Raw genomic sequence first — 144,179 nt, 5'->3', positions numbered from 1 at the left:
CTTGAAGCAGATGGACTACAGCAACAGAAGACCACCCCAGGTGCCACTCCTGTCAGCTAAGAACAGGAAACTTGTTAGAATATTCTTTGTCTTGAATATCTAAACTTCTCCATTGATCAAACAGCAATCAAGACCACAGCTTCTATGTCTTATTAATCAGGTTTATTCGATAACAAATTATCAATACATATAGTACCGATGCTGGACCAAATGGTGATCAAAGGTACTGTAGGCTCAATATTCTTGATGAGATGAAGATGAGAGCGTAGAAAGAGACCTTGCCCTTATAATCATGCCTATTTATACCCTTTTACATTTGGTTAGGGTATACGCTAAGGAATCCCATTGGAGCAGTCATATGATACACCGGCATTCCACAGAAGACCCTCTAAGCTACATCACATAATTGATACCATATGTTCCTAGCACTCAAGTTGCATTCAGGCCTAAAATGTGCAGAACAAAATAAAAGTATAAAAATGATTTCTTACAAAACTGAGGTTACAACATTCAGATGGCAGGGTCAGACTTTGGCATAAACAACATGAAAGATGGATCCATCCTTCCTTGTATCAATGGTTCAGGCTGGCGGTGTAATGGTGTGGGTGACATTTTCTTGGCACACTTTGGGCCCCTTAGTACCAATTGAGCATTGTTCAAACGCGACAGGCTACCTGAGTATTATCCATCCTTTTATGACCAGTGTACCCATCTTCTAATGGCTACTTCTAGCAGGATAATGCACCACGTCACAAAGCTCACATCATCTGAAACTGGTTTCTTGAACATGACAATGAGTTCACTGTACTCCAATGGCCTCCACAGTCACCAGATCTCAATTCAATAGAGCACCTTTGAGATGTCCATATGGACTAAAATCTCTGAGGAATGTTTCCAGCACCTTGTAGAAAGTATGCCATGAAGAATGAAGGCAGTTCCGAAGGCAAAAGGGGATCCAATCCAGTACTAGCAAGATGTACGTAATAAAGTGGCCAGTGAGTATATATATATATATATATATATATATATATATATATATATATATATATATACAAAACCAATAATATGCTATTGCACTCCAAACCAATTTGGTTGAAGCCTGGTGCTAGTTAACAAGTAATATACACTGTCTATAGTTACCAGCACTCTAGGTCTTTTTCCAATAAATACAGCTTCCTCTTTTGCAGGTCTTTATTTGACTTTCATCAGGACACACTGATATAGTATTAGCATGAGTGTGTATATCCACATGTGTGTTAGAGTGTGCATGTACTAGTGAATGGGGTTAGCATACATGTGCAAAGGTGTATGGTGTTAGCATACATGTGCAAAGGTGTATGGTGTTAGCATACATGTGCAAAGGTGTATGGTGTTAGCATGTGAGTCTTACTGTAAAGTGTTTCTTTAAGGTGTTTATGAGCAGAAGTGTAAGTGTGTTAGTATTTGATGTTAGCATGTGTGCTTCAGTATATGATGTTGTTGTGAGTTAGTGTGTCAGTGTATTGTGTTGGAGTGTCAGGGGTGAGCCTAGGTTTAGTGGTACCTGGGAGAGGAGGAGCATTTACTGGGCCCCACGATTTCTGTCTGCTGCACTGGTAATGAACTTACTATTTTAGCACAACACAACACAAATAGCAGCAAAAGGATGACGCAAAATGAAATACACATCTCAACAAGTCTATGTTTGCCCCTGTAACAATACTGCAAAAGAGCATATGACCTGCAGGACATTCATTTCCTTATGTTTAGAACCCAGTAGTGGTAGATTTATTAAATTGTGTGGTATAATTTGATTTATACTCTTTCCAACCAACATTCCTTTTCCATCATGACAGAAACTTAGAATATGCTGTTCTTGTTCAGATATCTCGTAAATCTGAAAACAATATGTTAGAGGACAAGAGGAGAAAAAAAAATGGTGACTATATGATTATTTAGTCAACAAAAGTAATATAATAATCTTTTTTGGTATCATTGGTAACATTAAGCCACATAGCATGTATAGTGTGAAGAAAACAAAATGTAGCATAGTCTATAATTGTGCTAAGTCATTGATAATGGTTACACTCATACATTATAGTAACAGTTACTATACAATGGCTGTTATAGAATTCAGGAATTGAACCATACTATGATAACCATTATTAATAATGATGATAGAGTGAACTTTTGTATAGTTCGTTTAGTATAAATTCCCATATTTTGAAAAAATTATGCTCAATAAAAATATTTTAGTGCAAACAAATTATAATATAATTTGGCTATTTTGTAATGACTTACAAACAATATACATACACTTTAATTAATACTTTAAATGCTTCATAAGTGCTGTTGTTAAAAAAAAAAAGCTTACAAATAGAAAAGAATGGACATTTCCTCAAAAAAGTGAATCTAGGAAACTGTTGGCACAATATACTATTAATATGTGATGATAATAATAATATTTCCTAACCAATATTGTAGTAAATGATCCACTTTAGTGGAATGATAAGCATTTCCAGTCTTTGTATTACATAAGTAAGTGTCTATGATAATATTAAATAATTTATAGGAATATAATCAGACAGCTTTGTCAGCAATTAAGAGCGCCAAACCCATTCCTAGTCTTTTCCAGATATGTGTCATTTTAGATGTTGGAGAATTTATTATTTTTTAATCTAACAGGAAATCGATATTTTACCATTTTACTGATCCCATTAAAAACAATAACATTTAAAGAAAGCTATTTCATTGGACTGAAAGCAACAGGACTTCAAATATGTTTTACAAATATTTTACAAATTTCAGCATTAATAAGTAAATCTTAATATTAATATCTTGTAATGGAAGATAATCTGAATCTACAATGATTAAATTTAACAAAAGCCACAAGCCAAGCACAGAGTGTCAGAAGTGACAAAATTGTGTTAGTACGATTTGTGATCAAACCTATAGCTTGTGCTTTCAGTTTGGCGATCAGTAATTGTATGGAGGTATTTAGCTTAAAGACTAACCTCATGTGATCTGAGATGGGTAGCAGCTCATGACAGTACCATCACAATTCAATCAATTTCACAATTTTCCTTTCAAACAATTAACCATGGCTTTCACAATTAACAATCAGAAATGTTCTAAAAGAATAGAGGGTATACTGAGCACAGCAACACGATATTATATTATACTGCATCAGCAAGGTCTCTCCCAGACAGAAATTTCAAGGCAGACAAGAGTTTCTAGATGTTCTGCACAAGCGTTTTTGAAGAAGCACAAAGAAAAGGCCAATGCTGAGGACCGTAGATATGGTAGTCGACCAAGGAAACTTAGTGCATATATATATATTAATTAAAAGAGCATATCAAGTCTTTTCACCGAGACATTGACACTCAGACTAATAAAAGTCTGTGGAGGAAAGGGATTTATTGGGCAGGAATTCTTTAACATTACTGTAAAGAGGTCGCTCAGTATGATATTTGAACAAGGAAGCTCACCCAAAATATTATGAATGGCAGCTGCTAGGTTTGTAATTAAAATAAGTTTTTTTTTAAATGAAATTAAATAAAAAAATTTTTATTAAATGCTAACCTACATTACTGTGAATAACACTGTATTTTATGCTCAAAGGAATATGTTTTTTTTTTCTTTCAATTGGATCCCCCTATAAGTTTACCTGCTTATAAGACGAGATGCTAATTTTATACTGTCGAAATGCTTTTGGAAACTGAGAGTTTATTGAAAATTAGAAAGGATACTAAAATATAGGAAAGAGAAAGTATGCTGTTTATTAGTAATTTAAAGCAACCAAATAAAGGGAATAGTGATATTCCAATTATTTGATTAGCATTTTTTTTCCTGCATGTCATTTGCATAATACACAGATGTCAAACAGAGTATCTTTTGTTTTCAGTACACATTTATTCTCTTTTACTGCTGTAATTATGGCTGCTATGGTGATAAACTGGTAGGTGAATTATCTAGAACTATTATAGGAATTTTAATGTCTCTTTGAGCTTGTGCTTTCATTCACAATGAAATGTAAGGGTTATGGACAATATATTGTAATCAACATTTTAAAACATCACTCTACAGCTTTGTATGCATGCATATTCATTCAATGCAAAGTTTAAACAAAAACAAACATGCACATGTATTAATACAAATGAAAATACGATAAAATACAAATTTATAATGAATGTGTTAAGGCCTATGTAAAACTACAATGTCACTTTTGCACGCAAGCATGCTGAATGACAGTAAGAGCCAGATTCGGTATGCCTACAGTAAGGAAAAAAGTGAGGAAACAGTCAGGAAAAAAACTTAACAGCCTGTCTGTCCCATTTTCCCCCTAAAAACACCTATACATTTACTCACCTACTCATTCACTCACTCTCTCATTCATTCATGTACCCATGTAAAAATGGCAAAGGGCTTGCTTTACTAATAAAATTAATGATCATTTCTCACTTACATTACTACATTACTGTGAAAAAAGCATTTGCCTCTTCCCAATTTCTTCATTTTTTGCATATTTGTCACAATTTTTCTGATCAAACTAATTTTAATATTAGACAAAAATAACCAGAGTAAACACAAAATGCAGTTTTTTTAAATGATGATTTCATGTATAGAAAGAAAACAGCGATCCAACCCTACCTGGCCCTATGTGAAAAAACTAATTGCCCCTTTAGTTACTTAATCAACCAATTAACCAAATTTAATTGATAATTAGGTTACATTTCACTAGACACATCGAGGCATGATTACTGCCAGCCCTGATGAATCTAAACATAAATTAAATAAAACTTGTCTTGCAGTGAAGTAGACTCAAAAAGCAGAACATGATGCCGCAATTTAAAGAAATTCAAGAACAGATGAGGAACAAAGTCATTGGCATCTATCAGTCTGAAAAAGGTTCCAAGGCCATTTCTAAGGCTCTGGGACTCCAGCATTATATACAAAAGGAGAACATTTGCAACAGTGGTAAATCTCCCTAGGAGTGGATGGCCTTCCAAAATTCCTCCAAGAGTGCATTGGCGGCTCATTCAGGTCAGTGTTCATGAGTCCACTATTAGAATGACATCCATGGAAGAGTTGCAAGTTACAAATGCTCATCCCATATTTGCCAAAAACATCTTGATGACCCCCAAGACTTTTGGGAGAATAGTCTGATTTAAAAATGGCCGATTGTTTTTTCGATTAATTGATTACATGGATAAAAAAAATGTAAATTTTTTGTTTATTTCAAAAAATGTAATGAACAAACTGGATGTTAAAAACAAACAGCAGGATAAAAAACTTTTAGCATTTCCTGTTTTTATTCCCCAACCTGCCCCCCTTGTTATGCACATTTGAGCCCAGGCTTGCCACACTGCCTCACAGATATGCCTTATACCCCAGACATGCCACACCACCCTCCGAAGATATGCCTTATATCCCATATATGCCTTATACTCTCCCTGATATGTCACTGTGCCCTCTGATATGCCTTATAACCCCTGATATGTCTTATACCCACAGTATGCCACTCTGCCCCCCAGATATGCCTTCTACCCCCAGATTTGCCCCTCTGACCCCCAGATATGACTTATATCCCCTATATGCCATAGTGCCCTCTGATATGCCTTATACCCCAAAAATGCCACTCTGCACATAGACAAACATCTGCTGCTGGCCAGCACTTTCACTGGAGCTTCTATGACTGAGCACTGGGAGCTCCATTATAGAAGTCAGCAGTAGCGGTGGTTGTCTGAGCGCATCGCACAGACTGCAGCGCTCCTCTATGGCAACCGGCGAACGTTGCGCAATGCACACCAGATAACCTCCGCTGCTGCCGGTACTTCACCGGGGCTTCTAGCTTAAATGCCTTGACTGTATTAACATCTACCACTTCTGTCGGGAGGCTATTGCCTTCCGGGAAAATATCACAAGGGCCCCCTCTGGGTCTACAGATAAAAGAGGTTTATAGTTTTATTTAATTCTAAACAACATTACTATATACAGCTTTATATTTAACTCTCAAAGAAAAATACTTGTTTTCCTGTGGGTGTCTTCTTTAAGACTCAATTTTGACATTTCCAGTTCTGACATTGGTCAATTGCTAGAGTGTTAGCTGTCTGTTATTCTTTATTTAGGTCAGCAATGCCTTTTATATTTAATAACATACTCACTCAACTTAAAATATATATGTAAAAGTCATAACATTTGATCATTTTGCCTTTTACTGCTGCATTTTATAGTAAGCAGGCAACATTTGGATTAGTAGAAAAAGACTTGGGTCATCTTTCTCATTGATTGAAACACTAAGAATGTCAATTGCTATTTTAGTCTAATGTAGTTAATATACGATCTGGCATGTTTAATAGATTTAACATGTTTCAGTTAAAAAAAATAATAATAATGAATTTAGCACAGCTACATTTTTTGCACCAATATATTACTCCTATTCTAAGCATATCCTCACAGGTCATGGGAAGGAGATAGTGTGGCTAAGGAACCTACAGGAGAGAACGTTCGAAATAAGAATATTAGATAAAGCACGTGTGTCAACTACACGGTGCACATGTTAAAAATATCATCTAACCGTCGTGCACAGATGCGCTGTTAAAACATTTTATGATCCTTGGATATCTTCCAATTCACATATTGTTTCATTATAATATATGTATTCAATGAAAAGCTCAGTTACCGTGCCAGGCATATGTTAATTAATAGAGCGCTGAATGAATTGACTAAGAACTTCATGGAAAAAAATATTTTCCCATTGAGACTAAATACCTACGTAATCACTAATTAGAGTCATTTCATTCTATGGAGTTTAGAATATGGGGCACAGGTGGTAGTTTCATCTCAAGTTGGGGGAATGGTCTGTCTTTGGCCCTGTTATTTATTATCTTTGGTTAAACAAAAAGCAATATATCATGCATTGTTTTTCACAAGGGTTTAAAAAGAACATTTGGGCTTCAAATGCAATGACATGTTGCCCTCCACACCGTGTTCTGTCCTGGCATAGAAAACAGCAACCACTCAAAAAGCACAGCATGCTATTTTTTAATTTACACTTATGTTTCCACTTGAAGAGACAAGCCAAAACAAACTATTCTTCCATAAAAAGCACCATGGGAATAGTTGCATCCCAACATTAATAATTGTCAGAAAAAAAGTGTAATTTCACTCTCGCCCCTTTTTTTATTCCTCTTTTTCCTCTTGTTGGTCTCTGTCGTATTTATTATAACATGGCTATTTTTTGTTAGCTAATTTGAATAATTCACAGATGTCAACTTGCAAGCCCACTGTGTCCCTCTGAATTACATCCTTTTGTTTTCTTTAAAATCTACCCCCCTCCCTATCTTTAATTACAGCTACTGTTGGATTAAAATTATTAGGTTAAGATCAGTAATCATCAGTCTATAAATGATACAGGAATTTAAATTATACCCTAAAGCTATAATTGCTTTTTTCTCTTTGTAATTCGGAACAATTGGAGATTTTTTCACCAACTATCTGTATATATTCAAAACTCCTCCTAACAATAATAGGTTAAGTGCATTCTCAGAAAATTGTACAGGGATTTTTTTCCTTAGTGCGTCCAAAAACGAACATATTCATATATGCCCCTTCAACTGGCTATTCAAAATTTGTAAAAGGGAGAAAAATACCTAGTTTTCTATATGGTGTTGCATGATCCATAAATGTTTTGTTTTACTTTCTCAGTATGGGACCATATAGGAAAATACGATATAAATGTTTATTTCTAATTATTTCATACCAACAGAAACATCTGCAGTTTTAGATTTTGGCGTTTTCATATATATTTCTAAATCAACAATACAATAATAGCACAGGTCATAAGTTCTTAATGTCGTTTGTCATAGTATTTAGAAGATATTAAATATGTTAAATCAAATACGCAGCCGGGAGACAGGTCCTGCTCCAGTGTCTGGACTTGCTTCTCTTCACACCACCTAGTGGCGCTGGCAGAAACTACATCGGCTTATACTGGGAGACTACGAATACGCCACACGCAAGATGGCCGCAGAGGAAGTGACGTAACGGCACTTTGAACACTTGGCGGGAAATCTCCAATTAGTACCAAAACTCCTGTGCCTATTTAAGAGAAAAATACAGCCATTGCTGTACACGTTCCAGTTGTTTTCCTGTTATTGACCCAGCTTATCCCACAACACTCCTGTTCTCTGGTATCCTGACCTCGGCTTATCCCACGACGTTCCTGTTCTCCGGTATCCTGACCTCGGCTCTTCCCACGACATTCCTGTTCTCCGGTATCCTGACCTTGGCTCTCTGGATCATCCCTTACCAGTCCTACCTGACTTCGGTGTCGTGACATACACACATATATATATATATATATATATATATATACAGTGGGGGGAAAAAGTATTTAGTCAGCCACCAATTGTGCAAGTTCTCCCACTTACAAAGATGAGAGAGGCCTGTAATTTCCACCATAGCTACACTTCAACTATGAGAGACAGAATGAGACAACAAAGTCCATAAATCACATTGTCTGATTTTTAAAGATTTTTTTTGCAAATTATGGTGGAAAATAAGTATTTGGTCAGTAACAAAAGTTCATATCAATACTTTGTTATATACCCTTTGTTGGCAATGACAGAGGTCAAACGTTTTCTGTAAGTCTTCACAAGGTTTTCACACACTTTTGCTGGTATTCCTCCAAGCAGATCTCCTCTAGAGCAGTGATGTTTTGGTGCTGTCGCTGGGCAACACGGACTTTCAACTCCCTCCAAAGGTTTTCTATGGGGTTGAGATCTGGAGACTGGCTAGGCCACTCCAGAACCTTGAAATGCTTCTTACGAAGCCACTCCTTCGTTGCCCGGGCTGTGTGTTTGGGATCATTGTCATGCTGAAAGACCCAGCCACGTTTCATCTTCAATGCCCTTGCTGATGGAAGGAGGTTTTCGCTCAAAATCTCACGATACATGGCCCCATTCATTCTTTCCTTTACACGGATCAGTCGTCCTGGTCCCTTTGCAGAAAAACAGCCCCAAAGCATGATGTTTCCACCCCCATGCTTCACCGTAGGTATGCTGTTCTTTGGATGCAATTCAGCATTCTTTCTCCTCCAAACACGACGAGTTGAGTTTCTACCAAAAAGTTTTACCTTGGTTTCATCTGACCATATGACATTCGCCCAATCATCTTCTGGATCATCCAAATGCTCTCTAGCAAACTTCAGATGAGCCTGGACATGTACTGGCTTAAGCAGGGGGACACGTCTGGCACTGCATGATTTGAGTCCCTGGCGGCGTAGTGTGTTACTGATGGTAGCCTTTGTTACTTTGGTCCTAGCTCTCTGCAGGTCATTCACTAGGTCCCCCACGTGTGGTTCTGGGATTTTTGCTCACCGTTCTTGTGATCATTTCGACACCACGGGGTGAGATCGTGCGTGGAGCCCCAGATCAAGGGAGATTATCAGTGGTCCTGTATGTCTTCCATTTTCGAATGATTGCTCCCACAGTTGATTTCTTCACACCAAGCTGCTTGCCTATTACAGATTCAGTCTTCCCAGCCTGGTGCAGGTCTACAATTTTGTTTCTTGTGAACTTCAACAGCTCTTTGGTCTTGGCCATAGTGGGGTTTGGAGTGTGACTGTTTGAGGTTGTGGACAGGTGTCTTTTATACTGATAAGTTCAAACAGGTGCCATTAATACAGGTAACGAGTGGAGGACAGAGGAGACTCTTAAAATTATTATGCGGCCAATGTCAGAGGACAATGGGCAGACTGGTTCGAGATCATAGAATGGAAACAGTAACTCAAATAACCCCTTGTTACAACCAAGGTATCCAATGCCGCCTCTGAACACACAAGTCAAACCTTAAAGCAGATGGGCTACAGTAGCAGAAGACCATGCCGGGTGCCACTCCTGTCAACTAAGGACAGGAAATTGGTCTGATGAGTCTCGATTCCAGGTGCGAAATTCAGATGGTAGGATCAGACTTTGATTTAAAGAACATGAAAGCATGGATCCATCCTGCCTTTTATTAACGGTTCAGGCTGGTGGTGGCGGTGTAATGGTGTGGGGGACATTTTCTTGGCATGCTTTGGGCCCCTTAGTACCAATTCAGCATTGTTTAAATGTGGCAGCCTACCTGAGTATTGCTGACCATGTCTATCCTTTTATAACCACAGTATACCCATCTTCCGATGGCTACTTCCAGCAGGATAATCCACCATGTCACACCAGGAAAGTAAAACAGGAAATTTGGCATTTAAGCATTATAAAAGCAAGGGATCAGTAGTATAATTTATGGCATACAAAGATGCCAACAAAGCCTCCAAAAAGGCGATTAAAATTGCTAAATTGGAAAAAGAGAAACTAATTGCCAAGGAGAGTAAAACTAATCCCAAGAAAGTATGTTAATGGCAAAATGTTAAAGGTAGAGAATGTTGGTCCTTTATTATCTGAAACCAGAAACTTGGTTAGTTAGGACAGAGAGAAAGCCAACATCTTAAATACTTTTTTCTTCTGTTTATACCAAGGAAGAACCAATGCTGGATAATTTTAAGGAACCATGACAGCAAATATGGGATTGGCTGACGCAAGAAAAGGTGCTCAATCAATTAAATACTGTTAAGACAAGGCCCCTGGACCGGATGGTATACACCCAAGGATACTTAAGGAGCTAAGCCTAATTCTGGCCCAAACATAATCACAGATCTTTAGGAATTCTTTCAGTTCAGGCATAGTTCCATTAGATTGGTGCAAGGCAGATGCTGTGCCCATATTTAAAGGGATCAAAATCTGAACCGGGCAATTACAGGCTAGTAAGCTTAACATCGGTAGTTACATTCAAGAACATCTCTTGATCAAGAATCCAATTAGTAGAAGTCAACATGGATTTGTGAAAGAAAGGTTATGCCAAACCAAACTATTAGCATTCTATGAAGAAGTTAGTAAAAAATATTGATCTGGGTGTGGCTGTAGGTGTGATTTATCTGGACTTTGCAAAGGCATTTGATACGGTTTTACATAAAAGACTAGTCTACAAATTAACAGAAATAGGCTTGGGGGCAAATGTCTGTATTTGAATGCAGAGAGTTGTAATGGATGTTTCTCAAACTGTACGCAGGTATTAAGTGGAGTGCATCAGGGGTCTGTCCTGGGTCCTATTCTTTATAATGTATTTATAAATGATCTCCCAAGTTGCATTGAGAGCCATATCACAGTTTTTACTGATGACACAAAATTAGGCCGGGTAATTCAGACTAATCTTGATGTTTCTTCTTTGCAGGAGGATTTAAACAGCGTTTGGGACTGGGCGTGCAAGTGTCAGATGAGGTTCAACATAGACAAATGCAAAGGTATGCATTATGGTAAAAATAATAAAAATGCAACCTATTCTTTAAATGGAATATCGTGGGAAAAACTACCAATGAGAAGGACTTAGGAATAATGGTTGCAATATATATAAATATATGCAGGGCCAATATAAAGAGCTCTTCAGTGACCTATTCATTAACGGAAATGTACAAAAAACAAGAGGTCACCCTCTGAGACTGGAGTAGCAGAGATTTCATATACGACAAAGGAAGGGATTCTTTATAGTAAGGACAATAAAAGTATGGAATTCACTGGCAAGGGAGGTGGTGTTTTCAAATACATTAGATGCCTTCAAAAGGAGTCTGGATATTTTTTTTAGAAAGGCACGACATACAGGGATATAAATAGAATTAATATTTTAGAGCTTCTTGATCCAAGGAGAAATCTGATTCCCTTTTGGAGTCAAGAAAGATGTTTTCCACCTGATGGCAGAATTTGAAGTAGTTTAGTTAGGGTTTCTTTGCCTCCTCTTTTTGGAGTAGGAAAGTTAGGTAGAAGGGTTGAACTTGATGCACTTAGGTCTTTTTTCAACCTTATGTACTATGCAACATCATCTCAAACTCGTTTCTTGAACATGACAATGAGTTCACTGTACTCCAATAGCTTCCACAGTCACCAGATCTCAATCCAATAGAGCCCCTTTGGGATTTGGTGGAATGGGAGATTCACATCACGAATGTGCAGCCGATACATCTGCAGCAACTGTGTGATGCCATCATGTCCATAGGGACCAAAATCTCTGAGGAATGTTTCCAGCACCTTGTAGAAAGTATGCCACGAAGAATGGCAGTTCTGAAGGCAAAAGGGGGTCCCCAACCCAGTACCAGCAAGGTGTACTTAATATAGTGTATATCAGCTGCTTAAAATAGCATTCTACCATACAATCTGTTATTTTTTTCTCACAGCTTTACCTACCAACATGACTTTTTCAACATGACTTTTTCCAGGGAATCATCATATCATCATAGTCTTATAATCCAATCCTTCAAACTCTCTATTTCATTGAAGTGGGCAATTTTGATGGGTTATACAAAATAATAGCAACATAAGGGGTTATAATGGAAGAAGACATACAGTTTAAATAATTCAAGAATATAAGTCTTTGGCACAGGATTAAACAAGGCTTAGAGTACGGATGCTTAGATTCATAAATCCTTAGTTACTAGGTACTGCTATAACAAATCATGGGAGAGCTTTAGCTCCCATGAAATTTACTGTTAACTTGTAACAGTGACTTAATAAAATAGCACTGTTTTCACACATGAATGTGAAACTACAATGTAAAAACTACACGGATGCAGCTATATGTACAGTATGTATTTATATACCAGACGTGTACAATCTGATTCATACAAATTGTAAATTTACTACATTTTGGTAAAGTTAGCGTCTGGAAAACAAGACGAGACCCCCATGAATTGGACGAAAACAAAGCAAAAACCTCCACATTTTAGTCCGACATTCGTGGGTTCACATTCACTCTCACTTACTCTTTCATTCTTGTTCACTCTCCCACTCATGCTCTCTGCCAACCACCTCCTCATCTACTATCTTCTACCTTCAATCCTTCTTCACGGAAAAGCTGTGAACCAGAAACAGGCTCATTGACACACACGGGGTGCGAAGGCTGGCCTGTGTGGTCAAATCCAGCATACAAGCTACCATAACTCAAATTGCTGAAAAAGTTAATTGCAGTACCCGTGCTGACCCCTGCCTGCTGACAAATGCTCCTAAATGCAATGGAGGAAAGTGGCATGGTCTGATGAATTGAGTTTTCTTTTACATCACATGGATGGCCAGGTGCGTCTGCGTGGCCGACATGGAGAACAAATGGCCCCACCTTGCTAAACAGCTGTGAACGTCTTGGTGCCAGATACCACAGCACACCGTCAGAGGTCTAGTGGACTCCATGCCTCCACGGGTCAGGGCTGTTTTGGCAGCAAATGGGGGACCAACACAATATTAGGCAGGTGGTCATTAATGTTATGGCTGATCAAAGTTGTATTTATTCTAAATAAAACGAAGAAAGTAATCAGCGCACATCCAGTCATACTACATGGCCATTACTACATCAAAATACCCCAATTTTGGTGAGTCCTACCATGGAGCTAAATCAGTGGGACTGGATTGTCTTTTAACCTGTTGGGACTCTACTGCAATTTAAAGTTTTGTACTCTGAGGTCGTAGCAGGCTAAGCAATAAATGACCATATAGTGTGATGGTATCTCCAATATTTATGCCTCCAATAAGTAACTTGCTTTATTGTATGTACACATTGGTAATTTCAGTAGATCCTCAAAATCTGAATTTATATGCTTTTTAGGGTGTACTTCTCTTTTGTATTTTTTGTGCATACTTGCAGGACCTGACCAGACCTTAGGTTTAAGCACCTTACCTACCACACATGTGCCTCATTAATAATATCCAGATCGGGCACAGTGATTATCAACATATTTTCAACTACAGTTTGTTTGGTAGGTTCATTTATTTTCCTTTTTTTTAGGTTTATTTGTCTATAAAAATATATGGTAAATATATAAAAAAAATCACTGGTTATCTATAAAAGATTTATGGTTAATATATATAAAAAAATCACTGGTTATATTCCTTTATAACTACCCTAAATCTTAGGTGACATCTTTATATTGTAATTTAGTTTTAATGTTATACAACACATTACAGGTAAAAAAGGCAGAATAAAAACAAAGTAAATTGTGATTCATTTACATTTTATACATTACTGTATTTGCACGATTATAAGACGACCCCCCAAAATCTGAATATTAATTTATGAAAAAAAGAAAAAGCCTGAATATAAGATGACCCTATAGGAAAAAAGTTTTACCAGTAAATGTTAATTCATGTAAACTATGTGAACAATTGTTTGTTAATAAAAGCTATGATTGAGAAACATATTTTGGTTTTATTTCCTTTTTTTCAACCTGCCCCCCCAGTTATGCACATCTGCCCTCAGGCTTGCCACTCTGCCCCAGCCGTATACCCTCTAAATGCCACTGTGCCCCATGATACGCCTTTTAACCCTCTATATGCCACTGTGCCCCATGATATGCCTTTTGACCCCCTATGTGCCACTCTGGCTCCAGAATTGCCTTATATCCCTATATGCCACTCTGGCATTTAGGGGGTTAAAAGGAATATTATGGGGCAGAGTGGCATATAGGGAGGTATAAGACATTTCAGGAGGCAGAGTGGCGTATAGAGGGTTAAAAGGCATTTCTGGAGGCAGAGTGGCATTAAGGGGGTTAAAAGGCATTTCACAGAGCACTCTGCCTCCAGAAATGCCTTATACCCCCCATTTAACACTCCCTCCCCCTTCCTCCTCCAAACTTACTGGTGCTTCTGAGTCCCCGGTGCTTATTCCGGGCAGCGTGTAGAGCTCTACGTGATTCGCGTAGACAACTTCCACTTGAGCGGAAGTTGTCCACGTGGATTGCGTAGAGTTCTACACGCTGCCCGGACTAAGCACCGGGGACTCAGAAGCACCGGTAAGTTGGGGAGGGGCATAACACATGAGGATCCAGGTCCCCTGCATCTGAGTCCCTGGTGCTTAGTCTGGGCAGCGTGTAGAGGTCTACACGCTGCCCGGACTAAGCACCGGGGACTCAGAAGCACCAGTAAGTTGGGGGGGCATAAGACAGGAGGATCCAGGTCCCCTGCATCGCTGCGAGGGATCTGGATCTTAGTCTCATAGTCAGACCTAATTGAGGTCTGATTATAAGACGACCCCGATTATAAGACGAGGGGTATTTTTCAGAGCATTTGCTGTGGAAAAAAACTCGTCTTATAATCGGGCAAATACGGTAATTTAATTGAAACAATAGATTATTGCTCTAACAATTGCTTACTTATACTTACTTTACTCTGTTAAAATCTGAATTTGAGATATACAGTATCTCACATTTTTGTAAATATTTTATTATATATATATTCTGTAGATATTGGTATATTAAGGGAAAAATTGCTTCCCTTAAAACTCTGAACTAAGTTACTGAGCATATGTTTATAGATACACCAGCAAAACCATTAACTTCCAGGTCTTTCGGCCTTCTGTTCCTCATGGGTGGGCAGGGTGAAGCTGAAATGGGGAGACAGGGTTGGCTGTGAATGAGGTGGACTTATCTGCTAATATGTAGGTACAGATGAGTGTGTAGTGGGTGCAAATAAATGTCGCTGCTCCATCCAGGGATCAAAGGATGCCCCATAAGATTCATCGCCCCATAAGATTCATGAATTACAGCTAAGCAAACCCAGGCAGCTTCCAGTTAAATATACTGATAACATATTAGAACAATCAGATATTTATAAATCACATTAAGATTTGTAGCAATCAGCTCCACACCGTGTGACCCTGAGCATTTACCCAGAGAATTCCTAAGTATGTGAAATGTTCGGCTTATTTCTGTATATGCTCGACCCGGGGAGACTTAACCAGCCTGGGGACCACACCCTTCTGCTTATGATCGATCGGGAAACAAGACTTAGACACAGTGTGTGAATAAACCTTACTTACTTGTTTATTATGTGTCAGTGAGTCTCTTTTATAGTATATATGAGGCGGGTTATTTAGCACAGAAAGTGTGTACGTAACAGACACTGTATACAGGACAACTTTGAATGCTCATTGAGGGTTATAGTGTAAAACATCACAAGGTATATGTCGCTAGACATATCATTTTGGTACTTCCCATTTTGGCTATGGAAACAGGATCCTGACATTTCACCAAATTCCGTGGTTAGCTACAGACAGCAAGTTTACTAAAACTTTTAAACAGTAAAATATTTAACCCTTTTAGTATGGTAACAAAACCCCCCAATTAACCTCATGCGTGCATTTTTTTTTTTTTAACCTGTACCATGTTTCACATACAGAATCCAATGATATTTGGTAAATATAAAATTGGGTAAATTACTGAAGGAGCTTTTTTTTTTCATTTTTACTGCATATTGTCAGCACCTTTATGAAGGGCAGAAATACTTGCTTTAAAGATAAAAGCTGCAAAGAAATCCTTGAGATACCAGTTCCAGAAATGCATTAAAGTGAAACACAATCCAGCATGACATTCTGTAATTTCTTTTTTGCTTAGTTATTTTTCATATAATTAGGCGTGGAGGTGCTCGGTTACTACAAGCAAATTGTGTTTCTAATTCAGTATGATCTCTGTGTTGGCCTTAGGGAATGTGTAATGTATAATGCTGTCTTCCATATTCTTTCTTCAAAGAACAATCAAGTTTCAAAAGTAGGCAGTTTAAGAAACATTAGAGTGGGACTAAGAGCAACTCATACGGTTTCATAAATCTTGTCTTATCTTTATACAGAATGTTTTCTCAAGCAAAGAGTTCTAGGATTCAGTGTTCATAAATCTTGTTGTGTCTTCTGTAAATTGATTATTGCTGTTTTGAATCTTCCACAATAACATAACCAGAAAAAAAAATTCTGCGCTTTTTAATGGGGTTTAACTTGAAAGTAGTGCTTTATAAAAAGCAAATAACATCTGCCTTACCATGTGCCGTTTGGAGTATTTTATTTGAAATAGCAGAAGCTAGATGAACAAAATATATTTGGGGATATATATATATATATATATATATATATATTAGATTTCTCTGTATATTTTCTATGCAGGGCCCAGGAGGTGGTATGGATTATTTAACAGATACATAAAGATTAAATAACTGTTTACGCGGAGGACATAGACTTAAAATGACATGAATACTTGAATTAATCAGATTTAGTTAGACAAAATGACATGTTATTTAAGTGAAGTTTGTACCGCAACAACTTTACATTTACTGAAAAAAGCAAGAGGAGTCACCGAGTATTCCTCAGCAGACAGCCTGACCTATGTGCAGTGGCCCTGTGTACACTTAGTAGCTAGTGACATGCTGCACATTGAACCCCAGTGGACAACATGTTTTGCAGGCCTCCTTTATGATATAATATTGATCTTAATTTAATATTACAAATGTGTACAAGAATATTTTCCTGTTATACAATCATAAATATCCACTGGCTATGGCTGCTTTATGGTTATTACGTTCAAAGTTACTTTGTTACTTGTGAATAGTTGAGCAGATGAGTTTGGGCTCAGGCTCTGTGCATAAAGATTTAAGAGCAATGAGCAAGATGGCCGCCGCCAATAACGAAAATGGTCACCGTAACTCACGCATGCGAGAAATGTTGCATGTTGACGGGGAAGCACATCTACAGATGGATCCGACCGAAATATTACTCAATATGGATGTGCACAGCAGTCTGTATGGAGAGTGTTGGCGCTGGAATAAGGGTATTTCTTATGTCTTTGCATTAAAGTTTACAGCAGCTCTGATGTTATTGGAGCTGCTGTACCACATACCACCGGTCGTACAAATTAACAAGGTGGGTTGGGTTTCCATATCATTTATTAATCTTTTAATCATAAAAATGGTTTCCTCTAACATCTATGATTTAACCGTTCACCTGCCCCTTATAACTCCAAAACCTTCATGCAGGGACTACTCAACCACTATCAAAATGTGAATGTCTAAAACCAAAGTCAACAAAAAAACACCTTAATATCCACCAATTTAATATAGAGAGGAAGGGAGGGACGTGAAAAGCTGCTATATTCTGATCGAAAAAGTGAGGCAAAGCAGCAGAGCTGACATTTATAAAAGCCTTAAGCCTGCCTGTTACCTAAAGTAGCCCCTTACACCCTTCTTGACAGGCCTGACGGGCCACTTTTCCCCCACCACCCAGGGTGCCCTGCTGGGATCATGACTGGGTCATGTGTCTCTTACGCCTATTGAGGGACATTTGAGGCTCCAGGGGCTTCCTTCTGCTAGGATGTGTCAAACTATGTAAAGTAAACATCTTTTTACAATGACACCTTGAAAGTTACTCACATAGTCTAAATTTAACGAACAGAAAATGCTTGCCTCATGTCTGTACTCAGACTCACTCTGGGGGTTATTCATTTAACTGTGGTGATGCCAATCTGAACATTACTTCAGTAATAGTCAATTTGTGTTGGGAAATTAGTTTTTGTTCGATAGTTTCCTGGAAAGTATTAGTATTCTGTTTTAATTCATGCTGTTTGTCGTAATATTTAATTAACAAGGAATTTAGGGAATTCATTTAGCTTTTGTTCAGAATAAGGCACTGAATGCTAATTGTTTTAGAGTCACAATTCTCATTTCAGAGTGCATGTTTTCTCAAACTTGTAAGGATTACACTTGTTAAACATGAGGCCACAAATCCCTACCAGCACTCCTTGCTTCAATCAGAGTTGGATCCTCACCTCCCTGTATTACAACGTCCAAAGATAGCATTGGGTGAGCGCTGGACTTGATTTACATTACAGGAGTCGACAGTCATAAATAATACTTTTAAATTCCCTTCTACCATATAATATAAAAATGTAAAAATATAAACATAAAATAAAAAAGTGCTCTCTCATCCTGACTTGTGACCAATGTTCCCTCTAATTTTTCTTAGGTGGTGTGCAGAGAAAATGTATCTTGTGCAAAAATGTCCCCAGAGCCAAAATTTGGAATTTTGTGCGCACAATATGCTTCTGCAAATGTTAAAGTTACATTTATTTTTGGTACAGCTCGCTCATGGTTAATAACACTACATTATAGTGTGATAACATAATATTAGTTACACAACAGTATTACTTACTGTAATGTCAGCCTGTCTGACAGACAAGCCTTTCTCCTCTGCAGGGGCGTACCTAGAGTATTTGGCACCTGGGCGGATCCTGTATGTGGCATATATATATATATATATATATATATATATATATATATATATATATATATATATATATATATATATATATATATATATAAAACAGCAATCACACTCCTATCATGCCCAGGCAGCCAGTACATGCCGGAACCTGGGCATGATAGGAATGTGATTACAGCCTCCCTATGCCATGCTACCCCCCCGCCACTTACACATCCATGCTATCACACACACACTCATTCACAATTCAGATCCTTGATCTCCCCAACCGAGCCTGCTCCTGTAGCGGCGGACATTACTGTCCTGATGAGCGGCACCGGGCGCGGACAGCTCTCCCCCATCCTCTGCTAGGTATGCTACTGGTTGTGCTCACAAATTTTAGACGTGTGCGCTCTCTCTAAAAGCTATGTGCACACGCACAATCGCACAGCTTAGAGGGAACACTGCTAGTGACCGTTTTTACATTTGGCTGCCTTGAAACACAGAGGAATATTTAATGAATGTAGTTTATGTTTTCTCTTAAGCTCCTAACCTTATAGATTTATATTGCTGTACTTGTGTGGTTTGTAGAGGTATCAAATTTTAGTTTTATCCAGCTCACAAATTATGATTTAAGGTACAGATTAATGTATTCTCTTTCCTCTGTCTAAGTAATGATTTTTGAAATTTACAAAAGAAAATATAGACACAAAGGCAGCATCATCAAATAAATTACTAATCATATAACACATCGTCAAAACTCTTTTAACTCAATATCACTTCAATTTGTTTCAAGGTATCACCCAACAAAAGACACTCCACAAGGCTGCAAAAAAAACCTGACAGGAATAAATTTTAAAAGAATAGTTCAAAGAGATGTGTAGTTCTTCATAGGTGACATGACCACCAGAAGTTTGAAGATTTTATCTCTAATTAGAGTCTCTTCATAATATATTTATTTTAAGTAGAAAGTATGAAACAGTATATTTTGTTTATCATGTGAACTCTATTAATGGTTCACTTGATTATATGCCTTTGAATGACCTTCATGTAGGACATAATGCATGTACCAAGCATTTTCTTCTAAAGATAATTACAATTGTTACTTTGAATGAAGATATATTTTTTTTAATTACTGCACATGCACAGTAACAAATGAGTTTCTCACATAAAAAGGCAATTTAAAACATGTTTAAAAATAATGCACACAGATACATATATACATTATATACATACAAAAAGCAGCTCGATGGTTAATGTATTTTATTGTTAAATCATTTTGCTATAATTGTATGCTATATACATTTATTACAAAAAGTGTAGAGAAGGCCCTTTACTATTTTATGAGTTTTGTGTTATTGTTTGCAAGTTGAAAAGCCTGACATGTGAGTCAAATGACAACTTGCATGTTCTCACCTGAAACCTGGACACATTAACCATTAGTTTACCCTAAATCTTATTAAAGTACTTTCAGAAACACTCACTAATTTTTTGGATTGATTTTTTTTATTTTATACCCTGGAGTTGGATTGCTTACTTGTGATCTTTAGAAAAAAGTGTTTAAACAAGTCTTTGAATAAAGCTGATATTGTAAAACCAAAAAAAGCAAGAATTCAGCACATACCCAACAAAAATCATTAAGAGACATATATCTAAAGCATTAATGTTGAGGACACTATCATACATACTATATTGCCATATATTATCATGCCCCCCAATTGTCCCAATATGGGCGGGACAGTCCCGATTTTGGGACCTCTGTCCCGCTTTGTCATTCCCCCGCACTCTGTATCAAAAGCCGGTGCATAGTGATCAGGGAGCACTAAAATGACAGACCTTGCGCTCTCACGACAGGATGGAGGATGAGAAAGGTAAGATGGGGAGGAAGGCCAGTGTATGTGTGTATATAACGTATTTGCTCTGAATATTAATTTAGAAAAAAAAATCCTGAATATAAGATGACCCTATAGGAAAAAAGTTTTACTAGTAAATGTTAATTCATGTACACTATTTTTTCATATTTATTAAAAGCCATGATCATTTAATTCTATTTGCCAACCTGACCCCCCCCATTTATGCACATCTGTCCCCAGGCTTGCCACTCTGCCCCCAGAAATGCCTTAAACCCCCCTATATGCAACTCTGCCTCCCTGACATGCCTTATGCCCTCCTATATGCCACTCTGCCCCATGATATGCCTTTTAACCCCCTATATGCCACTTTGCCTTCAGAAATGCCTTATACCCCCTATATGCCACTCTGCCTCCAGAAATGCCGTAAACCCCTATATGTCAGAGGCAAATCATGGGACATAGTGGCATATAGTGGCATATAAGGGTTAAAAGGAATTTCTGGAGGCACTCTGCTGCCAGAAAAGCCTTATGCCCCCATATAACAACCCCCCTCCCAGTGCTTCTGACTCCCTGGTGTATGGTGGGAGCAGCGGGTGGAGGCCGGCATTAGTTCCACCGGCGCTTCTATGACTGAGCACCGGAAGGTCATGGGACGTTGGTGCACCGTCATAGAAGCCTCGGCGGAAGTGCCAGCAGTAGCGGGAGTTATCTGCGTTGAGGGAACCATGAATGCCAAAATGTACTCTTACATATAGGAGCAGAGCATGATCCCCTCCCTTCAGAGAGTGGGCCGCAGGGCAGTATTCCAACATGATAAAGACCCCAAACACACCACCAAGATGACCACTGTCTTGCTAAAGAAGCTGAGGGTAAAGGTGATGGACTGGCCAAGCATGTCTCCAGACCTAATCCCTATTGAGCATCTGTGGGGCATCCTCAAACGGAAGGTGAGGGACTCTAACATCCACCAGCTCGGTGATGTCCTCATGGAGGAGTGGAAGACGACTCCAGTGGTAACCTGTGAAGTTCTGGTGAACTCCATACTTAAGCGGGTTAAGGCAGGGCTGGAAAATAATGGTGGCCACACAAAATAATGACACTTTGGGCCCAATTTAGACATTTCCACTTAGAGGTGTACTCACTTTTGTTGCCAAGGTTTAGACATTAATGGCTGTGTGTTGAGTTATTTTTAAGGGATCAGCAAATTTACACCGTTATACAGGCTGTACACTCACTACTTTACATTGTAGCAGAGTGTCATTGCTTCAGTGTTGTCACATGGAAAGATATTATAAAATATTTATGAAAATGTGAGGGGTGTACTCACTTTTTGTGAGATACTGTATATATTGTTATTGCGTTTTTGTCCGATTTTGGTGTTTATATACCAATATTATATATATATTGTCTAACAGCAATCACACTCCTATCATGCCCAGGCAGCCAGCACATGCTAGAACCTGGGCCACGCCCCCATGGGAAAAAGGAACGGAGCAGAGTCATGTGATGTGCATTCACGCGACTCTGCTGGGTTCCTGCTTTTCCTGGCCAAGATGCTGCTCGCACACTGTGCGGCCAACGCGCAGGTAAGCAGTCCAGCCCCTGCGGACGATTATTTTCGGTCGTTTTTTTCTTTTCTGCATTTTGCCGATAATGCCCTTTTCGGCCGATATATTTCTGCCACCGATATATCGGTGCATCCCTAGTCAGAACCAGCAAATATGCACAGAAAGAGGAGTGCACGACCTAAAAAGCTTAACATTAAATTACATTTCTTTTTATTTTGTTCTTGTGACATAGCTTTGGTTTTAATCATGATTAGGGAGATTTATGAAACAATATATATTTTTTGCACAATTAAAAAAGGCAATACTGTATGTAGACGTAATAATCTTTGGATAAATTACTTAATGTATACAAAAAAAACTAAAAAAGTATAGAAAATGTATGTTAAATAAACAATACATTCAGTTTAAAAGCAGTCAGTGTTTTTCCTAGTTATTGAATACTTAAACTTATCCTTGACTTCAAGTCACTGAACTGAAATGTGCTGATTCTAATCTTATTACAACATTATTAATCTTCCTCCACTAGAGATCAAAGCCTTAACAAAATCTCACAGTATTATAAATTATTGTATCTAGACAAAGATTAATATGATGGATTCATTAAAATGTTTGCTAAAGTAATAACCCTTTCTAAGCCACAACACATAATTCTGGTATTCACAGACCGTATTTACAAAAAACAAATGAATGAACTAGAACAACACTGCCAGAAGTCTGTAGTATCAATCATAACTGGTACTCATTATTGGACTTGGCAGAGGGCATTGAAAATAAGCCATAATCTGGAAAATATATACATAGATACTTTAAAAAAAGGGGGAATGTCTTGTTTATTACATCTTGAAATCTTGAATTACTTGAACGAGGCCCATAGAGAACCTTTAACAGAACCGGATGTCTCTTGTGATCATATTTGAGAACTTTCAATCTCTACTTTATATGCACATAAGGGAAAGTTAAAATGATGTGGTAGGCCTAGCCACCCACAAGAACAGGGCTAGTCCCAATAAACCTGGAAGATTCCCGATGCCTGGCGATCAGTGGCTGCCACATAGGCTTTGTAGTTTGTTGTAGCACCCAGAGCCTCTGGGCTAATCCCTGATAGGATTCCCTACAGGGCCTGGGGCAAGAGAAATTTGCCAGATCACTTTCTCTTTAGAAAGGGAAAGCTGGATTCTCACTCTCCTTCATACTAACTTAGACCCGAAAAAGCCACAAGCATGAGGGACAGCAGTTACAGCATAACTGTGCAACACTTCAAAGTGTCTCACTTATTCCTACTTAAAGAGAGCTGTGGTTCCACTGTTATACTTACAATGCATCCTATGTACAACCCAGACAAACAAACCTGCCCATAAACAAAAACTAAATACAGTAACTGTGTTTTGCATACACATGACAGATTCTATATACACCCATAACATTCCTATGACCGGAATCCTTTATATTAAATTGGTGATGTTTGGCAATACTTTTAGTACTATTACTACTTTATAAGTCAAACCCATGTGGGCTATGTAACTAACTTGACACCCTATTATCTGTTATTAAAAATGGTAGACATTAATGAAGAGTTTGAAAGAAGCTATGAAGACACGGTATATGCAACTACTGTACATAAGGTAATGTAAGACGATGAAACTCGTAGAAAACGAAGTAGAACACAGGTTTAGAAATTGAAGTTGATGATCTTTTCCAACTTTAATCAGAAAGCATAAGCTCTTCAAAGACAGCTTTAATTAATTGTAAGATAACCCTTTTCAAGACCATTGAGTTTCTATCCAGAGAGAGCTATTATGTTTATGACCTCTGCCACAATAATCAAAATGTTGATGCATAATGTTAGTAGAACGCTAACTGCATCCCTTTTGTGACTTATTTTTACAGTGCTGGATCTCTTGAAACAAATGGAAAGTAGATGAAGTGTATATAAAAGAGAAATTAATGCAACACCCTTTCTTTCAGATATTTAGAAAGTATTTGGAAACACAATGTACTCCAAAACAGGTCTGTAATTTGTTACATAATGTCTGCCATGATAGTCTTACCCTTGTTATTTGGATCAGTGGCTAAATAGCTTGTACGTCTAATTTTAGTCATGCAATGTAAACAGCTTAATTACTGATTTCCAAGTATAATTTATACTTAATAAGTAACGTTTATAGTTATGTATAAGAATATTACAAACTCAGTTGAACAACTGAACTGGAAAGACAATTAAGTTATCCAAAGTTTGTATGATCATAATTACAATATATAAATTGGTATGACTTCAAAACAATTTTGGACCTTTGATAATTGCATAGCACTACACAGTAAATTAATTGTGTGATTTACACATGTTGCTGGTGACATCATCTCGATAACTATAGAAACATAATTTGACAGCAGTATTGTGTTATATTCAGAATCGCTTTATGCCTATCCCATGCATGGTAAAAGTCCCTCACAGAATCACCTCACCTCTATCAGTTCTGCTAGGAGACTGTTCCATTTTTTTTCACCACCCCCTCAGTGAAGTATGAAACCTTTTGCTCTTGTTTTTTATTAGTGAGGGATTCTTGTGGTTATCAATTTCATTAACCCCTTATGGACAATGGGCGGTCCCTAAACCCATTGAAAACAATGCATTTTGGGCCCATACATGTACGAACTTTGTCATTTAGGGATTAAGATCCAAAGATTAAACAATCAAGACAATTTCCCATAGCCTTTTTTTGCTCATATTTAACAAGGGTGCTGAAGAAAATAACATAAAATGAGTCATTATCTATATATTGTTAGCCACATCCATACATTGGATACTTAGTTTGAGAATTACTGGCTGAAACCTTGGCATAATCTTAAAAATGTGTGTACTATAACAAAAATGCATTAATTACTGTTACCTTTTATGAGATACTTAAGCTGGTATTCAAATTTTAACAAAATTGGTAAATTTCATCCATTCCTACGACTCTCCAAAAAAGAGGAGGGAACCAAACAAATCAAACAGAAATGAAGCAAAGAGCTCTGAATTTTTTGTTTGAATTTGATTGTTTTTTTCACTCACCCTCATTCACTCTCTGATGCTCTTTCACACTCTCATTCGCTGTCACTCACAGTCTTGTTTTCGCCTGTTTAGAGGGAGAGGGTGTGCCCTTAAGATTCGCCTTTTGTGAAGGTTCATGAGGAAGCTATGTCCAGTTCTCCGCAGAAAAGCAGACGAAGAAAAAAACTTTTTAGAACAGTGGACAAATTAAAAAAAGAAAGAAGATGTAAGAGAAGAAGTGGCAAGGAGAAAGGGACACCTACAGAGAAGGTAGGGAAACATACAGGGAAGGTAGGGGAACATTCAGAGATAGAGAGGTAGTATACACCAGAGAGTCTGAATGGTAAAGTGTTATTGGTGCAAGCTACTTAGTTTACTAAATAGAATATAAAGAATAATAGAACCATTGTGCCATATTGAACTTGCAACTAGGAAACATAAGGTACATTTTTGTCTAGTTTTTACAGCATTATATACAATACAATGAGACATTTTGAGCACATATAATTATGGTCTGAAAATTATACATCTTTAGCTTATTCACTGTTAAACGAATTCAAAGTTGTTTGTACAAACAAATCATTGTTGAGAAATGAATAGTACTGTAACGTTTTAACTTTTATCCTGAGTGACTCAGAATTTCTTTTCCTATCATTTTAAACTTTGATCTTTATTTTCTTTTTCAGCTCACCATTAACCGTATTAAGTTTAACTTGCCGCAGCAAGCTCCTTCGAAACAGCAAATATAAGGTTACATATTATCTAGCCATTATTTTGAAACGGATTCAATAAACCTTGATGATTTCATAAAGCTTTGGTGTCAATCACCGTATTTGCTCGATTATCAGACGACCCTGATTATAAGACGACCCCCAAAAATCTGAATATTAATTTATGAAAAAAAGAAAAAGCCTGAATATAAGACGACCCTATAGGAAAAAAGTTTTACCAGTAAATGTTAATTCATGTAAACTATGTGAACAATTTTTTAAATAAAAGCTATGATTGAGAAAAATATTTGTTTTTTATTTCCTTTTTTTTTCAACCTGCCCCCCCAGTTATGCACATCTGCCCCTAGGCTTGCCACTCTGCCCCAGAAATGCCTTATACCCCCTATATGCCACTGTGCCCCATGATATGCCTTTTAACCCTCTAAATGCCACTGTGCCCCATGATATGCCTTTTAACCCTCTATATGCCACTGTGCCCCATGATATGCCTTTTGACCCCCTATGTGCCACTCTGCCTCCAGAATTGCCTTATACCCCTATATGCCACTCTGGCATTTAGGGGATTAAAAGGCATATTATGGGGCAGAATGGCATATAGGGAGGTATAAGGCATTTCAGGAGGCAGTGTGGCGTATAGAGGGTTAAAAGGCATTTCTGAAGGCAGAGTGGCATTAAGGGGGTTAAAAGGCATTTCATAGAGCACTCTGCCTACAGAAATGCCTTATGCCCCCCATTTAACACTCCCTCCCCCTCCCTCCTCCAAACTTACCGGTGCTTCTGAGCCCCCGGTGCTTAGTCCGGGCAGCCTGTAGAGCTCTACGCAATTCGCGTAGACAACTTCCGCTGCAGCCGGGAGGAGGTGCGGTTAGCAGTGGGGGTTGTCTGTGTCCATCGCGCAGACCTTCCCCGGCTGTCAGAGTTCCCCAGCCGCCTCGGTGCGGGGAACTCTGATCTCTGACAGCGGGGGAAGTCACCACTGTCCCTTCAGGGGAAACAGTCACCACTGGGACAGTGGTGACAATAATTTACCCTTCTGTGCCCCTAATCATTGCCAAGGGGTAAGACCCCTAATCCCTGGATGGGGCTATCCCCCCATCCTCTCCGCTGCACCCTTTGGACCGTCTGCCTGACATAAAGGTGCCACAAGTTCTACAGCTTTAAATGTTTGGTCACCGAATAAGTAGCCAAATACTAGGGTGCATTCACATACCCTGTCTGTTTCTCTATGAGTGATGTTACTTGCCCCATAGTAGAAATCTATATGTTTTCCAGTTTCTGCCAGTCAATGACTTTGGTGCCAGTAGTATATGTATGTCCAGTTTTTCTTAAAGATCTTGTTAAGAAAAGTTAGAGTCTGATCCCAAAAACCTTGGTGGTGTGGGCACTCCCACCAAGAATGAAATATTGTACCCAGAGCACGGAACTCCTTCAGCACCCCTTAGGGAAATATGGGAATAAGTGGGCCAACCTGGAAGGGACATAGCCCCACCTGTATAGGAATTTCCTATCTACTTCTCAGTGAGGAGTGTGTCTCAATACTCCTGACATGTTATCTAAAGCATTATGCCAAAGTTCAGTACTCAACAGATAGGACATTTCTTCCCACTGGAGCATAAAATGCAATTTTTTGTTGCCTGGATAGTGCAGAAGCATCTCGTAACAATCACAGATAAGACTTTTAGAAGACGAGTAGTGTAGGCACTTTATCAACAAAATGGGTAGTGCGCCTACCTCATCTCTGCATTTGTATATATCAAAATGTGTTTTACACGTACGTATGGGAACAAATACCGTTGGAGCTCTGGGAAGGTTATGATACTAGGTCCCTGGAGAAAGTTGCAAGCTCTATGAATACCTCTCCTCACGCATCCGGGCCAATTGCAACTGTTCTGTGAAATACTGCAGTGGCGCTGGAGTCCCTGTGGTGTCATTCCTGTATCATGTATCTGGTCATGTCCAACATTTTGGGCACCATGGGTCTTTCTGCCATAGAAAGCCAGAGTAATTTGTTTATTGAGGTAGGTGTCAAAAAGGTATTTTCTATTTCTGCCCATGAAAGGAGCCCCTGGCGTGTATACAAGCCTATGGCTTGCGCTGCTCTGGGCGCCATGAAATAATTATGTAGATTTCAGAACCCTAAACCTCCCGGCATTTTATTATAATGTAAAATCTGGGAATTTACACATAAAATTTTTTACTGTGTTACAGAAAGTGGTTAAATGCCCTCTGGTATTTTCAAATCAAATTGTGTGGGAGAGGGTAGGGAATCCTCAAAATAAGAACATCAATTTAGGTTGGCAACTCGTTACTACTCAGCCATGAGATCTCCAAACTACTCCATCTACCTAACCGAGGCCCACGGCTTATTGCAGTTTGCTGGTATAATCTTGCTGGGATCAGCAAGGCATCCCCACAGCAATCATTAACAAATTTGCTTTTTAATTTCTCTAGCCTTCTCAGATAGCCCTATTGGGAGAGCTTTCTTCTTGATGTTGTTTTTATACTATGAAACTCTGCCATACTCATCCAGAGTTTTATTAAGAGCATGTAGTAAGTTTTCCTGGTCTGTAGTTGCAACCAAAACATCATCCACAAACAGTTCTCGCTTGTAAGTCTGTACCCCAACCTAGATACCTTGGATTCCTCAACCTAATAAGACAGGGGAGTAAAGCTGTGGTTCAGAAAACAGTTTCTGCAACTCCTGCCTTGCCTTTGCAGACCCTGCGTTTTTTCTTTTGTTTGTCCAATTTTGTGGGACTTTTCTAGATTTTATATTTCTTAAACAGGGTGGTTAATTTCTCACTCCTAATCGTTTTCAGTCTGGAAGCCTCTGATCACTGCCTTGTGGGCACACAACAATTGAACCTGTTGGGAGTTACTGAGGTCAAAATACTACTTAAATGCCTTTTAATTCTAGGAGCAATGTCTGGATTACTAAAAAGGTATTATTTCAATCTACCTTCACCCCTCAATGGGAATTTATAACTAAAGCACTGGGGCATGGTAGGACCATGTAGTAAAATCCAGCACCCGACTGCGCGAACAACTTCTCTTTCATCTTCCAAGGGAAATCGGAACCCCATCAAGGTCACGTGACGCAACGTTACACAAGGTAACGTGACTCCGTTGGGTTCCTGCGTCCACTGGGCGATACAAGAGACGTTGCTAGCCCAGTGTGATAGCAACAATGCAGAGGTAATTAGCAGGCCCAAGGGCCTAGAATAGCGGGCCAGTTCGCAGTTCCGACCCCCACGGGCTTAATGAGCAGCTACTATGGGCCACCCAGGGCCTCTTTCGCCCATGTAAAAGACTACCCTACCTGCTAGATATAGTTTTGTTGCATGGTACGTTCTTATAAATCAGTAGTACATATCGAGACCTACATGATTTTGCAGTTGATCCATAAATTCAGCTTGATGCAGCCTCCACGTGGTGGATACAAAGGAACTGGGCTTGACGTTTTACATTGATAACTATAACTGGTAAAAGATCTGCAATAATTAAACTAGAAATGTGTAGTTATTATTCTTTTAATACATTTATCCCATAATGCAGGGATTAATGCAATAATATTGAATATGATAAAATGAAAAATCTGCTTTTATGTGGATCTGACCTTGTCTCAGTCTTTCTTTTATACAAAAAAAACCTATGTTTTACTCTATTGTCTGTTTCAGCTGTTTTATTAATGCGTTGACCCGTGGAGTGAGCTTTTTTGTAAAGATAAATTAATTTTCACAGGTATTAAATCCCAGGCAAAACTCATAGCTCCTTTCATTTTACATTAGAAAATGCACTACACGAAATAGAGACTACTGAATAGACTAGGTTGTTGAAATCTACTTACAATGATGACACTCAAAGAGAATATTAAATTGCAGTGCTTCCAGTTGCTAAATTAAGACATAGATGTTAGCAATCAGCCTAAAGGTATCAATCAACGGAAATGCCAATGACAGATCAAAATTGTTCCATTAATATCTAATATTCTGTTGGATCTAATGGACAGTCTGTCTAACTGCTGTACCTTTGTTAAAAAATCAGTAATCTGTCATTTTTATTAAAAGCTGGATGGATCTATGGATACCATGGCAGCAGGGCTGGGGCAAGAATCTTCGCCCGACCTTGCATTCCATTGCTCCCTGAGGATGCTGCCGGTGAGGGATTGTGGTTTGCACCTAGCTGTAGAGCGCCGCGATATGACATCATACCTTTCTCTTATAGAAACGTAGACACTTTAAGCCATGTCAGATACTAGAATAAGTAGTCTAAAATACTCTTCCAAAGCGGTGAGAATAAAGTTGCCAATGGTTTTACCTGGTTTCCTGATTTACCTCTTTATGTCTCTATATGCAGGACCATTGGGCAATTTAGTCTGAATTCAGTAGGAGGAAGGAATGAGGGCATATGGAAGCAGCTTGAGACAATTACCAGGACCTGGAATACACATGGAATGCATGACGAGCAACAACATTTTGTAGTACATGCTTGTGCCAACGCTTGGGAGGAAGATAGAGGTATGCATGTACTGGAGGTTTGTCAATTGTGAATGCTCTTATTATCTTCTCTCCTCTTTTTACTCCCTTCTCTTTTCTCTATCCTGCATCCTATATTCATTATAGCTTCTCACAGAACCAAAGATTTTACCTATCACCAACAAAACCACACCTGTGGCCACACCCCTGACCTCACCTCACTCACACGAGTATATGCAACCTCTCAACAAACAGATTGGCAAAAAGTGTCAATCGAAAGAATGAAGTGTAAACAAGGTTGAAGCAAAAGGTGAAAACCAGTAGACAGTACAACTTGGCAAATCTCAACAACCATGAATCAGGGTTAGGATCAATATTCCAACAAGGGACGCTTAGAAACCCAACTGATAAACAGCCAAACGACAGGTGTATCAAAAACCAGTCCAGCTACCGTGGGGAGATTCCAGTAGTCACAAAGCCACGTTGAGTCGACATGGGCAGGTTCACCCCCTTCCATAGAGGTTTCTGCCAAATGCACCTGTCATCTGTTTTTTCAGTGTGGCACAACTAGCATATGTAATCAATTTTCTGTCCACAAGAAATTGCTGTCTTACAAAGGCTGCCTGAATTAATCAATAGACTTGGCCATTCGGATTTGTGCAAAATTTAATTTTAATAAGTGTTGCCTAATTCATGCATATGTAGGAATCTCTGAAATGAAACAAAAACAAATGAAAACCACTGAATATTGTTTACAAATATATTAACCCCATCAGTCCCCTATAGACGTTCCGGTACATCCATAAAATGCATCTCAAGAATCACCTATGGATGTACCGGTACGTCTTGACGTTCTTGCAGCGGCAGGGACACAGATAACCTTCCCTGCTACCCCACACTTCCGCCTGGGCTTCTGTGAGGGAGCACCGGCGTGATGTGACCTTCCGGTGCTCAGTCATAGAACCCCTGGCGGAAGTCCCTGGCAGCAGCGGAGTTTGTCTCTGCACATTGCGCAGACGTCCAGTGGCTGCCCCCACTTGACACTAAGGTGTCTGGAGCACAGGGGACAAGTCTAGGGATGCATTGGTAAGTCAGGAGGGGCATGAAGGGTGGTATAAGACATATCTGGGGGGCAGAGTGGTAAACGGGGTAGAAGGCATATCTGGGGGGCAGAGTGGTAAATAGGGTATAAGGCATATCAGGAAGGCAGAGTAGCAAATAGGAGGGTATAAGGCATATCAGGGGGACAGGTTCAGCCGGCGCAGGATTAAAAAATCTGGAAGTTCAAGTCTCTTTACCCTGGTGTGGTTCTTGCTTCAATAACAAGTGGATTGCAGTGTTGTTCAGCGTGTTCCCGACCCTTGGCGTTCCTGACCTTTCTTTTGCTCAACAATTTGACTTTGCTTCTGTCCTGTGTATGACCCGGTCCATCTGACTACCCGCTCTGGAATTTAACCCCTGTTCCTCTGACTAGCCATCTAGTGTATGACCTTTGGCGACTGACTTCCCGCTGTGGTTGTGATTCTTGACTACATTTGTTTAATTGGCTTCACTTCAATTTAGCAAATTGTGCCCGGACACAATTTTTCTCTGTGATATTCGCTCTGTTTCAGAAACCTCACCATACTCAAGGACTATCTATTTAACATATGTATCTACTTATTCTGGAGCCTCCTCACTGTTGCGATCATCAATACCCTGGTGGACGTTACTTGGGGTTTTTCCCCTTGTACTGTTTTACTGGGAGAACTTCTGCAGCGAGCGCTCCGGCTAACGGTAGACGAGACATGAACAATAGTAAAGGTGCCGGCATTGTCAATACCGTCTGGATCTGTGTCACACAGAAAGTGGGTGACAAAGGTGTTCCTTTTGCTATTGTCATTGAACACATTCAGCTAATGACTGTATATGCTTTAGTTTTAATAGATGTGTTAAATTAGTTAAATGTGTTTTTACAATAAATAAATAAAACATTTGATGTCTATTTCCCAGTAACACCAAATTTAAATGACATGAAATCCAATTGCAAGTCCAAAAATAAGTTTCATTAGCACATCATTGCAGACTTTGGGAATAATACCATTTTAACTAAAGGTGATAGTATTTTGAAATAATTACTCATATACAGCAACAATTGTGAGAACAAACAAAGTTTTTTTATTTAATAGTAAACATTGTATGGATGGTTTAAAGATGGAGCTGCCTCTGGACTCACGAAGAGTCATTCTTCAGCCCACAGGAAAGAAAAAACCTTTGTTTATTGAAGGAAATCTCTGGGGAACCACGGCTTGATGAACTGTCCTTCCCTCTGGGCACTAAGAGGCTAACTCTGACTAGAACTAAAAATGTTTGTAAAAAATTTCATAGCAACAAGAAATATGTAGATATGTTGACACGCAGTTCACAGTCTTCAAATTTGTTGCTGGAATCCTGACGCTCTGCGGATCTCTTTGCCGGGGAGCCGACACTCCGCAGATCACTTTGCCAGGTATCCAGCTGTCTTGAGATGGTCCTTCAAAACTGTTTGCACTCTGTGTGCGTGGAGATCATTACAATGATAGCTGGCAGGAGAGGCTCCATTGAGCACAAAGCATGTTTAACCCTTCCACTGCCATACAACAAAATACGACAGCTTTATTTAAAAAAACAAAAATTGTAAATGTAAATCGCGAAAATACGAATTCATTAATTTTGTGGAAAAAATTTTGAAATCCCAGCGCTTGGCCATTCATTATTTTTAAAATTTCCTTTTAAGTGACATTTTTATGTGATATTTGAAACTATGAGGATGTACCTTTTTCATTTTAATTTGAGGTCCCGTGGTGTTGGAGATGTGAGAGGAGACCAAGTGAAATGTGGGTAGGGAGTGCGAAACAGATATGCTTGGTGGTTAGGATATGTCTTTTCATGCGTATACGTTTCTTTTTAGTAAACCTCATGGAATAACTTTATGAAGTGTACTAAACAGCATTCAATGCACTAAAAGTCAGAAAGGATTTGTTTTGCTATTTTTAAGAGTTATAGAGCGTCCTTATTGCCTAACGTCCCATTCCTTTAGTTTGCTCCGTTTTGGTGTCCCTTCCTGAGCATAATCACTTGACACAATGCAGTCTATTGAAGGTCAGATTGCACACTGTTCCTGCAACATTTCTACAGGTGTTATGAAGCACGTGTTTTATTACTAGAGCCAGATATTGTGCATTATATGTCTAAGCTGAACACATCTCCTAGAGGTTGATGGTCTCCAGTCAGCTCCAGCTCTGGGGCTCAGGAAAGGCCGCTTTAAAAAAGGAGCAATTTATAGAGGCTGTTTGTCAGCTTCAAGCGGCCAATCAGTGGCAAGAATATTGAGACCATGGAGAAGTGTAGCTGTTACTGCTACAGTGCTGCCTTTTCGGTGTCAGAGCTTTACTTTTAATTTTTGAGGGTATTTGGAAGAATGCATATTAAAATACTTCAGATTGCTTTAATATGCATCCTTCTATAGGTGGGGTGTGAGGGGCACTAAACTATCCCTTTAACATTCACAGGATGACTATTCAGTGCTCACCAGCAGAGAGCCATGTCTGATTTACTCTTGTCTTATAAATGTTTGCCTTACTCAAGAGTGGCTAGTTGAATACCCAGCATCTCATATGTTCTTTATATGAACTTGACTGCACCAGGTCTACATTTTATAGCTAGTGCAATACCAGCAGAGGTTAAGCCTTCCCTTTAGTCAGAGCCTGTTTTGGTATGGTCAATTTGTTGTTGCTGTTGTTTGTTTTTTATTAATTTATTTTGGTGTATTTATTTATTTTTAACCTCAGAGGATCTCTCCAACTCGCCCATGCTCCCTATTTCCTGCGAAAGCAAAACAATACCAGGAGACATACCTCCTCCCATTTAACCCCATATACTCTATAAATCAACTGAATGACACATGCAAAACCAGTTAAGTGGTTAAAGATCATCATACAAAATATCTAGTTTAGGTACAGATTAAATAAACTGAATCTGAACGCAGTAGCATACCTAAAGGGGGGCGGTTCAGGGGGGTACCGCAACGACCACCTAACGCGGGTCTGCACATCACTGCCTTGGCGCCCACGCACTGTGTTAGGAAATTCTTTGCCCGCCACAGAAGTCAGCTGCAGGCCCTCGTTAGGCGGCCACCAGGCCGCATAGACATCTACACGACGCCAGTGATGATCATCCAGCCCCCGGACCAGTGAAATCTGCAAGAGAGGTAAGGGGGTGCAGGAGAGTGAATGAATGAAGTGAATGAGTGTTTAGTGGCAGAAATGGGACAGGCAGGCTGTTTGGAGAGATACCTTTATTTAAAATGGTGAAGTATGTATATGCATTCTATAGAATTCCTATTAAAAAAAAAATCTATGTTCTTAAAAAAATGGGAGCAGTAACAAATTGTGATCTATTTAAAAGTGAATTCATACATACTACATTTAATTATTGTGGGTATGTTTATTTCTAGATTGTAAGCTTGTTTAAGCAGGGTCCTCCTTACATTTAGTTTGAAGTCCAAACTATAAGTGATGCACTATTTACTATGTCCTGTTAATCCTTTGCAGAATTAATCATCTGCAGAATTCGATGGTGCTATGTAAATCAATAAGAATTACTACTAATAGTAGCAGTTTTATTATTATTTAGCAAAACATGGTTGCTTTGTAGCCTTTTTGTTGTTTCTCTTAAATAAACACATACCCTACTTACATTTAATTCTATTTAGTCCTAGAAATTCAGTTTATTACATTTTAAGGCTTAGAACGTATAATGTGTTGGCATTCTGCCATTCATTTACCTTTTACAGAATTTTAAACAACCATACACATTTTAATGGTTATAAATCTCACATATATTATTGCTGATTGATTGAATATATTTTAGTAAATATGAAACTTTTTCCTGTTACCAAACATGGAGAATGTGCTTGCAAACAAATAGTAGATTAGCAGTGCTGATTTGTTTTTGACACTCAAAAGATTAAATATTTTACATCTATTATATCATGCTCTGCCCAGCTCCAAGAACATCGAAAAAAGGTTATCTCTAGATGTATAATGCCCATAAATTTACTATTATATAACGCAGAGCTAAAACTAATACCTGTAAATAAATCAGCAGAAAAGAACAAAACACTATGCATGGAATTTAGAGTGTTTCACCATAAATAAAGTGGATGTTCTAGTTCCGATTTAGAACAAATGTTTAGTAACGAAGAAAAAATGATAGGTAAACTAAAGTTTAGGGTTTTTTTTTTAGGAACTCTGTTTATTTACATTATAAACTGCTTACCATAACCATAACCATGTCAGATTATATATATATATATATATATATATATATATATATATATACATATATATACACACACCAATCAGCCATAAACCACCTGTCTAATATTGTGTAAGTCCCCCTTTTGCCGCCAAAACAGCCCTGAAATGTTGAAGCATGGACTCCACTAGGCCTCTGAAGGTGCGCTGTGGTATCTGGCAGCAGATCCTTTAAGTCCTATAAGTTGCAAGGTGTGGCCTCCATGAATGCATCCTGGTGCCATGTGTTCTCCAGGTAAGCAATGCACCCGGCCATCCACGTGATGTAAAAGAAAACGTGATTCATTAAACCAGGCCTCCTTCTTCCATTGCTCTGTGGTCCAGTTCTTATGCTCATGTGCCCATTGTAGGAGCTTTAGGCAGTAGACAGGGATCAGCATGGGCACCCTGACTGGTCTGCAAACAAGCAGCCCCATACACAACAAACTGTGATGCACTGTGTGTTCCTGTGTTTGACACCTTTCTACTAGCATTCACCTTTTTAGCAACTTAAGCTAGAGTAGCTTGTGTTGGATATGACCACACATGGCCACCCATGAACCTGTGGCCAGTTCACTGATTTTCCGCCCTTGGACCACTTTTGAGAGGTACTCCCCATTGCAGACACCACACAAGAGCTGTAGTTTTGGAGATGCTCTGACCCTGTCGTCTAGCCATCATAATTTGACCCTTGTCAAAGTGGCTCAGATCCTTATGCTTTCCCAGTTTTCCTGTATCTAATACATCAGCTTTGGAGGTGAAATGTTCACTTGCCGCCTGATATATCCCACTGATACAGATACAGATATAGATATATCGCATATAATCGAGGTCGTCTTCTAATCAGACCTCAAATGAGGTCTGGCTATGAGACTAAGATCCAGATCCCCCGCACCGCTGCAGGGGACCTGGATCCTCCTGTCTGGTAACCTCAGCTGCTGCTGGCACTTACACCGGGCACCGGCGAAAGTGCCGGCAGCAGCAGAGGTTGTCTACGCGCGTACCTTTCCCGGCGAACATCCGCTCGATGAACGCAGACAACCCCCGCTATTGCTTGTACTTCCGCTGTAGCTTCTATGATGCAGCACTGGTGTCACATGACTTTCCGGTGCTCATAGAAGAACACCCGCTGCCCCCATCAGACACCAGGGAGTCAGAAGCACTGATAAGTCGGGGGGGGGTAGTATGGGTGGCATAAGGCTTTTCTGGAGTGCCCCATGATGTGCCTTTTAACCCCCTGTATGCCACTCTGCCTTCAGAAATGTATTTTAACCCCTGTATGCCACTCTGCCTCCAGAAATGCCTTATACTCCCCCATATGCCACTCTGTCCCATGATATGCCTTTTAACCCCATATATGCCAGAGTGGCATATAGGTGTATAAGGCATTTCTGGAGGCAGAGTGGCATATAGGAGGGTATAAGGCATATCAGAGAGGCAGAGTGGCATATAGGGGGTATAAGGCATATCAGGGAGGTTAAGTGGCAAGCCTGGGGGCAGATATGCATAACTGGGGGGGCGGGTTGGCAAATAAAAGGAAATACAAATTTTCTCAATCAGAGCTTTTAATAAATATGAAAAAATTGTTTACATTTAATATTTGAATGAATATTTACTAGTAAAACTTTTTTTTCCTATAGGGTCGTCTTATATTCAGGCTTTTTCTTTTTTCCTAAATTAACATTCAGATATTCAGTCTTATAATCAGGGTCGTCTTATAATCAAGCAAATACGGTATATATAATATACACACACACATATATATATATATATATATCTCAGAATCAAAACTTTAACCCCTTAATGATCAACTGATGTAAAAACAGTCAGTTAAAGACCAATAACATGCCTGGCACATCATGGCCTTAGACAAGCTTAGGAAGCATTCTAAGATTGCTTTCTTTACTTAAACGGTGTTGCTGTAATGCCTCGATGTTGAAGCATCGGCTGCTGAGCCCCTTAAGTGATTTTTACTACTTTAGGTACTAATTGTACTTCCCACTTGTAGCCCGCCCTTGAAGGTGGAGTCATTTGAGTGCATCATACACATGGGCCACCCACCCATGCATTGACTGCTCCTCAGTCCTCCATTGTTACAAAAATGGAGAAGCTGCCGCCTGAAGGACACACACACACACATATATATATATATATATATATATATAAGCATCTGCCTGGCACACACTCATTTGGGGTGGCAGGAGGCTTTCAGGGCACTTGTTTATTTAGAATGGCATCTCTTTCCTCGTAGCTGTACACAGTAGCAACCACCATTATTTTTCCCCTTTCTGTTATCACTGCAACTTTTCCTTGTTTCCCATTTCTATTATTATCCTTCCCCTTTTTTCCCAATCTTTCTTCTGTCTCATTATCCCTCTTCTCAGTATATCTCCCCTTTATCCCGATCTATCGTTTTTCTCATTATCTCCCCTTTCCATTTTCAGAAGCAGTTGTGACTTCAGCGTTGAGCCAGATGTCAGGAGACCTAGCTATGGTGCTGTCTCCTGGTCCAAAATTACAGCAAACCCCTTTACGGTATTTACGGCACACTATCCATTGTTCAATAAGGCAACGCTTAACTAGAGTGTTTTCATTATGCAGCAAGTAAAATTATATAACAAATAAAGATTACTGATTATGCGAGTGGGCTGCATATCCCTTATTTAATGGTAGATAAAAAAATGAATAACAGGAAAATAACATTTTTAATAGTTTCTCTGTAGTACATGCCAGTAGGGAAAATTATATGTTTAATAAAATTCCTTTTGTAACACAAATTAATTTTTTAAACAGTTCCATGAATCAATTAGTCACAAAGCTTCAGATAGTACAGTAGCTCTATTAATCTCAGTGGAGTCTTATTAAAAAGGTAAGCACAAAATATACAGCAAAATAAAAAAAATATCTTACTGTGCACCGTATTTGAATTGCTTTGGAAGAAAGCACAAAACCAGAGAAAAAAATAAATAGTCTTAACTCTCAGCTGGAATGAGAGACTTATTTTTTTTATACAATACGATAGTGACAACTGTTTTTCAAGAACCCCATCAGCATTTGTTTCATATGGCATTTGTCTCCTTGTGATCACTACAGAATAAACAGTGTTCGTACTGATTAGAAGAGGAAAAGTTACAGGGTTTTAAATATTTTATGCATAAAAACTTGTTGCATAGCATTTGAGAAGATTCCTTGTCAGTTTATTTCAAGAAACTGTTTCAATGGAATTCTCATTGATTTTTAACTTGATGTTTTCTAACAAGAATTTGCCCTTAAGGGTTTGTCACACTTTTTTAATCATGTTTATTTTTTATCTCAAGTTTGGAGTTTACATGTGAAAAGAAATCAATACTTTAACACACAAAAAAAGTAGTAGTCAGCTTGACATGATTTGTGGTATCACTGAAACTATAAGGGACCTTAAAATCGGACCTACACAGAGCCAACAGAGAGTGTAGTAGATCTGATGACATAGGTTAACATATGTATAAAACTATTTTTTTTTCAAGATCTTTACAAAATGTGATTTTGAAAAAAAATCCCACTACATCGATATAAACAACAGATTCATTCAAAATCTCTCTTGAAAACCTGGTGTAAGTGAGCCCCTATCAAATCATGAACATGCATGCACATTTGATAAAGAATATAAGTCAATTAAATAAGGAGACACATGTAGATTACACCGAAAAATTCTAACATTATATAATATCGACCGAAGAAAACAAAATACATTTACCGCAACACCATACTACTATATGGTCACAGACACCTGTAACATTCCCCTTCCATAGGATACATCATATGGAGTGACCGTGCTCCCTGAAGCTGAAGCTTCTGTCCTCCATGTCAGAAGCATGGTTCTGGAGCCTAAATGAGTCCCTGTTAAAAGACTCAGCACATGCTGAGGAGCTTAGGTCCAATTTTTTTAGTTTTAGTGAGAATATCCTTTCCCCACCATCTAAGGCTACTGCCTGGGTGGCCTATAAGGCCATGATGAGAGGCTACTTGATCTAGTTGGGGTCAAGCGTTAACAGACTGCCTTGGATGGGGACTTCTATGATTGGTTGGCTGTTCTGAAGGCTACTCATAAGCAAAAACGCTGAGTCAGCAACTATTATCAGATTTGTATGGTAACCAACTTACTCAAAAGTAATTTTATGAACACGAAAAAACAAATCTGGGAAGTATTTGGCAAGGGCCCCGAGGGAGACTCAGGCCAGGACATTTATCCAGAGAATATGGGACACTCGGGGGAAGTTCCAGCACGTCACAGCAGACATAGCCCAATGCTTTTGGGGTTTAAACCAGAGATTATACAACATCCCACCTGCTGACCCTAAGGGAGGGAGGCCCATGTGCACTTTAAGACTTCACGCCTCGCTCACAGACGAGGAGGCTGCCATCTTGAATGCTCCAATAGAAGAGCTATCTTTAGCACTGAAGGAAACGCCGAGGGGGAAGGGAGCCCGGGGGAGCTCACTATACTTTCTTAGTTTGTATGTTAAACAACATCTCTTTTGTCCAGGGTCTAGACCCACGCACATCATTATTTTGCATTAGGGAAAACACCTGGAGTACTGTTGTAATTACCATCCAATCTCTCTATTGAATTTGGACTTAAAGCTCATCGCCAGGGTCATTGCAAATCGATTTAAACCTCATATATCAAAGATAATCAATGGGGACCTGGTGGAATTTGTGACTGGCAGAGATGCTCGGGGTATCACTGCTCGAATAATTACTCTGACTTGCCACGCACAACACGGAAACTTTCCACAGATGCAGAGAAAGCTTTCGACAGGGTGAGCTGGAATTTTCTATTTGGGGTGCTTAGGAGGCTGGGATTAGGACCCCTGTAGCCTGTATAAAATCCTTATACTCCCTATACCCACGGGCTTGAATAAAAATAAATGGCCCCCTTTTAGATTTTCTCACCCTGTTGAAAAGGACAAGTTAGGAATGTCCTCTGTCTCCCTGTCAAGGGCTTGTCAGTGGGTCGGGTACAACACAAAATTGCAACCTATGCAGACAATATCCTCCTGGTCCTCACTTTGCCCACATCTGCTCTAACTGACTTGATGACACAGCTGGACAGATACAGCCACTTTTCTAACTTTCTGATTAATTTGGCGAAGTCTGAGATTTCCAATATCAACCTTCCTGAGTCAGACGCATTAGCCATGAAACGTGAATATTGTCCCCAGATTGCAAACAACTATTCACATCATATACTTGGGCAAACAATAAACCTAGGCTAGAGTATAAGTTTTCGATTCACACAAGGCAGGATAGGGGAGTGGGGCTCCCAGGCATTATCTCCTATTAGAAGTTGTCCCTCCTGGCTAAAATAGTGAATGCTCAATGGGGGTGTCCCAAGCTTTGGCTGACTATTGAGCAACGCTACTTCCAGTTATCCATTGAACTGGTGGCTCCGCTACTGACTCATCGCCGCTTGAGTATGCGGGTTGCCCATCCAACTATCGCCCTCACCTTAGAAATTTGGAAGCGAACAGTTCGGGAGGGTGTGATTACTAGATTCCCTATTCCACTGCTGCCTTTGATGGGACATCAGGATTTTATTCCAGGGCTTAGAGGCGGCCTTCACAGCATTACCTCGTCTAATACACCTTAGAACACCACACTGCATGAAGAGTTTTGAGGACCAGATCACACCTCCAAGCTCTCCAAGAGATCAGAGACACCATACTCTGTATCAAAGTATACAAAAGCTCTCCATCCTTTGGTTCATGAGCTGGGTATGCGGGGTGGAATTAGCTAACTATTTAGCTAAAGGTTAGGATGGCCACCATGCTAGTAGATGTTACATCTGAATATTGAACGTGATTTGTCTGATGACTGTGTCAATTTATATTTCAACCATTATGCCAATTATGTCAAAGGCTTTAGAACACTGGATAGCACGTTCGGTGTCATATTGTCGCATATATCACAGTTCCCTTAATAAACATACAATATTTTTTTTAAAAAAATCATAGTCGTCCACGAGAGAGGCTGTTAGAAATTACTGCTTTTCAAAACGTGAAATAGCCCAATAATTCCTATTTTATACTAAGTGTAAAAACAGATTTCACACTTCTTGCTTTCTGCAATTAAATAGCCAATTTACTAAATAAGGCTGTAAAGCATATACACAGTCTTTTTATCCATTATAAACATGCAGCATTTGTTTGGTAATACTGTTATATACTGATTTCCTGGAAATAGTTCTACTAAATTGGCAGAAATGAATACTGCCATATATCGGTTAATATTTACCGCCCTTGTGTGATGTTAAATGATCAGTGTCAGCATACTCAGGAACCAAAGTCAGAAGAATGAGAGTGATAGAGAGAGAGCTACCATTACAGGGGGCTTCTTACACCCACGCCTGAATGCTCAGTGCTGCCATCTAATGTATGGTTCCAGAGAACCATTTGGTTGTTAGGAAAAGGGGATGAGGCAGGTCAGCCATGTGCTCCTTTTGTCTGGCCTAAACTGGCTTGTACACCATGTGGTCTTCACTGTATTATGATTGATCACCAGGGCCTGCATATCCATACAGCCCTGGAAGACTGGCCTAGTGGAAAGCCATGTCCCTCTCATAGCTAGCCCTAGGGAGAGCTATGGGTAGCGTAACATGGGAAATGCCCTGGTATATTATGTTATTATTGTTTTTTTAATAAGATTTGTGTATGCCCATTCGGAGGGTGGCAGTGTTGCTTGTAATTCAAAATCCCAGAAGTAGTAGATCTACCTCCTTAAACTAAGGTGCACTACAATCTTGTAGTGAAGCCACCAGGGTAATTTTTTGGGAAAATAGTGAATTGTGTTTGACATATTTTACTTTACTGTATAATATAACAAGATATATTATCCTAAGACTAGTTAATGAATATGCTAGTACTTTTAAGTTCAATAACATTAAACCTTATAGAACCTGCTAAAATTAAGAGTGAAAATGATTTATGAAGCTCAGCTATGCATGGGCAGATAAGAAAGCTTTAACTGATGCTTGCAAGATTCAATTTAATGAACTACAAGTTGCCAAGATAAGTTTAGGTAAATGAAGATTCTGTCACAATATGTTATGGATTCAGAAATGACAGACAGAGTGTAGCAGATGGAAGTTATTACAGAACTGTATGTCAAGCAATGTAGTTGCGGTAACTGCACAAAGAATGAGCAGATGCATTAGTGTTATTATTCTAAACAATTTCATAATGCCAACACACACTTATGAAATCAACTCAAATTAAGCATAACGGCTTCTTTGTTTTTCTTGTCACTTAGCCTTCAATGAAACATTTCTGTGCCATCAGCCTCTGATGAGCAAACTTATTTTTTTAATTCTTTGAAAAAGCTTAACTTGCATAATGGCTGTAATCTCTGAAACCTAATTGCCATCTCGAGTAATTATCATGCTGGCTTTGTTTTTTGTCACGGTACTCAGTTTAGTTGGCAAAATGAGAAAGGCAGTGACCGTTTTCTAAAAAAGTAACCAGGCTACCTCAGTTTCCATCTGTCAATCAATGTTGTATGCTTAGTATGTTGTGCAACATAATATGTGGGACATCGGTTAGGGAGGAATGAGTCAAATGGAAAAAAGGAAAAATACTACCACAACAAGAGGACAAAGTCTTAAGCTAGAAGGGCAAAGGTTTAAAAGTAAAATCAGGAAATATTATTATTTACTGAAAGGGTAGAGGATGTCAATACCATACAGGACAGTTTTTGTCTGATGCGTGGGAGTCTGGTCTTGTTTCCGTGGCTTCGTATGAACTGCCAAATTTTGCAAAATTAGGTAAATTTGCAATACGTACAAATCCGAATGCACAAGTCTAGTAGTTCTACATATACTCATGTAAATTGTAATCTAATGCAGTCTGGCTAATCATGATTCCATCATGTCTGCTATGATGCACACCTGTCATGAAAACATCTAGCAGGAATATTGAAATCCCAGAAGCTGGTGTATCAAAACACTGGTGTGCTTGCTGCCATAAATTTACATTTAAGAATAGAAAATTACTATAAAAAGTATATATTTTTGTCAGTAAACCTGAATAAATAACGTTGGTTTAATTATTTCCAAAAGACCCACCTGACAACTTTGAACTCCCCTATAGGTTGACTACAGGTACTGCAGCCAATCATACAGGTCAGTGGAGCCCAACTCACTAATCACTATATGATTAGTGAAATAATAATAAAAAATAAGAAATTGCAAAATTTAACAATGGGTGAAAAATAAATGTGCTAAAATTTAAAAAAAGACCCCAGTGATGTCTTCATGATATTATAAGGAAAATCATCTAGTTAAAAAAACATGTACAAAAATGTAAAAATAAATATTTTTATGAGCAAGTCCTAAAATTTGCACTGTATGTTCCCAATAATCCTGGCATGAAAAGAGTTAAAATGCCAGCATTTGAAATACCATGGGGTGTCTAGTTTTCAAAAATATGATTTGATGGGGTACATTTCAGTTGTCCCAAATAGGGCATAAGCGCAAACTGACCAGACGTGAAAATAAAAAAAAAACAGACAAACTGATGTACGGGTGATATCTATGTACTCAACAGATGTTTCTGAACACATATTGGGGTGTTGTTTGACAGTGACATATAACAGGAGGTATATATTCATATGTGAAGAAACACAGAAAAAAATACTACCACAAAGTGTGACAAAGGCTGATGGTAGAATTAGCGCATGGAAAGGGTTTAAATACTTGCATTTTCAAACATATATGATTTGAATGGGGTAAATTAAACTGACTGGCTTCAAAGATATCCCAAATAGCATATGAGGTCAGAGTGACCAGTTTTTTTTTTACGGTAAATTAGATGATATGATCAAAATAACAATATATGAAGAATGCTCTTCTTGTCCTGAAAAAAAAATTCTGTTGGTTCACTGTCACGTGGTATTTTATATATTGATAGGAAGCAATGCAAAGAGACAATTCACATCATGTAAAGTTAATGGATTTACCAAGGGAAGGTAATAGACTGTAAGCTGACAAAATCAGGACCCTTCTCTCCTTCCTAATCAGTATGTATTCTATTATTGTTTTGTTGATTGTCAATTGTAATATTATTGCTAATTCTGTATTCTCCCCTATTGTAATAACACTACAGAATCAATTATCGCTCCATAAAAAAGTGAAATGTAATAGGAAGAGATGCTAATTGCATATGTACTGAAGTGTGGTGGGATTCAACAAGGTGCCTAAAAAAGTCAAACAGCTCATCTTGAAATTGCTATTAAGTGCCTCCATGGTCTAGAAATGACATGCAAGATTACCTGAGATGCTGCTTAATGAAATAATTGGAAGACTGCTTGAATGATTAGATGTCAAATGGACTGATCAGCCGCTCAGTGCATACTGGATCTCTTGGGGCAAGACAAATACTATGTCAGTGTGTTGGTTCAAGATCATTAAGTGTATGGAGAGTGAGAATGAGAAGACAGGGGAAAATAGTAAAATATTGAGGAATCCTGATCACACAACCATTAAATGTACAGAGGACAAAAAATGCACACATTGCTAGCAAATATATTCTACTTTTATTTCCCTACTGCTACTTTGTCTAGTAACCTTTTGCCATTTTTTAATTTTTTTGGAAGGAGGCTAAGCAATTTTACATGATAGAAGTTGTATAAAAAATAATAAGAAATTGCAAATCTATTTTAGTTGGATAATCCATTTTACAGACTTACAGAATTAATTTTTCATTTGCTTTCACCCTTTTCTACAAATGCGTCAGCCATGCTTAGGCTATTCAATAGATTTGGTTCTGCTCTTCCTAGAAACTTTTTCTGAACTCTTCCTGCGCGCCCATAAGATACATAATTGTCCGGGGTGTGCTTCTTGCCTGTTCTTGGAATAACAGACATTGGATTGTAAATTTTTGCATGCCAGAGTGTGCCCTTTTGACAATCTATATGTCCCTTTACCTTATAACTCTTATAACTTGTTTTTTATAGTAATACTACTTTCTTAATCCATCATTCACAAGTCCTCTCTGTAACCTTTCACTAATTCTTTGTGCACTTATTCTTCTTCTGCTTGTCCTCATCATAGATTGATTGACTTGCATTCTATTTTCTTCTTACTTCCTTTTCTCAATTTACTTGACATGTTTCTTCTGTCAGTTTCCTGAGTTTCTTGCTTTCATTTTATATCCAAACAAAAGTACATTTGTAAGTATTTTTTTTTAGAATAAAACTTGAAAATGTCATTTTGTGTAGTTATTTTCATTGCTTGTTATTTTCATTTTCCCCCTGAAACCCAAGGACAGGCTTTTCTGTTTTATACATCTTGTAGTATCTTAGCATATACATAAACAGGCAGTGTTCTTGCTTATATGGCAGAATCAATGTCATGTGGTTTTTAATAATAGTTTCGGCAGGAAATCATTCTTGTTGTAACAATGCCTATTCTTATAAAGCATATTTATGAGAAACATTATTGCTCAGAGGAAATAATCCTTTACTGCCCTGAATTAATATTAACAAAAATAAAATCCCCTTCTACTAATTTCCATATATACATCCACTAGAAGAACAGGACCAGAGGGTGGGGGCATTTTATCTCAGTGGCAACACCCAAAAATAAGAATTGATTTTAAATAGAACTTGACAACAAATAAGAGCCCTTCTGTTCATCTAGTCTACCCATTGTTGTTTCCTAATGTAAAAACTCAGACCTTAATCAGTCCTTGGTCTTGCCTTGGAATATCTTTATACCTATCCTGTGTGTTTAAATTGCCTCACTGCATGATAATTCAAACCTTATATGGCATGCTAACATATATATACAGTGTATGGAAAAAAGTATTGGGACTTCTGACCATTACACCAACCAACTTTGATGACATTGCATTCTAAATACATAGACATTAGTATGTACTCATCCAGTAGAGCATTTCTAACGTCAGGCGCTGATTTTGGAGGAAAAGGACTGGCTCGCAATCTCTGTTCCAGTTCATCCCAAAAGTGTTCGATGGGGTTGATGTCAGTGCTCTGTGTGGGCCAATCTTTCACACCAAACTTATCCAACCATATCTTTATAGACCTTGCTTTGCTTTGTGCACTGAGGCATAGTCATTCTGGAATAGGTGAAACTAATTCCACAAAGTTGGGAGCATAGCAGTGTTTAAAAAGTCTTGGTATGATATGCTATGCTTCCAACTTTGTGTGAAGAATTTGGGGAAGTAAAAACATATACTTTATTCAACAGGCAAAAAAAACAAACTAGTACAACAGAAACAGTAAGGCAGAAACTAGAAGAGATCAGGATTGGAAAAGTCAGGAAACCAGTGCACAACGTGAGTTCAAAACAGGGAGACAATGCTAACAAACTAACAACTAAATCTCAAGGGCAATGAGGACAAATGGGAGCAGCATTATATAAGACTGAGAATGCAAGTCAGCTGAGAACTTAATAGCTAACTGGTGGGCACACACTCTATCATATTTGCCAGCTGTCCCAATTTTGCCAGGAAAGTCTTTTTTAAGGCACTGTTTCTGCCAAATTTTGATTCAGCAGGTGTCCCGGCATATGTGTATCTAACCTCTCTTCACTGAGTCAGAAACTCAGTACAGCTTGTTGGAGGGCCACTGCCACTGAATTTAAAATCAGTAAAAACAAATGTCTTTGCGTGTACAGTCTGCTCTTGGTAGGAAAGATAACTTGTACAGCTGTGAGTCTTCTCTTTCCGCTTGAGCTGTTTGTTCGCTGTAGGTTGGTTTCCTCCCTCTGAGTGTCTCCATGTACTGCTGAATGGATACCCCCACTTACCCACGCCTTGACATTAAGGGGCCAATAAAACTGCATATAATACTAATTACGTTATGTCTGGCGTTTTCTTTCATTTTTTACATTAGTGACACAGAATCATTTTGTATTGAACTCTACTCTGGAGGACGTAACACCTTCTAGACCCGGTGCTTATAGGCTTTTGTGCATGTAAGTGCATTTCTTATGAAACAATTAGCTATGTAATTTATATTTTCAGAGTGACACATTTCTGTTTTTCTTTCTATATGTATATGGATGAGTTTGTACAGATAAGTATTCTTTCTTGACTCTTTTGTATATATTTTTGCCCAACACATTTTTATTACATTTGATATACTGATGGTTGTTATACTCTACCACCTTCAGGCTCAGTATATAATGATGGCAGTTATGCTGTGTCATCCTTTAGTGACTGGCTTCCTATTTAATGATGGGAGTAATGCTGTACCATCATCAGTGTCTGGGTCGCTATATACTGATGGGAATGCATAATGGGGAATATAGTACACAACCTCTAGAGTGGCAAAGGTTACTTTACTGTCTCATTGGCCATAATATGCCATTAAGCACATGCAAAACACTTGCTCGGCCCCAAAATGTGAATAAATCACTGAGTTCGGGGAAATTAGTTTTTTTATTATTTTTTTTATTCTCTGCAGCCCTAATATCATATAACCATCTTATATATATATATATATATATATATATATATATATATATATATATATATATATATATATATATTGTCTTTGTTTGTTATGTATCTGCCTGATATAGATGCTGTGCTGCAAATGTAAGGATGTATGGTTGTGTTGGTGGAAGCTTGTTGATATAATCCATGCCATAAGAACTAGGCAGAGCAAAATTATTCTAATTATGAAGAGTGGGTGAAGCTTTGGGTCAGTGGGTGTGATACATTTTCAACCTGTGCTGCAAAGTAGCCTTTGAAATTTTGTTCAAATGTTGGTAACTATGCCTCTGGCTATGGTCTAAAACAGGGGTGTCCAACCTGCGGCCCTCAAACTGCTGCAGAACGACATCTCCCATAATGCTCTTCCAGCTAAGGAGGAGTATGGGAGACGTAGTCCTGAAGCAGCTGGACGGCTGCAGGTTAGACACCCCTGGTCTAAAAGGAAGATAGAGATACTAGTTGACAGAAATCCTCCCATGGTGCATGACCTGTATACAAGAGGCTGCTAGTTTGAATCCATGCAACCCCTTTTGCAGGGTGTCACATCCAGTAGTCCATATGTTTTTTTGGTTTCCACCAGGGTCAACAGCAGAGGCTGGAACTGGTTCCGGACAGCAGCGCCTTAAATATTATATGGAGGCATAGATTCAGGAAGCACGACATGTAATATATTCTGTATTTCATTGTATTCATGAAAATTTAGACCATAGGCCTGACTAACTAACAAGTGTAAGCACCGAAGCCCAAGATGTTTTGAAGAAGTTTAGCTTAAGAAAGAAACTTAAAACTTAGCTGAAGTTAGAATTTCACACCGAATTTAAGGTTCAGCACATTTCTGCAGTGGAAAAGTTTTAGTTCAATTGATGATTTTGCTACCTGCTGTATTTAAGTTCAACATGTGACATTTCTTTGAGATAGAGTTTATACTGCCTGTTATAAAAGGAAACATAAATGATGAGAGGAACTTTTTTCACCTCTTTTCTCTTTTAATGTTATATAGCACCTCATTTTTTGATCCTGGAATATAAAAGCCCAGCATTTTTAATGAGGATAGCTAATGGGTGACGCCCCTGGCTGGCCTTTGCCATTGCGAAAAGAGCATGCCTGTAAAACGTGTTTTCCTTTGCTGGAATTCTGAATGTCTACAGGAGCATGATATCGCAATGAAAATTCACATTCTTTTTATAGCAGTTTGATGGGATCTCATTACTCAAAAGTCTACGCACCAAGAAGAATATAGTAAGGTATAAGAAATAGTTGCAATATTTCTAAGCGTTCAGTTAAAGACTTCTAAGCATGAGAAACATTTACAGAATGTACATGTCAATGAAAAATGACAAGGTGTCACTTTGTAGAGGGTTACTCTTCACCTATACACTGTGCTAGCCAATTGTAATTTCACTAGCACAATGTGTATACAATGTGTCACACTCTTTGGATGAATGTACTGCATTTTGTGTTTTAGTTGTGTTGACCTTCGTCTGGTCTTTACCATTCAGATATTAAATGAGTATTTATTTGCAGCCAATGCAGTGATCTGCACATGGAGTATTATTATTTGTTTGAAAATTGGCAAAAAAATAAAAATGAATAGGGCAGTCAGCCTTTAATCTTGTTTTGTATTTAAAAATGTATTATTGATTTATATAATGTCATCATATTTTGAAGCGCTGTACAATAGGTTATATAATAACAGTTTATATTATGTTGTGTTCTCCATGGGTACTTTTGGCCATGTTTTGCATGTTGGGATTGGCAGATCCAGCATGATGGAAATGGATGTGATGTCACTTTTTGCATGTTGGATTAGTCAGACACAGCATCCAGGGAGAGAATGTGGGTTGGCACATTTTGACCCGGGGAGAGCAGGCTAAGCCAATTTGCCCATAGGCCCCTTGCAACCCCCAGTAACATGTATACATTTTACACTCTTTCACATATACATACATACTCACTCTACAGACATGCATAAACTAACACACACCAACACACATTTACAACTTCAAGTTAACACTCACATTTACACATATGCTAATACACACATGCTAACATGCACACTTACACATAACACTGATGCTAATACACATACATACTAATGCTAACACACACATGCTAACACATACACACACTAATGCTAAAACATACAGACCTATATGTACACAATTATGCAAATACACTGAAACGTACACAAAGAGACTCAAGCTTACACACACAGACTTACACGTACACATTTATCCTAATACACACACTTACATAGATACAGTCATGCAAAAACTCATTCTAACACAAACATACACACTTATGCAAATACATGCACATTCACTGTTACATACATACATGTATGCATACATACTCACTCCCCCTCTAACTTATCAACTCTCTCATTCTCCCCCTACTTCCCTGCCTGTCTGCTTCTTTCACTTACTCACTCACTCCCTTACCCTTTTTCTCACCCCTCATCCTCTCGCCCTCCTAGCACTCACCCCTTACCTTCCCGAAGGCTTCTTTCTTGCACATGACCCCTGCGACCATGTTTGTTACTTCCCTGTCTATACATTAACATAAACAGCTCTGTGTGGTGTTTTAAGTAGGGCATCCAAATATTACAGTACTGCCTATAATGGGACAAAATAAAAACAGTTTTCTGTCAATGCTAACCTGCCTTACCACACTATACTTTATGTTCAGGGAAACATTATTTTTTTTCCACAAAACTTCCACTTTAAGATCATTCAGCCTCCTGAGATACATTACTTTTCACAATAGTAACATAACAATTGACAAATCTTTATACAATATAGAATATAACAAATATAAATGTCCTTACATTGGGCTAAACGTTTAAATATGTATTATTGTTTTATGCAACAATGTATATCAAAATGTACGTTACTTGAACCAAACTATCTTTTTTTTCCCTTAATACAATGCTTCTATGTTTTTAAATGAAAAACATAAATCTTTATTTTATACAGTATTCAACTACATATATTTTCCATGATGTTGCCTGGAACTTAAACATTTATCTTGCCATTAGATCATATACAATAAATCATACCTCATAATAATTATTATTAAAATAATTTATCAGACCTCTCATAATTAGCAAAACATTAAAAGCTGCTTGAAGTGTTTTTATCCACGTGTTGCAAGGCTTGAAAAAATAACTGTAAATCATTTTTATAGTACAATGAAGCACACTACTTCATCTGCTTCCAACACCATGCAAAAATAGTATAGTATCATTATTACTATTGATTTTCATATCAAAATGTGACAAATGTCTAAGAGCACCATTGATCTATTTTGTATTCATCTTGGCAAGCTAAGCCCCAAGCAAACTGCTGCACGGCCTGTATTATTCCTTCGGTTTTGTGGAGATGTCAAGCATGCTATAGACATGATTGGCATGGAGATATAAATATTTTTGTATTGAAACCTCACAAACAGACAAGCTGACAAGTAGGCGTTCCGCATCATACCTATATGCATGAGCAAGAGGACTAAGAGCAAGCAATGGAGGTAATTCATGGTTAAAAATCATCCATAGCTCTCATGTCTACATAGTTGCAAGAAACATTTAAGGGCAGTTAAGAGTTGGACCATCATATATCTTTCCTATCAGTTCAACAAAATAACATAATGAAAGCAGCAGCCATCTGTTATGTTCACATAGAGATGTGCTTAATGGCCAGTTTGTGCATCTTTCTGCTGCAAACCCTTATCCTCATACAGCCTCTAGTGGGAGGGAGCAGGGGAAAATTTGCCTCACGCTGGTAAGTATACACAAACCCTACTTGACAGAGTAATCATGAAAAAGTAGGAAGTGGATGTAAATCTCAACAAAATTGTTTGTGAACATGAGATGTAATATATCTAGTTGTAAACATGCCCTCACTAACTTAGGTCCTCCATTTGTTTTGCCTTCCCCTTCTTGCTTTCGTTCCATGATTCTTCACAAACTTAAGTCCTCCATTTGTTTTGGCTGATTTTGTTTTCTTGTTTCATTCCTTCCTTCTTCCTCTGCTTCCTACCTCCCTTCCTTCTTTTTTCCTTCCCCTTCTTCCAGGGGCGGGATGGGCCGGGGGGCAGGGGGGCAATTGCCCGAAATCTAATCTAAACGGCCGCTGGTTGCTGATGCCGCCGGCCGGCGCTTCTTTAATACTTTTTTTTTAAATTTAATATGGCAAGCCGGATCGGCTATTAAATGAAAAAGAAAATAGTATTAAAGCAGCGCCGGCCGGCGGCATCAGCACCCAGCGGCTGTATGCGATGGGCGCCAAGTGATGGGAGCAGCGTGAGGGGTGAAAGCTCCGCCCCCTCAAACTCACCTTTCACCCCTCACGCTGCTCCCATCACTATGCGGCCATCAGATTGTTGGAAATCGAATCTAAACGGCCGCTGGGTGCTGATGCTGCCAGCCGGCACTACTTTAATACTTTATTTATTTATTTTTAATATGGCAAGCCGATCCGGCATATTAAATAAATAAAATAAAAAAAAGGATTAAGGTAGCTCCGGCCGGTGGCATCAGCACCCAGCGGCCGTTTAGATAAGTTTTCCAGCAGTCTGATGGCCGTGATTGGAGCAGCGTGAGGGGTGAAAGGTGGGTGCGAGGGGGCAGAGCCACTTCACTTGACTTGCCCCCCAGGCCTTAGGCTGCCAGCCCTCCCCTGGCTTCTTCCTTTCTTTTCAATGATTCATTCCTTTTCTTTCCATACTTCCTTTCTTCCCCTACTTTCTATTCTTATTTTCCACTCCTTTCGTTTTCTTTTCTAGCTTTTCCTTAAGGACACAGAAATGTTCAGAACTTTTTTTATTTACTTGATTTTTGGACTTTTCTCTTGTATTACAATGAAAATCAGTCACTTGTACATAAAATAAGAATTTATGAGTTTTTAGATGCCACTTGAAAAATCATAGATGTGAACAGAAATCATTAGTTTTCCTTTATGATTGAAATAGTTTTAGTTATTTCTGTAGAAATAATATCCATGGAGCCTTAGCAGTTCATCAAGCTTAAAAGCATGTCAAAAACAAAAAAGGATAAAAGAATTATTAAAGCATTTGTCTATAATGTGTCTGATCTTGAGAGGATGTACAGATGGATATGCAGATGTGTGAAGATAGAATATTGCCTTTCATTCAGCTGTAGAAATCTCCAGAGAAGCCAATCATTTCGGCAGGCAAGAGGAGTGGTGAACCTGCATCAGCTTGTCCTTTCCACGCCACTAGTGATAGAGTAGTAAAAAGAAATGAAGTATCTAATTTGACTGAATACAGCCTGTATGTAACACAGAAAAGAAAAAGGAAAATTGATGATGTATGTCATTTTCTAACGGAAGAGTACTAAAAAAAAGCAGTGTTGAATGGGTATCACATTAAAAGTAACCAAAATCTGCCTCCTGAATAACAATTAAAACAAAAACACATTAAATATAATTTTGCTTTGTAATCTATTAAAAATGTTTTTTTGCATGGGCTTTAAAATTTTGCCCAAAATATTTTTATTATGCCAGTGGACTGACTGATCTTAAAGGGGAAGTTTCATGGATATATACCGTACTGGCACGATTGGCCAGAGAGGAGGATACAGGTCCCTGGCAGTGAGATGAGCTCACACAACCTCCGCTGCTGCTGGCCGTTAGTTCCACTGGGGCTTCTATGGTGGAGCAACGGAAGGTCAGGTCATGCCGGTGCTCCTTCATAGAAGCCCTGGCGGAAGTGCCGGCAGCAGCAGGGGGTTGTCTGCATCGCACAGGCGTTCACCCACTGCCAGAGAGGAGGATTCAGGCCTCCCCCTGCGCTGCGGGGGTTGTGGATCCTAAATAAAAAATAAGAAAAAAAAACAACTGCATGTCCCAGGCATCGGCGATACGAATTGCGCATTCCTGCTCTAAACCCCCATTATAGGCCGCGCCCCCACTTTAAAGACTTAAACTGGGGGGAAAAGTTCTGCCTATAATCGGGCCAATACGGTATATAGACAGATCAGCCATAACATTACTACCACTGGCAGGTGAAGCAAATAACACTCATAATCTTATTATCATGGTACCTGTCAGTTGGTAGGATATCTTAGGCAGCAAGTGAGTATTTTGTCCTCAAAGTTGATGTTTTAGAAGCAGGAAAAATGGGCAAGCGTGAGGATCTGAGCCACTTTGACAACGGCCAAACTCTGATGGCTAGACGACTGGGTCAGAGCATCTCCAAAACTGCATCTCTTGTTGGGTGTTCCTGGTCTGCAGTGGTGAGTACCTATCAAAAGTGGTCCAAGGAATACAAAGTTGTGGCTTGCCCGTGTTGTCAGATTCAACAGACGAGCTACTTCAACTTCAAGTTGCTGAAAATTGCTGAATATGTTAATGCTGGTTCTCATAGAAATTGCATCACAGGTTGTTGCATATGGGGCAGTGTAGCCGCAGACCAGTCAGGGTGCCCAGGCTGACCCCGGTCCACTGCCGAAAGCAGTTACATTGGGCACATGAGTATAATAACTGGACCCCAGAGCAATGGAAAAAGGTGGCCTGGTCTAATAAATCACTTTTATTTTACATCACGTGGATGGCCGGGTACCTTGCTTACCTGGAGAATAGATAGCACCAGGATGCATTATGGGCAAGCCGGCAGGGGCATACCACCTACTTAAACATTGTTGCCCAATATCCAATGTCTATGAACTCTTTAAGGACTTATTGAGGTTCTATTATGGCCACAAAACTGTGTTAAGATTACCGTTTGGATGCAATAGTATGCTCAGCCTTTTTTTCAGGCTTACCTGGACATATTTTAAACTTTTCCACTTGTATGTCCATGAGTGACACATTTAAGCCAATTGACTTTCTGTTAGCAGACATGAAAAAACTTCATAGTCATATTCATATTCACTTTTTCCTTTGAGTTAAGACCTTTGTTATCTGGTAATATGTACCAAATGAAATTCTGTTTCACATGAAATAAGAAAGATATTATTAAAAACTAGAATAGATTCAATAACGCTCACTGACTGAGCACAAAGACTTTAAAATTAAAATCAAAGGATACCGTTTCTATTTGAAAATGAGTCATAAATGGACCAGAACCATTTTATGGATATTGATAAAGAGCTGATATAATACAAATTGTTAAAAAATATCAACAAAGCGAAGAACTAAGTGATTCAAAAGTAAGAAATTACATACCCCATCTTAATTTCCCATTGCTTCAAGCAAACAACTTGACTACTTAGGCCTACATCCTGTGAGTGAACAAGTCACCCTACTCCCACAACCCAATAAAGACACGGCAGCCAAGTAATTGCGGGTAGGGCCAGTGCTGTGTTCAGCATCCCATTTTCCATATTCAGCATCTTTGTTACAATATCCCAGTGCGCTGTATCTTAGTGAAGTCTATGGAGGCTGACAAGGCACAGTGCCCGTAGCTTAAATAGTCTGCTTGCAGAAATCAAAAATCTCCCTTGTAACCTGCCCTTGTGCAGTGGGGCACTGGAGGTTTTGATCGTCCAAGAGGGAGATCTGTCCCCTAATTTTGTACATTGGGACCTGCTGCCTCTTGGATATGCTGTGTTAGGTCTGGGCCTAGTCACTCTAGGCTGGGGTATGTGACTGAGTAGGGCGTCAGACTACAGCTTTATTTATAACCCCTCTGACAAGCTTAACATCAACATTAACCATTAAACAACCTGTCAGCTACCACAAGTATATTCCCAGTAGGCGGTTCCTGCACCACGTACACCAAGAATCCTCATCCAACCAATGCCATAAGTAGTCTTCAGGGCATGCCTCCACAAGCCCTTTGGGCAATCACCAGAATCACAAACTGGATAAGCCCCGAAAAATGTAGAAAAAAATACCATAGGGATGAAATTCGTTGGTCCCTTTACATTTTAGTGTACATGTTGTATGGAGGTCTATTTAATCACTGCAGAGCAGACACATTTCCTTCTTCCTGCATTTGCAGTGTGTACTGATAATCAGCTCCAGCTAATACATATATGATATAGATGATCAGCAAAAAACAGGGATCTATGTCTAAAGGTTAGCAAACCAATCATAGATCAAGCCTGACCTGGCTTGACATTTAGTGTAAGTCAAAGCAAAGCCAAAGTCTTCTATGCTCTGATGGTAATTGTGGGTCATAAGATCTAGCTAGCCTTTTTTTTGCAAGTCTGCCTTTTGGGATGTTACTGGAAATTGCATCCAAGTGAATTAATAAGTAGTTTGTGTTACTTTTTCCAAGGAGGCAGACCCCTTGATGTGAAATGTTAGGCAAACAAATGTACTCCTCAAGTTTTTTACCCTCCAACCCTCTTCCACTCAGGTTGAGCTGTTGGGTTTAAGCAGCCGTGGGACTTGCTGATTATCCACCTGGCCCCTCAGGATACTAACCCAGACAGTGTAAAAGTCATCACAAGCCACACTCAGGAATAGACAGATATGTTGGTCAGGAATCAGGCCATAAATCGGTATAGGCAGCAATCACTTAAAAACAAGAACTAGCCGAAGAGAAGTTGGGAACATCAATACAGCAAACCGCAGGCGATTTCAACCATGAGGCACTCCTACTGATAAGCAGCTACACTGAGGGGATAAGAGGGAGGAACAGGAATAGCAGCTGACTGAAGTCTAGATTATTCACTGAGAAGTGGAGTTGTACTTCTTTGGTTAATTCACCTGCATGAGATTTCTGCAAATTATGTATAAAAAGCCTCCAAAGCAGTATGCAATTTATTCATATTTGTAAACTGGTCCGCCTTTTGTTAGACTTTGGACATTTAAATGTCACCTCTGTCTTCCTGATGACATGTCTGTTTCTTTAATCACAGCAAAGAGCGACTTTTACTCGTAAAGACAGACACTTGGGACATATGCAAGTCACATAATTAAAATTGCTTCGGTGACTGATATGACCACCCAAAATAATGTTGCTGTACATCTTACCAACACAATTTGGATTCGCCGTGTATCAAAACTTTTCATCTGTCCCAGAAGATTACTGCCGGCATCGATTTTTTATTAAATGTTTATTCACAACACTTTCCAGATACCTTGTGAATTTATTTTCGACATTGACATTATTATTATTCACTCCAATGAATAACCAAACTTAAAATTTTAAATGTCAAGTAAATACAGTATTTTGCAATCAGACAGGGAATATCTAGGGAATATCTATAAAAATAAACCGTTCCTATCCCCTACACAAAACCCCTACCCTGAACTTTTGCTTAATTTTACTGAAGGACAAACATTTCCAAAAATGAGTTATATTCAGGCACTTTCATGAAGCACCCAGTAATCTCATCCTTGACTGCATTGTCTATTTTTGTAGCCCGTAATAATTCATGCCCAGTTTAATAACAGCTTTGTCTCTGGGGCATTAAATATGTCAAACTCTACAGACACAGATACAAATATATTATTACAGCTAACATTTTGACTATTTTATTTATTGCAAGCTCAGTTATTGGTAAAAATGTTGGTATTTAGAGAAGAACAATTTTTTGTCACTTCTTGAGTTTAAAGTAATTTAAAACACTCAAATCATGATGTGAGTTACATACTCTCCTTTAATTAGCAGACATATACCCACAGTATTGGTATCAAGGAGAAGTGAACTATACAGGAATGGAAATTTTTTTTTGGTTTACTTCTGCAAAATATGGTCTTTTAGAATATTTTTTAACCGTATGACTCCTTATCCTTTACTCTTTTTTGTATTTTTGTAAGTGTATATGTTTATTTTTCTTATTTGTTATACTTTTAGATTGTTTTAAGAAAAGTCATTTTGTTTTCTTTTTCGCAATGAGGTATTTTTCGCAAAAGATGGTATTTTGTAATCTTATCTTTGGTTTTGTTGGTACAGTTAAAAGCCAGTATTTTTAATCTAAAGTAAACGATAGTTTTATTAAATGTATATTTTTTTCTTATAAACTATATATTTTTCTCAAACATGTGCTATTTAGATATGGAAGTCTCGCTGTCTCTAGATCCACTAGATTAAGTAAAGCCATATAGCCCTTTATTATTTCCTTGATATGTCTAAATTATTCAGTTATGCCTTAATTATCATTATTATTATTATTATTAATATAGCACATACAATTTACACAGCACTTACAATACACATATTCAAGGGAAGCACAAAACTAAAATTGACAGGTAGATTTTGAAGTTGAATGTGTTCTAAGTTGCTTGACTCAGCTCTATACAGGACACCCTAATTGGGCTATAAAGTGCAGGATGGTCTCATCCTCATGGTAAGCAGCACAGCCATGTTAGGATTAGATTGGGACACTTTGACGTGGTGACCTAAGCAATATATAGCCATTCAGTGTGAATTAACCCCTAGTAATTTCCTAGTATTTTTTTCTTGCCTGTATCCTATCAGAAGCTGCTTCACAACAAATGTTGTAGAGCAGTGTGACCATAAAAAGTCTGTGACATTACTCCCCTTGCCTACCAACTTCAATAGATAGTATTTGCTTTCATTAAGGCCCTTAGTCATCCATGATTTACAAAGCAAATGTAAGTTAAGGTAAAAGTATGCTGCACTTCACACAATGTCAAATCACCCTCTTCCCTATTTGTCAGCTTCTTCAGTTTCATATGTCATTATGTCCTGGCATAAGGTCAAAATTATCGTGGTAAAGGAGAATGGGTTTCTGTCTTTTCTATCTGTCTCTGCAAAATAAGCAATAAAGCAAAGTCTGTTGTTTTTGTGTTAAGCTCTCGAACTGAAAAAAGTCCATTGGCTTTGAAGTGCATCTTTTTTTCCTACATTGTAAGTATCTATTTAACAGGAAGAAAAAATATAAAAGCAATTGATAAGTTTTCTAAACTAAACCAAAACATCTCTGGAGCAAAACTGGAACAGAATGTAGTTCTAATGTTATATATCACTTGTAATCGCTCCTTTTACAGACATTTGTATTGTGTTTAAGTACACAGTAAAACATGGAAAGCAAACATGGAAATGTGGTTACATCAGGGCCGGCGCCACATATAGGCAAAGTAGGCACCGGCAGCCGTGCAGCCAGCAGCCTCGAACCGCCTCACGGTCACAGGATTATTTCCACCACCCTGTCCTGTTTATTCTTCCCCATTCCCTGCAACTCCCTCTGCACCTGCTGACCGGAGGACCGCTGCGGTCTGCTAAAACTTTGAGCATCTGTTGCGCCCTCATAGAGCCACTGATCAATATGATATTTTGCGTCAAGGGAGGCAATTGTGAAAGATGTCCAGTGATATATGGGGTTTGGGGTTTCCTCATTAGAGGGACCTGGGGAACCCTGTTTTTTTGTACATCCAGACATTTCACAGCAAGGGGGGAATTCGCCAGGCAGACAGCTGGAATGGTTACCCTGGGTGGGACAGGGAGAGTGAATGATATTGTATTTCACCTGGTATAAATACCTATGTCCTTTTTAATCAAAAGAGTCTATTTTCTCACCCTAGACTGTGCCTCAGCAAGTGACCGGATAAATAAGAGCGATAATTAAGAGGCTGCCTAATGAATTCTCGGCAAGGAAGACCTACACGGCGGAGCTACTCATCCAGAATACGGCCCTGTGTCACATTATGTACTGCTTTGGTATTTACTACTTAAAACCTTCATATTAATTTGATATTGAAAGTTATCTTCCAATACCCAGGCGGACCATAGCATTACTATTGTCCTCATGTTATACTGATTTTATTAAAAACATGTTAATGATTTCTTATTGTATTTTTTTTTTCATTAATTTGTCATGGCACTGTGTATGTATACCTGGAAGGTTGCTGGGTTTCACCTAGAATTTACAAGTGAATTAATTCTTCACTGGTGCTTCGGGGCTTCTTAGCGCAGTGACGCAGCATACGGTATGGTTTTGTTCACACTATGCCCAGGTCCTGCCTACCCTAGCCTATTCTCTGCCACCTACTCTCTCTCTGGAGCTTAGAAATAAGTATTATTATTATTATTCTAGGTTTTTTTCTTTGATATGTAAATCATAAATCAATTAAAAATACTTTTTAAATAATAGCATAGCACACTATAGCATATAAATTATCCTAGAGTTATTGTGCTTGGGTGTGTTATTTAAGACATCTTTCATCATCAGGCTAAAAATAAATGGCAAGTACCCAAACACACTTTCAGAGAACACTTTGGCCCACATTTGACGTATAGGCATATGCCAAAATATTACATAGTCCTTTTGAAAGACAATAATCCATTCTGCCAAGAAGAAATCCATACTTTTAGTCTATTTTTTTCAGGCAAGCAGTTATTCAAACCAATTAAATATAAGATTTAACATATCTACAAACCTTTTGTGGGCTGTAAACAAATCATCCATCATTAAACAAACAAAAAAAAAACTTTTATTAAAAGTAACACACAAAAATTAGACAAAAAAACAAATAACAATATTAATATATATATATACAGTATCTCACAAAAGTAAGTACACCCCTCACATTTTTGTAAATATTTTATTGTATCTTTTCATGTGATAACACTGAAGAAATGACACTCTGCTACAATGTAAAGTAGTGAGTGTACAGCCTGTATAACAGTGTAAATTTGCTGTCCCCTCAAAATAACTCAACACACAGCCATTAATGTCTAAACCTTGGCAACAAAAGTGAGTACAGCCTGTCACGGAACTGGATAGTCCGACCGACTACCTCCGCTCCCTTACCCTGGGACAACACACTCTTTCCCCAATTTCCCAGTCGCTAGCCAAGACTCCAGCAAAACTCACATTAACATAAATCAAGATATTGGGATACAAACTGCTCCCTTAATCTGCCTCCCAGAGATAACGGGGCAATAAAGGGATTAACAGTACAATAGGGTCCCAACCTCCAGTATCTATTACTGTCCCAAATCAGTTCCAAGGTTTGGCCAGGGTAAATGTCTGTAGCGGTGGAACTGGGGGAGCGGGGAAAACAATGGTGGTCACTCCCTGGTTGCAGATCCTGGCTGTCTTCCAGAGATAATCCCCTCAGCGAGTGATGGGATGATATAATGCTGGGGGTAGTCACAGAAGTCTTTACAAAGTCTGGGCCCATAGTCAATAGGGAGGAGGCTGTCTGTCAGGCCTCTCCACTCTCTCATACTCGTCACTGGAAGTTCAACATCGCACCACATGGCAAAGAACTCTCTGAGGATCTGAAAAAAAGAATTGTTGCTCTACATAAAGATGGCCAAGAAAATTGCCAAGACCCTAAAACTGAGCTGCAGCACGGTGGGCAAGACCATACAGCGGTTTCACAGGACAGGTTCCACTCATAACAGGCGTCGCCATGGTTGACCAAAGAAGTTGAATGCACATGCTCAGAGTGGGGTGGGGGGTCAGCCTGTCAGTGCTCAGACCATACGCCACACACTGCATCAAATTGGTCTGCATGGCTGTTGTGCCAGAAGGAAGCCACTTCTAAAGATGATGCACAAGAAAGTCCACAAACAGTTTGCTGAAGACAAGCAGACTTGGGTTACTGGAACCATGTCCTGTGGTCCGATGAGACCAAGATAAACTTATTTGGTTCAGATGGTGTCAAGCGTGTGAGGCGACACAGCATCAGTTGTCGCGCACATCGCACAGGAGCAGGATCGGAGGTTTACATTAACAAACCTCCCGCTTCCTTGATTGACTTTAAGGCGGTTAGAGGGAGACCCTTGAGCAAGTATGTGTGATTAATGGAATGAATGAGTATTTAAATGTTTGTGAATGAGTGTGTGTGTGTGATAGCATGGATGTGTAAGGGGGGTGGTGGTGGTAGCATGGCATAGGGAGGCTGTATTCACAGTCCTATCATCCCCAGGTTCCAGCATGTACTGGCTGCCTTGGCTTGATAGGAGTGTGATTGCTGTTAGCAGTTATATATATATATATATATATATATATATATATATATATATATATATATTTATATATATTATATATATATACCTCCAGAAATGCCTTTTAACCCCCTATATGCCACTCTGCCCCATGATATGCCTTTTAACCCCCTATATGCCACTCTGGCATAGGAGGGTATAAGACATTTCTGGAGGCAGAGTGGCATATAGAGGGTTAAAAGGCACATCATGGGGCAGAGTGGCAAATAGGAGGTATAAGGCATTTCTGGGGGCAGAGTGGCAACCCTGCCGGCAGATGTGCATAACTGGGGGGGCAGGTTGGCAAATAAAAGGAAATAAAAGGAAATAAAAAAATATATTTTTCTCAATCATAGCTTTTATTAAATATGAAAAAATTGTTTACATGAATTAATATTTACTAGTAAAACTTTTTTTCCTATAGGGTAGTCTTATATTCAGGCTTTTTGTTTTTTTCCTAAATTAATATTTAGATTTTGGGGGGTCGTCTTATAATCAGGGTCGACTTATAATCGAACAAATAAGGTACATATGGGACAATACAAAACGTTCTCTGATGACCCGTCCATTAACAGGACTGTGCAAAGAACAAGAGGTCATCCATTTGGAAAAGATGTGCAATTCACTACCCACAGATGTTTTGTTAGCAAATGCAATAGACACATTTAAAAATAGTCTAGATGTTTTGTTTCTTTTAGCAAATAGGAAAATATGGGGATAAGTTAACCCCTTAAGGACAATAGGGGTTTTTACTCGTAGTATATTGTGGGACAATGGCTCTTTTAACGTTTTTCAGTGTTACTGTTTAGCTGTGATTTTCTTCTCTCTCATTTCATGCTCCCACACATATTATATATTGTTTTTTTCAGGACAAACAGGGCTTTCTTTAGATACCATTCATTTTATCATATCATCTAATTTACTATAAAAAAAATGATAAAATATGGGGATTTTTTGTTAAAAAATTACTTTTTCTCACTTTTTAAACAGAAAACTTTTACTCATCTGCAAAACCTAATGAAAAAACCTACTAAATAGATTCTACTATTTGTCCTGAGTTTAGAAATACCCAATGTTTTTATGTTTTTTTGCTTTTTTCTGCACGTTATGGGGCAATAAGTACAGGTAGCGTTTTGCCATTTCAAAACCTTTTTTTCCAAATCTGGTAATTCTTCCCCCCATGTGCCATTTCGGGTATCTTTGAAGCCGGCCAATGAAATTTACCCCATCAAATCATATATTTTTAAAAACTAGACACCCCAAGGTATTTGAAATGCTGGTATTTTAACCCTTTCAATGCACTAATTTTTCCACTACCCTTTGTGAAACTTTATGGTAGTAATTCTTTTTGTATTTTTTTCACACATGTTGTACTTCAGGTATAAATGTATCGCTCCTGGTATATGTCCGTGTCACACAACACCCCAATATGTGTTCAGTAACATCTCCTGAGCGCAGTGATACCCCCCATGCATGGGTTTGTTGGGTTATTTGGGAGGTAAAAGGCCGCCTTTGTGAGGTGTGTATTTTTTTGCCATTTAGACATCTGCCCCATGTCCCATATTTGGGACATCTTTCAACCCGGCCAATTCAATTTACCCCATCAAATCATATATTTTTTAATACTAGACACCCTATGGGCATTTGTAATGCCAATATTTTAACTCTTTCCATAATGGAATTTTTGTAAAGATTAAAAATTTTAGGACTTGCTTATTAAAAACTTTTTTTTTTTTTTGGTGACAGTGGGTATTTTTACATGTTACCATATTTTTGACATTTTTTAATTTTTTTTTTAATTTTTTTTTTTTAATTTTTTTTTTATTTTTTTTTTTTTATTTTTTTTTTATTTTTTTTTTTTACTAGTCACTCTCATTAGTGAGCTGGGCTCCATTGACCTTGCATGGTTGGATGCAGTACCTGCATTCAACCTGCAGGAGGAGCTCGAGAGTTCTCAAGAGGGTCTGGATTGACCCTCTGTGAACTCAAATCTCTTGTTAATGCCATCCTGTGAATGACGGCAACGTCATTCACAGGATGGCACTTGTGGTTGCTCCTCGGAGCAATCACAAGGCGATCGGGGGTCGGGGGGTTGTGTTGCTACATGCCTCGATACTGAGGCATGTCAGTAACACAGTTTATGCTTAGGAAGCGATTCCGATCGCTTCCTAAGCAGTTTTAGCCGGGCGCCGCCGCGATCATTGATGATCGGTGCGGCGGCGGCCATTTTTCTTCCGGGGAGGGCTGCCGAGGGCTGCCCTCCCCGGATCCACGGTCAGCCTCACTTGTGAGGCTTCCGTGGATGCTGCAAAGCCGCCGATCGCGGCGAAAACGCCGCGATCGCGGCGATGCAGCTATTTAACGGCAGCCCGTACATGTACGGGCATTGTCGTTAACCCGTTGCACGGCAACCCCGTACATGTACGGGGATTGTCGTTAAGGGGTTAAAAGTATAGGGTTAGTTATCCACACATTAGATTTTGGAGTCAAAAATGTTTTTCTACTTTTTTAAGGCACAATTGGAACTTGTTTCATTGTGCGTTTTCTTGCCTTCTAGATTATTTGATTGTAATATAAGAATGTAGTTTCTTAGTATGAATCTGCATCTCTTTACTACCCAGTTTCTGCCAACTCCCCTCTCCTTTCAAGTTTACTTTAGATTAGTCTTGTCAGACGGTCTTCTGTAAAACAAACAAAAGAAATATCGCCCACCCACCATTTACATAAAACACATATGCAGCTGTCAGGAATGCTATATTCAAAAAAAAATATTTCCTAAAAAATGCACAATACTGTTCAGCACTTTTTATTGATATTATCAATTAAAATCCTGTTAGAGTTCCACTTTAAGCTACTTATGTAATTTTTAGAAAAATGTCGGATATTCAGTCAATGTGATGTAATGAATATTGGCTCCTTCTTCAATCTCAGTGTAGGTTAAAATTATTATTACTTGTTAAAAGAATCTAGCAATGAATAATGTATTTTGGTGGTATTCTTCCTTTCCATATAATCTTATTACAAACAGAAATTACTAAAAAAAGTAAAATTGCTTCTTTACTCTTCAGTGAACACCTATACTAAATATTACATGTTTTGATTAAAATAAAACTTAAAATGCCTTAGGGAGCTGTTCACATAATTTCAAAAAGACAAATAATTGTACTTGAAAACTTTTCAAAACAAATATATAAATATGTTTTCTCTTTCTAAAATACAGAGTCAGGAGGATGACATTTTGTACATTTTTCAGATAAATCGCTGTATAATTTCTTTGTAGCGTGTATGAACCATGACATTTTTGAATGTCCTATTCTTTTATTTCCTTTTACTTCCAAAGTTTTATCTCACAGAATGTTTGTCACTTTGATAGTCTTGGATAGTTGCATAATTAGTGTTTTCTTTTCATAGGAAAAAAAACCATTGGTATCAATTATGTAAAATAATACTATCAAACCAATTAGAATAAAAAATAAAAAAAACAATTAGAATTTAAAAAATAGTATAAAGGATTTTACATAAAAATTGAAGCAAGGAGGGGTCCTCATTAGAAACTACAACAAAAACATGCTGGTATTGCTCAGGTTGATTGGCCATTGAATATATGCAAATGAGCCAAAAAATGATTTTACACAATTTTTGTTTTTGGCCTATTTTTTTTCGGGCTACACAAATGTGGGGGCATTTTTGATTTGGGAACACATTTTGTTCTCTCATTCTCGTTTACTCTCACGTTCTCTAAATGTTTCCCTACTTTCTCTGCCAACCACTTACACTTCTCCCAACTACTTCTACTTCCGCATCTTCTTCATCTTCTATCGTCTCCCTTCTCTTCTTTTTTCTCTTCTATCTTTAATCTGCTATCTTCTTTCTTCTTCCACATCCCTGCAGACATAACCTGACGAGAACTTCCGCCAAATAAGGCACTTGTGATGAAGTATTTGCTCTGAAGAGAAGAGGACATCACCGAAAACCCCAACTGGGAGCAATGTGGTAGCTTTGTGATGACATGCTCTACCCAGTCCTCCAATCGGTGGAGAGGACGTCACCACAACAGCCAGATTATGTCTGCAGAGATGCAAATGAAGATAGAAGATAGCAGATTGAAGATAGCATAGAGAAGAGAGGAAATAGAAGATAACGAAGAAGATGCGGAAGAAGATGCACAAGCGATGTGGTTCTATAGGGTAGTCGTATATTCAGGCTTTTTCCTTTTTTCTAAATTAATATTCAAATTTTCTATGGTAAATATTGTGTGTAAAGATTTGTAAAGATTTAGGCAGGTGTAAGAAAAAATGCTGTAAAATAAGAATGCTTGAAAAAATAGAAATGGTTATTGTTTATTTTGACAATTTAACAAAATGCAAAGTAAATGAACAGAAGAAAAATCTAAATTAAATCAAAATATGGTGTAACCACACTTTGCCTTCAATTCTTCTAGGTACACTTGCACAATTTCATAAATTCCAAAGGCAATATCAAAAGTCATACACCATGGCAAGACTGAGCACGGAAACAAGATTTCTTGCATCAGTAAAGTATTTTCCAGGCAAACATTTCAGGCAGACATGGGCAGACATGGGTTTCCAGATGTTCAGTCCAAGCTCTTTTGAAAAAGCACAAAGAAATGGGCAATGTTGAGGAACGTAGAGGCAGTGGTCGGCCAAGGAAACAGTGCAGCAGATGAAAGACACATCATACTTACTTACATTCGCAAGGCCATTAGCTCAGCATTGGCAGAAAACAGTGGTACCCTGGGACACCCATCTACTGTCTGGAGATGTCTGGTCAGAAGTGGTCTTAATGGAAGACTTGGGGCCAAAAAGCCACAAAACAATGAATGAAAACAAAGAAACTGGTGTGCAGAAAAATGGCACCAGATACTCTGGATTGATGAGTCAAAATGTGAAACTTTTGGCTGTAGTAGAAGGCAGTTTGTGTAGTAGAAGGGCTAGAGAGAGGGGTGCGAGAATAAGTGTTTGCAGGCAACAGTAAAGCATGGTGGAGGTTCCTTGCATGTTTGGGGCTGCAAATGGATTTGGGGATTTGGTCTGAATTAATGGTCTCCTTAACGCTGACAAGTACAGTTAGATACTTATCCATCATGCAATACCAACACGGCCCAAAATGTATTCTGCAGCATGACAAGGAGTCCTAGAAGTGATGGTATAGCCCCACAAATATCTGTGATCTGATCTTAACATCATCAAGTTTGTCTGGGCTTACATGAACATATATATATAATGTCTTCTTTGGGATCCTGTCCTTAGGAAACCAGACACCAACTAGTAAATGATGGCTGTCACCATACCCTGACAACCCTTATCCTTTTGTCCTGTTAAGCCTTTGCAAGGACCCAACCGCAACTGACACTAGTAAAACACTAAACACGAATCACAAAAATAAAAATGCAATGGAAGCTAGGGAACTCAGGGGAAAAAAGAGGCCTCCCCAGAGAAAGGAACTGATGGCTAGACCCAGAAGCTTCAGCCAGAACAAACCAATAACTGACAATTAGATTGAGAATGTTAGGTTTGACTATACTCGCCAAATGATTCTTTTGTGCAAAGAAGGAGTAGAAGGAGTCATTCTATGATTTACTGAACATCAATGTTTTGCTACATTGCATGAGATAAGTTTCAGTCTCTTTTGGATGGATATTTTTCTTTTACCATTAAAGTTAATATACTTCCAGATCTTTGAATGTGTGCTCAGCACCACAGCATCCACTCATCTTCAAGTAGTTCAAGTGCTCATCAACATACTTTTATATTATGCAGGTGTTCATACACTTATGTTTTTAAAACATTCAAAAGTAACCTTGGATGCGTTAATTTATAATTTTCATAATGTGATTTTTTTTTAAACAAGTTATACTGCAATTTTTATAGCAGAAACTGGTCTACTTGGATGAACACAATTATAATACAAAACAATCTGACAGAGAAGAAGAATACCTTCTGAGATCATAGGTTATCTTTATACAGCTTATTAATTGAAAATTAAACTGATTTGTTTATTTTTTGTTTTGTTCAGACTTTAGAATTAATGCGCTCCCAAAAAATCTAAATAAACTTTTGGTCAATTTTCTCCTTTACATATATTCTTCAAGAGAATACAAGGCTGTGCAGCACTCTAATTTGTGTACTTTTTAGTTATACCGCAACACCCATAGACATATCAGCCAGTGTCAGTGGGTGGGATATATTAGGCACCAAATGAACATTGTGTCCTCAAAGTTGATGTATAAGTAGCTGGAAAAATGGGCAAGCATAAGGATCTGAGCAACTTTAACAACGGCCAAATTGTGATGGCTAGATGACTGGGTGAAAGCATCTCCAAACCTGCAGCTCCAAAAGTGGGCCAAGGAAGGAAAAGCGGTGAATAGGGTCATGGACTGCCAAGGCTCATTGATGCTGGGCTGCTATCATTTCCACCTTGAAAAAAAAGTATAATCCGATTCACAGTAAATTTGTCCATTTCCACGGTCAAAACATTACACTACAAGAGTACATTTTCCCCTTTAAATTCATTTTCTGATGTACTGAAAAACATTGCCATTTCATTTTTAGATTGCATATGGATCCTTTCCGTTTAAAGCAGTGTCACAGAGCTGAGTATTTTCCACGTTCATTTCCTAAACTGTGCAATAGGAACAATGTCCAACTTAATTATGAGGAGAGAAATGTCAGCGATATGGAAACCTTTTTTCCTGAAGCAATTTTATTAATGACTTCAATTCAGAACACCGGTTTCCAGTGACGTAAGAACACATACTTTTTTTCTATGCATTCTTATGGAGCCTTTCATTTCATTGACCTTGAAAGAAAGTAAACAACTTTAAGGACTCATCTCTTAAAGTGAATGCTGTTACTCAACACAGGGCATGTTTTCAGTTCTGCTGCACTAATAGAACTTGTGGCCAAATATTTTGACTTTAAATGTATAAGTCAATCGCAATATATTACAAATGTAATATCTAATGAGATATATTAATAATGCATTTAGTAAAGAAGTTAGTTTACCAGTAGCTTTTCTTTTTTTCCCCTAGGGTATGCGGGGAGGAGAACTTTTAATGTGATTAATGATGACCCTATAAACTGTACCACATACTGTGACAAAATCCTACCAAAGTTTGCCTTTTCTTCTGTTGTTTGCAGGTTACACCCACCTTTAGCGGGCGATCATAAAAGCCAACGATAATTATACATAATATCCTTCTTTAGAACAGGTGCCCAAAATTGCACAGCATATTCCAGGTGTGGTCTTACCATTGATTTATATTATATTTTTATCCCGCAAGTTGATGCCCCTTTTTATGCATGACAATACCTTACATGCCTTAGCAACTGCTGACTGACATTGCACATTGTTGCATTATCTGTTGTCTATAACAGTTCCCAAATCCTTCTTGTTTGTTGTTATCCTTAATTCACTACCATTTATGGTGTAAGTTGCTTGTGCATTCCTTACCCCGAAGTGCATAACTTTGCATTTATCTACATTAAATTGTATCTGCTATTTGTGTGCCCAGTCACCCAGTCTAAAGCCCTCTGCAGCAAAGTAATATCCTGCTCACATTGTATTACTTTACATAGTTTTGTGTCATCTGCAAACACAGAAACATGACTTTCAACGCCTATTTCAAGATCATTTATAAATATGTTGAACTAACCTATAATGATCCAGTAATCTGAAAAACAATAGGTTCATAAAGATACACTAAGATCAGAACAATCAGATTCAGGTTACTAGGATACTAGAGTAAGAGTAGAATATATGCTAGTAGAGTCCTGATAATAGTTCAAGTTAGGAATACTTAAGAAAATCATTTGATGTGGATTATATTTAAACGTTTAGTATGAATAATGATTGACAATATAGTATCTGTTAATCTTATTGATTTTGTTTTTTTTTGCCTTGGCTATTTACCCTAGTCTCTTCTGTCTCTGTACCATATTGAGTGTTTTTCTTTTTTTTGGAAATATGTTTGGGTGTTCTGAGATATTCCTGGTAGGGGAGCCCTCATGGTCAAATACAGTACTTCTGAGGGCTTTATATTTGCTAATTCATTTCTGATATAAGAGCTGTTGTTCTTTAAGAAGCTGAAAAATGTTAAAATTTAGCAACCCTTTGGTTCCTTTTATTTTGCTTTACCGACAATTCTATTAAGGGTAATTTCACTTGCTGGAAAACTACCAAGTGTCTTGTTTTGGTTCCAAGACTTTATGTCCCTTCCCTTTATGTTTTTCCTTCCCTCTAACTACCTTTTTGTAATACCTCAGAATGCTACAAAATTCAACATTAACTTTTCTTGACTGATGCAATAGAAGGAATAGTAGCTAGAACCTGCAGAACTGGTACAATAAGTCTTGAGTAAAAAGACTCCGGCAGCCGTGGCGCACAGACCACCTCCATTGCTGGCACTTCCATAGAAGCCCCAGCAGAAGTGCCGTCAGCAGATGTTGTGTACGCACATCGCGCAGACGTCCACGGCTGCCGGAGAGGAGGATCCAGGTTCCCTGTAGCGCTGGATCCTAACCCTGCTGCTTGCCCACAGCAGGGCTAAATGAAAAAAAAACACTCGGCCGGTGCCCGGAACTGCATTTCCCGGGAGTCGGGAGACACGAACTGCGCATCCCTGCGCTAAACCCCGATTATAGGCCGCAAGTGGAGGGGGGGAGTGCGGCCTATATTCGGGCAAATACGGTATTTCATAGCTTACTACAATTAATCATAATTGTTAATATGTGCAACCAAAATCACAGATACCAAATATTTAATCACAATTTAAAAAAAAAATTGCTAGTAATATAAAAACAGAACATATTTGAAGCAATATTTAAATATTATATTGTTTCTAATATGTTCTGTTTTTATATTACTAGTAAATTAATATTTTTTAAAAATTTTGATTAATATTTGGTATCTGTGATTTTGGTTGCACATATTAACAGTAAACCCCTAATAGTTTTTTCAGGCTGTTACAGAAATACATCAATACCGTATTTCATACAGAGTGCAGTTACATTTCCCAAGAAAACTGAGTAATGTAGTTTGTTCCACAGAAACTATGACCTTCTTCCAAAAAATGTATTATTCATCACCAACAACTTGCTTTGGTCAATAGATCATAGATGTTCTCAGAGAGAAGGTCATTATATCAACAAAACTATTTCATGTATATATAAAAACTCCCTTAACCCAGTAACCCATATTGTTTCACTTATCACCTAAGCATGAGAAATACGCTCCTCAGATAACATTAGACTTTTTCCTGGGTTCTCTCTAATAACATCTAACATTTCTAAGATAGGTTTGTGCACTTTGAAGTTCCTCTTGTCATGTATGTACGTTATCCAGAAACGTTTTTGAGGTTAATGCTAGGTCAGGGCATGCTACAATAATAATATTTAAAAGTAATTTCCCAATTGGACATGTTTTCTTATAATATTTTGACCTGTCAAAATAATGTTTTAATGGGTTTGCATGTATTTATGTCAAAACTATTTATGCAAGATATATTTTTACAATACCCCTCTGGGAATCTGTTAGGCTGAAGTTTAATAGAATATGGTCAGTTCATTGCCTTTTCAAAAAGATTCTAGAAAACATACATCATATATGAGATATATAAGACAAATTGCTTTATTGCATTGTTGCAAGTGATATAATTAACATGTAGACAAAGTGGACAAAAAGTAGTGTTTGACAACCTCCGTTGTCAGCATGGAAGTGCCGGCAGAGGAGGTTGTCTACGCGCATCGTGCAGCCGTCCACGGCTTCCAGAGAGGAGGATCCAGGTCCCCTGCAGTGCTGCGGGGGACCAGGATCCTAACCCTGCTGCTTACCAGGGATAAATGAAAAATTAAAAAAAACACCCGCCCAGTCGTCGGGAGGTACGAACTGCGTATCCCTCCGCTAAACCCCTGAATATAGGCCGCACTCCCACTTTAAAGAAAAAAATGTGGCCTATATTCGGGCCAATACGGTATATATATATATATATATATACCGTATTGGCCCGAATATAGGCCGCATTTTACCCAGACACACACTAACATACCCAGACACAAACATGCTAACATACCCAGATACACACACATTCCCAGACAAACATGCTAACTCAACACAAATCCAGGCAGACCAACCTAGACAGACACACACTACTCACCCTGTCTTCAGCTTACCTTCCATGCAGCTAGCTGCCACGCTACTTCCACGGGGTCACACAACGCGGCATTACGTTACCCCGATCAACCCTGCCTCCTTCTTGAAACTATTGGTATCCGAGATCCCGTACTTACCCCTTTTTTCCTGACTGTGAAGCATGCTGTGAAGCAATTGCCCCATCCCCTGATCCACCCATGGTGCAAATAATTGCAATTGCAAGGACGACTTTAGTGAATGAACATTCCTGACAATTGTTTTCTTTATTTTTGCTCATAACCATAATGTATGTATCTTCAAGATATCTTCAAAAAATAAAGAAACCCGGTGAACGTGGACTGCTGATTTGAGAATGTTTTATGTCACAATCACACATTTCTTTGTTTTTACATTGCTATGTGAAATTCAACAAATTACTGTCCCATTCTTCCTCTGCAGAAATCCACCATATTTCAACATAAGGTATTTCAAAGTTGTGATTTAGTAGCAGGTATCCCCAGGCACTAGTGAGGTCTGCAGTCCTAGATAAGGGGAAAAAACATACTTCAATCAGCTCAGTATTAATCATTCACTGAGCAGTATGGATTCCAGATCAGTGTTTTAGAAAAAAAAAGCAGGTTATGGGTTGACCTGCATTAAATTAAGCTATGATATTTTTAAGATATTGTATTGTAGTCTTTCAGTTTTAAGAAGACTTCTTTATACAAGAAGGTTTAAGCAAATGATTATTATATGAGGAAAGTATTTGGCTGCCATGTACAAATATCTGCCATATACTTTCAGATGAATAAATGTGGGACAAACTCTTTGGTTCGTTTTTTCAAGGTAGAGAGCATGAGTGTGAACTTGAATGAGAGTGTGAGAGAATGTGGCCCACAAATTTCAGTCAAAAATTCTGAGCTTTTTGGTTATTTTTCATCTGATGCGTCGGGGTCTGGCCTTGTTTTCTTGGCAAAAAAATTCTTCTGGGTCAGAGCATTTCCAAAACTGCAACTCTTGTGGGGTATTCAAAAGTGTCACCAGGATGCATCCATGGATGCCCCACCTCACAATTTACAGGACTTAAAGGATCTGCTGCTAATGTCCTGGTGCCAGATACCACAGCACATCTTTAGAGGTCTAGTGGAGTCAAGGCCTCGACGGGTCAGGGATGTTTTGGCGGCAAAAGGAGGACCTACACAATATTAGCCAGGTGGTTATAATGGTATGGTTGATCAGTGCATATAGGGAAAAAATAAAGGCCCCATACTATGCTTTTGGAAACACCAATAGAGAAAGGAAGTAAACATAATAAAAAGCACTAAAGGAACGGTGAGAGAGGTAGGTTGGAAACATTAGTAGAGCTCTATTGCAGATACTAAAGTGATTGTAATTTGTAAATAAGTAGGCAATGGTCACTTGTGTCAAAAATATAATATTTTAGGGTCAATATACAATAAAAGGGAATCAATAATCATAACCAAATAGTATAATTGTGACATGTTCAAGTCGCTAAAGTTTCTTTTATGAAAATATTTTGTCATATATGTACTTCTTAGTATAGGTATCATACTAGTGAAGTTGCAGCTATGGTACTTGGACCTTGAGGCTCTTTATAAGCACTACTTTTTTTGTTGTTACAAAGGAACCCTTTTAAAGGTTCCAAGCACTGTAGTTTATTGTAAAGTTTTTTGTTTGTTTTCCTATATTACAATATGATTGTGTTAGGTGGGCTCCACGATTATTTTAATATCATACTTAATCCCAACCTTACCAGGGGCAGTGTTGAATTGGGGTTAAGAGTAGTTATTGTGCATTCCCCAAAAGGTTTTTTAATAGTATTCCCCACCAAATACCAGGTAACAGGAGGTTCTGATGGTCCACATGTTTTAGGGAGACTTGCATTTTAACATCTCAAGAGGAGGCAAAGTGTAATTTGTGAATTTGTATAATTCCAATTCAAAGTTTGGGGTTAATCATTCCAAGAGTTCAACCCGTACCAACCAATCATAAGCATCAATGCTATACGCTAGCACAGCAGCTATATCCAAATACATTAAGACACTCTTTATACATTTGTTATGTGAGCTTATGATACTGCCAAATGATATTTGGCAGTGTTTTCTGTTTTTTATATCACATAGGCAAATCTGCGGTTATTGATACAGAAATACAACAAGTTTAGCAGATTACTTGTTCAATCTTACATTTGCAACTTGTCATAAGGGGAATTTTGTGTCACTAATAATGTATTATTTATTTTTATAATAATAAAATTCAACAGGGTTAGCAGGTTATTTATTATAATTAGATATGATGACAAATCAGTTACTATGTAATGCTTACATTCTACAAAAAGTTTCATTTAACCCCTTAATGACAAAGCCTGTACATATACGGGCTCAAAATGCATTGTTTTTAATGGGTTTACGGACCGCCCATTGTCCTTAAGGGGTTAAAAAAAAAAAAGAAAACCTTCCTATAAAATAGTTTCTGTATTATACACCTTGATTACACAGACCAGCAATTTGTATGGTCTATTGTACTGCCAGTAATAAAGACCAGCAAAAAGCTGAAGAACTAAGCATGTAGCACAGTGTTTTGAATATGACACAAGGGACTGAGTGTGTTTGCTAAATTATGATACAAAAGCCAAACTACTTCATGCAGGGATTTTAGCACATATGACACATTGCTCCTTAATTTGCATAAAACATTGAGCTTGAAATTTTCCTAATTGTGCACTTTTGATAAACCCGAATGCGTTAGAAAACAAATAAGGCATGGTCTGAGAACTCGCCTTCATTTTTCAATTGGAATGTACTGGACATACAGCTACTAATGCATCAGATAAAAGGGGGTGTCAGAGCAACTTTTAAATCACTGCTTTACTGTACTGTTATTACTAGTAATTGCTATTATGTTTTTTTTTAAATTGTCTTTAATTGCTAAGATAATTTGTACTGCATTCTCCCACCGAGATGATTATCAATGTGTTAAGATCTGTCTCACTGCAAGGCAGGTCATAAATATGAGATGAGCCTCAAGTAGACAATAGTGTTGAAAGGCAAAACATTACATAATGTTGATCTTATTTGTTTGCCAAATTAATAATTTTAAATGTCATGTTTTTTTGGTAGAGCATAAGGTTTTCATTTATGTGTCTATACAACATATTTCTAGTTATTTACTTATGTTCCTAAGTCATTCTGCAGAAAAATAATGTATTTGACTTAAACAATTTAGTTTGTAAACTAATTTTCTGAAGTCTCTGTAAAGCTTATAGTAACTTTTGAGGCTGTAGATATAGATACCCAGCAATCATTCTGAGGTTTATACATTGATACTTAGTGGCGACAGAAAAGAATCAATTAGCCCATCTGGTCTGTCCTTTTGTATTACCTTTTTAGTCCAGTGTGGATTGTAATTAAAGGTAATAACTATATCTTGGGACTTCCTAGGGTTGGCTGCCTGGATCTTCTGCAATCCTGCTTCTTATAGGAGACAGAAAAGGGTGTGGAGTGACAAAGGTGCAGGGCTAGGTGTGCATAGAGGCTGAAATATTCCACATTACACTGGGATGGAGGCATGAATTGCGAGGAGGATGGGCCTAACATAGGAGAGGAGTAGGCATGATCAAACATTGAGGGTTGGACGCTCACATAGAAAACAAAGTTTCAACAATGAGTTTTCACAATGTAAAATGTTTGTAACAGCTTACACTGCTTTGTGGTAAACAACAGGGTGACTCAGTCTTAACAACTCAAACGCACCCTCTGTATAATTAAATAAATTGCTTAGGCACCCACTTTACAGAACTTTAGGCTGTCATGAATCAGGGCACAGGCAGATCCAATACTCACATTCAGCTGCCCTGCAACTTCTTAATCTGTTATTCCTCTCTTTTCACTAATCCGTTTCAGGGTTCCTTCTTCGTGATTGTGGCTGTAGCTGGACGTCTGGAGCGCTCTGCATCCGTCACACCAGTATGGCCATTATTAAATCCATTCAATCCACTCAAAGACTACTCTTTGAGAGAGAACTTTATCCCCATACTGAGCACACATGCGAAGATGAATGTGTGCTCCCGGCATACCTTCTGCTAATTGATTTCTAAAGATAATTTCATTTAAGCAATATAGTTTTACTGTGAACAAACACTACTCTCATTGTCCACTTTGTTTACATGTTAATTATACCACTTGCAACAATGCAAGAGAGCAATTTGTCTTATATATTTCATATATGATGTATGTTTTTTAGAATCTTTTTAAAAAGGCAGTGAACTGAGCATATTCTATTTAACTTCAGCCTAACAGATTCCCAGATGGGTATTGTAAAAATATATTTTTAAGTTTCGCAGCCATCTTCGCCCCTGGGTGAAAACTCTTATAATAAACTGCAAGAGCAGCCTGCTTGCTAAACAGAACTAGTCACATGACCCGCTAAGACACGACCAATTACTACTCCTCCCACCCTTCACCATTTCCATATAAATATAAATGCGCGAAAACGTTTTGAACATCCCTCATAAATATATTTCTTTGATTGTGAAGTACACACTTGTATGACATTGAAGAAAATTGGGTTTTATTTGAACTTGTTCCAAAAGTTTTAAATCAACTGCAGACCAGTGCCGTTGTAATATTTTGGGAGATTTTCCTTATGCAAACACCACAATAAGCTGCAATTGAAGTTGGTTTACCTCTGTTCAAGTTAGGAGCTAAACTTGAAATGGATACATAAAAACCAAAAAGCTTGCTGCCTAAACTACTAAACATAGCCCTCAAAGTTTTGTTTTTTTACATTAGTTAAAAGAAAACTCTCTTGAGGAGACAACTCCTTTTTTATTCTAATGTCGAGTCAACCTGCTTATATAATACAAATGTATACAAACCACTGACCAAATATAGAGAAACGTTCACCCACTGCTGACTACGTTTTCGGTTCCTAGGTTTTTATTGAATGGAATTACCGTGGATCCATCTTATATTTGCAACAGATAATACTTCCCAGTCAGCATATACATATTTTTCCTAATCACTAATGTTTGCACCCCCCCTTGGCTTATTTATTGATAAACACAGAAATATGTGGGGTTATTTAAAATCTGTTTTTTACTTATTTCTACCCATCAGTTATATCTCTATTACAACAAAGTCAATAGAAACTAAGTACTTGAAATGGATATCAAAAGTTGAATTTCATCCTCACAGCAATTTCCCACCGAAAGGAAATAAGATAAGTAGATCTTATGACTAGCGGCTTGAATATGTCTTTGCTTCTGATCTTGCATGTAATTTTCATCTCAACAAAATCTAAGTTGTTTATTTTTAATTTGTTGATGGCACAAATGAATATTATAGGAGAATATAAAAAGATATTTTGTCTTCAACACTCATTATTATAGTTCATTAATCTGTAACATAACGCTTAAAAGTATTTTTTTGTTATACTGGACCGCAACAAAATATTTTTCTCTAGGCAGCGATCCCACTATGTGCAGAGATCCTCATTTGTGTTTTCATATGCTAAGTTTCAAAAATTGCACATGCTTAGTAGAACTCCCATTCTAGACAAACGGAGCTGAGCTCCAATAAACTCTCCAATAATGTTTTGCAAACATACACACGATTGACTGTTGCTTCCGTGACTTCAATGAAAGTGTTGCTGAGCTATACTATCTTTTTTTGTTTCCAGTAGAAGCAGCCAGGGAAGTTCCTAAATGTGACAACCATCTCATTTTCTGACTCCAGTAATTAAATAATGCATGCAGTGAAATATTTTAGTACTTATAGCTATGCCATTTTGCAGAATAACATATTCCCTTAAGTGTCCTCTCATTACATTGAGTATATTGAGGATGGAAATAAGTCAGTGGGCATTCATACCTGTGTTGATGAAAATAAGATTAAAAAAATATCCTGTTTTTATGAAAAGTACATCCAAGCAATGCTTTTAAACATTGATTGTTATTATATTAACTGAAGGACATGCTCAACATGTAAAATAAGCACCAGAATCTAATGCATTTATTTGGTGTACAATTATCCTTGAAATTTAAAAAGAAATTGAAGAGAAATAAATTACCTGAGAGTCATCATTATGTTAGTTAATGGCTTTAGGGATGACATTAAATCAGACAATATGGCCAAATGAAGACTCCATCTGTGCTGTAGTTGTCAAGGGAAATACTTTGACATAATTTCTTATCACTTTCTAGATCCCCGTGATGAAAAAGCCTGTTAGGAACTTCAGTCTAAAAAAATGAAGTAACTAATGAAGGGTAATAAGCTTGGCATTGGCCATTGACTTCACTCTAACAATAAAAATACTATGTACCAAAAAAGTTTATATTTCCTGCACTCAAAAGTTTTTTCCTGTAAAAGTGATTTCCTCCCCAAAATTTAATGATATGGGATGACATTTTAAAATGAAATACCGGTAAGTTTAAAATTAGCTCAAAATATGCAAAATAGATGGGAAAAATGTAAGTGGTACATTTAATGTCGGAGAGCACTTTTCATATAGAAATGACAAAATACCAATTGCCTCGTTAATACCCACTATGCACCATTCATATATACATTGATCTTCTTTCGCGAAAGTTGGAGTTTGCAATTTCAACACCAATTCCCGTGAGCTTCTAGTGCAAATACGGTTGCTCTTGCAGTGTACGATGTATAGTTACATCATTGACATTTCTTGAAAGTCTCCTTACTGATTGCAGATTGCCATTCTTGTAGTAGAAGCTCACTACGGTTGGAGTTTTATAATATATAATGAATAAACCCCACAATGTAATATATGAATTCTGTGATGGTGCTTAATGCATTATGTATCCACATACTTGTGAATGATAGTGCTGGCTTAAGTGATATACACTATATATTTATAGTTATGCAATATACATTTATGCTAATAGATTTCTAAAGATAATTTCATTTTAGCAATTTAGTTTTACAGTTAACAAACTCTAATTGTCAAAATCTACTCTAATTGTCCACTTTGTCTACATGTTAATTATATCACTTGCAACAATGCAATAAAGCAATTTGTCTTACATATTTTATATATGATGTATGTTTTCTAGAATCTTTTTGAAAAGGCATTTTCTATTTAACTTCAACCTAACAGGTTCCCAGAGGGGTATTGTAAAAATATATTTTGCATAAATAATTTTGACATAAATACATGCAAACCCATTAAAACATTATATTGACAGGTCAAAATATTATAAGAAAACATGTCCAGAACATAAAAAAAATAGGGAAATGCCTTTTAAATATTATAATTGTAGCATGCCCTGACCTAGCATTAACCTCAAAACATTTCTGGATAACGTACATACATGACAAGAGGAACTTCAAAGTGCACAAACCTATCTTAGAAATGTTAGATGTTATTAGAGAGAAACCAGGAAAAAGTCTAATGTTATCTGAGGACCGTATTTCTCATGCTTAGGTGATAAGTGAAACAATATGCGTTACTGGGTTAAGGGAGTTTTTATATATACATGAAATAGTTTTGTTGATATAATAAAAACCTTCTCTCAGATGAGAACGTCTATGATCTATTGACCAAAGCAAGTTGTTGATGATGAATAAAACATTTGTTGGAAGAAGGTCATAGTTTCTGTGGAACAAACTACATTTGTTTTACCATTCCACTAACGTGTATTTTTTCTTTAAAAATACATTTTTCTTTAAAATAGCAGCAAACATTTAGGGCACAGCCTATAATCAGGTGCAGCTTATAATCGAGCCAATACGGTAATAAAGATTTTTCTTTTTTTTTTTACAAAAATGTTGTAAAGGAAGGTTGTTTTTTTACCTTTATGGAAAAGATAATATAAATTAATGTCAATAATGATAAAAATAATGGTATCTAAAGAAAGCCCTGTTTGTCCTGAAAAAAACCCAATATATAATATGTGTGGGACCACGGAATGAGAAGAAAATCACAGGTAAACAGCAAAACTGAAAATTGTTAAAAGAGCCATTGTCCCACAATATACTACGAGTAAGAAACAGTATTGTCCTTAAGGGGTTAATAAATACCTGCTTTGACACAACAAAGATAATTTGGCATATCAGGCTTTGTAAATAGTCCCTATGTTTAAATGGAGAGTTTAATGTCCCTGGCACCTCCACTATAGAATAATATGCATTTCATGTGCTTTATAATGAATTCTTTCAAAACAGGAAAAACATGCCCGGACACAGAAGAGGCAGCCATGCTGTAGCAGCTGCCCTCCTCCTCCATAGTACGATTGTTCTTGCCACTGATTGGCTGCTTAAAGCCAATGAAATCTCTTGCATGGCATTTAGCTGAGGGGATTCTGCAGAACCCCCTATTATGTTTGCAAAAGTGGGGGCTGTGCAGCTATCATGTGTATATAATGGCTGGTGTGTCCCTTTAAATAAGTCAAAACTTACAATAAGGAAAAGGATGACATACCCCATCCATTCAATTAGAGAAGCTGGAGGGATCATATGCAAAGTTCTACAAAATAAAGTAAAGGTGTTTTAGTTTAAACTGAGATAAGAAAAATGCAGTAAATTAGTTACTCTGAACACTACAGTACTATAATAAATGCAGTAAATACTGAAAACAGACATATTTATACTGCATTCATTTTTCACAGTATTTTTTATATAACAAATGTGCTGGCAAGTTTACATGTGGGAATAGAATTTTATACACAGAAGTAAAAAGAAATAAACCTTGGAAAGGGGAACTGTCACTACTTTTAGCACAATTAAATTAATTTCTCAAAACTACCTATAGTTTCTCTGTTTTTTTTTATAATCAGTTTTACTTTAGTAATCTTAATTTGAAAAGTTCACTTTATGTCATCTATGATCTGTATAAGGATGTCACTCAACTCATCTCTTAAATTATTTCCCTTCTCCCACACTTGCCATGGCTATCTGGTGTCTGTAGATGAGTATTTAATAATACTTCTACTATAAATATATATATATATAAATATATATATATATATATATATATATACACACACTACGTTATCAATGTATCTTCCACATTTGTCACAATCTCAGAAATATAGGTTTGTGGTGGTTTCTCCAGGTTGAGGTGGTTGAGGTGGTGAGGCAGACTGTAGGCCTAGCTCAACATATTGCTTCACAATGCATTGCATACAACTGACACAGAAAGGGTGAAATATTGTATTAAAATTTTTAAAAAAGTAAATCAAATAAGCAGCAGGTTTGTCATTAAGTAAGAAACAAATGAGATGCATTTACAATATGATTCCAAAGCCTATGTTTGGCAGCAATAGGCGAACAGGTGAAAAAAAGTACAACAGTCTGCCTTCCTATTTCTGGCAAAGGAGCTGCAGCAGCTAAGATTGTCAAAACACTTGAGAAAGTGAACATGTCATGTGCCACTGGGAGGCTGGTGTAACCAAGTGTGTAAGCACAGTCTGCTACCGCAGATTTGGACCTTGATAGCTTATTGGATCAAGAGAACGCTTGGAGAGGGAATATGCAAACCTTTTGATTAGAGTAATAACAATTATCACTTAATTCATGCGGGGGATATCACTTCAACAGACAATTTAATCACAATCCTAAACTGAGAAAAAAAATATTGGTTATATGTACAGCATACAAACATCATCGCAATAACTTTTTTTTTTACAGCGTTAGCATTTAGTTACATGGCTGCACATCGACCATAATAGTAATTGTTACCAAATTAGTTGTCACTAACTGTGCCAATTGTTTGTGTCATCTATTTTTCTCGGATTGAGAGATACTGCGGATGACACATGTGATCATCAAGCCATGCTACAAATGTTTCCTTTGTTTTAGGGTAATGAAGAAAATCCTTTTAAGCCACCATATGTAGCACAATATTTTATCTAGAGAATGTCTCTCAATATTTATCTAATTAGTCAATAATGTAAACACGAACAACTACAGATTTCATATTTTTGGTGTAAAAATATATACTGTATGTATATATATATATATATATGTATATATATATCTGTACACATTTACTATTTGATATATATATACTTACTTTTCTAATTGATTTATAATATACTTTTTAAAGATTAGATTGTAAATTCGCAGAGTAGATTGTAAACTCACAAGAGCAGGGCCCTCTTCTCCTTTCCACCAGTTTGTTATTGTATGTGTTTATAAATTGTTCTACTGACTGTAACAGCGCTGCGAAATTACAATGAATGTAATGTAATGTAGTGCGCAGGTACAGGGAGCAGCAGTTCCTCTGCCACAAAACCAGGCAGAGTGAAGTGTGACACCAAACTTGGTCAGTTGGTTGGATAGTGGATTGTCAACAGTGATAAAGATATCAGGATTTGTGGACAGAGGGGATGGTGAGATATCCATAATCTCAGTCTTTGAGATGTTAGGTTTCAGGTAATGAGACACCATCCATGATGCAATTCTAGAAAGACAGTCAAGGAGGCGGGTTAGAAGAGATGGTAAAAGGTCAGGAGGTGGGATATACAGTACACTCACTGGAAACTTTATTAGGTACACCTGTTCAATTGCTTGTTAACACAAATAGCTAATTTGCCATTTAGCATTTAGGCATGAAGATGTGATCAAGACAACTTGCTGAAGTTCAAACTGAGCATCAGAATGGAGAAGAAAAAGGATTTAGGTGACTTTGAACGTTGCATGGTTGTTGATGCCAGATGGGCTGGACTGGGTATTTCAGAAACTGCTGATCTAATGGAATTTTCATGCACAACCATCTTTAGGGTTTACAGAGACTGGTCAGAAAAAGAGAACATTTCCAGTGAGCGGCAGGTGTGTGGACGAAAATGCCTTGTTGATGTCAGAGGTCATAGGAGAATGGGCAGACTGGTTCAGGATGACAAAAAATCAACAGTAACCCAAATTACCACTCGTTACAACTAAGAAATTCAGAATACCATCTCTGAACACACAACACGTGGAACCCTGAAGCAGATGGAATACAGCAGAAGACCACACTGGGTGCCACTCCAGTCAGCTAAGAACAGAAAACGGAGGCTACAATTTGCACAGGCTCACCAAAATTGGACAAAGGAAGACTGGAAGAACGTTGCCTGGTCTAATGAGTCTCGATTCCAGCTGCAACATTCAGATGGCAGGGTCAGACTTTGGCGTAAACAACATGAAAGCATGGATCAATCCTGCCTTGTAGCAACGGTTCAGGCTGGTGATGGTGGTATAATGGTGTAGGAGACATTTTCTTGGTACACTTTGTGCTCCTTAGTAGAGAAGTAGCCCTTTGGTTTAATTTATAGGAGCGGAGCATGAATTTGTAATGAGTAAAAGTCTACTGGTGAACGAGCCTTCCTCCACAGGCGCTTAGTGGTACATGAACACTTTTGTAGAAGACAGGTCTGTGTGGAATGCCATGGCTGAGGTGGACAGCGTGGGTTGGGGGTGCAAAGTTACAGAAAAAACATATCTAGGACTAAGGCAAACTTATGGTTATACTGAGCTGTAGCGACCTCAGGACAGAAGGAGGTAGAGATGCACGAGAGAAGCACCTGAATTCTTTTAGTAAGCTGTGGAGTGTTAATGTTACGGAGGTTTTGGTGGGTTTTTGGTGGGTTTTTTTAGGTAGAGGTGTGGGGGGTTTGGTAAGTGGTTAAACAGGGAGATGGGAAAGTTGGAGAAGTGAGCAAAGTTGGGAGAACACTAGGTCTCCCTGGTGATCATTGCGGTGGTGAGGTGGTCTATTAAGAGAGGAGTCGAGTGACAGCAGTTTGGAAGCAGCAGATGAACATGGGTTGTCAACTGGTATGTTTCAGATATCCCAGGATTGGTGTAGGAATGGTGAAAGAAAGAAAGCGAGCGAGCCAGGCTGCAACGTGATCAATAAATTAGGAAGTAGGGCCAGGAGGCCAGTAGATGACATCAACACACCTGACAACTGGGAAGAAGAGACGGATAGAGTGTACTTTAAAACCCCCTCTCAGTGGGGGTACCCCAAGGCTCGGTTTTAGGACCCCTTCTATTCTCTCTCTACACTTCCTTACCGGGCAAACTGATCGCTACCACCTGTATGCTGATGACACCCAGATCTATCTATCCTCTCATGAGCTCTCTCCTTCTGTCTTAGATCGTGTGACTAACTGTCTCTACCTGCACGTTTCCTGAAACTCAATCTCTCCAAAACCGAACTTCTCATCTTCCCTCCCTCCAACGCTAAGATTCCCCCATCAGTTTCCCTTAATGTTAATGGTGCTATGATCTCCTCGTCTCCTCATGCCCGCTGTCTTGGTGTCACACTTGACTCCAACCTGTCATTCACCCCCAACATTCAGTCTGTCTCTAAAATCCGCTGTCTCCATCTTAAACACATTGCCCACATCCGTCCCTTCCTAAGTATCTTGTCCATGCCCTTATTATCTGCCGCCTTGATTATTGTAACTCTGTCTTAGCTGCCCTCCCTCTTAACCGTCTCACCCTTCTGCAATCCACCATAAATGCTGCTTCCGGACTTATCATCCTCTCCTATCGCTTCACTAACACCTCTCCCCTCTGTCAGTATCTTCACTGGCTGCCTGTGTGCTTCAGGATTCATTTCAAAATCTTTACTTTCAAAGCCCTTCACAGCGGTTCCCCTTCCTACATCTCCTCAGTCATCTCTAAATAAACTCTATCCTCTCCTTTGATTTCTAGCTCTCATGCATGCTTACAAGATTTCTCAAGGGCTGCCCCTATCCTATCCACCCTTCTCTGTGCCCTTATTCCTTCAAAAAATCCCTCAAGACCCACTCCTTTAAGGATGCTTACAACATAGTACATTAACGCCCTCCCATATTCCTTTAGCTCTACTTTCCTAGTCCCTCTCCCGCAATACTTTTAATAGCATGGCTGGTCTATCCCTAACAACGGCACTTTTACCTATTGTGTAATACACACTAAATGCCTCTAGACTGTAATCTCGTTTGAGCAGGGCCCTCCTCACATGTTGTCTCTGTAAGTCAAACTGTTATGTTAATACTACTTGTTATGCCCTGTCCACCCATTGTACACCGCTATGGAATTTGATGGTGCTATATAAAATATTAAATAATAATAATAATCATAATGAAGAGGAGAAAGAGGGAATTGGTGGCAGACATTTAAAGGTGCAGCAGGGGTAGAGGAGAATTCCAACATGCCCTCCTAGTCTGTCTCCATGTCTAGGTGTGTGGCTGAAGTGCAGACCACCTTAAGAAAGAGCCGCAGAAAAGTAGTGTCGGAGGATGTTAACCACGTTTCCTTGCAAGGAGACTGAGGTGGTTAGAGATGAAAAGATCGTGGACAGCAGTGAGTTTGTTGCACACAGAGGGTGCATTCCAGAGGACACAGGAGAAAGGGGTGCTGGGAACTGATTTGAGATAGGAGGGATTGCAGTTGTGTGTCCAGGGTTGGATTCAATCTCCTCTAAACACAGAAGTAGGGGATACGGACCAACAAGTGGGATTGAGATTTATAGTAACATGTTGCTTTCATCTGAGATTGGTTAGTGATGGGGAGCTTTTGAAGAAAGAAGAGAAGGGCATGTGAGTTGAGGTGGGCTGATGGCAGAAAGGAAGGTGAGATGTGGACTGTCAAGGGGTTGTCAAGAGAAAATGGAGATGAAAGCTGTCTGAGGGGTAGGGGTGCAGAGAGTAGGCATAAAAACAAGTTGAGGGTCATACTGAGGATTAGGGTGAATGGGGTAATAAGAGGGTACCTCCTGAGTGCCAGGGAAGATGATGTTGGAGTTCCTGCCATTTCCCTCGAGTGCAACTCATATTGTATGTCTCATATTACCCACTTGGGATAAGGCCACTTTCAACCACGTTTCTAGGTGAGGCCTAGGAATTTATAAGTGACCAGATAAGGCGATTGCATATAGGGTGTAGGTGTTTCACAGTAAATTGCATCTACCAAACGTACCACAGGTGGTCAAATCATGCAAATTTTTAGAGTTATCTGGCAAAATATAGTAAGACAACAAACATTACTAATTATTCATATTCAATTGAAAACAGAACTTCAATTAGCACAAAATCCAGGAACAGATTGAGTTTTTGTAAGAAAAAATAGTAAAATAAATCAAAATTACAATAGCATTTTAAGGGAAAGCTTGGATTCACCATTGGAGAATATGATTAAAAAGACACACAGTGTATTATGTTGAGAGATGCCCAAAATGAACAGAATTAGTACTATTGCCAGACTGCTACTCTCACTATAACCCCACAAGACATATCTGATGCCATTTGTCAAGTATTTCTGTAAATAAAAATTATATTAACTCCAACCAATGTATCTAAAGGGAACTATAATATGTGAAATGTTTTAATTAAATGTATAATTAAGCTTCAGCATAAACTTCTGAGATATATACTTTACATCTTAGATATGTGCTTGTTAAAATAACAGTTTGTTAAATTTTTGGGGTTTTCAGATATTTGAATTCTAGTAAGATGTAATAAATAAATAAACACATCTTTACCTTATACTTGCTCATTGGTTTTATAGTTTGAAGTTTAGGGTGGGGCAATTAGAATTTCTGCCCTCACCAATCAATATTGCTGGTACACTGCCAGAATAAATAGAAGGGGTAGTACTATGAAGTTCACAATTACCATTTTAATTTCCTTTTGGAGAAAATCAGTCTTTCTTCTAAAGTGTCCCCCAGTAATATTGGCCCCCTTGGTAAATATGAGCAAAAGAAGGCTGTGAAACAATATGTAAGCACAGCACAGATTTATCAAAAAAAAAAGATATATATGCACAATTATTGGCACCCCTATGAATTTATATGAGAAAAATATACTTAAAGTATAATCCCATTGATATTTTACATTTTAGTACACCTGGGTGACTAGGAACAGGAGATTGTTCAATCATAATTTCTTGTTTCACAGGGCTATACATATTGGGCAACATATAAGCCAAATTCCCTTAGTTATTTATAAAAGTGGGTAAATGGCTGTGAAGTGCCACAAAAGGTTGTTGAGCATTACAAACTGGGAAGTGGCTTTAAGAAAATAGCAAAAGCATCAGGGCAATAATTAAGATGTTACAGTCAACTGGAAATGTTACTGGAGTCTACCTGGAAGTCTATATTATCTCAACGCACTGTGAAGAGGATGGTTTGAGTGGCCACAAAATCTAGAAAAATCACAGCTGGAGAATTGCGGAAGTTAGTTGTGTCTTGGGGTCAGAAAGTCTCCAAAACTACAACACCATGACCTATATCACAATAAGTTGTTTGGAAGGGTTTCAAGAAAAAATCCTCTACTCATATGCAAAAACAAACTCAGCCATCTTCAGTTTGCCAAACACTACTGGAACTTCAAATGGGATCAGGTTCTACTTTCAGATGAAACCAAAATAGAGTTTTTTGGCGATAAACACCAGAGGTGAAATTGGCACACACAGAGATGTAGCCATACCCCCATGTTTTGGGGCTGTTTTGCTGATAGAAGACCTGGACATCATGGACTGAAATTGAATCAAATATCAACAGTCGTTAAATGAACACCTGACTGCCTCTGCCAGAAAGGCACAAAAGGTCGTGGTTGGATCTCCCAGCAGGAGAATGATCCAAAACATACATCAAAATCAACACAAAAATGGTTTACTGACCATAAAATCAAGGTCCTACCATGGTCATCCCAGTGCCCTGACTTAGACCCCATAGAAAACCAGTGAGGTGAACTGAAGGAGAATCTACCAGTGTCAACCTTACAATTTAAAGGATCTGGAGAGATTCTGTGGGGAAATGGTCTCAGAATACTTGCCATGTTTTCTCCAACCTCGTCAGGGGTTATAGAAGCACACTCAGAGCTGTTATCTGAGCAAAGAGAGGTAGCACAAAGAATTGATTAAAGGATGCCAATAATTGCTCTACACATATATTTAACATTTTTTTAGATGTGACCAAAGGATAAGCAATAAAGACAATTTTTTCACAACCTTCTTTTCTCCTATTAACCAATGGTGGAGGGCACATGATATATAATTATACTAAATTCAATGGCACAGAATAGTACATTTCCTAATAAGACATACTATTATATAGAGCTATACACCCACCTAGGCTTAGCACAGTTTGTAAAATCCCATAATTTGATTTCAATAAAATTTAAAATAAAGTTGCAATGAAAATATTTTATACTGAGAAACTTTTTTACCCACAAAAACCTGTGTATGTATTATCTAGCAAAGAAAAAAAATGAAAATATGAAATAATTTCCTTGCTCAGCTCTATTTCAAGATACTACAAAGTATCATTTAGATTTTTAATTTCAAAGAAAATATGACTTGTCAAACTACTGGCACAGCTTGATAAGTTTATGAGAGAACTGGTAAAATACAGTCTTAATAATACTTTGTATGTATTGACATTCTTTATAAAGTATTGCTTATATAACTTGCATTTGAGGAGAGGTTTACAATGATGAAGATAAAGTGGCTAAGTATGTGCCAAGTCATAACAGCATGCTTTTATTCTTCAATATGTTTTAATACTATTGTTTTAAGGAGAACATTGCACAGGTTACATGAGATATTACATTAAAATATGATTGGTAAGGCTTTTGAACAAACAAAAGAAGAAGAATTTATGATGTTAATGCCCAAATGGGACTGCAATTCCAGTCACTTCTGCCTACAGTTTATTTAACTTTGTAGGTGGTAAACCTATCATAATGAAGAAAATAAAAAGTACACCTTGTGCCTAAACATACTCAGTGATATAATAAAGGTACACAGATTTCTGTTCTCCAGTACATTGTGCGCGAGACCAGAAAGTGAAAGGTAAAAGCATAAGGAGAGGCTTTTAGGGGTTCCTGATAGACATACCTTGCATCGGGGGAAGGGGAAAGTGGCAGGCAAGGGATCCTCACGAGCGATTCTCCTGCTGGAGGAGTGTGGCTTCAGCCGGTGCAGGATTAAAAAATCCGTAAGTTCCAGTCTCTTTACCCTGGTGTGGTCTGTGCTTTGATATCAAGTTGATTGCAGTGTTGATTGCTGTATGGCATGCTGCCTGTCTGATATGCCTTATACGCCCCTATATGCCACTTTGCCTCCCTGATAAGCCACTCTGCCCCCCCCCCAGACATACCAATGCTTCCCAGACTTGTCCTCAGTGCTTCAGACTCCTCCACTGCTTCAGCCAGGGCTTCTATGACTGAGCACCAGAAGCTCATGTCATGCCGGTGCTCAGTCACAGAAGCCCCAGCAGAAGTGCCGGGTAGCAGCGTGGGGTTGTCTGCTCACATCGCGCAGACATTCAGCAGCTGCCAGAGAGGAGGAGTCAGGTCCCCTGCAGTGCTGCAGGGGATCTGGATCTTAGTCTTATAGTCAGACCTCTATTTGAGGTCAGATTACAAGACAACCTTGAATATAAGACAAGGAGTATTTTTCAGAGCATTTCCGCCAACAAAAACTCGTCTTATATTTGCGCAAATAAGTTAAATAGCATTGTTTGCTACTGGAGATCGTCCCTGGCTCAGGAAACAGATGGGACCTGCTGGAAACTCTTCTCTCTCCCTGGGGCACCCGGGCCTTGACAGATGCATGAGATGGAGTAGCAGACTCACCACCCAATGCTAGGGAAGATGGCACCACATCCACATCTGTAAGATGGAGGCCTCCTGGGCTTGGTGTTTGCCCTGGTCTTTTCTTCCATTGGTCCTTCCTCTGAGTCAACTAGGTCCTGTAAGCATTATCGAAGCCATGAAAAACCCATGGATCGAGCAGCCACTCTAATGATGGAAAGCAGCGTCTCTATGTCACCTTCCATTATTCTTAGCTGAACACCAATCTCCTAATCTTCTTTTGTCGGATAATTCTCAATTCATTTTTTTAGATCTACAGTGCCCATTTAAATGAGTCATTTCATTTTCAAGAGGGCTTTTATTTATATAAATTCTTTTCCCCTGTATTTTCAAATGTCACAATATATAATTCTTAAAACCACCCCATTAGTCTAGTAAAAGTCAAGCTTACACAACATGTTTCATTTTTAATGCATTGTTTTACTACACAAGGACAAAAAGTGAAATCATTTATTATCATGGTCAATCAACACAAATAAAAGTACAGCATTTACTTTATAAGGCAATATAGTTTGCATTTTACTTTTATGTGAAAATACGCATTGTTATTTGATAACCTTAGCTTACTGAGTGTATATTATACTAGTGCCGGTTCATGGCCCGCAGACTTCATAGTGTACATGTTGCAACAAAACTAAAATCAACATTTTATATTCTATCTTCAGAAAATAGATATTGTCTGATTTTGCACTAGCTCCCTAAAAACTTTTCTCTTCAGGGAAACATCTAAACTTCTCTCTCACCCGCTTACACCCACTTATCCTGCCCTACATTAACATCATTCACTACCACGCAGTCCTCGCCTCCTGCCCCCCCCCTCATCCACCTGCGGGAACAGGGCCCTTCATTCCTCTTGTATCTGTATGCCAATTGCTGTATTGTACCTGTCGTTATCTCTAAAATTTTCATCTTGTACCGCGCTGCGGAATCTGTCTGCACTTTATAAATAAAGTATATTAATAATAATAACCTTCTGTCTGTACTATGACAACAATGTTTAAATTTAAACTTGAGTGAAATTAGAAACACCCAATGAGTTGAATGTATGCTTTTTTTTTGCAATTAACAGCTGTGAACATATTGGTGTTTATTGATATGAAGGCACATATTTGCTGTTTGTGGTCATAAACATTCGCAGCACTACCATTTTTTTTCTCATCACAATGATCACCAAAAGCATTTCAATAAAATAACAGAAGAGCGTGCTGCTAACACGGCCTTAGTAGACATAAGATGATGTAAAAAGTGAATATATGGACCAGAACCTAACAGAATCCATAAAGGAACTAGCTTCTAGCTAGCTAGCACATTATAGCTTCTAGCTAGCACATTATAGATAAGTCTATTAAGGTATTGTACTCATAAAAACATATTGCATTTTATTTTCAGTAGATATTATTAATTTGGTTTTATACGTAATATGCCATTATGTCTAAGCTTATCAACCTCAACCAGACTGATAACAGTGATGGGAGTTGTAGTCTACCAAGCAGGTGGAATGTGCAATTGATCCTTTGATTGTGTTTAGTGTTCCCTAGAGTGTGTTCGAATAATGTAAGCACCTCTTACCCTGCCATATATAATGCACTTTGCCTACATGGACTAGATGTGCATATGTATGATACGTACGTATAATACATTTACTAAAGAGGAGGAGGCTTTTCTATTAAAATATGTAGTTCCTGTCATTTCTTATTGCTGATCTTATATGGGGAAACAATGTGAAAAATGTTATGATGCACAGCTTGTTGTATAAAATTTAAACTCTATCTATCTATATTGTGAGCTACACTAAAAATTAATCATGATTCAAAGGGCAAATGATCAAGTGCCAGAAAACTAGTTTTTAGGGAACAATATACCCTTAATAAATGAAGAACAAAATAACAAAAAAAAAAAACAAGATTTATGTTGATCCTTAAATGGCCTTTACAAGCATAAAAGCAGCATTAGTAGTACTAAGTAGACTTTTCTTTAAAAAAATAAAATAAAAAAAAATTCTCCTAATTACAAGTGGAAAATACAGACCCTGCAGAATAATATTAATCATAGTCTTTGTGCTTAAAATGGATATTGTAAATGTTCGTGTACCTTTTGAAATTGGATTAGCCAAGCACCTTTTTTTTTTTCAATACAAGTAGGTTTGTTGGCTAAAAAGTAAAAAAAAATCTTATTGAAGCTGCCATGAAAACATGGTCGTCACTTAAAGGTCATAATTATTATGTGTATGTTTTTTTTAATGACGACTTCTTGACTATGCCATTGGAATGAGCCTCTATGGAGCCTCTTATGTTAATTGCAAATATAGTTGTTTCAACAATTATTGGAAATTATTACTCCTGCTATGGCATTAAGTACTCCCTTTTGAAAAGGTATTTTTTCTTTAGACCTTTTTGTATTAACCATGGTTTACAGAGGGAAGTAATCATAGGCGCCAGAGAGAAAAAAAAAGAAGGAATAAAAAGCTTATATATGATATTGAATAGTTCTATGGAAATTAACAGTTTTCATTTAAGCCAATGTAATTGATTTTTTCATGGTTACATTTTTCATATAGTTTTATACAATATTTGTGGAAATGTAATTCTAACCATTTACGCTAATTATAATTTTGTGTAAATGTTATAGGAACAATCTACCATTTATGGTTTTTTTGTTTATTTTTTGCCAAAGTAAACATGTTGTAATGGATAAGAATAACTTTATTAAATTGCTTGTAGAAGCAGGCGCGTACCTAGTATCCTGTATGTGCCCCCCCACACACAACACACTTAAAAACAGCATAGCTACCATCACTATACACTGAGCCAGACATTGATGGTGATACAGCATAACTGCTATCATTATATACTGAGCGTAGGGTGACCACATCAGCCATGTTTTCCAGGACACATATATCTTTTACTGCCCTGCAGTATGGATAATGTATAACCGACTAATTGGTTCCCTTACATGAGTCTTTACATCCCATATACTGCAGGGCAGCATTTTATCTGGGCTGGTCATCAATATGAAAAACGTATAAATGTCCTGGAAAACATGGGGGATGCGGTGGTATATAGTGATAGGAATTATGCTGTACCACCGTCAACTAGATTGTGAGCTTGCAAGATCAGAGCCCTCTTCTCCTTTTGTGTTGGTTTATGTGATTTTTAATTTTACTGACTGAATGTAACAGCACTACAGATAATTATACGATCTAAGACAGAAGGAGATAAATCAGGAGAGGATAGATATAGGTGGTATTGAAAGCCAAAGGGTGTGATTAGTTTGCCAAGTGAGTAAGTGTAGAGAGAGAACAGAAGCGGTCCTAGAACTGAGCTTTGGGCTACCCCCACTGAGAGGAGGAGGAGAGGGGAAGTGTTACCGGAGACAGAGACGCTAGAAGTACGATCAGAGAGGTAGGAAGTGAACCAGGAGAGAGCAGTGTCACGGAGACCAAGAGCATGAAGAGTTTGAAGGAGAAAAGGGTGGTCCACAGTGTCAAAAGCAGCAGAGAGGTCCAGTAGGATTAGCATGGAGTAGTGGCCCTTGGATTTGGCAGTTAGTAGGTCATTTGTAACTTTAGTGAGCTAGAGTAGGGACTAGAGTAGATGAAAAAGACTGGGTGAGATGGGTGAGAAGGGATTGGGTCAAGGGGGCATGTGGTTGGACAAGAGGAAAGAAGAAGAGAACGTACCTCTTCTTCAGTGACCACAGAGAATTTATGTAATGTAGTGAAGGGAGAAGAGGTCAGTGGGTAGGAGGGCGTATAGTCAGAGGGAGGGTGAGGGCACCATTTTAAAGTTCCTGTAGGCTTGCCCTCTGCATTCTTTTCCTTGGTGTCCAGTCTTACTGCACTTGCCACATGTTTCTGGCTGGTCATGATGGAAAAGAGCACCAAGAGAGTTACCCAGAGTTAATATTTGTGATAGGTGTTGTAGTCCATCTGGATAGTGACCATACAAAACCTTCCAATGATCCTGTCCCAAAGACTCTGTCCTGTATTGGTGGGGGTAGTGGTGTGTGCCCTCTGGCCTCCACTCCTCCTTTGAAGACTTTATCGTAATGTAGTGGACGTGAAGACTTCATGGGTGGGAAGGAAGGGGCTGCATATCCCTTCGGGGAGTGTAGCCCCAGAAGACAAAGATTGGGGACTTGGCTCCACTGTGGCTTCCACAGTTTGTATCACCGGATCACCTCTTCACTTTGATGCACGGAAGTAGAGACGGAAGAGCACGAACCTTGGGCTCTGACAAAAAAAAGCTGTCAATGACTGGTAAATTCAATCAAACAGCTGTCCATGAGTGATGGTCTGACTTCTGTACATCTGTCCCAGGTTTTGCTTAAACACTGCCTAATACAACAGACATGAGCTCTAAGGCATCCATGTTATAAAGTAGATTTAGAGGCAAAAAAGAGGTGGTGTTTTTGCATATAACTACTACATTTACTTAACTACTACATTTACTTAAATAAAAATAAATAAAAATAAATTACGTAGAAAATATGAATGTACTGCAAGGGTTTAATATCTTTATGAATGTTGCCAAGTACAAATGATAGAATACATAAAGGAGTTGTTATATAGGTGACTTTTAAGAAATTAAACATATACATTCATCCAGTAATGACAAAAATGTTGGTTACTGCCTATTAGAAAGTTACATGATAATTTAGATGTTCTAAAAAAAAAAGGCAAAATGCAACTGCATTAGTGCTATATATAAACAGATAAATGTATATTCTCAAGATACACAAATAATTATTCTATTCACACACCAATTCCACATTTTTAATGCTTCAAAACACAAGATAAATAATTTCACATAAAAATAAATGGCATAATGCATTTAGTGTTTTTAATGGTAGCAATGAACTTAAGCCAATATGGATGTTTTGTAACCTATTAGGAGCTAACACGTTTTAATGTGTAAAAAGAATCATTAAAACATATCTTGTAATGAAAAGCAGAATGAAAATGTAATGTGGAAAATGCCTATTATTTTCTCAATTTGTTTCTATAAACAGGAAAATAATGGAATGGAATGTATTCTCAGAAGAAATGAAATGCAGGGTAATTTTATATGCATCTATAATTGAATTCAGGTCTACATTTGTTAAATCATCTCAAATCTGTTTCCTGTGTTCAGAATTTGTCCTTTGATAAAACGTGTAATTTCTGTTATCTGCAAAAGATTTATACGTTTTTAACGTAATATGATTTTTAACTAAAGCGTATTGATCACCTTTCCTAGACCATATATTCTACAGCGTTACAGATTAAGTAAACCTTTGATTGGTATTTACAATCCACAGTAAAATAAAAATATAATAAAATAAATCTCATATATATATATACCCTTGGGAGAGGTCTTTAATGTCCTACTCTAATGATCTTCATAAGTATTCATCCCCATTATGTTACCTCTCCCATTTTGTTAAGTTGCTGGTTGATTGGTTCAGGCAGTCTTTATAAGGGGTGTGTTGATGAGTTGATGGGAGAGAACTCAGCTTCCATTAAGTTAAAAAAAAGGTTCCAAACTTAAAAAAGTTCATGCACCTTACTTGTAATAAATCAGTTGTTGACGATACAGACATCAGTACTGTATGTAAGCACTGACAGAAGTAAGGATTAGACAGCATGTTGTGGACCCAGCCAGCTCCTGCACTGTTGATGACTGGATGAAGAAAAGGCACACTGCAAAATCATCTCAGGTTCTATAGCTTTGTTTTTTTTCCATTAAATCTCTTTTGATATGGTGCAAATCATATATATGATATGAATGTTACCCTTTAACCACTTTTTGTTTCTTTCTTTTTACAGAAGATGGCATGGAACATCCAGATGGCAGTAGGGTATCTTCTCTGTCAGCAGGAGCCAGCATCTTTGACATGCAATCACCACATGTGCTGTTACAGTGACAGTGTCCTAGCCTGTTAAAAAAGATTAAAAACACAAGCGACAGAGGGTCTTCAGAGCTTTCTTCAGTTACCCCGTATGTGAATGATCTTCTTTAGCTACTTCTGGAACTAATGTATATGCTACCCTAATGATTGAGGCATCATTGTTTCCTTCAAATTCTCCCAGGATGAATGACATATTGAGCTTGATTCAATCTTTGAGATAATTGAATAATAATCTCTCATTTTAGTCTCTTCACTAAGAAGGCAAGTGATCACTTGCATTAGGGTCACAGCATTAAGGCCAAATCATGCCTAGGTAATTTAGCATGTCAGTGTTCCACTTTAAGCAAAATAAGAATGAGAAAGCTTTTATGCAATGTTCTGTATGGACGTGGGCTCCATTTTGGCTTTATTTTTGTTGAATAAATAAAATTATTTTCATTTAAAAATCTAAAAATACTGTAGGTGACCAAACACCTCATGCCCATCCAGCTAGAAATATACATTAAAACATATCACTTTCTTGCCCCAATCCAAGTAAAAATAAAATAAGAAAAATGTGTAGAATGTAAGGAGTATTTTAGTCCCTTATAAAGTTTAAAAAAACATGAATGTGGGATATTCTTCTACTCAGGGGATGTTGTTGCACATAAATTAGGGTGTTTAACAAGTTAGGTCCCACAAAAAAAACATGTTTTTTCATTATACAAAAAGTGCTAGTACGAGAAAGCCCTATCAGTTCTTGAAAACAAAAAGTGTGTGGGTACACTAAACATGGAAAAGGAGAATCATGGTTAAACAAATATATGCAAAAATGGCAAAAAAGCTCCAGTCATTTAAGGGTGTAAACACCTGTGTCAGGAATGGGTTAATGAGGCCCCAGTGAGCAAGGTAAGATACTTAACCCTGAGGCCTAGTCAGAATCTGCAAATATACACAAAAATGTTGTTACATGCTATATATTTCTTAATGCACAATGTTGAAATGTAAGATAATCAAATGTTTTGTATATTTCACCAGCATTATATTACCCCAATATACATTTATAGTTTATATAATGTATATCTTTAATTGCTTCTTACTGTTATTACATGTGAATGCTGGTTTTTAGTTTTAGACAGTATTACAATGATAGCCCTGTCCATTTAAATGTGCAAAATAAAAGGAATCGCTGTCTGCTGATTAATATCCAACATTTGCCGGGTAGAATTTCCTCGCAGTCTATGTTTAGCAAAATAATAAGTCATATTTTGGTATAATGATTTGCATTATCAGTATGTAATGATCCATGTTGACAAACAATATTGGTTTTAAATTAGAAGTAAATTGCATTGGTCCAATATTCAATATTTCTGCAAAGATACAAAGAATAGATATAAAACTTCAGAGCTATGAAGAATGTTCATAGTTTCATTAAATTACAGTTGCATTTTATATAAAAGCCTAGCGGTTATAACCCAGCAATCATGTTTTATGGCCCGAGAGAGATTTGGTGAGCCGAAAAACTAATTTTATACACAAAAAGATTTCCTATTGTTTTCGAATATGTATCGTTTTAAACATTTTTTTTATAAAAGTAAAGAAGCTTTTATCAATACTTTTATAGCATTACAAATAATAATTATACAGATTATTACGTATGATACTATGGTTAGAGTAAGGCCCTTTGAGTCTTGAGCATTAAAGGGTTGATGGCTTCATGACACATTGCAGTTTTGTTAATTTAAGATGTATTTCAACCCTTTGAGTGTCAGGGGTTGGTTGAGATTTTTCCTTGTGAGAGGCCAATTTTTGTAGTTTTGCTATAGTTATCATGAGATGACAGTCGTATAGAATAAAACAAAACAAAGTGATCTGCACAAAGCAACATTTATGTGCAAAAAGTAAAATAGAACACATACGGTACCTATATTGACAAAGTCTTTCAGTACAATAATTTTCCACATTAAAAAAGAAATCAAACCATAGTGCTTTCTGTATGTAATAAAATAGTTGTGCTTTTATTTAATAATAATAATAATATTTGAAAGAGAAAACATAATTACCATATTTGCCCGAATATAGGCCGCACTCCCCCCCCCACTTTAAGTCTTTAAAGTGGGGGTGCGGCCTATATTCAGGGTCTAGTGCCCGACACCCGGGACATGCAGTTCCGGGCGCCGGGCAGGCAGCAGGGTTAGGATACAGATCCCCGCAGCGGTGCAGGGGACCTGCATCCTACTCTCCGATGCGCTCTGATAGCCTCCCCTGTCGGCACTTCCCACGAGGGGAGTCCCGGCAAGGGAGATTGTTAAAGCACAACGTGCAGACATGCCGGCAGCGGAGGTCGTTTACGCGCATCGCCGCAGCCGGTGAACGTCTGCACGATGCGCTTAGACAATCTCCCGTGCTGGTGGAAGTGCCGGCACCGGAAGTTGTCTACGCGTATTGCGTAGGTGTCCCCTGTCGGCCCCGCAAGACACACGGGAGTCTGCTTTGGTAAGTCGTGGGGGGGGCACATCTTGGGGGCAAAGTGGCAGCGTATCTCGAGGGGGAGGGCAGAGTGGCAGTATATATATCGGGGGGAGGGTAGAGTGGCAGCATATCTCAGGGGGGGCAGAGTGGCAGCATATCTATTCTATGATTTTTTTAACTAAGAAAAATGTTTTCCTTAGAAAAGCACCTAACTTTTAGGGTGCGGCCTATATTCGGGTGTGGCCTATAACCGAGCCAATACGGTATAATATATATATATATACTCACAAAAAAAAATTGTGTGAAATAGAGGTAGTGACAACAAATTTAATTTCTGCTTCTCAAAAGCCATCTGGTACAGGGGACATCCGAACAAGCCACTTTGTAACTCCCTGGGGGGATTCACATGTCACCCAACAACAACTAGAAAGGCACCCCTTTTTGTGTGAAGTTTTAATGCAAAGAGGTTTGGTCCATTTCTTTACATTTGAAAAAAAAAAGTTATTTTGCTTTCATAGTCTGATCAGCCATTTTTCCTCAATGTCACCCAGCTGACATTATAGATATAAATACACATACACATATATGCACCAGGTAAGCAGGTTGCAGCACAGAGGAGAGCCCTTCAGTTAGGAAACAGGGGACATAAACCTATACAGTTCTATCTTTTACTTTAGAAAATCAGCCCAGCCCTAGTTGTCACTTGAAACAACATCTCAGCATTTCAGATGCAAAGTCAAGTGTTGCAGTTGACTTGATGCAAGTCAACTTATGTTTTAGTGAATAGACCCAAATATAAGCAAACGTAATAGACAGTTGATAGTGTTTTACTCTTGCAATGTATTGTATGTTTCTATAACTAGGCAATTATGAGATTATGTTATTGAAAATACATACCCAATAGTAATATGCCAACAAGTGATGATTCAAAATCTATGTTTACATTTTTCCGATCATTATGACAGAAAAGAATAACTAAAAAACTAGTGCTCATGTATAAATGCTCATAATATTTATTTTTGTCAATAGGATATCAGTTTCCTACAGAATGCCAGGCTGCTTAATAGAACAAAAGCAAGCGCGCATCCTGATATAATGAAAGTAGAGGCAATGATGTTTATAGATAATGCTCATAAGTGACACTTTAGGGATTCTATTTTGTAATAGCGCAAATGATTAAGCTGTAATAGGAACATGTTAAAGTCATAGTGTAGCGTTTTCATTTATTTTTAGTAATTTTTATTGTTGACAAATATTTAGGTGCTTTTATTAAACGGAAGCAAAAAGCACATTCAAAAACATAACCCTGTTGTTATTTTATGTCAAAGATAAAAAGAAAACTTCTGAAGAGCAATATGTGTCATGGAAATCAGCTTCTGCTGTAATGTGATTAAGACCCCTAGCTAGGCAACCATTATTGCCAACTAATTCCAGCATTGTCATCTTATTTTTGGTGATTAAAGCTGTAATTCATTCATTAAATCTTGAGTTATAGGTGATTTCATCTACCAACATAACTATGCATTGTTAGTTTTTTTTCTGCAAACATGGTTGAATTGTCCCTGTGTAATGCAAAGTTAAATAAGTTAAATACTGTGTGCGTGCTCACTTATTTTGTCAGTGTGCACATCTCAAATTAAAGAATATGAAATATCTCATTCTAAATGTGTGATATAACATAATTTATTTTAACAAACAGCCATATATATATAATGAGTAAAGTGATAAATGTGTTCAGAAGAAGCAGGTTGTGATTATGATGTATTTTAGAACATTTTAGACACAGATTTGCACTTCATGGGTATGGGAAAGAGTCTGTTCAAAGGCACTTTGAAGGCACATAAATAAAGGTTTATGGGAATTGTTGATGCTTGTTGGCAAGTTAGTAAATTATTGTTGGCGCAGTCTACCTGGCTCTCTATTCCGATATAACTTTGTTTCTCCTATAATAAAGGATCAAGATAAATTGATAATTATCACATGATGTAATTTATTAAATAAAGTATAGATCGGAGCAAGTGCACATTTCTGTCAATACCAAAGCAATACCTTTGTCATTTTTTAACATACCCCATTTGTAAGCAAGGCTAATAAATACTTGTTGTTCCAGGGCATATTCAGGCACCAGTATATGTATAAAAAGAATTAGAGAAAATATTGAGTGTTTTCTGTATTGATCTTTGATTCAGAAGAATAATGAGTATAAAAGAAACATTAAGGAGTTCTATATCTCAAGAAGAGTCAGTCAGAATGAGAGATAAAAGAATATTTAGCTAAAACAAACATCCAATGCAGAAAAGTTACATTAATATATCGGTCAAAAAGCACCCTCTCTGATCAATCAGAAAAAAATTAAAAAATGTACTGTGATTTTTTAACAAAGGCATCGTTGAAGATGATGCACTAAATGCTGTTTGCTTTATACGTCTCTGGTTCACTTGCCGTTCACCCCAGAACTAATACACATATAAGGGTTATGTCCATCACCATAGCCATTTAGGTGGCAAAAGTGGATCATTTAGCAGGAAAATTACATTGGTTGCTATGTTGAAAAAGAAATGTTTGTTATATTGAGCACCAAAAAAATAAATAACGGCAAACGAGAACAATTTCGCCCAACGAGTCTGCCTTTTTTTTTTTTTGCAGTACAAACAAGAACCTGAGGCCTACTCTTTTCACTTCCACCTACAGCTACCATGGTGTCTAGAAACAAATGTAGCAAACACATTAGGCAGTCTTTAAAGCTGGAGTAAACAAAAAAGGCTTGGTTCAATAACATATTACCAACTACTTTGTAATATACTCCTTGATTTAACACGCATGGCACACAGTCAAGGTACATGTGCAACTCGTTCAATCACAGGTATGCGCATTTAGTGCAAGTGAGTCTAGAATTCCTCACAATGAACTATACATTCATTCAATTTAATATCATCACTTGTCTAAGCAGATCAGAGCAATGGGATCACGTTCCACACATGCGCACCAATACCCTCATAACATTCACAAAACCAGCACTGGTGCAGAGTAGCAGCAAGTGTATAACGTGCCAGGCCAAATACATCTACATACAAATAGACATGTGGTGGGAAAGGCATATCAGAAAATTCTGCAAAACCCCCCATCAAATGGTACATTTGTAAAAAAAAATATTCAATAAAAGTATGTGGTTACGTAAAAGTATACTTTTTAGCAGAAAAAAAGCACAATAAAAACTATTAATGTCCCCAGTTTTTAGACGATGGAGAACAAAAAGATTGAGAAACAGTAAAAAAAAAAAACCTTTGCAATACTGGCAATTTTTTCTTACTTTATAAATTATATACAAATTGTTTGCTTTTTTAACCTCTTTATCTCTGGACCCTTTTGGTTGGGCTTGAACGGTATAAATACTCTTTTGAATTACTTGAGTAAAGAATTAGCACTAAAATATAGTATATTTGAAAATTTAATTCCCAAAGCAATAACATTTATTACCACTTCCCTACCTTTCAAGCCTGAGCAATGACACAGTCAATCATTTGCTGCCAGGACATTACGTTTCAACATATTCCAACAATCTGATCAATCCTAATGATATGCAGCAGCAAATAACTCCTGCGAACGCTAAAATGCAATGCTTAATTTTCTTGTCTCTGTTCTTGGCAAACCTCTATTGTATATTGTCATCGATTCGACAGGGTGGATTTGACTTTATATTGAAAGTTATCTTTCTCTGACAAGATGAGCAGCTGACTTGATGTTAAATATAGATCTGGTTTACTTAACGACTTCATGTTGTATTCTCAATCATATAATGTATAATCCACAAAGGAATATGATGTTTAGTTTTTAGAGCAATACATCTTTCCAAAAAAGTGCATGCATTAGGAACTAAAGGCATCAAATCAATTCAAATAATGAAATATATAATAAAATCATGATTAGATCTATACTGATTGTAGTTTAAAGGTACCAACTATGAAAACCAAGCATAAATGCCCTACTACCACTGCTGCTGCTGCTCCTGGGAAATCAATTCCTGTTTTTTTCTTTTATGGAGGGTCAGTCTTGTTGCTGGATGTGTCTGCCTACCGGTACATGTCCTGTGCTGTGCCCTGCCGCTGCACCTTAATGCCCTTCCTTACTCTGGGGAATCAATTCTTAGTTTTTCTAATATGAGGAAGGGAGATCATATGGCTGGATGTGGAGATTATATGGCTGGGTGTGTCCTTCTGCCAGCGCCTGCCCTGTTCCCTGCCTTGAGCCTTAATTCCCTTCCTTTTATTTTCATATCGATGAGGGGTTGGTTGAATGCGATTGAAAGTGCTTGGCCTGTCCTGATCTGTTCCCTGCCCCATGCCTCAATGACCATCCTTACTCTGGTGGATAAATTCTTTGTTCTTGTTTCTAATAGGGGAGGGGTTCAGTCTGTCTGCCAGTGCCTGCCCTGTGCCCTGCTCTGCCTCTGCTGCTGAAGCTCAATAGCCTTCCTTCTGATGTGGAATAAATATTTTTCAGATTTGGGGGGAAATTCAATGTCCTGTATGGTGGAGCTGGATATGTGCCAGTGTGAACCTTCACCCAGTGCCCTGCTACTACTGCTGCCGTTTCACCTTCCTTACGCTGAGGGATCAATTCATCAAACTGGTCCAATTTTCTATAGGTGAAAGGTGAGAATAGAAGGTGTCAGAGACCTCCCCTTTTGGGAACACCGCTGAATGCTGTTCCTGAATAAAAAAATGATCAGATTTTCGTCCAAACTGGATGGCTGAGAAACTAAAATGTGTTGCTCAAAAAAAAAATGCGGAAAAGACAAAACTGAAATTATTATCTAACTTTGGCAGTACTGTAGATGTACCAAAAGTAGGTATACAGTACGGATCAGTTCATGTTTTGTCTTTTAGGTACACATCCCTAGAATGTCATCCTCAATACCTGTAAAGCTAAAGAAATAATAAACAAATGAAAATGACCAATAAATAGCAATAAAATAAAATGTCATGATCTGATCAGTACTGTATACCTATCTTTGGTCCACCCTGTATATATCTTGGGCATGTAACTGAAACAAGGATTGTAAAAACTAAAGTAAAGTAGCCATCTGGGGTAGAGACTTTGTTTATTAGTAGTAATAGAACTAGAATAGATCAACATAGCTTTCCTTCACTGTTTAAGCCCTCATGTACATCGGAAGGATTATTTGTAGCCTGCAGACAATCTAGCTCAACTACCAGAAAATGGGATCTGTCTCAGGCCTGGCTCTGGCTTAGCTTGTACCACACACTAAAGACACTAGTAATGCATGTTTAAGATAAATGTATCATGTGACATTGTTAGTTACATTTGTGTTAACAATGTATTCGAATTTATATTATTTTGCTTATTATTGTGAGATTATTACTTTAAGCCTTGATACCCCCCAAAAAAACAAAAAAAAAACAGCCTTGAGGGTCTGCACCCATAAAGGTATCATCTTTACCAAATTTGTAACTTTTCTTCCACTAAAATGCAGATATTTTCAAATGATACCAGGGCACACTGCTCAGCTGATATTGATTGTTGAAACTATTATTTATCCTAAATTACGTTAAGAAACCAAATTACTTAAAGACTGAAAGCACAATAAATCAGTGGTTGAAGTTTGTTGATTTGCCGTTTCCATGCTTTGTATTAATACTCGGTCCTGTGTCTGAGTTTTTATTCAAACAGTGTAACCAGAAATATTTATACAAAGCATTGCCTAATACGTTCACAGTAATAATTTCTAAATAAGCACAGCATCTATTTGTCCAATCTTAGCAAATGAATGAATAACAAAAGGGTTATCTCATTTTGAAGTAATACATGAAAAGTTTGAAAACACATTATAGTAATAAATTAAAACACTGGTGCAGACACTGATATTGTATTGGAGCTGTGGTAGAAACATGATATAATAATGAGTAAAGTTGGGTCCTTTCACTAATGTATTCAAGTACTGCCACAACTAGATGACACTACTGATACTATATAAAGCCTACATACCTACTGCTATTACTTTCCTATACTGTACCCAGCCTTCTCACTCCTCTGCCATAACCATTAACTTCCACCAAAGCAAGAAACAACATGAAGGGGAGAAATCAACAACAGGTGTGGTCCTACTATATAGTATTTTGTGTTACAACAATATTGTTGTGTGTATAGGTACACATATTTGACTTGTGCATTCAGATTCGTATGAATTTCAATGGAATTTGTCAGATTGGTCAATTCATATAAATGAATGAAAACTAGGAGGAACCTGCAATGAAACAAATGAAAACAAAGCAAAGAGGTCAGAATTTCTGTTTGAATTTTGTTGGTTTTTCACTCTCTCTCATGCTCTCTCTCATGCTCTTTGGCACTCTCATGCCCTCTCACACGCTCTCTCTGTCTATGTATCCCTACCTTCTATGCCAACTGCTTCCATGTCCCTTTCTCCATTCCCGCAGGTACACTTCGTCTCTTAACTTTGCTTGTTCTTCTTTTTTTCGCCCACTTCTTCTCGTGTCTTCTTTCTTCACCCATTTCTACGTGAACCTGGTGAACTTCTGAAAAAGTTGAAGCCTCTGGGCACACCCTATGACCCAATTGCAGGAAGGGGGTACAGTCTGTCCCTGTGGGTCTGCCTTTTTGAAGAAGTGCACAGAGAGGCCAAAATAATGCAGATAGTTTTGCGGAGATGCAGAAATACTTTTATTTGTCATTGAATCTGTCTCCATTATCCTGGCTTCCCAGTGAACTTAGTAGTGAGCAGAAGTAGTAGAAGTAGACATTCGGTAGTCCGTTTTTAGTAAATGACACTTAACTGTTCCTCTGTGATGGGTGTGTTAAGGCCCTCTAGTTTCTCAGGTGTCAGCAAGGGGATCCCCAGTTCTCATTGCTTTGAAATGTAATAATTTCGCCCATTAAGTTGAATTATTTCTCTAAGTGTTAATTTTTCTAAGGTCTGTTTATAAAGTTTCTCTAATGTGCCTAATCTACTTATGAGCTGAGTAATTTGGGCCAAGGCTGTAATTTTCCTTTATGCCTTTATAAATTTGCGTTTAACATCTTTACCATCTTCAATATTTTTAATTGATTGAAAACATGGCAGGAACGTGCCATCCATAACGATATTCCTGGTTGCCCCCCACCAGATTAAACACCTGCAGGCGTCTTTTGAGAAGAATGATGCAGCCTCTGTATTGGTGGCTTTAGTAGAGCTACCCCACCCAGACCTGAGACAACTTACAATGAGGACTCAAAGAGCTCCTTCAACTTGTAGCCATCTAGGTCAGCATCTAGCCACAGTCCCTCTGTCCACCCTATTCTGTTGCAGGCTGGTAAACTGCATGTCAACAAGTTTAAGAACATAAAAAATTGAGGTGACTAACTATATAGAGCAATACATAGCTTTAATGAACCATATTGTAGTGGTCTTTTTTATTTTTACTGAAAGAAAAATATAGGAAATGTTTAATGAAAAACGAAATAGGACACAATCATATTATAAGTGCTCCTGAGTAAATGACATTTCTTGTAAGCAGTGATCTCTGAAAAAATGTCTCATGGCATTACACGGAGAATGGAATGTTAATGAGAAAATGGCATGCATAAAAACGTGGTATTAGAGATCATGGTGATACAGTTACTTTTCATTTTCTAACTATATGAACTGAGTTAAAGATACAAAGTATTTTTTTCTATTAGAACTTAAACTTTATAATGAGATTACTTATTTAGAGAGAATTTTTGTATCACATGGGTTTAAAAAAACGTAAAAACACATATTCTTTGCCAGATAACTTCTACTAATAGGTAACAAAGGTCAGCATATTTTTAACAGTAACACTAATAAGCATTTTATTCCAATCATTGCAAGTTAAACTTAACCTTTTGAGTATGAACTGTTGTTTATTGAGAAAACATGTTCCTTTGTTGAATAGAAAATCGGTCTCCATGGGATACATCTTGTATGGTTCAAAACATGTAGCATTATGCTGTTTACTGTAAAGTAATACATTAAGCTGGTGCAAATAGATATTAAAGATTTATTGAATTTAAAGAGGAGAGATTAATGCAGTCCATTAGGGTTCTGTACATTAAACAATGAATATCAATTTCTCATCTATCTATCTATCTATCTATCTATCTATCTATCTCTGTCTATCTATCTATCTATCTATCTATCTATCTATCTATCTATCTATCTATCTATCTATGTATCTATCTATCTATCTATCTATCTATCTATCTATCTATCTATCTATCTATCTATCTATCTATCTATCTATCTATCTGGATCTACATGAATATACATAGTATGTAAGAACATCAAGGACCATATAATAAGCAGAATATACAAAAAATAAGAATATACAAGGCAAGTAAGAACATCAAGCACCATTTAAAAAGCAGTAGTCAATTCAGGAGCCTGATTAACCAATAAGACAATCTACATCTGGGTTTTTTTGCAGCAGAGGGGCTGCCACCACCACCCAGAGAGTTTATGAGTTAGTTGGGGTGAGTTAAAAGATTACAGCTTGCTGAGTTAACTACATTTGTGGAGGGGCAATCCTAGTGGGCATCCCTTGCAAAAGGGGACAAGTTACCCCTATAAACAAGCATATTTCAAAATGTAAGATATTTGAGTCACCTTACTAATTAACCTACCTATTAAGCAAGACCACCCTAGCCTATTTGACCTCTCATGGGTTAAAATTAAGTGAATTAAAAGATTTCAACTAATGTGAACTTAAACCTGAAACAAAAAAAAAAGCTTTAAAAGAAATGCTGCTAGCTGGGGATGGCTGGCTCCTGGTTAGACAAAATTCTTTTAACAAACCTCTTGGGCTACAGGATGCAGGAACAGAGTAGCAGAATGATAGCTCGCATCATGTGCAAGCAGAGTAGGAGACAGGCTCCAGGGAGGTGTGTGAGCCAGTGAATGAGAATGTGATAGAGTGTGTGTGTGTGTATATATGTATATGGGTGTTCTCCTACTTGCTGAACAATAAGAAGAATATGGAAACTGTACAAAATTACACATGTAAAACGCATTATAGAATTCCTATCAAATATTAATATGTATAGTACATGGGCCAATTGGTTCTTATCTACCCTTACAATCGAGGCTTCTATGTTTAAACCTGTAAGAGAACTTTCATTGTGAATGGATGTAATCTATCGCTGTTACCTAATGCACACTAAGTGCTTAGTTTGGTACTGTTTCATATTTGATCTTCTATAAATATATTTTTGCTACTCTCAGACAATGCTAAGAACTGTTTTCTACATGATGTACTATAAATCCATCAGTGCCGACGTTGTCACATTCTTCAGGTGACATAGAAAATGTCTTCAATTACTCCACACATTGGCTTTTTCTAAGTCTCTACCTAACCTTTATAAGTTGAATGGGACTGGGCACTTTATTTAATTGATCTCCTTTTCAAAAAGTTTTTTTCTGAGTTTGAAATTCAGCAGAATTAGAAGTAAGGTATATATTAATTATGAGCTACTTCTGCTTTTAAGAAGCCATATATTTTTAGCGACATAATTCTTGGTCTATATCATATATGATCATCTTTAAAAAAACACTTACTCATAAATACTATGTTTTTTTTTCTTAAATGTTCCATAAAATAAACATCATAAATACTAATTGTTTTTTTATAAACTATTCAATAAGACTATATAAAATAACTGTCTGTTGTTAATGCTTGTCAGAAGTTACAGTATAAGGTATTTTATTTTTAGTTAAACGTTAGGTATTGGAATTATAAAAATCTTCCCTTTGTATATAATTGCTAAAAATGTTTTATAATTTTCTGAATAAACTACATTTTGGTATTAATATAGTACAGATGGTATGCTCTCTCTAAAGGCACAAATATCAACTTTGAATTATACAAACAACATTCATTTATAAATAGAATATTCAATATGTTGTTATATATTTAAGTCAGAAGATATGTCCAGATATGAAACGATTGGATTGTTGATTGAATCTATAACTAATGTTGAAGTGCATATCCTATATGCTATGCCAATCAAATGTACATCATTGAAAGCAAATTATGAATAGGTATTTGGCAGAAAGGAACTTGAACACTTGATATGTTAAATATGAGCATTTTAATAAGGTTTTATTTTCACCACAATGATAGAATTCTGGATCTCCAAGACAGAATATAATAAATACCATTTGTGCAAACCTTAATTATTCATCAGAGAAGTTTTCACTTTTCGGAAATTAAAAAGTGAAATACTGGTTGTTAGGAGAAAACAAATACAATTTCAGATTTCATTTTTCCTTTAGAATGCAGTCCCTGCAAGATATATCCCCAATTGTTTCTTAAATAACAAAGGTCCAATGTTGGTTGGAATATCTCACCTTTTGACATTTTGTCCTTTACCAATAGAGTAACAGTGGCAGGGGCTTAAAGGGGTACACAGAGACTTGGCATAATTACATTTTATGCAGTCCCTTCAGATATCCCAGTGGGATAAACTCACTCACTTCAGAATATGGTTATTGTTTCTCATTGTCACATTTACTTTACATGGAGAAGCTGTAGGATCTAGTTGTTGGTAATATATGTATCATTTTTAAAGAAAACATGAGTGAGCAGTAAAAATACATTTCTTTTATTCCTTATGAGATTCATATTCAACTGTAGGTTATAACAGAATGACACAATCAAAAAAAAAACCATGGCAACAAAGAAAAAAATGCAATGACCCCTGTTCAGAAGTCTGCATACCTTTAGTTCTTAATATTGTGTAAAATGTCCTCTTTTTTTAGACAAACATTTTATAACAAATCTAAATGCCTGCGTGATATATATATATATATATATATATATATATATATATATATATACTCAGTGGCCACTTCATTAGGTACACCTTGCTAGTAATGGGTTGGACCCCCTTTTGCCTTCAGAACTGCCTTCATTCTTTGCGGCATGCTTTCTACAAGGTGCTGGAAACACTCTTCAGTGATTTTGATCCATATGGACACGATGGCATCATGCAGTTGCTCCAGATTTGTAGGCAGCACATCCATGATGCGAATCTCCCTTTCCAACACATCCCAAATGTGCTCTATTGGATTGAGATCTGGTGACTGTGAAGGGCATTGGAGTACAGTGAACTCATTATCATGTTCAAGAAACCAGTTTGAGATGATGTGAGCTTTGTGACATGATGCGTTATCCTGCTAAAATTAGCCATCAGAAGACAGGTACACTCTGGTCATAAAGGGATGGACATGGTCAGCAACAAGTAGGCTGCCAAGAAAATTTCCTGCACACACTTACACCACCAGGCTGAACCATTGATACAAGGCAGGATGAATCCATGCTTTCATGGTGTTTACGCCAAATTCTGACCCTGCCATCTGAATGTCGCAGCTGGAATCGAGACTCATCAGACCAGACAGCGTTCTTCCAGTCTTGTCCAAATTTGGTGAACCTGTGCGAATTGTAGCATTTTCTGTTCTAAGCTGACAGGAGTGGCACCCGATGTGGTCTTCTGCTGCTGTTTATATATATATATATATAAATATTTTTATAGGATGCCAGCGACTTATATATTATTCCTTGCAGAAATAACGTTTAAAGGCTATGGCAAAACCATTCCTATGAAATGCATGTTTTGCATAATGTTATCAATGGTCTGTAATTCAAACATGTTCTTACTTTCAATGTGGTCTTCATAGTAATGCTGATTAAAAGAAATACTGAAGCAAAACATATAGCTTGTTATTTTTTGTTTACTAAGCAACAATGTTACAATGTTGTAACTGCTATAGAAGAAGCAGCATATCCTCAGGTTATGATCTTACTGAGAAAACATGCCAATATTAAAGGGAAAATATAATGCAATTGCAAATGGTTACATTTCCAAATGCGAACAAAAATGTAAACATTTCTCTAACTGTAAATAAACTAAATGGACCAAAGTATTGGGGGACCATTACACCAACAAGGAGTTTTATGTCCCCTTCAGCATACCAAGACATTTTGGACAATGCTTTGCTTCCAACTTTGTGGCAACAGTTTGGAGAAAGCCCTTTTTCTGTCCCAGTACACAAAGCAACATCCATAAAGACATGGTTGGAAGAGTTTTGTTTGGAAGAACTTAACTAGCCTGCACAGAGCCCTGACCGCAACCCCATCAAACACATTTAGGATTAATGCGTTCAGTGCCTGACCGCATAAATGCTCTACTTAATGAATGGGCAAAAAGACCCACAGAAAGACTGTGAAAGAAGAGTGGAATCTGTTAAAGTTGCAAAGGGAGGACCAACGTCATATTAATGACTATGTATTTAGAATGCATTGCTGCTGAATGCCTTAATGTCTGATCATTCCAATAACACCTTTCTATGCTCGTTCAACCACATTGTGTTCATTCTATGCTCTATTAACTCCATGATGGTAAGAGGATTGTTGTTAAGGGGATGCATCTCTGTGATGTGCCTGGCTCGTCAATTGTCATCAAGGGATTAACCATGTTTATAGGTTTAGAAGTCAACAGGATCCAAATAAGAGTGTTAGGTTAAGATGGCAGAAGTTGTTCAATTCACATTAGCTCTGATTGTACAATACACAGGTCCAGTGTGGTGTTCTAAACCCAGGGCAATGCGTATCAGGCTTTATTTTTTAAGCATTTGTTGAGATGTATATAGTGAGTTGTTTACTTCTGATGTATGGTCAAAGAGTGGCTGCTATACCTGATGAAGTTGAAATGATCATCCTCAGTTGAAATCATCATCCTCAAGTTTAAACTGAAGAGCATCACATGCTTATTCTGGACCTAATTACATGATTTTTGATTTAGTATTAAAACGACTTTTTTTTTCCCAGTAAGTAGCCTTATTGAATAATGAATGTCCTAATAATATCCTTTCAGGCCTCCTAGGATCCTCTGCCTCAAGTGGCTTCATCCAGGTTCCCTCACAATACTGATGTGGCCGCGCAGTTGGGGAATCGGCTGAATCCCCAGACTTCACTGTATTGGAGTAATTGATCTGCAGCCGGCAGGGGAGCGTGTCCTACTGAACTAAGAGCATCCTCATAGGTCAGAATACCAGAATGAACACAACTGGCCAAATCCTGCTCTGTAGGGCTTAATTACCTGTAACCACTGGGAGGAGTCTGTTACCCGCAGCCCTATATAATCTCTTCTGACCTCTCACTCATTGCTTAAGTATTTTTACAAACAGGGCGTGAAAACTAACAACAGCATCAAAATTCACACGTTACAAATAGACAATAACATTAGCGCATGTTAAGACATACTGTTACAGGCAGAGAAGAAAAGCCTGTAAGGTTACAATCTATGACAACTGCTTGGGGTTAGTTAGGTGAGATCTATTCACAGGGATTTTAGTGATTCATCATTTTAGCATTGGGTGTAGTTATCTTTGCCTTTCTACCTGAGATGCAAGTCACTTTCATGGCTTGTCTAGGTTCAAACAGAAAATAGTCTGGCAAAAGTGCCCTACAGATGAAGAAGACACTGGATGCATGTAACAGCCTACCAGTGGCAGAAGTGGAAGTAAATATATTGAGGAAAAGAAGGAATGCATGGGAAATACATAACACTAAGGGCCAAATAAGGGTCTTTTTACTATTTTATTACTTTTTACTATCTACTAAGGGCCTATTTTACTACCTTAGATCAGGTAGTAAAATAGGCTACCTAGGTATGGGAAATGGCTCTTTTGTGCTGTTCTATTTATATGTGTAGTAAAGCAATGAATGGAATGCTAAAATTATATTACATTACATTTGTGCTCTTGAAATATTATAAATTAACAATTTGATTGAAACTTACTTTTTTAATAAAATGTAAGTTTCATTTTTTATTAAGTATCTTCTATAGCTTAGAATGAACATAGACATAGAGAAAAGATTATTAAACCTTATGAGTCAGTTGTCTGATAAATACATCCAGTAGATAATCTAAAATAGCTCTAATAACTTGCACAGCCTTTGAGATAAATACTTATCTGTTCGTAGTGGAGAATTAAATCTAGGTCCGGAAATTGCTATTCTTTCATCATTTTTTTATAACATAGTGGTATTCTGGCTAGTTATATGACTGTGGAAAAGATCTAATCATAAATATATACAGTATACCTTTTTGCTTCTATAAATATTACATTTTGTTAAATTAAAAAAAGATACACTTAGTTTTAAAAAACCATATATTTTTGGAAACTAAAATATAAACAAGCCATTTGTATAAAACATGTTCAATACCTGATATATATTTTTAAAAATTACAAATTAATATATATTTAACAACCAGTTCAAGCACTTTGTCATGGATTATTTCTATGAGAATTGCTTATTTTTAACTTATTATTCACAACAAAATGATATCCATGTCTCGCTATATTTTTGTTCAATTGATTTCACAGCCTTTTATTGAATTAGCCAAGAACATAAATTACTTACTCACATATCACTAATATGAAACCTATGCAAGCAAACACCAGTACACCTGATTTTTTTTAATTCTATGTTTTTTAGGCAAGTCCATTCAAGGCCAGTTGAATGACAAACTGCATGTCTTCATTTGCAACGTGCAAAATTTGAAAGAAAAACACTTCCTAGACATGCAAGTAGGGCAAAGGTTTTTTTCTTTAAATAATACATTTTAGGGTAGGTAAGAGCTACACAATTGAAAGTGGCAATACAACTATTGCGTGCTAAATGGGTTATCCCAAATAATGAATTCTATAAATATCTGCAACTCTGATGCATGACTCTATAAAAGGATCTAAACATGGTGCAGCTGACTACAGCCTCATCTAATAGTGGCCTTATGTGAGAGGGCTCCAGAAAAAAAACTATGTCTCTATGCTACACTACCATTATAGACAGCCTAAGAGTCAAACTTCTACCACACATAAAGACCTGGAGGTTGACAGATGTTCCTCTGCAGCAATCGTATGACGTGGAAGAAAATATGAAAGGGTGAAACAAATGAAAGATAAAATTTAAAAAAAAATAGTTGAAATAATATATTTATTTGAAAAGTAATAATTATAATAAAAGCACTCTTCCTTCACCCTTCCTCTTTGTCACTTAGAGGAAAAGAGGTTGATCCACTATACCCTTGGGTACAAATAGGGTGGTCAGTAATTTAAAAGGTATAACACGTGACAAAGAAAAAAATTTTTTGACAACATTGTCAACTGATGTCCTTGAACCCATGAAATGACGCCACCTATAAAAAAGCGACGCAAGAAAAAATCCAGTCTGCACCCAATGGCAGTGATTTTCTGGCCAAACAGGAGCATGTTTATACACTCCTGTGCACTAGTGGCCTTAATTGGTTACAGGATGCATTGGATCTGCAATCCACTTGCCAATAGAGTATTATCAGGTGCCAAGTGGTGGACAGTGTTTTTAGTGTCCCCCCTACAGACATCTAGTGTTGGATGTACTTCACTAACTTGGGGGACTTAGAGGTGTTGGGGTTGATAGGGCACGTTTTCATTTCGTTTTCATTTCTTTTATTTAAACAATATATATTAGTTAAGATCTCCATTCCATGATGGCATAGAGGCACAGGGTAGGCTATTTCCTTCTCTTGGGTATTAGTGTTACTTTAAATCCCCCTATCCTAAGTGTATGCAGCCTCAGTTAAGTGTGGTCATCAAGTTAATCTTAGAGTAATCCTGGCAGCATATGATTCTTTCTGTCCAAACAACTCACCTTTAAAGCCTCAAATGTATTCTATCACAATATTACTGAAAAAGTTTCACAGAGGTTTATGTTCTTAACTGTTGTTACAATGTTGAGCTATTTTGTTTACACTTTTTGATTTTGTCTTAAAACATTTGAACATGCAACTGTAACATGAAACTGGATTTATTTGCTTATTGAATTGTAAGTAGTATAAAGAAGACATTTATCATGGCAGATTCCTTAGCCTGCCAGCACATCTGAGGAAGAGTCCTCAGTAAGCTTGTGGAGCAGGAAGAGCTTGGCTGGCTCTGTATAATGATACTAGTAATATTTCTCCAAAGTCTCATCACTCATTAAATTATTCTTTGTACAGGGCCAGCTAAGCCTTTCTTTCACGAACTCCTTGCCAGTGTTGGCCTTTTATAATGAACAGTAAAGTGATGGAGCAGAATATACAGCTCTCCTGCTAGCTCTCCCTTTACTGAATAAATCAATTTATGCCCCGTCTTCTATTGGGCTAATATCTCTATATTCATAGCTATATATGGAATTTCAGCTATGAGAAGCATTTAGCGAAACTGAATTTTTTACTCTAGAAAGAGGTACCTAACAAGTAACCTCTTAGTAAGGCACAAATACATGTGTGGTCTGTATAAGGCCCTTACAGAGGACATCTTTACTTCAGGCAAAGTGGAGTTCCATCTTAACACTAGAAGCTCCAAAATGTACTGTTTGTGGAAGCGGTAACCACAGCTACAGTTAAGATTTTTTTGAAAAAAATGGTTTGTTTTTTGGAGAGAAGGGGCATTCACAACTTTTAAATCATGATTTACCTCCACATGTCATAATTCAAAAGTTGTTGATCCAGGGAATCACACTGGCAACAGTGTCATTAAATAATTTGTTCCACAATTGACATGGTGGGTGGGGTGGTGGGCCTTTTTAAAATACTTCAAGTATAACTATTATTACCTAGTACTCATAATAGTAATAAAACTACTGCCATGTTTATAAATATTGCAATTACCTTTTACAATTCTATAGTAATAAGGTTACGTGGAAAAGTTTTTACAATTGTTGGTCATTTTTTTGTGATAATCCAGTAAATATATTATTTAACCTTAACATTTCCTCAGGCAAACTACACATTTCCCAAAAGTGTTACTCCAACAGAAATTGTTTTTGTGTCAACAGACAGTTCTTGGAGTTAAAGATGATAAACCAGAGAGAGCACAAGAACAAGCCATTTCTTATTTACGATGACCATGGCTGTAGAAACTATAAACACAAGTGATGCGTTCATTAAAGGCGATTTATATCAAGGATGGATACTGACGATTCATCCAGGAGCAATGAAAACAGACTGGAATTATGTGAATAATAAAACCAAAGTAGATTTCATCCAAAATACAGTTTTGAATAACAAATAAATAAAATGAATATTTTCGATGGTGGTTTTAAACAAATAATCAGTAGAAATTTGATTTCTCCAACTCTAGTACGTGGATAAAGTTTCCCATTCAAGTTATGGAGAACGGAAAATGAACCCTTGTCTATGTCCTTTACTGTGCCTTTTGCTACCTCGGGGAAATTAGCTTGGAATAATAAACAAAAGTTTATTGTCCATATCCTTGACTGGAAAATACTCCTCTTCAATTTATAGTCTATGGGAAATGATATCTTGTTGGAGCATGGTTTGGGTTGCAGCTTAAATATTAAATAACAATTGAAAAAAATTGAGTAACAGTGAGTTGCATAAAAACAAAGTTTTCTCTAGATTTGTTTTTATCATGTAATGTCATGTCCACTAGTATTTTTTCTTTTAATTTAATAGTGAAAAATAAAAATAGTTAAAAATAAAAAGAAAATATTAATATCATGTAAACACATAAACTTTTTGCTTTCCATGAATTCTAATAGCTGGAAGATTTTCAATAGATGGAAGTTTTCCAATAAATGGTATGAAGTATAATAATTACTGTAATGCCAGATGCTAGGTTTTGAAGTCGTAAGCTTGAAAGAGTTTCTTGTCATACGAGGCACAATTGCTTAACTATCTATGTGTTTTTTTCTTATTTCTCCAAGGAGTTATTTTAAAATCTTGTAATTAGCTTTGCTTCAAAACAGTTATTTCATTTTTCAGAACATAAGTTTCATTTCCATGGGGTTAGCAAAAGGAAAGGCTGTTTTAAAATCCTCCTAACCACAACATATTTTTTTCATTCTTTTCTTTTTTTTTTTTAAAACCCTCTTTTTATTTCAACAATGTCTGTACATGTATACATATGACAGCAATAATTGAGAGTGCATCTAATAAAATTATTGACAGGGTATACAATGTATTGTAAAGTAAGCAGAACTTATCTACTTCACCAATTGATCATGGATCAGTTATGTACAATACCAACACAGATAAACTGGAATGTGTCCTTTATCCTCTTCTTTATGAGTGTCAATAAACTTCGACCAGGTCAGAAAAACACTTTAACCCTTCAGTCGCTTATCTAGGCTTGCCTCCAGCCAGCCCATTCTTATGACAAATAACAGTTTGATCTTTAACAGGACCATGAAGCACTCATAAACAGGGCTTTAGTCTTGGAGATGTTAATTTTATAATCTACCACAGATTCCTCGTGGCCTCCATCAATATTCTAAGGTTTGTTTCCCCTAAAACATTAATCAGTGATACCTAAAATGGCCAGCTCAGAGGGATCTGTTTTAATGGTAATTTTATATGTTTGCAGAGGTACAAGGAATGTGCCCAAAACTGTGTGGGCAGCGAGCATTACCAAAAGCAATGGAACATATCTGCAGAGGGGGCGGGGGTACATTTTAGACAGAGTTAGACAAATAGTCCATTCTATAGAAGTACAGTGGGGAATAGCAGGCGTTGTGTCTTATTCTAAAGCGCAACTGGTAAGATTTTTATTTGTCGCGTATGCCACATCATAGATAAAGTATCTTGTAACTCCAGATGTGGCAAATGTTGCAACCAATTTTGCACCCCCCCCCAAGGGTGGACAAGTATTCCTCTCTCTGCAACAAATGGCAGCGGCTAGCCATAGAGTGTATCTGATCCTTAATCCTACAAACTATGGCATTCCCTTTGAATGCCAAACAGTATACAGATACGCCTCCCACCATTTTGAAAGGGTGGGTTTCCCAACCATGGTAGAAAAGATAAGACACCCCAATTTAGCTGTAAGCGTAGCTTGATAGTTTTCCACACTTTGATTGTGGTAGCGAGTAGGAGATTAGAAGTAACATGGCAATTGGTCTCATGGGGATGCGCAGCACGGCCAGGAGAGAGTAGTCAACACAGTCTGCCAGTCCTTTTGGTTTGGGATGTTTAGTTTTAGATTGGATTTTGACCATTGCAAACAAGATAAGGTTATTGTGACTCTCTTGTCCTTCCATATAAACTGTATAAATTGTTTGAATTTTTAAAATTGTTGAGAATTTTTTGTTTGTTTTTATTTGCCACTCTGCCCCAGTTATGCACATCTGCCCTCCAGAAATGCCTTATACCCCCCTATATGCCACTCTACCTCCCTGATATGCCTTTTAACCCCCTATATACAACCTCCGCTGCTGCTGGCACTTCTGCCGGGGCTTCAATGGTGGAGCACCGGAAGATCATGTGATGCCAGCGCTCAGTCATAGAGAAAGTGCTGGCAGCAGCGGAGGTTATCTGCGTGCATCGCACAGATGCCCACTGACTGCCAGAGTGAAGGATCCAGGTTCCCTGCAGCACTGTGGGGGAAAACCTTGTCTTATAATTTGTCAGGCTCCATTCAGGCTGCGGACCTGCTTCTCTCTTGTTCCTCCCGTCTCGCTAAAGTTTCCCCTTTGCTGTAATTCATTCCTGGATTCCCATATGCTCTGTTCTGTGCGTCTGATTCCTTGATTCCAGTTTTGCTCTTTGCTTCAGCTCTCCTTCTTTTATAAGGTGTGCCCCACCCGTTTGTTATGTTTGTCTCAGTCTGCAGTCTAAAGGTATGTCCTTCTTGGTTCTGTGTTTAGGTTCAATGTTTAGTTTTAGCTTATTCGTAATTCAGGTATATGGATAAAACAGAACAAATTCTGGGGATACAGCTTTAAAAATACTCTGTAAAAAGAATAAAAACCACAAATGGTGCAATAACGTTTAAAAGTTTAAAACAGCCCCCACTAGTTGTGCCACACTCACAAGATTGTAGTAGGAACTGCGCCTTAAAGATAGCCTGTATCTTAGGAATCCTGAAGATTTACTGGAACTTTTTAAAACCACCTCAAAGTTTTAAAAACCGGTCATCTGCTGGATACAAACGGATGATAGGCAGGCAGGGTATCTTCCAAAAGTTCTTTATTTAAAATAGCCCATTAAAAATGCTTAATGTTTTAAGAAACTAAGTCCAACGCGTTTCGTCATATGTTGACTTCATCAGGGACTAGTTATAATACATCAAGAAGCATAAGCTAACAAAATATAAACTAAAAACCCTTGCCCGCCCTCTCCTTAAATCATCCAATCTGTTCTTCTATTGGTCTAAAATCTTCACGCCTCCTTTGTTTCGATTAGATGAACACAAATTTTCTTGTTTCCAGGTAGTAACCCTTTGCGTTCCAAAATATGTTCCAAGGTAGTGTCCATTATTTCTGAATGCCGTCTTTTTTATTGTAAAGTCTTTTACGGCATTCAGAAATGTAATGTCCTAGGCTAGTTTCTGTATTTATGTGTGTCAGTCTTTTATGTGCCTTTGCCCTCCTTTCCCTGAATCATCTGAGGATCTTGGTTCCTCTCTCCTCTCCCCATGTCAGGTCCCTGGTATGTGGCTGCACAACCCTAGATGCCCACCCAGGAGAGTGCAGTTACCCTGCACCAGGCTATGTCCAACTCCGCTACTGCGCAAAAACTCCTGCACACCATCTTTGGGTGCTCTGGGTCATTACAGTCGTCTGTATGGACCCAGTCCCTGACATAATTAAGCAAATATGGAATTTCTATCAAGGCAGCACTACTTGAAAGAGTTAGTTGCAGATGTTGCCAGCCATGTTAATCTGATTTAATTTGGGTAATTTTGCCCTAAAATGAACTGCCGAAATCACAACACTTTCAGATTGGAGAATCGGGCAAGAGGACATCACCAGAACTGCTGCCATTTTGGTGGACGTTCATACAATGTTACCTAGCCCGCTGCCGCAGGAGCAGCAGATCAGTTAAGTATGTAGAGCTGTCAGCCATTTGCCTGGTGTGCCAGATGGTCATTATAGGCCTGATCTGTATTCATAATATTGAACGGGGCGGTAGGGACACAAACAGTACAATGTTCAACACCCAATGACAGCAGCCAAATTACAGCAGCTAAGGAGACCATCCAGTATTATCAGTAACACATATATATCCTATCATTACCTATTGAGCCAGACAAGGGTACAACATAATTCCTATCATTATAAAGTGATCCAGACGCAGATGGTGGGACAGTATGACTCCTTTCATTATACAGTGATTCAGACATAGATGGTGGTACGAAGTATATATTATCATTGTATAGCAAGCCAGGTATAGACAGTGGTACAGCATAACTCCCATAACAATATGCTGAGTCAGACATTGATGGTAGTACAACATAACTCCCAATTTGACATCAATATATTAATATTACTTTTTAATTATATCTGATGGGCCATCGATGCAAGTTTTCATAGTTTTACACCAATTAGTTAAAACATGTGTCCAATAATTATACATTATGAGGGGCCAAATTAATTATATAAAAAGGACCAGCTACACCATGAATGCAAATTTGGCCCATCAGAATGCTTGATCAAATGAAAAATGCACATTAGTATTCATTGACCCACATAGTACGCAGCATGTTGACCACATAATTTCATCATCACAGAGGTAAAGCAGACAAGTGGATCCACTTCCTCCACTACACTAATTAGTATGCTTACAGGGCATCGGGCAGGGTCACATCACACAAGTGCTCGTGTGCTAACATTGGCTATTTTGTTGTCCTGGACAGTAGATTAAAAAGCATATGAGTGCAGTGTTGAATGCTGTGACTATTTTAAGGCAAACAAACTGTAATAAGATATATGAAGCAACTGATCAAATTTGTCAGCTTAAACTTGCTAACTGATGCAATCTTTATTACTGGCAGGGATCCCTCAGTGTACTGATGTAGTCATAGCACCGACATATGATCTCCTGAAAGGTGGACACACTGACACTCAGATTAATCAAAAGAAGTCTGAAGTCAGTGAAACTTTATCTTTTATAACCTCCCATGATCCCAGCTCACAAGCCCCTCCCCTTCTAACCAATCCACACGGACCGGAACCCTGGGTGCTCTGTATGTTAATTATATTCCATGCCAGTCAAGCAGCCGCTTCACTAGTGTTGATTGATGGGTTGCTATCTAAACTCTAGAGTCCAAACACCTCTTACCTGAACCGATGACTCTATCTTAATGAACCCCCATGCACTTAAGCTGCCCTGTTAATGCTAATGCCTGGGTAGTTCAACACAATACACAGAAAACTGTGCATTGGAAGATAGTGTTGTACAATACATTTTATGTTAACTATTTTTCCACCTGTGGTTTGAATTACAAAAATAGGGTTGCCAGAATGCTTATTTGAAAACATGTAAAAGCCATGACACTGTGGGACTTGTCATCACATAGAAAAAAACATAGCATTTGACGGCAGATAAGAATAATTCGGCCCATCTAGTCTGCATGTTTTTCCTAGTGTAAATACCTTTGTCACACCTTGGTCTCATCTTTGATGAAGGATAGACATACATTTCCTCACTGTATTTTGTTATACTTCTTCTGCTAAGAGACTGTTCCTATTACTTACCACCCTAGCAGTAAAATAAAGACCCCTCATGCTAGACTGGGCTAAAAGTGGAAGTCTAATCTTAAATTTGCTAAAATGTGATTGATGCTTGACTCACTCAATGCTTCATGCTCCTTGAGATGTGAATTTATGTGCGCAGTGATCAGTGCTGTAGAGATTTAGGAGACCCGTATGGGGGATGAGGAGTTCCCTTTGGAGGGTGGGCGGGATTAAAGAGAGAGAGAGAGAGAGAGAGAGAGAGAGAGAAAGAGGAGGAGGAGAGAGAGAGAGAGAGAGAGAGAGAGAGAGAGAAGGGGTAGAAAAAGGGGAATAGAGGAAAAAAAGGGAAATAAGTTAGAATGGTAATTTTAATGATGGGCACATACTCTAGAATAAATGTACTTATATTTATATATACACGTGTGTATGTATATTTTGGAAATTGACTTAACAATGGTTAAGGGATGATAAAAGGAAGGAAATGAAGAAAAAGGAAGGCACATTACTTTTGATGCTGAGGGAATGAACCAGGGTTTTTGTGGGGGGGTTTTTGGGTGAGGAATGGGTGGATGCAAAGATATGTTGTTTAGTTACAAGCCCAGGATCTAGTGAGGGACAGAATGTGAGAGTTGAAAGTAGAAGATAACCCCAAGTGGGTCTGGATAGTAGGAGAGACTGGGGTGGAAATGGAAGGAGGGAAGAGATTAAGCTTAAAGAGAGAAGAGCAGAGGGCTAAGGACTGATCCTTGGGGAATACCAGCAGTAAAAGAGGTGAAGATGTCTTGCCAGAGAAAGTGACAGAGAAGGAACGTTTAGACAGATATCAAGAGATCCAGAAGAGAACTGTATCTCATAAAGTGAGTCCAGAAGAAGGGGATGGTCAACAGTATCAAAGCTTATTTACAGCATGCTAATGTAGTTGTTTAGAAAAACAAAAGCTAAACCGTAATTGAAAGACATTGTTTTTGTCTGAATTTTAGAACCAAACCTTCATTTTGCATGTTTTTCTATTTTTTGTGTTATGTTATGGGCGGAAATCATTGCAGAAAAAAACCACTTTAAATGGCTTCTAAATAGACATAGCTAATTGTCCAAGCCAAATGCCCTTTTCCCAGATTTTATTAAAGTATGATATTGATTTATTTTTTAAATCTAAAAATGTTTTATGCCATTATTGTACTCACTGGATGTACAGCCAAGTATCTACATTGGTACCTTTTAATTGGTAAGTAAAGCCAAACAATAAAGATGAGGTTATTAATTTGAAGAACATATGGATAAAGCCATATAAATTGACAGATGGATTGATTGAAAATGTGCAATTGAGACATAAATAGGAGACTAAAAAGCATGATTTACTAACATTATTGTACAAAGACAATGACAATAAATACAATTCCACCATTAGTTATACAGGGTCATTAGCTTGTGGGGGGGGCTATTACAATGACAAAAAACAATATACTTTATGTACAGTGTAATGAATTTTACCCAAGCATAACATATTATCTTATATATAATAAACATAATTCAGTGACCAAGTGAGTTGGTTGACATGTATATCAATTATACCCCTACTGTTTCTATGTATTCTCTTTTTTTAAGTCTTCAAATGAGACAAAATTCAACTTAACCAAATCTGGCGTACAATATGAGCTCTAAAATATATAGGTCAAAGTTTAAATGAAATTTACCTGGATGTCTTCAAACAAACTCTCACATGACATGATAACTGACATTTGCTCCCAAATAACTTGTCTATGGCATCTTTGCCACTGAACAGCTTCTTAGCGCCCGCAAATAGTCTGCTTGTTTTTGCCATCTTCATCCCTAAACAGCTTCTCTGTGTCACCACTGTTCCCAAACAGCTTGGCTGTGCCATCTTTGTTCCCAAACAGCTTGTATGTGCCATCTTTGTCCCCAAACGGGTTGGTGGTGGCTGAAACAGCTTGCTTGTGCCAACTTTGCCCACTAACAGCTTGTCAATGCCTCCAAAGAACTTGCTTGTGCCATCTATGCCATCAAACAGCTCGTCAGTGCCACCAAATAGCCTGTATGTGCCCCCAAACAACTTGTCTGTACCATATTTGTCCCCTAAAAAGCTTATCTGTGCCATATTTGTCCATAAGCAGCTTGTTTGTGCTATCCTTGCCCCCAGCTTGTCTATGCCAACTTTATGCGTAACTAGCTTGTCTGTGCCATCTCTGGCCCCAAACATCTTGGCTGTGCCATAGTTGCCCCCAAACAGCTTGTCTGTGCCATCTAAAGCTTGCCAGTGCCCTCAAACAGCCTGCCTGTGCCACCCTTCCTATCAAACAGCCTGCCTATGCCCCTGCCCATACCACTCACCTGCAGGAGTGGTGTGTCCCTCTATCTCCCTGCTGTGTGCAGACTGATCCAGCATGCAGGAAGTAGATATGATGTCACTTCCTGCATATTGGATTCCAGTGGTCACCTAGGCCCCCTAGAGTGGTGGACCTGGTCACAGTTGCATCCCCTGTGAAACAAATAGCAGGCTAGGTGAAACAAATGGTTCATAACTGGAGTCAAATGCTATGATTCAATATACTATTTTATACATTAAATTAATAATAGATAACATTAAAATTCACCCAGTTCCTAGAGTAACCTATTTGTTGTGTGACTGACATTGCTATGGAAAGAGTTTTTTTTAATTATACAGATAATTGCTTTACTCTATATGTGGCTTTCATTTCAATCCATTAATTTATGACTAACAGAAACATAATATTTGATGTCATTTAATGACCTATATTCAAAGATCAATTTCTTAAATATATCTAATAGGTTTTATAGCATCGTATCTCTTAATAACATACGCTTGGCTTTAGAATTAACTTCTTGACATATTGTATATTTGCTGCAATATAAAATATCCGTACTGACATCTATTTAATGCATAATCTTAAAAGAAAAATGTTTACATTGACATACCACCAAAACGTATGACACTGTATTATAATGTACATCATTGCAGCAGATTATTAATGAGACGATAGTATGTAACATTTAAGTAATATGCATTAATAGAAGGGATACTTAATAAGGTTTTGTAGAAAGAATATTTTAAGTATAGTCCTAATGGAAAAGGTTATTTTTCTTTCTGCTTCTACTAAAGCTGGAAGTGAATGGGGGAAGACATTGCCATTCAATCATGATGTTTGGCCCCCATGTGTTCCCCCTACCTGTGTAATGCTATTCAGTATCTGCAGTCGCCTACCAATGAAAGAACACATATAAAACTTAATTATCTGCATTTCTGTGTGCTGTGAAAAGCAATCTGATTCATAAGCCCATGTGAACCAATCAAATCAGGTCTTAAACAAAGCCTTGCTCTCTGGGGTAACACCTATAGGTAAAAAATAGGGAAATGTCTGATTACCCTGGTCTGTGTGGCAGGTATGGTAGAAAATGGTGTATGTAAGTGCTGTGTGTATGCTAAAAGGTACAATCTATTTGGCATTTTTTTTCATTAGTTATTGCAGAGAGTAAAAGATATTTCAATTAAAAGTGAGAAAAAGTCATTTTTTTTAAAAAGAAATTCGACATATTTTTTAGTAAAATAAATGATATGATAAAAATGCTATCTAAAGAAAGCCCTGTTTGTCTTGAAAAAAACAACAACATATAATATATATAATATGTGTGAGTGCACTAAATAAGAATGAAGAAAATTACAGCTAAACAGCAACACCACAAAAATGTTAAAACAACCTTTGTCCCAAAGTGTACTACAAGTAAAAGACAGTGTTATCATTAAGTGGTTGAATTGTACAGTGCTGCATAATTTGTTATCTCTTGATAAATCAAAGATAATAATAATATACATACACACATGGTACACAACCGCACACAGTACACACAATACACAGTGTACCAATACACATGCAGTATACATACACACACACACACATATATACAGTTCACACACATTTAGCTAATTACCTTTTTTGTATTTTTTTCTTGTTACATCAGTATGTTGTAACTGGAAGGTTTATGTATATGCTGTAATTTGCTAATATATTGTAAGTGATTTATATTCTTCCTTTATTATTTTTTCTTGACTGTGCAATATGAAAATATCATTAATCTATCTATAATAAAGACGCAGAGGCATGCTGGATTATAATGGCCATATAATTATGAAAACACTGCAACAATTTTATGGTATATTTAACAAATTAACATGTATAACCATATTAACGTATCACCAAATTGGTAGCCTGAACTGAAATTATTTCTTAAAAAATGAGAATACCACTGTCAATGGTCCTGATCCATGGAGAGTCCTGCACTTAGCTTCCACACATGTTAGCTTTACCTGGGGCAGCAAACCCCTACACTAATGTCAGACCTCAAGTACCCATGACACAGCCACTTAGATTAACCTTAAGTGAGAAAAAAGGGGGGGACCCTTCCTTGAAGCAAATTATCCAAAAGAGGGCTAGCACCTTTTTTTATACAGCCTAGCAAGACCTCACTTAACAGTTCCTCCTTCTCATGTGAGACTCATGAATCTCCATGTAATGTAGCATTTTATATAGATTAATGTAAAGGAGGTATTTGGAGTACCACATCCTTTTAAAGAGGTTGATATTTGCTAATTCCGGTTTAATGATGCAATTTATTTTTTCTTGATTGTTGAAAGTGGAATAACCAAGAACAAAATGCATTGCATGTTTGTGTTCCATTATTTGTATCTATCTATCTATCTATCTATCTATCTATCTATCTATCTATCTATCTATCAATACAAATAACAAGAATAACCATATGAATTATAAAATATTACTAGTGTCTATCTATCTATCTATCTATCTATCTATCTATCTATCTATCTATCTATCTATCTATCTATCTATCTATCTATCTATCTATCTACTCATACATATAGTTTCTATAGTATTTTAGTGGTGAATGTTTTTCAATATCCAAGGTTCTGATTTTCCATAGCTTTGTTTCTTCCAGCAGAGAGAAACAATCAGGCAAAAGCAAAGTACCCAAATATGTTTGGGAACTCTGCTGGTATTTGTTTGGCTCATTAACCTTTTAGTTTTCCCTCCATTATTCCTGCAGAGTCAAACCTAACAATGTGAATTAGTACAGAACCCTACTTGAAAATTTCAGTGCTGGCATTAACCATATACTGGGCATATTAAGCACACATTTTTGCTCAGAAGACCTGAAATGTTTAATATTTCATTGCATACTGTCACCATAATGTGAACAGATTACATAACCATTCTAAAAATTGTGAAAATGTTCAAGATGTTCAAGTGATTCTGTATCACTATTTACCTGTCAGGTATAAGTAACCCAACCTTAAGTATATTTATTGAGTGCTTAATAAATTTATATACTGTATATAAATATATTCCTAATTTATTTTTATTGTCTTTATGTAACAATGTACGATGATGGCAGGGACATGAAGGTGTTGATGAAAAGAAATATGGCGGCATGATGAGTGAGGGAAAAAAATTATGATTTGAATGAGATAAGTTGTTGACAGTAGGCGTTATGAAGATGATGAGAAATATGATGGTGAGGGTGTGTAAAGATTATGGGGAGGAAAATAATTATGGCGTAGTATGATGATGGCGATGGGAAGGTATATGAGGATGATGGTGGAGGTATTATGATAGTAATGTGGGTAGGAATAGGCCACCCACAGGCAGGGGTGCCTGCCATTGTTATCCAGGAGGCAGATGGCAGGTATTCAGCAAGGTCATATAACACAACATCAGGGGACCTTACACTGCCAGTGCAGCAGCTTGTACCACAGTCAAGACTACAAGAGGAAATATTCCCTAACCCAGCCAAAGTAAGCTGATCAAAAGGATTGCGGTGGGTGTGTCTGAGTTATATTTGTGCATTTCTTGTCGAGTATGGTGTGTGTGTGTGTGTGTGTATGATTTGTGATGTGAACATTTAAGTCTATATCATTTGATTAAGTACAATGTGGTTTAGTCTGGCTGAGAATAATGTGTGAGTGTGGTGGAGAACGGTACCAGTGTTTTTGAGATTGTTCAGTTTGGTGGAGGGTGGTCACTGGGTTTGAGTTTGTATCACTGTGAAGCATAGTCAGTATGAGTGTACTTCTGTTTAATCTAATTTTAGTTTACCTGGGAGATTCCTTTAGGGGAATATAATGATGTTGGGGTATATAATGAAGGCAAGGGGGGGAGAAGGTGTTGTATTTATTGTTGAGGATGCTGAAAAAATATTGGTGGAAGGAAACAAAAAATATAAAATTTGGTGCTGTTATTTAATTATTTTCAACAGGCATCAGCACTGAAGCTAAAAAATTAGGGAGATAGAAATTAACAATAATGTAGACAATGGTATTTGCAGTCTAGTGAAGACAACCCAGTCACTATTTGGATAATTTACTAATTCAAGTGACAAATTGTGAGAGAGGGGTTCCAGCAGGGAATTCCCTCTGCACCACCTGCAATACATTGGTAGCAGCTTCTTCTATACATTGTTAAACTATGTGTTTAGCGGGTCTTTGAGACAGACCACCCACTCATATCGACACATAAATTATTTGCTTGTGTCCTACATTTTATTTTTAAATCCTGCCCTGAGGGCTGGAGGTTGCTTGTCTTTGAAATCTAAATTATGTAGTATCGCTGGGAATCCTCCTGTCTGTCACTCCTTTTGCCTTATACCATGTAGGTAAAGAATCATTTTACAGACTTATTAAGCTCATCATAAACAGTGCAGCCAGCCAGCCAAGAAGATCTCCAGACTGCTGCTGAGCAAAGGGGTGAGTAAAGAAAGAGGGAGTATGTGTATGTAAGCACGGATATGTAAGTATGTTTGTGAGCATGGATGTGTAAGTGTGTTTGTGAGCATGGATGTGTGTGCATGAGCATGTATGTATATGTGTAAGCATGGATGTGTATGTGTTTGAGCATGTATGTGTAACTGTGTGAGCATGGATATGTGTGTGTGTGAGCATGGATTTCTTTGTGTAAGTCTGTGTGAGCATCTGAATGTTCAAGAGGTCATAATCAAAAACTAGATGGTCAGAGGCTTAGCTAGTAGATGTGGTAGATAAGGGAAACAGCCTCTCATCAGAAAAGGTAGAGGCTAATACAGTGAAAGAATATTAATATGCATTAATATTAATAATTTAAGACAAGTCCAAGGACTTATTAAGATCTGAGTCTTTACATCAGGAAAATGGAAAGACAAGGTGTGCCCAATGGGTCTTATTTGTTGTCAAATTTCATATATCTATCTATCTATCTATATATATATATATATATATATATATATATATATATATATATATATATATATATACATGCAATGTTTCTTTGTTTTAACATTCAAAATACATATAGCATATGTCACATTTATATTGTTTGCCAAAACTGATATAAAACTTGTACACGAATAGTGAATCATAAAATAAATCATTGGTACGAATAAGACCCCAGCTGAATTGCAGTTTAAGGCACATTGTTGAAATGACTGAATGTAAATTCAGTGTTGTGTTAAGGACTCAGTCCAAAGCGATAAGGTCACATTTCCTACCTTAGATTCTCCACTTGGGCTACCACCATCCATTAACCCAAATTCATTAAAAAAAACAACATGGAGGTGTAAAATCTAAAATGACAGATGTTGTGTCTCTTGTTGCCTTTTGACTTATGCCTAATGTGTATTTTCCTGACTTGTATTTAATCCCAGAGGCTTTATGCTTGCTTGCAATGTACAAGATGATGTAAACTTTCATGTCTGCTCCTGACACTTTTCTAAAGAGTTTTATTTTGTCTCTGCATTGTAAGTTGTCATAAATATAATCATCCCATTTCATGTCTAGGTATAATTTATATTTGTCGATATTTATGAGTTATGCAGTAAATCCCAAAGCAAATGTTTTATATGATGTTAATATCGGAGTAAACCAGCATTTGGATTGGAACAAGATCAAACTATGAAACTGCTTCGTTACAAAAAAAAGTCTTCATCCTATCAACATAAACCATTAAAACAGGCTTATAAAAATTAAAGGAAAAACGTACTGCCCCCCCAAGGTCATTTTTCTCTTTCCTATCATCCTCCCTTCCCTTTTGTAACTTTTACTACTACTCAATCTTATTATTTTATTATTCAAAATCTTAATTTATTATGTCTTTTTAGAACCTCCCTTCTTCAACTAGCAAAATGACTTCAAAGTGGAATGTATAAGCACAAGTCATTTTTGTCTACATTTCAAGAAGTCAAGAGTTTATCTCCAACAAACCTGAATGGGAGAACGGGTCTGTGCATCCAACGGCATAGATCTCTTTTATAGGGTCTTTGTCTACTTATACCAAGCTGAGAGGAAAATGCAGAACACTTTCAAAAGGGAAGCAGTGTGGCACACTTTAGCTTATGCACTGCTTTAAAAGCAATGGAGTGACTTCCACACCTTTACACCTACTATCCTGTAGAAATATAGTGTATATATAGGCACCCCTCCTGGTTTTCTGCTCCATGACATGCGTACTCCATGGAGCTTGAAGGCTGTTCGTTCGTTCTAGGCTTCTCTTTCTCTTTTCCTCTCTATTCCCTCCCTTCCCTTCTTCCCTTTTTTTCCCTTGTCCCTCTTTTCATGGACAGGTCATCTGTTGTCCCTATTCCGATGCAGCATGCCACTGATTGTGTACTCTAGTGTATATGGCTGCTTTGATGTTCATTGCATTGCCTTTTGCCTTTTTGTATCTTTACCATGTACATGTACTGTGCTCTGTTTTGCTGGCTACTTGGCCGGGTTCTGTTATTACGCCATGTGGCACGTTGTACTGCATTGGTCTGCTGTTTGCTGCCTTCGGTACCATTTTTTTTCTCCTCTGTTTTTGGTCCATGCATTTTGTTATGGAAAATCAATAAAATTTCAAGTGATAAAAGCAATAGAGTGACTTCCACACCTTTACACCTACTATCCTGTAGAAATATAGTGTGTCGCCCAGGCTAAATAGAATCAAAAGGATCACAAGCTACTCCCAGTAAACTATTTATATTTCGAAAGTTACCTCGTAGACATCTGATGTATAAGAATGGAATAACGTACATGCCATATGTCAAATAGTTTTAGATTCTATGTATTATTTCAACATCACAAAACATGTGCCTTGGGCTTATTACCAAATGTGAATATTTTGTGAACAAATATTGTGTTTATACTTGTTATCTGTGTACTAGGCACATATGGCGTTTGCATACTGTTTGTAGCTACATCTTGCTTTATCTGGAACAGCTAGTGTGAAATCTTTTCATGTAAATAGATGTTTGTTTTCTAAAAAGGAAGGTTGTGAAAGCCATACTACTCTCTCTGAGATCTTGTTACACATCAATAAAATGTGCAAATACCAACCTCTTTAAACTTTTATATTTTACATATTTCAGCAGTGCAATATGTTGTTTTAATCCAAATCCAGGAAAACAAGATTTAAGCATTTCACAAACCGTTGCAATGCGACGTTGTAATTTGAAACAAAACTTCAAAATATAACTGCTCCCAGGGCCGGCCGAAGACTTAACGCCGCCTGGGGCGAAGTTTAAAATAATGCCCCCCGCCGACGCGAGGGGGGGTGGCAATTTAAACTTCGACAACGCCATTGTTTACCCCCCCCGGTACTTACCTTTAAAGAGTCCTGCGGCGAGTCTCCCTGCTCTGCCACGGTGCTGGCTTGTAATGCTGAGCGCCGGAAATTGACGCCACTTCCGGCGCTCTGCATTACAAGCCGGCACCGAGACCGAACAGGGAGACTCGCCGCAGAGGAGAGAGAGAGAGGGGCGCCGAACGGGTAAGCGATAACCACTCGGCGCCCCTCTCTCTCTCCTCCACTTCAAAACGAACAACAAAAAAAATGCTTGGCACTTTGCCGCCCCTTCTAAAGTGCCGCCTGGGGCAATTGCCCCAGTCGGCTCCATTGTAGGGCCGGCCCTGACTGCTCCCGTCTATGAAACAGAAGACCAAGTGGGGGCTATGCTTATGTTAGCTGCCTACGGTACTCAAAAGAATTATTATAGTTAGTATGTACTCAGTTGAGGTATCAGGATTACCAAGGGGATCCATCCAGGTTATACAAGAGTGTTACCATTTTTACCTCTCTTCTACTCCCTCGCAGGTACCCATGCACTTTTCCCACATGCACACAACATTAATGAGTTGGTTTACACTACGTTGGAATTCACAATAAAATATGTGACTGCTCATCAAATGTTTTATTGACCATATGATCAGAGGTAGTGCACTACTTGTAGTTTACAGTTTTATATTTAAAAAAGTCAATAATTTTAAGAATATGGAGCCTTGCAGATGAGTACGCAAATTGTACCATTGAAAAACATCCTATTGTGATGCAGAAGTACTTTGCAAGAGGTCTTTCTGACTTCAATGAAATGTATGCTACCTGCTCATAAACATGATCTAAGAACTACAGGATAATAAAATATGGTAATTTGTAAGTCCTTTCACACATAAATTTGCAACTAATGTGAGGCAACAATCTTTTTCATGTAAATGTTTTGGTGTAAATAGTTATCACATTTAGACACACATTAAATGTTGGCAGAATTCCTCATTAATTTTCTTCCAGTATTCTTTGTTAATTCCAGTGAAGGATGAAAGCTGTAGGAATAACTTGTTTCCTGTACAGAGGGATTTATGGGCTCTTTAAAATTTAAATTTAATTAGGAAGTATCAGACCAAACAGTCTGGCATTTCCATACCAATGGCAAACCTATCAAAAGTTACATAATATCAAATAAATAAAAGAGTTATGGATGTTATATGTTTATTCTAAGAATGTGACCAATCAAAATAACGACGATTACCATAACACAATATAGATTATTTGAATGCATTATCACTGCAATATATCACATTGAAAATGGCATGGAAATGGCAGCTGTAAAGAAGGTCTCCAGTTACGATAAGGATGTCAGATGGGAGGTGGGAAGTGGGAGCGAGTGATGGGTGTTTTAAGTGAGATGTGATAGGTGATGGGAATGATGTGTTAATAGGTGTGAGTTGTGATGTGTGATAGGTGTAATGGGAGTGAGTTGTGACATGTGTAAGAGTGTAAGACTTGTAAGGGAGTGAGGTGTTAGGTGTGTCATAGGTGTGAGGGAATGTGATGTGTGTGCTAGTGCTGGAAGAGGGGGGACACTGCTTTACCTGCCCCCTGGGCCAGTAGGTACCAGCCTTCCCCTAAGCGAATTCTTCCTCAAATGAATGTTTTATGAGAGCTTTAGTCATCCATATTATATTAAAATAATGAAAGTAAATATTTTCCAGCCTGTTGAGCATACTTCTAAACATTTACAAACTCTCATGACAGCAGCATGTTTTGTGTCCCATTTTACCAGTTTTGCAGAATGCAAATGAGCTTGATATAACTTTTTACAGTATATTTTATTGAACAGCCTATGGCAGAGATCTCACACTTAAAAAAGACTATAACTTTGCCATAATCATTCATATAGTTAAAGCAGAATATAATTAACCCCTTAAGGACCAGGTTGTTTTTTTCTTTTTCTACCCTTCATGACCAAGATTGTAACATTTCTGCGTTTTTTGCATTTAGCTGCAATTTTCTTCTTGCTTATTTAGTTTGCCCACACACGTTATATATATTTTCTTCCGGTCAAAAAGGTCTTTCTTTAGATCATATCATCTCATTTACTATAAAGATAAAATAAAATATGGTGAACATTTTTCAAAAAACAAGTTACTAATGAAAAAACCTGCTTAACAGATAATAATATTTAATATTTGTCCTTAGTTTAGAAATACCCATTTTTTGTCCTTTTTTCCAAGTTATAGAGCAATAAGTGCAAGTAGCGTTTTGTTATTTCAAAACTATTTTTTTAAAATCTGGTCATCCAGTCCCATGTCCTATTTGGGACATCTTTGAAGCTGACCAATTCAATTTACATCTATATATATATATATGCAATTCTCCTTTACATGCACTTTGCAAGTTTGCAAGTAGCTACTCTCTCACACTCTTTCGCACACTCTCTCAATGTCTCCCTACTTTTTCCTCCGTCCGCTTCCCTGTCTGCGTCTCCATTCCTGCAGCGTCACACGTTCTCTCACATCTTCTTGTTCTTCTGTAATCTTTCTTCTGTCTACTTTCTTTAACCAGGCCTCCTGGGCACTTCCGCAAAAAGGGCAGAGCCTCCATGCACATCCAATCCCTGACTGAAGGAAAAGGAGAGAGAATGTCCATGTGATTTGCCCTTTTGCAGAAATACTCCAAGAGGCCAGAATAATGAAGGAGGATTCACAAAGAAATAGAGGTGCAGAAATGCTTCTCTTTTTCTGTGAATCAGTCTCCATTATTCTGGCCTCTCTTCTGCAAAAAGGAAACAAATGGACCAAAAATGAAACAAAACATTTGTCTGAATCATTTATTATATACAGTATATCACAAAAGTGAGTACACCCCTCACATTTTTGTAAATATTTTATTATATCGTTTAATGTGACAACACTGAAGAAATGACACTCTGCTACAAAGTAGTGAATGTACAACCTGTATAACAGTGTACATTTGCTGTTCCCTTAAAAATAACAACACACAGCCATTCATGTCAACCTTGGCAACAAAAGTGTGTACACCCCTAAGTGGAAATGTCCAAATTGGGCCCAAAGTGTCAATATTTTGGGTGGCCACCATTATTTTCCAGCACTGCCTTAACCCTCTTGGGCATGGAGTTCACCAGAGCTTCACAGGTTGCCACTGGAGTCCTCTTCCACTCCTCCATGACAACATCATGTAGCTGGTGGATGTTAGAGACCTTGCGCTCCCCCACCTTCCGTTTGAGGACGCTCCACAGATGCTCAATAGGGTTTAGGTTTGGAGACATGCTTGGTCACCTTTACCTTCAGCTTCTTTAGCAAGGCAGTGGTTGTCTTGGAGGTGTGTTTGGGGTAGTTATCATGTTGGAATACTGCCCTGTGGCCCAGTCTCTGAAGGGAGGGGATCATGCTCTGCTTCAGTATGTCACTATACATATTGGCATTTATGCTTCCTCAATGACCTGTAGCTCCCCAGTGCCAGCAGCACTCATGCAGGCCTAGACCATGACACTCCCACCACCATGCTTGACTGTACCTGGCACTTGGTTGCCGCCACACACGCTTGACACCATCTGAACCAAATAAGTTTATCTTGGTCTCATTGGACCACAGGACATGGTTCCAGTAATCCATGTCTACTATTCTTCAGCAAACTGTCGCAGGCTTTCTTGTGCATCAACTTTAGAATAGGCTTCCTTCTGGGAAAACAGACCAATTTGATGCAGTGTGTGGCGTTGTCAGGTACGGGGTCTATACAGACAACTGTAATGACCCAGAGCACCCAAAGATGGTGTTCAGGAGTTATTGCGCAGTGGCGGAGTTGGACAGGGCCTAGTGCAGGGTGACTGCACTCTCCAGGGTGTTGAGCACCTAGGGTTGTGCAGCCACATTCCAGGGCCCTGACATAGCAGCGGATGTTGTCCCTGGAGCAGGCATGAGACATAGCTCTACAGACGAATGTGCAGGATGCTGCAGGCTGGGAGTAGGGAAGCTAAGCAGAGTAACAGCTGAAACATAACAAGCAAAGGGGACAGAGAGAGCAAGGGACAGGGAGACCGAGCAAGAAACATAGCCAGAGAAGACATACATGGTACAGGACACAACAAAGGACAGGGAACAAGGAACACAAGGCATGGAGTGAGGAGCCGAGATCCTCAGATGCTTCTCCTTTAAGCAAGGATAGGATATCTTACCTGGGATCTGGGGAGAGGAGAGAGGAACCGAGATCCTCAGATGATTCAGGGAAATGAGGGCAAAGGTACATAGGAGATAGACACTCATGAATACAGGACTAGCCTAGGACTATAACAATTGGAGATTCTGTCACATCATATGGCCATAGTATGCTTAGCACACCACTACGCCAAAGAACTCCAATATTCGGTGGGTCCTAGCACCAAACCCTGCCTACTGAATTACGAATAAGCTAAAATGAAACATTAAATCTATACACAGAAGGACATACCTTTAGAATGCAGACTTAGACAAACATAACAAACTTGTGGGGAAACAGAGTTAAAGCTAAGAGCAGAACTGGAATCAAGGAATCAGAAGCACAGGACAGAGCAAGAAAATCCAGTAATGGATAACAACAAAGAGAAAACTCTAGAGATACAGAGGAACTCTGGCGAGACAGGGGACACTAGAGAGAAGCAGCTCCGCAGCCTGAATGGAGCCTGACAGGCGTATGATCTGAGCACTGACAGACTGACCCCCCCACCCCTTTAACCTCTGCAGCAATGCTGGCAGCACTCATATGTCTTTTTCTCAAAAACAACCTCTGTATATGACGTGAAGCACGTGCACTCAACTTCTTTGGCGAGGAAGCTGTCCTGTGAAACCGACGTATGGTCTTGCCCACCGTGCTGCAGCTCAGTTTCAGGGTCTTGGCAATCTTCTTATAGCCTCTTTATGTAGAGAAACAATTCTTTTTTTTCAGATCCTCTGACAGTTCTTTGCCATGAGGTGCCATGTTGAACTTCCAGTGACCAGTATGAGAGAGTGTGAGAGTGATTAACACCAAATTTAACACACCTGCTCCCCATTCACACCTGAGACCTTGTAACACTAACGAGTCATATGACAACGGGGAGGGGAAATGGCTAATTGGGCCCAATTTGGACATTTCCAATTAGGGGTGTACTCACTTTTGTTGCCAAGGTTTAGACATTAATGGCTATGTGTTTTTTTTTTTAAGGGAACAGCAAATTTACACTGTTATACAGGCTGTACACTCACTACTTAACATTGTAGCATTGAAGGTGTGCTGTATAACAGTACATATATATATATATATATATATATATATATATATATATATATATATATATAATGTGTACATATCTATCTATCTATCTATCTATCTATCTATATATATATATATATATATATATATATATATATATATGTATGCATGTAGTAAAATCCACATTCAACGCAACCACACTATTTCTTGTGTCATTCTCCTTTACATGCACTATGCTAGTTTGCAAGTTGCTACTTTTCTGTTTATGGTCCCCTTAGGGCAATGTATTATCTCAATTATAATTTTTCTTACTTCAACGATATTATTCTTGCTATGATAATATTTTTCTTTTACCTGATTTTCTATATAAATGATGCTATCCTTTCTTGGTAATTATACCAAGATATGGGCATAATTTTGTTTCTCTCTGAGCTTAAATATTAGGTATTGTATTTCAACATGTGTAAAATTAGAAATATATGCAAACATGTTTGTAAAAACAAAAATAATAAAGAACAAAATAATAAAGAATGGGAAAACTGCCCCTAAGGAATATTTATCCAGGATAAACATTGATCATCTGAATCAAAAATTTTTAAAAAAAATGTTTTTCGTTTGCATGATTTAGCAGTCTGGTGAAAAATATAATTTACCTGTAAATATATCAGCGCCATATTATAAAATGTTCATCTTAGAAGAATAAGTGTATGAAACATCCAAAGTGCATATAACTATCTGCTCTAGTGATACAAGGGATGTCAGAGGCAGTGATCACTGATCTTGAGGGAGCTGGCTGCTTGGGGTACTCCTATGTACAATAGATGTCCATGAAGTCTACAAAGATTCCAAGGGATGATCCTAGCCATATTTCTCTCATAAAAACCAAAAATAAGGTAGGGAATGTTCATGTCTTGAAATATAAAAAAGACATCATCTTTAAAGATTTAAAAGATCCAGGTCTTTTTCATTTGAAGTAATCTATTGGAGATGTCCACAGGGAGCTTTGTATAGGATCTCATTAGCAATGGAGAGACATGGCTTTCCTTGGGTGATAGTAGTAACCAAGGAGCAGTAAGTAACCAGAATTAGTCTGAGTCTGTGAAAACACCACTTCCACCAGAAATCGAAACAACTGCAAGAGAGGATTGGAAATGGGGTGCCATACTAAATCTGAAAATTCCCCTGGTACTATAACATGATATAAGATGCTATAATTTCTAGGTTAGAACCCACATGTGGAATAAAAATAATATCTAATTCACATAGATAGTGTGCATGCATATATACTCTTATTTTGTTGATATAGTTAATCAAAAGGAAACTAATTCAAGTCTATGTGATTTTTGGTGGTATTATTATCCTTTAGTAAGCCCTAACTATCATAGTACTGTACAATATACATTTACATATACAGATACTCTGTCTGTGAGTTTACCCTTATGGGACTTTCATACAAAGGTTCTGGCCAGAATGAACTTTCAACATAAAAGGAATAATATGGGTAATTGTGACAAAAGGAAGGTTGAGAAAAGCAGTGATAGCTTTCTTGTAGCTCTAATTAGGGTTAGGTGGTTGCTGGATGCAAAAAGAGAATAAATTAATAAAATGAACAGAGGGGTGGGTGAGTGTGTGGGAGTGGGTTGGTTTAGAGCTTGAGGCAAATTTGTAGAGGGCTTGTTGTGTTACAGGAAAACTAAAAGGGGAGACAGAGTAGGAGAGCGAGCAACATTTAAGTAAGAAAGGGGGGTGGGGTGATGAAAGAAGGATTTTTGAACTTTTTATGTATTAATTTTTTAACAATGCCGTCATTACCCCCAAATGTTTTCTCACACTGGCTAAACTAATTTACAACCACATTAAACTGCTATGGGTTTTGCCCGGAGGCTCCAAATCTTCTGGGTTGACACCCGTATACTCCGGGCCATCTTCAGTGGGACTGCCTATGGATGTCAGCGAGACCGTCCAATGATGTCGGTGGGTGGTCCTGCTGATGTTGGTGGGCATTCCCGCAGGACTTTCCACCTACCATCAGTTTGTAGTCCTGCCCGCGTACCACAAGGTAGCAGTAGCCCAAAACTTCCAAGGTATGCTTATCAGTCTCTATCATGCTCCTTAACCCCTACACTGCTGCCCATGCCTCACTTAGATGTCTGCTAATGTCCCTAGGTTAAAAGAGGGTCTATTTGTGATTAGAGACAGTTGCAATGAAGAGACTGGCAACTAGACTTGTGCATTCGGATTCACAGGAATTGTAATTTTTACAAAATATTCCAATTTCATCGTTTTGTACAAATCTCCTAACAAAGCAAACAAAAAAGAAGCAGTTAGAAGAGTTCTACTTTTTAGTTTATATTACTTTTTTTTTTTACATAACCCGGATTCACTCTTTCCTGCTCTTTCACATGTCTCCCTACATTCTCCTGCCAACTGCTTCAATGTCAAGTCATTGGTAGATCTTCCAGGGTTGCCCTTTCATGAGTGTTTTAATGCAGTATATTTAAGTTTAGAGTGGCAGTTTAACTGCCTCTTGCTAGAATTTTACTGTCAAGTGTACTGTTCCTTGTTTAGCGCCCTCCATCCCTTCCCCTTATTTGTTTCTTTACAGTCACAGCTTGGTGGTTTCATGATCGGCACTGTTCGGCATGAATGTTGTCAACTGCCCTTATGGGCATGGAGAGACGCGGACTGTAGGTGGCTTTAGGCGCTGCAGTCCAGAGGGCTCTTGGCGTATCTGGTAACTAATGCGTCTGCTGGTCTTAAGACAGCAGGTGATGGTATGTACAGTTGGTGGTTCATGAAATTAAACAATAAAGCTGTGGCCAATGCCTTAACCCCTTCGTTCCCCTATAGACGTACCGGGACGTCCAAAAAACGCCCACAAAGAAACCCCTATGGACGTCCCGGTACGTCCAGCCCTTCGTGCAGCGTCAGGGACACATCCCTGCCGCTGCACGGGAGACCAGGCTGTCGTTTGACAGCCTGGACTCCCCACTGACAGCAGAAGCCGGCTTTGCCGGCTTTCTGCTGTCCGATCGCCTGTAACAGCTTCCGGCATGAAAGCCGGTAACCTGTTACACTGTAAACTGCCCGATCGCGCGATCGCCAGTTGCAAACGCGCGATCGGGCATTCCCTTCCGGGTTGCGTCACTGCTGACGTAACCCGGAAGGTCATCGGAGGACAGGATATCCCCTGCGGGGATATCCTGCCCTCCGATGAGGCACAGAGACGCTACGATCTCTATGCAGGTCTGTGAGGACCTGCATAGAGATCACAGTGTGATCGGTGCAGGGGGATCGCGGGGAGGGGAGTGAGAAACCATCTCTCTCACTCCCCCTCCCGTCCTGTAAGAGAAAAGCTGAAAAAAAAAATTTAATTCATTTAAAAAATAATATTTAAAAAATCATTAAAATAATAATATAAATAATACCAAAAAAAATTATAATGTGAGCTGTGATGTCATTGTGACATCACTGGCATGTTCAGGAGGTCCCTAGGAGGACCTCTAACCATTTCTGTGTAAAAAAAAAATATAAAAAATACAAAAGAAAATTTAAAAAATTTAAATAAAAAAAAATAATAAAAAATATATAAAAAAGATAATAAAAAAAATTCTTAAAAAAACCTTACATCCCATAGCCCTAGCATAACATCTAGCCAGTATAACCCTCCTGCCCCCGTTCACAACCCAAAAACCCGTTAAGCCATAGGCATAAAAATTATACAAAATTGTACACCTAATAGTATGCTCCCTGGTGCTGGGAAAGTTTGGAAAATCTATATAAATTAGGTATTTCTGAAATCAGGACACCTGAATTGATAAACTTGGAGGGGATTTTCCATCACTTTACCTAATTTTGTGAGGATTCAGAGGGAAAATGTAAAAAAAAATTAGTTTATTTTTCTAATCTTCGCTAGTTTTTACTAAATTTCTCATTCTAAATTTTCAGCTAATCATCCAACTATGGTATCAAACGAAAGCTCTATCTCTCCTTGAAAAAACAATATATAGTTTATATGGGTACACTATTCACAGGAAAAGAGAATCATCGCTAAACCGACATACCCCAAAAATGGCAAAATTGCTCTGGGCTTTGAGGTACCAAAAACCCCTGTGATTGAAGGGGTTAAACCACATATAGATTGTGTTTGTGTTTTTATTGGAGTTGGGGTGTTGGCCTATCTATTCTGGGTATTGATAGTAAAGAATGCAACCTTTGTTAGGATATATATATTTAATTAATGCAAGATTAGGCACAGCTATTTTAATTTACATGACAGATTATTTTTTAATTGTTTATTTGTTGATCGTGACTATTAATTTGTGTATTTAATTAATGTATATTGTGTGGGAAATATTTTTCTACAATTTAAAGACTCCTAGGTTTAGAAGCAATATTTTATAATTGTTTAGCATTTTGACAGAAATTTCCCAAAAATGCCATAATATTATTTTTCCATTCTAAACATTTTGCTGTAAATTGACACCAATCTATCATGGTGATTACATTTACAGGGAATTTATTCATAACCCAGTGATGATGTAAAGTAAGACTGCAATGTTGGACGGCAGCCTTGTCCACCCATATATACATAACAGCTGCATTTACATACAAATTGATATGGAAGTATTTTAGCCGAGTGAAGTTGATAAGAACATGTGAACTTAATCAAGCTAGTTCACAGATGATGCTGTCTAACTGATTTTGAATTCTTCTTTTAAAAATACCTATTTTTTATACAAAAATTATATTTTGACAGCCAATTCTTGTCATTTTTATTGACCTACTTGTCTAAAAAGTTTTTACTAGCTCCATGCTTTATATATTGCTATGATATAGAGATTAATACAGTGAAGGCATTTAAGCTTGCATGGATTAGGGAAAAGGTTATCCTAATGAAAAGTTCAGGCCATGGACCATGGAGTTTGTGGTGTCACTGCAGATACCAAAGGTGCACCAGATAGGTAATATGGTTCTGACATTTCTAGCTTTTAGACCACAGGACCTAATGAAAGTTCAGATTTTGTAGAGTATTTTCAAATGGGGCTATTTGTTTGACCATGTGGCAAACATATGTGTGTTTTTAATTTTCATATATTACTTTATATTCTTTTTTTACCATCATAAGCCAAATATGTGTTTCGGTTTTCCTAGTTATTTCTGTATTTGTTCTGGGCATTCTCATTGTACAGAAAAGCTAACAGACATAACTGTGCAGGCCCTGAAGGCTTCTCTCTTGTCCGTAGAATTAGCTCTTCATAGGTTCCTCGAGGATTCTCATTTACCGGTGCAGTTATCTCTTAAGGTTCCCAGGGTTTCAAACTAAATGGCAACTAAAAGTGTGACATTTAACAAACTTTTAACACTATCATGTAATATACCACCAGTGGACTGAGCAAAAAACGTTTTCATGTATCACAAGCATCATTTAAATAAAGTAAATTACTTAAGTATATAGCACCTTAAATTAACTCAGCATTCACATTTACACAAATCATAGACATCATTGAATGAGCACAGTCTGTTAAGTCTGAAGCTTGTTAGTGTTCGGCTCAATAAATTATAACTATTTTTAACTGGATATCATGCAAAAGTATGTAGTCAGCAATGTTTAAATACAAAATGAAAATTCAGCAACTGCTAAATATATGTTCATCTTTATGTGATATGATTTTGCATATTACTGAAGTGCCAAGATTTTTTTTTTTGAGTTCATTATTTAGCGTGGTAACATGGGATTTTCATTGTTTAGTATCATAAAAATCATATTAAACCATTAGTTTGATTGAACACATAAAGGTCATCAGAATAAATTGATTTTGGAGACTTGAAATGACAATTTCTGCTTGAAGGCACTATCCAGGCTGTGAGTTTCTAATGTTTTCCCCTTTAAGGTCAGAGTGATTACAGAAATTCTCTATGGATCCTGTTTTTAAAATTCATTTACATACATATGTTATGAGGTTAAGAGAGGTTGAGAAAGCAATGTTGTGCACCAGTCTTACAATACAATAATACTTTAATTCCTAATATACTTAGAACACCTTAAGATCTTATGAGTAGAATAGAGCTATTCAAAAGAATAATAATAACTAAGTTGTGGTTATGTTGAAAGCAATCCAAGGGGGCATCTAGAGCCTGACCTTGGGGGGGGGACACTAACACACATCCAGACACTTGCACTAATGCATGCATCCAGGTACTCACAACAACACAACTAGACACTCAGCTCTAACACAAATTCAGGCACGTGACACTGATATAGACCCACACAAACCTTCCCATATACCGAAAATTACACAATCAGTGTAACACATATATTATCATACCCAAAGACACGTGTTCACACAATAAAATACCCTTATAATCATACTAACATGCCCAAATACATGTTCATACGCTAAAATACCCACACGTACTCACTCAAAATAGGGTGACCACACATCCTGGATTGCCCGGAGAGTCCCGCAATGGGACTTTAAGTTCCGGGTTCCAGCCAGCCTCAGTCCGGGACAATGCAGTGTCCCAGAATTGAAGCGCCGTCTTTTTTTTTTTGATGCAGAGGAGAGAGAGGGGCACCAAGTGGTTTTCGCTCATGAAGTTTTCAGCTCAGTGCCCCTCAGTCTCCTCCACGAGGCCTCTAGCTCGGTTGCATTGCCAGCATGTCATATCAGTGAAGCAGCATGCACCGTGGCAGAGCAGGGAGAGAGAGGCCTTGCGCTCCCACTGCAGGACTTCTGGAAGGTAAGTGAACTACAAAGGAGGAAAAGGGTAGATAATAGGGATGGAAGGAGAGGGGGTAGATAATGAGAAGGGAGGGGGTAAATAATGAGAAGGGGTAGATTATGAGCAAGGGGGAGGGGATAGATAGTGAGAAAGGGGGGAGAGGGGGTAGATGGTGAGAAAGGGGGTAGTAAGAATATTGAGATAAATAAAGAGTGAGATTGAGTGAGAAAAAATTAATTACTGTGTGGATACATTGTGTGAATGAGGGAGAGAATTAATGAATTAATGCGTGGATGAATTGTCTGAATAAGGGAGTATGAATTAATGTGTGGATGAATTGTCTGAATGAGGGAGAGTATTGATTAGTATGTGGATGAATTGTCTGAATGAGGGAGAGAATAAATGATTATGTGAATGAATTAGTGAGTGACTGTAAAAGTGTTTGTGTGTATCATTGATGTATAATTGATTTGTGGAAAGGGAAAGATGGCACAAGCAGGGTGCTTGAGCCTTGGGGACCAATATGGCGCAGGCAGGGTGTTTATGGGAAAAAGATGGCATAGGACAGACTGTTTGGGGACAAAGTTGACTCATGCTGGGCTGTTTGGGGACAAAGATGGTAAGTCTTATGTGTGTTATCTGGGTGCTGGTCACGTTTTATGTGGGCAGTGTGGATGCCAGGGCTGGCTTTGGGGTGTACAACCTGTGATCTATGCCTGTAATTTAGGGGGTTTTAGCTATACCTTTATTGCTGAGTTCTGCAGTGCTGTTTCCACGTGTTTTTATCTATATCCTCAGTGCTGATCTATACCTACAATGCTGGGCTTGTGTGTTCTGTTGATCTATACCTGCAATGCTATGTTTCCATACATTATTATTGTATCCCTGCAGGATTTGTTTGTCTGATTCTATGCCTTCTATGCTGAGTTCACATGTGAATTTCAATTGATCTATACACCCAAAGCTGGGTTTTTGTGTTAATGTGCTTCATGCGCTTCATAGCGTGTCCCTGAATGGCAGAAATAAAATGTGGTCACCCTAACCCAAAGACATGTTTACACACCAACATACCCAGATACCCAGTGTGTGAATGTGTGTGTGTGTGTGTATCTTAGTGTCTGTTTGGATATGTAAGTTAGTGTATGCATGTTAGTGTCTAACACATCCAGACACACATTAAAATGCATACACTAACTGCCCCCCTCTGAATCCACCCATGAAGCAATCTTGATCTGAATCCCAAACTTGCAAATATTCCTTTACATTTTAATAGGTCAACTGAAAAAAGCAAATACAATTTTGTAGCCTCAGAGGTCTCTTCACCTCAGTGAGCAGTAGTTGAGGAAAATATGCCTCACATGGGGTATTTCTAAAGTCTAAGATCACTTTATCTAATGTATCAGTTTTTCTGTCATTTTAAGCTTTGTCATACCCCTTGAATATATGTATTGTTGTGTATTGTAAGAAGCGCTGTGTAAATTATTGGAGCTATATAAATAACAGATAATATTAAAAAATACACTCCTCATGGATATTTTTATAATGTATATATATTTTTTCTAAAT

This window comes from Spea bombifrons, chromosome 1 (assembly GCF_027358695.1).
Source record: "Spea bombifrons isolate aSpeBom1 chromosome 1, aSpeBom1.2.pri, whole genome shotgun sequence".
Lineage (NCBI taxonomy): Eukaryota > Metazoa > Chordata > Amphibia > Anura > Pelobatidae > Spea > Spea bombifrons.
Note: the sequence above shows the minus strand (reverse complement) of the source record.